Source organism: Lemur catta, chromosome 5 (genome assembly GCF_020740605.2).
Source record: "Lemur catta isolate mLemCat1 chromosome 5, mLemCat1.pri, whole genome shotgun sequence".
Classification (NCBI taxonomy): Eukaryota; Metazoa; Chordata; class Mammalia; order Primates; family Lemuridae; genus Lemur; species Lemur catta.
Genome location: NC_059132.1, coordinates 113,814,357 through 113,958,535, shown reverse-complemented (window position 1 = coordinate 113,958,535; position 144,179 = coordinate 113,814,357). Strand labels below are relative to the sequence as shown.

Below are 144,179 nucleotides of genomic sequence, written 5' to 3'. Positions count from 1 at the left end.
GAAACTCAAAGCCCATTACGAAGTCACTTACATTTCCCTGTCCCCCAAGTCCCTGGCAAGCACTAATCTATTTTTCATCGCTGTGGATTTGCTTGCTCTGGACATTTCATACAAATGGATTCATATAATATATCACCTTTTGTGCCTGATTTCTTTCACTTAGGACATTTTCGAGGTTCATCCATGTTGTGATATACATCAGTACTTCATTCCTTTGTTCTCTATGATTAAATACATACAGCATTCATCATTCTTTTTTTTTTTTTTTTTTATTTGAGACAGAGTCTCGCTTTGTTGCCCAAGCTAGAGTGAGTGCCATGGCATCACCCTAGCTCATAGCAACCTCAAACTCCTGGGCTTAAGTGATCCTATTACCTCAGTCTCCCGAGTAGCTGGGACTATGGGCATGCACCATGATGCCCGGCTAATTTTTTCTATATATATTTTTAGTTGTTCAGATAATTTTTATTTCTATTTATAGTAGAGATGGGGTCGTGCTCAGGCTGGTCTTAAACTCCTGACCTCAAGCGATCCACCCACCTCGGCCTCCCAGAGGGCTAGGATTACAGATGTGAGCCACTGTGCCTGGCCTAGCATTCACCATTCTTAAGTGCACACTTTAGTGGCATAAACCACATGCACATTGTTGCGTAACCATCACCACCATCCATCTCCAGAATTTCTTTCATCTGCCCCAAGTGGAACCCTGTACTCATTAAACACCCACTTTGTATTTTCTCTTACCCAAGCCCCTGGAAACTACTCCAGCTACCTCATAAGTAGAGCATACTCTATTTGTCGTTGTGTGCCTGGGTTGTTTCACTTAGCACGATGTTGTTACGTAAGTCAGAATTTCCTCATTTTTAAGCCTGAGTTATATTTCATTGTGATGGATGGACCACATTTTATTTTTCTACTCATCTGTCAGTGGACACTTGTATTGCTTCCACCTTTTGGCACAGTGAATGATGCTGCCATGAACGTGGGTGTTCAAGTCCCTGTTTTCAGTTCTTTTCAGTATATACCCAGAAGTGGAATCACTGTGTTGTAAGTGAATTCCATGCTTAATTTTTGAGGTACTGCCATATTGTGTTCCATAACAACTGCTCCATTTCAGTTTTCTCTTTCCTTTTTATGGCTGAATAATATATCAGGTTATGATATACGTAATTTTGCTTATCCATCCATCTGTTGGACGTTTGGGTTGTTTGCACCTTTCAGCTATTGTGAACAGGGCTGCCATAAATATTCATGTATAAATTCTTGTTTGAACACTTGTCTTCTAATCTTTGGAGTATGTACCTTGGAATGGAATTGTTGAGCTATGGTAATTCTGCATGTAAATTTTTGAGGGAAGATTCAACTAGTTTACACACAGCCTGTACCATTTCATATTTCTACAAGCAGTGTTTAAGGGTATCCAGGTTTTCTGTATCCTTGCCAACAGATATCTTTAATTTTTTTTAACAATAGCCTTTCAAGCGTGTGTGAGTGGATATGTCATTGTGGTGTGAATTTGAATTTCAGATGACCTGTGACCTGGGCGTGGACTCTGGGCAGGGCCAGTTGTTTTTGTCAGGACGACCTGTGATCCTGGCCTGGACTCTTAGCAGTCACAGTTGGTGGAGTCCATGAGGACAACCTGCGACATTGGTGCAGATTCTGCACAGGCACAGTTTCTGGTGTCTGTCAGGGAGTGATCAGGAGGCGGGGGGTCCCCACTCTCAACCATGGGGTGTGCACCCTTGCACATCCTGGGCTGCTCCCTTGCCCAGGGTGCCTGCAGTGACACAGGACTGTGTGACATTGGGACGGCCTGGGGGCTCCGTTCAGGTTGCTCTTCCAAATTCAAGTGAAGTTTGGGGAAGACACTTGGATACAAAACAGGAGAGGGGCCCTTTTACCTACAGTTTTTGAGGTTTTTAACGCAACTTGCCTCTCTCAGTACAGAACATAGGGTACATGTAGGCACATTACAGACGGGTGAGCTTAGGGTAGCGCAGAGGAGTGAGACATCAGGGTGGGAGACAGGAGTTTGTATGTGTCCAGAAATGACTGAGGCACCCTGTGTGGGCAGAGAGAGTCAACCCTGGATTCCTAGCGCCTTCCTACTGCCTCCCACAGCTCCCGCTGCAACCACCTCCTGGCCTACAGCAGCAGGGGCTCCGGCCATCACACACACGCTCCACACCTGATAATGAGGAAGACATGGGTAATGGGTGCTCCTCCCTTCCAGGTCAGCACAGGAATTCCAGTGGCCCTCTGCTCATCACTGAGTCCTGTCCCCACCCTGGGATGTGCAGGAACCAGGGAGAAAAAGCCTTCTTAGATGCCCTGCCCACCGAGTTCCTGATCTCTTACAGAAAAGGAAGAAAGACATGCATTAAGGTAACCTAAGTGGCTGTCACAGTCGCCCACAAATTGGGACTGCTGGGAGAGTCTCCAGATGTTCTGTGGTCCATAGCCCAGGTACCCCAGGTATTTAAGCACCCTGGGACATCCCACACATGAGCCCTGGTCCGTAGCCCAATTCTGCCAAGGTGATTTAGGAAACCTGATACTTCGCATAGATGAGCCGTGGTCTGTAGACCAGTCCCTCCAGGGATTTAGGGAACTGGGACAGCCCACAGAGGAGCCCTTGTCCTTAGGCCAGTGCCACCAAGGGATTTAGGGAACCTCAACAGCCTAGAGATGAGCCCTGGTCTGTGTACAGGTACCCCCAGGGCTTTAAGGAACCTGGGACAGCCCACAGATCAGCCCTGGTTTGTAGACCAGTCCCAGCAGGGATTTAGGGAACATGGGAAATCCCACAGATGAGCCCTGGTCTCTAGATGAGTCCATCCAGGAATTTAGGGACCTGGGACATCCCACAGATGAGTCCTGGTCTGCAGGGCAGTCCCTCCAGGGATTTAAGAAACCTGGGACATCACAAGATGAGCCCTGGTGTGTAGGCCAGTTCCCTGAGAAATTTAGGGAACATGGGAAATCCTGCAGATGAGCCCTAGTCTGTAGGCCTGACCTCCCAGGGATTTAGGGAACCTGGAACATCCCAGAGGTAAGCCCTGATTTGTAGGCCAGTACACCAGGCATTCAAGGAACCTGGGATATCCCAAGATGAGCCCTGGTGTGTAGGCCAGTCCCCTGAGGGATTTAGGGAACATGGGAAATCCCACAGATGAGCCCTGGTCTGTAGGCCAGTACTCCCAGGGATTTAAGGAACCTGGAACATCCCAGAGTTATGCCTTGATTTGTAGGCCAATACCCCAGGGATTCAGTGAACCTGTGATATCCGAATACATGAGCCCTGGTCATAAGGCCAGTCCCTCCAGGTATTTAGGGAACCTGGGACATCCCATAGATGAGCCCTGGTCTGTGGGCCATTCCCTGCCTGAAATTTAGGGAACCTAGGAGAGCCCACAGATGAGCCCTGGCATATAGGCTGGTTCTCTCCAGGGATTTACGGAACATGGGACATCCCGCAGATGAGCCCTGGTCTGTACGCCAGTACCCCAGGGATTCAGGGAACCTGAGACATCCCAATAGATGAGCCCTGGTCATAAGGCCAGTCCCTACAGAAATTTGGGGAACCTGAGACATCATACAGATGAGCCCTGTTCTCTAGGCCAGTTCTGTCAGGGATTTAGGGAACATGGGACATCCCAGAGTTAAATCCTAGTCTGTAAGACAGTACCCCAGGGATTTAGGGAACCTGGGACATCCCACACCTGATCCTGGGTCTGTTCGCCAGACCCCCAGGGGTTTGGGGGAACCTGGGAAAGCTCTGGTTTGTGGACCAGTCCCCCAGGCATTAAGGGAAGGGACATCCCACAGATTAGCCCTGGTGTGTAAATCAGTCCCCAAGGGGTTTGGGCAACCTGGAACAGCCCACAACTGAGCCCTGGTCTGTAGGCCAGCCCCCCCCCAGGGATTTAGGGAACCTGCGACAGCCCACAGAGGAGCACTGCTCTGTAGGCCAGCCTCCCAGTGACTCAGGGAACCTGGGACAGCCCACTGATGAACCCTGGTGTGTAGGTCAGACTGCCCCAGGAATTTACATAATGTAGGACATCCCAAAGATCAGCCCTGGTCTTTAGGCCAGTCTGCCCCAGGGATTAGGGAACCTGCGACATCCCACAGATGAGCCCTGGTCTAGAGTCCTGTCCCACACAGGGATTTAGTCAACCTGGGACATCCCACAGATCAGCCCTGGTCTGGAGTTTTGTCCCCCCAGGGATTTAGGGAATCTAGGACATCCCAATGGATGAGCCCTGGTTTGTAGATCAGACCCCAAGGGATTTCAGGAATGTAGGACAGCGCACAGATGAGCCCTGGTCTGTAGGCCAGTTCCCTGAGGGATTTAGGGAACTTGGGAGAGCCCACAGTTGAGCCGTGATCAGTAGACAGTCCCCCAGCAATTTCAGCAACCAGGGACACCCCACAGAGGATCCCTGGTCTGTAGGCCAGTTCTCCCAGGGATTTAGGTAACCTGAGACAACCTATAGATGAGACCTGGTCTCTAGATCGGTACACAGAGGGATTTAAGGACCTGGGATATCCCACAGATGAGCCCTGGTCCGTAGGGCAGTTCCCACCCAGGGATTTAGGAAACATGGGACATCCCACAGATGAGCCCTGGTCTGGAGTCCTGTCCCCCCTAGGGATTTAGGAAATCTGGGCATCCCAACAGATGAGCTCTGTTGTGTAGGCCAGAACCCAAGGGATTTAGGGATACTGGGACATCCCACAGATGAGCTCTGGTCTGTAGGCTAGTTTCCCCAGGGATTTAGGGAACCTGGTACAGCCCAGAGATGAGCCCTGGTCTGTAGTACAGTCCCCCCAACGGATTTACAGAACTGGCAACAGTCCACAGATGAGCCCTGGTCTGTAGACCAGTCCTTAAAGGGATTTAGGGAACATGGGACATCCCACAGATGATCTCTGGTCTGTAGGCTACTCCCCCCAGGGATTTAGGGAACCTGAGACATCCCACAGATGAGTCCTGGACTCTAGGCCAGTCTTCCAAGGGATTTAGGGAGACTGGCACACCCAACAAATGAGCCCTGGTCTGCAGACCAGTCACCCCAGTTATTTAGGGAACCTTGGACATCCCACAGATGATTCCTGGTCTGTAGACCAGTCCCTGCAGTGATTTAGGGAACCTGGGAAATCCCATAAATGAGCTTTGGTCTATAGACAGTCCCCTCAGGGATTTGGGGAACTTGGGACACCCCATAGATGAGCTCTGGTGTGTAGGTCAGACCCCCTCAAGTATTTAAGGAACCTAGGACATCCCACAGATGATCTCTGGTTTTTAGGTCAGTCCTCCCAGGGATTTAGGGAACTTTGGATTGCCCACAGTTGAGGCCTGGTATGTAGACTGTCCCTCAGTGATTTCGGCAATGTGGGACACGTTAAAGATGAGCCCTGGTCTCCTGACTAGTCTCTCCAGGGACTTAGTGAACCTGTGACAGGCCACAGATGAGCCCAGGTCTACAGACAGTCCTTCCAGGGATTTAGGGAACCTGAGACATCCCACAGATTAGCCCTGGTTTGTAGACCAGTTCTCAAAGGTATTTGGGAAACCTTGGACATTTCACAGATGATCTCTGGTGTGTAAGCCAGTCCCTCCAGTGATTTAGGGAACCTGGGACATACCACAGATGAGCTCTGGTCTGTGAGCCAGTCCCTCCAGTGATTTAGGGAACCTGGGACAGCCCACAGATGAGCTCTGTTGTGTAGGTTGGTCCCCCCTCAAGGATTTAGGGAACCTAGGAAAGCCCACAGATGAGCCCTGGTCTGTAGGACAGTCCACCCCAGGGATTTAGGGAACCTGGGACACCACACCAAGGAGCCCTGGTGGGTAGGCCAGTCCCCCCTGGATATTAGGGAGCTTGGGACAACTCTGGTCTGTTGTCTAGTCCCCCCAGGGATTTAGGGAAACTGGGACATCCCACAGATGAGCCCGTGTCTGTAGACCAGTCCTCCCGGGATTGAGAGAACCAGGGACAGTGCACAGATGAGCCTTAGTCTGCAGACCAGGCCCCCCTGGTATTTAGGGAACCTGGGACATCCCACAGATTAGCCCTGGTCTGGAGGCCTGTCCCACAGGGATTTAGGGAATCTGGGACATCCCACTTATGAGCCCTGGTCTGTTGACCAGTAACTCAAGGGATTTAGGGAACATGGGACATACCACAGATGATCCCTGGTTTGTAGTCCCATCCCTCTAGGGATTTAGGCAACTTTGGAGAGCCCACAGATGAGCTCTGCTCTGTAGACAGTCCCCCAGCGATTTCAGCAACCTGGGACACCACACAGATGAGCCCTGTTCTGTAAACCAGTCACCCCGGGGACTTAGGCAAACGGTGACAGGCCACAGATGAGCCCTGGTCTACAGACAGTCTCTCCAGGGATTTAGGCAACCTGGGACATCCCACTGATGAGCCCTGACTAATAGGCCAGGACCCTTGGTATTTAGGGAAGCTGGAACAGCCAACAGATGAGCCTGGTCTGTAGGCCAGTTTTCCCCAGGGATTTACGGAACCTAGCACAGCCCACACATCAGCCGTGGTGTGTAGGCTAGTCCCCTCAGTGATTTAGGGAACCTAGCACAGCCCTCAGATGAGCCCTGGTTTGTAGGCCACTCCCCAACAGGGATTTAGGGAACCTGGGACAGCCCATAGATGAGCTCTGGTCTCTAGATCGGTACACCAAGGGATTTAAGGACCTGGGATATCCCACAGATGAGCCCTGGTCTGTAGGGCAGTTCCCACCCAGGGATTTAGGGAACATGGGAGATCCCGCAGATGATCCCTGGTCTGTAGGACAGTCCTCTTTGGGATATGGGGAATCTGGGACATCCCACAGATGAGCCCTGGTCTGTAGGCCAGTCCCTCCAGGATTTTGGGAAGCTGGGACATCCCACAGATGTGCCCTGGTCTGTAGGCCAGTCCTGCAAGGGATTTAGGGAGCGTGGGACATACCACAGATGAGCCCTGGGCCATAGGCCAGTCCCCCCCTTGGATTTAGGGAACCTGGTAGAGCCCACAGATGAGCCCTGGTCTGTAGGCCAGTTCCCCCCATGGATTTAGGGTCACGGGACATCCAAGAATTAATCCCTGGTCTGTAGGCCAGTACCTGAGGAATTCTGGGAATGTAGGACAGCCCACAGATGAGCCCTGGTCTGTAGGCCCATCTGCTCCAGGGATTCAGGGAACCTGGGACTGCCCACAGAGGAGCTGTTGTCTGTAGCCAAGTCCCACCAGGGATTTAGGCACTTGGGACAGTTCTGTTCTGTAGGCTAGTCCCCCCAGAGATTTAGGGAACCTGGCACAGCCCACAGATGAGCTCTGTTGTGTAGGTCAGTACCCCCTCAAGGATTTAGGGAACCTAGGACAGCCCACAGATAATCCCTGGTGTGTAGGCCAGTCCCTGACTGGGATTTAGGGAACCTGGGACAGCCCACTGAAGAGCCCTGCTCTCCAAGTCAGTCCACCCCAAGGATTTAGGGAACCTGGGACATCCCACAGATGAGCCCTGGTGAGTAGGCCAGTCTTCCCCAGGGTTTCAGGGAACTGGGCTAGCCCACAGAGGAGCCCTGGTCTGTAAATCAGTCCCCAAGGGATTTGGGCAACCTGGGACATCCCGCAGTTGAGCCTTTGTCTGTACGCCAGTCCCCCCCTGTGATTTAGGGAACCTGGGAGAGCCCATAAATGAGCCCTGGTTCATAAGCCTGTCCTCTCCAGATGTTTAGGGAATCTTGGACCTCCCACAGAGGAGCCCTTAGATGCAGGCCAGTCCCCTCAGCGATTTAGAGAACCTGGGACAGCCCACAGATGAGCCCTGGTGTGTAGGTCAGAGCCCCCCAAGTATTTAGGGTACCTGGGACAGCCCATAGGCCAGTTCTCCTTGGGATGTAGGGAAACTGGGACCTCCCACAGATGAGCCCTGTTGTGGAGGCCAGTCCCCTGAGGAATTTAGGGAACATAGGACATCCTGTAGATGAGCCCTTGCCTTTTGACCAGTCCCCCCAGGGATTTAGGAAACCTGGGACAGCTCTGGTCTGTGGGCCAGTCCCCCCAGGGATTCAGGGAACCTGGGACATGCCACAGATAAGCCCTGATCTTTAGGCCAGTCCACCCCAGGGATTTAGGGAACTGGGACAGCCCACAGATGAACCCTGGTGTGTAAATCAGTCCTCAAGGGGTTTGCGCAAGCTAGGACAGGCCACGCCTGAGCCCTGGCGTGTAGGCCTGTACCCCCTTGAATTTAGGCAACCTGGGACAGCCCACAAATGACCCTGGTCTGTATCCCTGTCCCCCCAGTTATTTAGGTAACCTGCGATGGCCCACAGTGGATCCCTGGTAGTAGGCCAGGCCTCCAGGGATTTAGGGAATGTGGAACTGCCACAATGAGCCCTGCTTTGTAGGCCAGTCCCCCCCCTTGGGATTTACAAAATGTGGGACAGCCAACAGATGAGGTCTGGTCTGTAGGCCAGCCCCCCAGGGATTTAGGGAACCTGGGATATCCCATGGATGAGCCCTGCTCTGTAGGCCAGTCCCCCCAACATTTAGGGAACCTCAGACTGTGTACAGATGAGCGCTGTTCTATTGGCCAGGCCTTCCTGGGATATAGGGAACCTGGGACACGCCACAGATGAACCCTGGTCTGGAGGCCTGTGCCCCCCCAGGGATTTAGGGAATCTGGGACATCCCAACAGTTGAGCCCTGGTCTGTACGCCAGACCCCAAGGGATTTAGGGAACCTGATATAGCCCAGAGATGAGCCTTGGTGTTCAGCCAGTCCCTTCCAGGGACTTAGGGAACCTGACACAGCCCACAGATGAGCCCTGCTCTGTAGGTCAGTTCCCACCTCTGGGACTTAGAGAACGTTGGACAGCCAACAGATGAGCCTTGGTGGGGCTGCTGTGTCCTGTGTGAGGAGTGGGGACTCATTCCCTGCTTGAGGGAAGGAGGGGCTAACACATCCCACCCACTGTTAGAAGAGGTGGGGCCACAACACGGTGCTTGAGAGGAGACAGGGACCCTTGCCCAGAGTGATAGGAGGTTTAGCCAAGGCACTCTCAACACCCTTAGAGCAGGCAGGGCTGTCGCACCCTGCATGGGGGAGATGGGATGGCCACGCCCTATGGGGGAGGAGCCAGGGCTCCTGAGGCAATCCTGGGAGTAAGTGGGGCAGGGATTCCCCGCGGAAGAGGAGGTGGGGCCCCATATCCTGCATGAGAGGAGGTGAGGGACCGAATAATGTGTGAGAGGAGGGGGAGCCTGTGTCCTGCATGAGGGTGGAGGGGGCCAACACATCCCACCCACTGTTAGAAGAGGCAGGGACACAAAGCCCTGCTTGAGAGGAGGCGGGGCCTCTTGGCCTCAGTGAGAGGAGGTTTATGTAATGCACTCCCCCATCGTTAGAGCAGGCGGGGCTCCCGCGCCCTGCATGGGGGTAGGTGTGATGGCCACGCCCTATGGGGGAGGAGCTGGGGCTCCTGAGCCATGCCTGGGAGGAATTGGGGCCCCCATGCCCGACCAGAGAGGAGATGGTTCCCCGTACCTTCCATTAGCATGTAGGGACCCGTATCATATGTGACAGGAGGGGGAGCCCTGTGCCTGCATTCGAGGGGGTGTGGCACCTTCGAACTGGTTGATATGAGGCAGCCCTCCCTGCCCTGTGTGAGAGGAGGTGGGGTTGCTGTGTCCTGTGTGAGGAGAGGAGGGGCCAATGCACTTCCCCCCACAGAAGAAGAGGGCCCCCGTGCCCTGCATCAGAGGCGGTGCTGCCATGCCCTGCCTGAGAGGAGGCGATGCACCTGCGCCCTGCTTGACAGGAGGCGGCCCTCTGTGCCCTGCATGAGAGGAGCAGGGGCCAATGCGTCCCACCCACTGTTAGAAGGGGCGGGGTCACAAGGCCTTGCTTGAGAGGAGGCGGGGCCCCTTGCCCAGAGTGATAGGAGGTTTATCCAATGCACCCCCCGACCCCCCCACCCCGGCTATTAGAGCAGGCAGGGCTATCGCTACCTGCATGAGGGGAGGTGGGATGGCCACGCCCTATGGGGGAGGAGCCAGGACTCCTCAGCCAATCGTGGGAGGAAGTGGGGCCCCCATGGCCCACGGAAGAGGAGGTGGTGTCCCGTACCCTAAATGGGAGGAGTTCGGGGCCCTCATCTAGCGGGAGAGGTGGTGGGGCCAATGCGTCGCACCCACTGTTAGAGGAGGTGGGGCCACAATGCCCTGCTTGAGAGGAGGCATGGGCCCTTGCCCAGAGTGACAGGAGGTTTACCTAATGCACTCCCGCTTTGTTAGAGCAGGCTGGGCTGTCACGCCCTGCGTAAGGGGAGGTGTGATGCCCACGCCCTGTGGGAGCGGAACCAGGGCTCCTGAGCCATGCCTGGGAGGAATTGGGGCCCCTATGCCTGACGGGAGAGGAGGTGGTTCCCCGTACCCTATATGCGAGGAGGTGAGGGCTCAAATCGTGTGAGAGGTTGGGGAGCCCTGTGCCTGCATCAGAGGGGTTGTGGCACCTTCAAACTGGTTGATATGAGGCGGCCCACCGTGTCCTGGGTGAGAAGGTAGAGTTGCTGTGTCCGGTGTGAGGAGAGGAGGGGCCAATGCGCCCTCCCCCACAGAAGAGGAGGGGCCTCGTGCCCTGCAACGAGGAGGCGGTGCCGCCAAGCCCTGCATGACAGGATGCGGGGCACCTGGGCTGTGCTTGACTGAAGGCAGCTCTCCGTGCCCTGCATGAGAGGAGGTGGGGTGGTTGTGCGCTGCGTGAGAGGAGGAGGGGCCAAGGCGCCTCCCCCCCACAGAAGAGGAGGGGCCCCGTGCCCTGCATCAGAGGAGGGCGGGGACTCTGCCCTCTGTGAAAGGAGACGAGGACGCACCAACGCCCTGCTTGACAGGAGTCAGCCCCCTGTGTCCTGCTTGGGAGGAGGTGGGGCCAACGCCTCCCACCCACTGTTAGAAAGGGCGGGGTCATAACGCCTTGCTTGAGAGGAGGCGGGGCCCCTTTTCAAAAGTGAGAGGAGGTTTTGCCAATGCACCCCCCCACCACAACAGTTAGAGCAGGTGGGGATGCCCCGCTTTGCATGAGGGGAGTTGGGATGGCCACGACCTATGGGGGAGGAGCCGGGACTCCTAAGCCAATCCTGGGAGGCAGTGTGGACCCATGCCCCACGGATGAGGAGGTGGGGGACCAAATGCAGTCTGAAAGGAGGTGGGCCTGCCGTGCCCTGTGTGGGAGGAGGCGGGACTAATGCGTCCTACCCACTATTGGAGGAGGCGGGGCCCCTTGCCCAGAGTGACAGGAGGTTTATGCCATGCAACACACCCACTGTTAGAGGAGAGGGGGTTGTTGTGCCCTGCTTGATGGGAGGTCGGATGGCTACACCCTGTGGAGGAGGAGCCGGGACTCCTGAGCCAATCCTTGGAGGAAGTGGGGCCCCCATGCTCCAAGGAAGAGGAGGCGGGGCCCTGTACCCTACATGAGAGGTGGTGTGGTCCCAAATGTAGCCTGAGAGGAAGTGGGCCTGCCGTGCCCTGCATGAGAGGAGGCGGGGCCCCTTGCCCGGAGTGAGAGGAGGCTTAGCCCATGCATCCCCCACCACCACCATTAGAGCAGGCGGGGATGCCCCACTGTGCATTAGGGGAGGTGGGATGTCCACACCCTATGTGGGAGGTGCAGGGAATCCTTAGCAATCCTGGGAGGAAGTGTGGCCCCCATGTCCCCCCCGGAAGAGGAGTGGGGTGGGCCCCTTGCCCTACCTGAGTGGGGGCTCAAGTCCAGCGTGACAGGACGTGCGGCTGCCATGCCCTCCGTAAGAGGATGGGAGGCCCCTTACTTACAGTGAGAGGAGGTTAAGCCAATGCACCCCCCCCCCCGCTAGAGCAGATGGTGCTGTCACGCCCTGCATGAGGGGAAGTGGGATGGCCACGCCCTATGGGGGCAGCGCAGAAACTCCTGAACCAATCCTGGGAGGAAGTGGGGCCCCCATCCCCCGTGGAAGAATAGGTGGGGCCCCATACCCTATATGAGAGGAGGTGGGGGCCAGAATCCTGCGTGAGACGACTAGTGGGTGCCGTGTAATGCGTGAGAGGAAAAGGGGCCATTGCGTCCCACTCACTGTTAGCGGACGTGGGGCCTCAACGCCCTGTTTGAGAGGAGGCAGGGCCCCTTGCCCAGAGGGAGAGGTGGTTTAGCCTATGCACCACCTCCACTATTAGAGCAGGTGGGGCTGCCAGGCCCTACATGAGGGGAGGTGGGATGGCCAGGTCATATGGGGGAGAAGCCGGGACTCCTGAGCCAATGCTGGGAGGAAGTGGAACCTCCATGCCCAGCGGAAGAGGAGCTGGGGCTGCTGTTTCCTGCGTGAGTGGAGGAAGGGCCAACACTTCCCACTCACTGTGAGAGGATGTGGGGTCACAACGCCCTGCTTGAGAGGAGGCCAGGCCCCTTGCCCAGAGGGAGAGAAGGTTCAGCCAGTGCACCTCCCCAACGTTAGAGCAGGCGATGCTGTCGCGCCCTGCATGAGGAAAGGTGGGATGGACACGCCCTATGCGGGAGAGGCCAGAACTCCTGAGCCAATCCTGGGAGGAAGTGGGGCCCCCATACCCCACAGAAGAGGAGGTGTGGCCCGAGGAGGTGGGGCCCGAACTGTACCTGAGAGGAGGTGCGGGCACAAATGCAGCATAACAAGAGGTGGGCCTGCTGTGCCCTGCGTGAGAGGAGGCCGGGCCCCTTTCCCAGAGTGAGAGGAGGTTTAGCCAATGCACCGCCCCAAGCGTTAGAGCAGCTGGGGCTTTTGCGCCCTGCATGAGGGGAGGTGATATGGCCATGGCCTTTGGGGGAATTCACGAGGACTCCTGACCAAGTTTTGGGAGCAAGTGGGGCCCCCATGCCCATGGAAGAAGAGGTGGGTCCCCGTCCCCTACATGAGAGCACTTGAGGGCCCAAATCCAGCGTAAAAGGAGGTGGGGCTGCTTTGCCCTGTGTGAGAGGAGGCCGGGCCCCTTGCCCAGAGTGAGAGGAGTTTTAGGCAATGCACACTCCCACCATTAGAGTAGGTGCAGTTTTCGCACCCTGCGTGAGGGAAGGTGGGATGACCACGCCCTATGGGGGAGGCGCTGGGACTCCTGAGCCAATCTTTGGAGGAAGTGTGGCCCCCTTGCCCCGCCGAAGAAGAGGTGAGGCCCCGTATCCTATATGAGAGCAGATAGGGTTGCCGTTTCTTGCGTGAGAGGAGGAAGGGCCAACGCTTCCCACCCACTGTTGGAGTATGTGGGGCCACAAATCCCTGCTTGAGAGGGGGCAGGACCCCTTGCCCAGAGGGAGAAGAGGTTTAGGCAATGCACCCCCTCACTGTTAGAGCAGGTGGGGCTGTCACACCCTGCAGGAAAGGAGGTGGCATGGCATGCCCTATGGTGGAGGCGCTGGGACTCCTGAGCCAAGCCTGGGAGAAAGTGGGGCACCCATGCCCCACAGAAGAGGAGGTAGGGCCCCGTACCCTACATGAGAGTAGGTGGGGGCTGAAATGCAGCATGGGAGGAGGTGGGGCCTCTTGTCCAGAGTGACAGGAGGTTTAACCCATCCACTCCCTCCACCGTTAGAGCAAATGGGGCTGTTGCACCGTGCATGGGGGGGATGGCCACGCCCTATGGGGGAGGAGCCGGGACTCCTTAGCGAATCCTGGGAGGAAGTGGGGCCCCCATGCCCCACGGAAGAGGAGGTGCGGGCACAAATGCACCATGAGAGGAGTTGGGCCTGCTGTGCCCTGCGTGAGAGGAAGTGGGGCCTCTTGTCCAGAGTGAGAGGAAGTTTAGCCAATGCACTCCCCCCACCGTTATAGTCACCGAGGCTTTTGCTCCTTGCATGAGGGGAGGTGGGATTGCCACGCCCTATGGGGGAGCACTCGGGAACCCGTAGCCAATCCTGGGAGGACATGTGGCCCCCCCTTGCCCCACGGAAGAAGAGGTGGGGCCCCATAGCCTATATGAGAGGAGGTGGGGACCGGAATCCAGCATGAGAGGAGGTGGCGCTGCCCTGCCCTGCGTGAGAGGAGGAGGGCCAATGCCCCCCACCCACTGTTACAAGAGGTGGTGCCAGAACACCCTACTTGAGAAGAGGCAGGGCCCGTTGACCAGAGTGAGAGGAGGTTTGTTCAAAGCACGCCACCAGCGTTAGAGCAGGTGGGGCTGCCGGGCCCTGCATGAGGGGAGGTGAAATGGCCAGGTTCTATGGGGGAGGAGCCGGGACTCCTGAGCCAATCCTGGGAGGAGGTGGGGCCCCCATGCCGCATGGAACAGGAGGTGCAGCCCCGTACCCTACATGAGAGGACGTGGGGGCCTGAATCCAGCCTGAGTGGAGCTGGGGCTGCCGAGCCCTGCGTGAGAGGCGGCGGGGCCCCTTGCCTTGACTGCCAAGTGACCATAACGTGACCCGGTAACCAGTCCCCGTAAGCATGCCACGTGACCAAAACGTCACCTTCACTTGACCAGGTGACCGCCCACGTGAGAATTCCAGAGCCAATGATTTTGCCCCAACCGTAACTGTAACCCTAACCTGCAGCCCATGTGACCAGCCGCGTGACTGTCACGTGACCCCCCCGGAAGAGGAGATGGGGCCCCTTGCCCTACATGAGAGGAGGTGGGGGGCCCAAATCCAGTGTAACAGGAGGGGGAGCTGCCATGCCCTCCGTGAGAGGATGGGAGGCCCCTTGCCTACAGTGAGAGGAGGTTAAGCCAATGCACCCCCCCCAACTGCTAGAGCAGAGGGCGCTGTCACACCCTGCACGACTGGAGCTGGGATGGCTATGCCCTATGAGGGACCACCCAGTCATGTGTAGTGGTCATGTGGCTGGTCAGGTGGGCTCTGGGCTGGTCAGAGGCACTGTGGGATGGTCAAGTGGGCTTGTCACGCGACTGCCACGTGACCAAGCGACCAGCCCACGTGACCAGCCACGTAACCATGACGCGATTATCATGTGACTGCCAGGGGACCAGCCACGTGATCTCCACGGGACCAGCCACATGACCATCACTTGACCACGTAAGTAGCCCATGTGAGCAGCCACGTGATGATCACGTAACCTTCACCTGACAATCATGTGACTGCCGTGTGACCATCACATTAGCAGCCAGGTGACTACCACAGGACCATTATTTGACCATCACTTGACCACGTGACCGGCCACGTGACCAGCCTTGTGACAAGCCCACAGCTCACATGACTGGGTGGTCCCTCATAGGGCATAGCCATCCCAGCTCCCGTCATGCAGGGCGCAACAGAACCGTCTGCTCTAGAAGTCGGGCGAGTGCATTGGCTTAACCTCCTCTCACTATGGGCAAGAAGCCTCCCATCCTATCAGGTAGGGCACGGAAGCCCCACCTCCTCTCACGCTGCATTTGAGCCCCCACCTCCTCTCATGTAGGGCAAGGGGCCCCACCTCCTCTTCCAGGGGCGGGGTGTGGGGGCCCCACCTTTTCCCACTTGGCTCAGGGGTCCCTGCTCCTCCCACATAGGCGTGGCCATTTCACCTCCCCTCATGCAGGGTGCAGCAGCCCCGCCTACTGTAACGCTAGAGGGGTGGATTGGGTAAACTGCCTCTCCCTCTGCGCAAAGGGCCCTCCCTGCCTTCTCTCAAATAGGTTGTAGTGGCCCCACCTCCTTTAACAGTGGGTGGGAGGCATGGCCCCTCCTCCTCTCACGCAGGGCATGGCAGCCAAACCTGCTCTCAAGCTGGATTCGGGCCCCCACCTCCCCTAATATAGGGTACAAGGCCCCACCTCTTCCTCCACGGGGAATAGGGGCCCGCTTCTTCCCAGGATTGGATAAGGGGTCCTGGGTGCTCCCCCATAGGGCATGGCCATCCCAACTGCCCTCATGCAGCCAGCCCCTGGGGGGGGTGTATTGGCTAAACCTCCTCTCACTCTGGCAAGGGGCCCGGCCTCCTGTCACTCAGGGCACAGCAGACCCACGTCCTCTTATTCTGCATTTGTGGCAACATCCTCTCATGTAGGTTTGGGGCCCCACCTCCTCTTCCACAGGTCATGGGAGCTATACTTCCTCTCAGGATTGCTCAGGAGTCCCGGCTCCTGCCCCAGAGGGAGTGGCCATCCCAAATCCTCTCAACAGGGACCCACACTCCCACCTGCTCTTATGGTATGGACAGTACATTGGCTAAATCTCCTGTCACTTTGGGCAAGGGGCCACGCCTCCTCTCACGCAGGGCACGGCAGGCCCACCTCTTCTCAGGCTGGATTCGGTCCCCCACTTCCTCTCATATCCGATACCTGACTCCACCTCCATTTCCGTGGACCATGGGGCCCCACTTCCTCCCAGGATTGGCTCAGGAGTCCCGGCTCCACCCCCCGTAGGGCGTGGCCATCCCACCACCCATCATGCAGGGCACGAGAGCCCCGCCTGCTCTAAGGGTGGAGTGGTTCATGGCCTAAACCTCCTCTCACTCTGGGCAAGGTGCCCCCCCTCCTCTTACGCAGGGCATCGCTGACCCACCTCCTGTCATGCTGCATTTGGGCCCCCACCTCCTCTTCCGTGGGGCATGGGTCGCACTGTTTCCCAGGATTGGCTCAGGAGTCTCGGCTCCTCCCCCATAGGGGGTGGCCATCCCACCTCCCCTTATGCACAGCGCGGCATCCTCGCCTGCACTAACGGTAGGGGGATGCATTGGCTAAACTTCTAACTTTGGGCAAGGGGCTCCAGCTGCTCTAATAGTGGGTGGCACGCATAAGCCCCTCCTCCTCTTACGCAGGGCACAGCAGCCCCACCTCCTCTCACGCTGCATTCCGGCCTCCACCTCCAGTTATGTAGGGTATGAGGCTCCACCTTCCCTTTTGTCGGGCATGGGAGCCCCACTTCCTCCCAGGATTGGCTCAGGAGTCCCGGCTCCTCCCCATAGGGCGTGGCCATCCCGCCTCCCCTCATGCCGGGCCGGGCAGCCCCGCCTGTTCTAACAGTAAGGGGGGGGTGCATGGGCTAAACCTCCTCTCACTCTGGGCAAAGGGCCCTGCGTCCTCTAACGGAGGCCACTGCAGGCCCATCTCCTCTCACCCTGCATTTGGGCCCCCACCTCCTCTTCCGTGGGGCATGGGTCTCCACTGCCTCCAAGGATTGGCTCAGGAGTCCCGGCTCCTCCCCCTAGGGCATGGTCATCCCACCTTCCCTCAGGCAGCGTGCGGCAGTCCCGCCTGCTCTAATGGTTGCAGGATGCAGTGGCTAAACCTCCTCTCACTCTTGGCAAGGGCCCCTGCCTGATCTCACGCAGGGTACGGCAGCCCAACTCCTCTCACTGTGGATTTGGGCCCCCACCTCATCTCATCTGGGGTATGGAGCCCCACCTCCTCTTCCATCGGGCTTGGGGGCCTCACTTCCTCATAGGACTACCTAGGGAGTTCCGGCTTCTCCCCCATAGGACGTGGCCATCCCATCTCCCTCATGCGGGGTGCAACAGCCCCGCCTGCGCTAATGCTGCTGGTGTTGCGTGGTCTAAACCTCCTCTCCCTCTGGGCAAACGGCCCTGCCTCCTCTCAAGCAAGGCGTTGTGACCTAGTCCTTTCTAACAGTGGGTGGGACGCGTTGGCCTCACCTCCTCCCACGCAGGGCACAGGGGGCAGACTCCTGTCAAGGAGGGCGTTGGTGCGTCGTCGTCTCCTCTGACACAGGGCATGGGCCCCCTCCTCTTATGTGAGGAGGGGGTGCCTTGACCCCTCCTCCTCTCACGCAGGGCACGGAGAGCAGCCTGCTGTCAAGCACGGCGCAGGTGCCCCAAGTTCTGTCAAGCAGGGCACACAACCCTTCCTCCTGTCACGCAGGCATTGGCGGCACCGCCTCCGCCGATGCAGGGCACCAGGCCCCTGCTCTTCTGTGAGGGCAGGCTCATTGGCCCCTCCTCTCCCCACGCAGGACACAGCAACCCCACCTTCACTCACGCAGGACACGGTGGGCCACCTCATACCAACCAGTTTGAAGGTGACGCACCCCCTCTGATGCAGGCACAGGGCTCCCCCTCATCTCACACATGACTCGAGCCCCCACCTCCTCGCATGTAGGGTACGGGGAACCACCTCCTCTCCCGTCCGGCATGGGGGCCCCAATTTCTCCCAGGCATGGCTCAGGAGCCCCAGCTCCTCCCACATAGGGCATGGCCATCACACCTCCCCTCATGCAGGGCGCGACAGCCCTGCCTGCTCTAACGATGTGGGGGGTGCATTAGGTAAACCTCCTCTCACACTGGGCAAGGGGCCATGCCTCCTCTCAAGCAGGGCGTTGTGGCCCCACCTCCTCCCCCTATGGATTAGGGCCCCCACCTCCTCCCATGTAGGGTACTGGGCCCCACCTCCTCTTCCGTGGGCCATGGGGGCCCCACTTCCTCCCACGATTGGCTCAGGAGTCCTGGCTCCTCCCCCATAGGGCGTGGCCATCCCATCTCCCCTCATGCAGGGCACGACAGCCCTATCTGCTCTAATGGTGAAGGGGTGCATAGGTTAAACCTCCTATCACTCTGGTCAAGGGGCCCTGCCTCCTCTCAAGCAAGGCGTTATGACCCCGCCCCATCTAACAGTGGGTGGGACGCATTGGGCCCTGCTCCTGTCACGCAGGGCACAGAGGGCCACCTCCTGTCAAGCAGGACGCAGGTGCGTCCTCTGCTCTCAGACAGGGCATGGCAGCACCGCCTCCTGTGATGCAGGCCATGGGGCCCCTCCTCCCCTCACGCAGGACAAAACCACCCAACCTCCTCTCACGCAGGGCACTGAGGGCCGCCTCCTGTCAAGCACAGCGCAGGTGTCCAGCCTCCTGTCACGCAGGGCATGGCGCCTCCTTTGATGCAGGGCACGGGGCCTCTCGTCTTCTGTGGGGGAGGGCGCATTGGCCCCTCCTCTCCTCATGCAGGACACAGCAACCCCTCCTCCTCTCACGCAGGACAGGGAGGGTCGCCTCATATTAACCAGTTCCCAGGTGCCGTGCCTCCTCTGATGCAGGGCACATGGCTCGCCCTCCTCTCACACATGATTCAGGTCCCCACATCCTCATGCAGGATACAGGGAACCACCTCCTCTCCCGTCGGACATGGGGGCCTCAATTCCTCCCAGGCATGGCTCAGGAGCCCCAGCTCCTCCCACATAGGGCGTGACTATCACACCTCCCCCCATGCAGGACGCGGCAGCCCCACCTGCTCCAACGGTGTTGAGAGTGCATTGGCTAAACCTCCTCTCAATCAGGGCAAGAGGCCCGGCTCGTCTCAAGCAGGGCATTGTGACCCGCCTATTCTAACAGTGGCTGGGATGTGTTGGCCCCTTCCACCCTCACGCAGGGCACAGGCCACCCCCCACCTCTCACACAAGATTCGGGCCCTCACCTCCTCTCATGCAGGGTATGGGGCTCCACCTCCTCTTCCGTGGGGAATGGGGCCCCACTTACTCCCAGGATTGCCTCAGGAGCCCTGGCTCCTCTCCCATAGGGTGTGGCCATCCCACCTCCCCCATACAGGGCACGACAGCCCCACCTGCTCTAACAGTGTTAAGAGTGCATTGCCTAAAACGCCTCTCCCTCTGGGCAAGGGTCCCTGTCTCCTCTCAAGTAGCGCGTTGTGGCCCTGCCTCTTCTAACAGTGGGTGGCATGCGTTAGCCCAATCTGCCCTCATGCAGGGAACGGGTCCCCACTTCTCATGCAGGACATGGCAGCCCAACCAAGGCTCATCTGTTGGCTGTCCAACGTTATCTAAATCCCAAGGATGGGAACCGGCCTACACAGCAGGGCTCATCTGTGGGCTGTGTCAGGTTCCCTAAATCCCTTGGGGTCTGGCCTACAGACCAGGGCTCAACTGTTGGGATGTCCCAGATTCCCTAAATCCCTGGAGGGGCACAGGCCTCCAGACCAGCGTTCATCTGTGGTATGTCCCAGGTTGCCTAAATCCCAGGGGGACCTGGCCAATAGAACAGGGCTCATCTGTATGCTGTCCCAGGTTCCCTAAACCCTTGGGGGGACTGGCCTACAGACCAGGCCTCATCTGATGGCTGTCCCACGTTTCCTAAATCCCCGGGGAGGGTGTTCACTGGGCTACAAAACAGGGCTCATCTGTGCACTCTCTGAGGTTCCCTATGTCCCCGGAAGGGACTGGTATACACACCGGAGCTTATCTCTGGGCACTCCCAGGTTCCCAAAATCCCTGGGGGCCTGGTCTACAACCAGAGATCCTCTGTGGGCTGCTTCAGGTTCCCTAAATCACTGTGGGGGACAGGCCTACAGACCAGGGTCGTTTGTGGGCTGTCCCAGGTTGCCTAAATTCAAGGGGGACAGGCCTACAGGCCAGGGCTCAGGTGTGGCCTGTCCCAGCTTGTGAAAACCACTTGAGGACTGATTTACACACCAGGGTTCATCTGTGGGCTATCCAATTTCCCTAATTCCCTGGGGCAGACTGGCCTACAGACCAGCGCTCATCTGTGGGATGCCCAAGTTTACCTGAATCCCTGGGGGGACTGTCCCAAAGACCAGAGCTGTCCCAGGTGCCCTAAATCACTGGGGGCACAGGCCAACACACCAGGGCTCATCTGTGGTATGTCCTAGGTTCCCTGAATCCATTGGGTACTGGCCTACACACCAGGGCTTAACTCTGGGATGTCCCAGGTTCCCTAAACCCCTGGGGGGACTGGCATACAGACCAGGGCTCATCTTTGGGATTTCCTAGGTCTTTAAATACCTGGGAAGACTGATCTACAGAGCAGGGCTCCCCTGTGGGCTGTCCCAGTTTCCGTATATCGCTGAGGGGACTGGCCTACAGCCCAGGGCTCATCTGTGGGACATCCCTGATTCCCTAAACATCTAGGGAGGACAGGCCTATAAACTAGGGCTCATTTGTGCGATGTCCTAGGTTACCTAAATCACAGGGGGGGGACTGGCGTACAGGCAAAGGCTCAACTGTGGGATGTCCCAGGTTGCCCAAAGACCTTGGGGACTGATTTACAGACCAGGCCTCATCTGTGGGCTGGCCCAGTGCCCTAAATCCCTGGGGAAGACTGGGCTACTAACCAGGGCTCACCTGAGTGATGTCCCAGGTTCCCTAAATCTCTTGGGGGACTAGCCTACAGACTACAGCTATTCCAGGTTCCCAAAATACCTGGGGGCCTGGCCTACAACCAGGGCTCCTCTTTGGGATGTCCCAGGTTCCCTACATCCCTGGGGGTGACTTGTCTACATGCCAAAGCTAATCTGCCGGGTGTCCCAAGTTGCTGAAATCACTGTGAGACTGTCTACAGACCAGGGCTCATATGTGGGCTGTCCCAGGTTCCCTAAATCCCTGTTGGGGAGTGGCCTACAAACCAGGGCTCTTCTGTGGGCTGTACCAAGTTCCCTAAATGACTGAGGGGACTGGCCTAAACATGAGGGCTCATCTGTGGGATGTCCCAGGCTCCCTAAATCCAAGGGGCACCTGGTCTACAGACCAGGGCTTATCTGTACTCTGTCCAGGTTCCCTCAATCCTCGGAGGGACTGGCCTACAGACACGGGCACATCTGTGGGATGTGCCAGGTTCCCTGAATCCCTGGGGACACGGACCTAAAGAACATGGCTCATCTGTAGTATATCCCAGGCTCCCTAAGTCCCTTGCAGGACGGGCCTACAGACCAGGGCTCATCTGTGGGCTCTCACAGGTTCCCTAAATCCCAGGGGGGACTGGCTTTCAAACCAGGGCTCATCTGTGGGATATCCCAGGGTCCCTGAATCCCTGAAGGGACTGGCCTACAGACCAGGGCTCATCTGTTGGATGTCCCAGGTTCCCTACATCCCAAGGAGAACTGGCCTATATACCAAGGCTCATCTATGGGCTGTCCAAGATTCCCTAAATACTTAGGGAGTCTGACCTACACACCAGAGCTCATCTGTGGGCTATCCTAGGTTCCCCAAATCCCTGAGGGGACTGTTTATAGACCAGGGCTCATTTATGGGATGTCCCAGGTTCCCTAAATCACTGGAGGGACTGACCTAAAGACAAGGGATCATCTGTGGGATGGTTCAAGGTTCAAAAAATACCTGGAGTAACTGGTCTACAAAGAAAGGCTCCTCTATGAGCTGTCCCAGGTTCCCTAAGTCCCTGGGTGACTGGTCTACAGACTAGGGCTCATCTGTGGGCTGTCTGAGGATCCCTAAGTCCCAGGAAGGGACTGTCCTACAGACCAGGGCTCATCTCTGGGCTGTATCATGTTCCCTAAATCCCTGGGGATACTGGCCTACAGACCAGGTCTTATCTGTGGGATGTCCCAGGTTCCATAAATCCCTATGGTGGACTGGCCTAAGAGCAGGGCTCCTCTGTGTGCTGTCCCAGGTTCCCTAAATTGCAGGGGGGTGAATGGCCAACAGACCAGGGCTCATCTGTGGGCTGTTTCAGGTTCCCTAAATCCCAGGGGACACTGGCCTACAGACCAAGGCTCATCTATGGGCTGTCCTAGGTTCCCTAAATACTTGGGGGGTCTGACCAACACACTAGAGCTCATCTGTGGGGTGTCTGAGCTTCCCCAAATCCCTCAGGGGACTGTCTACAGAGCAGGGCTCAACTCAGGGCTATCCCAATTTCCCTAAATCCCTGGGGGGACTGCCCTACAAACCAGGTGTCATCTGTGGGATGTCCCATGTTCCCTAAATCCCTTGAGGGACTGGTCTAAAGACCAGGGCTCATCTGTGCGCTGTCCCAGTTTCCGTAAATCCTTGGCAGTGGACTGAGCTACACACTAGAGCTAATCTCTGGGCTGTCCCAGGTTCCTTAAATCCCTGGGGGGACAGTCTATAGACCAGGGATCATTTGTGGGATGTCCCCGATTCCCTAAATCCCTGGAGGCACTGTTTATAGACCATGGCTGATATGTGGGATGTTTCAGGTTCCCTGAATCCCAGGGGAGACTGGTCTACACACCGGGGCTCATCAGTGGGATATCCCAGGTTTTCTAAATCCCAGGGGGTCTGTTCTACAGACAAGGGCACATCTATGGGCTGTCACAGGTACCCTAAGTCCCTGGGGAGTACTGGCCTGCAGACCAGGGCTCATCTGGGGGCTGTACCAGGTTCCCTATATCCCTGGGGTTCTAGCCTACAGACCAGAGCTTATCTGTGGTATGTCCCAGGATCACTAAATCCCTTGGGAGTCTGGCCTACAGACCAGGACTAATGAGTGGGATGTCCCAGGTTCCCTAAATCCTGCAGGACTAGCCTACAGAACAGAGCTGTCCCAGGTTTTTAAATCCCTGGTGGGACTGGCCTACAGACCAGGGCTCATCTGTGGGATATCCCAAGTTCTCTACATCCCAAGGAGGTCTGGCCTACACACTAGAGCTCATCAGTGGTATGTCCCAGGTTTTCTAAATCACAGAGGGGAATGGGATTCCCTAAATCCCTGGGAGGGGCTGGCCTGCAGACCAGGGCTCATCTGTGGGATGTCCCAGGTTCCTAGATCCCTGGGCAGACTGGCCCACAGACCAGAGCTGTCCCAGATTCCCTATATCCCTGGGAAGACTGGCCAACAGACCAGGGCTTATCTGTGGGATGTATCAGGTTTCCTAAATCACCTTGGCAGAACTTCCCCATGGACCAGGGCTCATGTGTGGGATGTCCCAGGTTGCCTAAATACCTGAGGTGCCTGGGCTACAGACCACAGATCTTCTGGGGACTCTCTCAGGAGTCCCAATTTGTGGTCGACTATGACAGCCACTTAGGTTACCTTAATGCATGTCTTTCTTCCTTTTCTGTAAGACATCGGGATCTCACTGGGCAGGGAATCTAAGAAGGCTCTTTCTCATTGGCTCCTGGACATCCCAGGGTAGGAACAGGACTAAGTGATTAGCAGGGGGCCACTGGATTTCCTGGGCTGACCTGTAAGGGAGGAGCAGCCATTCCACATCTCTTCGTCGTTATCAGCTGTGGAGCACGTGTGATGGCCAGAGCCCCTGCTGCTGTGGGCCAGGAGGCTGTTCCAGCAGGAGCTGTGGGAGGCAAGAGGAAGGTGGTAGGAAATGAGGGTTGGCTCTCTCTGCCCACACAGGGTACCCAGTCATTTCTGGACACATACAGGCTTCTGTCTCCCACCCTGAAGTTTCCCCCCTCTGAGCTCCCCGGAGCTCACCCATCTGTAATGTGGCTACATCTACCCTGTGTGCTGTACTGAGGGAGGCGGGTTGCATTAAAAACTTCAAAAACTGGGCCGGGCGCGGTGGCTCATGCTTGTAATCCTAGCACTCTGGAAGGCCGAGGAAGGTGGATCACTCGAGGTCAGGAGTTCGAGACCAGCCTGAGCAAAAATAGAAACAAATTAGCTGGCCAACTAAAATATATATAGAAAAAATTAGCCGGGCATGGTGGTGCATGCCTGTAGTCCCAGCTACTCGGGAGGCTGAGGCAGTAGGATTGCTTAAGCCCAGGAGTTTGAGGTTGCTGTGACCTAGGCTGACACCACGGCACTCACTCTAGCCAGGGCAACAAAGTGACACTCTGTCTCAAAAAGAAAAAAAAAAAACAAAAACTTCAAAAACTGTAGGTAAAAGAGCTCCTCTCATGTTTTATATCAAAGTGTCTTCCCCAAACTTCACTTGAATTCAGAAGAGCAACCTGCATGCAGCCCCAGGCCCATCACCTCACAAAGTCCTGTGTCACTGCAGGTGCCCTGGGCAAGGGAGCAGCCCGGGATGTGCAAGGGTGCGCACTCCATGGTTGAGAGTGGGCCCCCCCCCGCCCCCCTGCCTCATGGTCACTCCCTGACAGACACCAGCAACTGTGCCTGTGCAGACTCTGCACCAAGGTCACAGGTCACAGGTTGTCCTCACAGACTCTACCAACTGTGACTGCTCAGAGTCCAGGCCAGGGTCACAGGTCATCCTGACAGAAGCAATGGGCCCTGTTCAGAGTCCACACCCAGGTCACAGGTCATCCAAAACTCAAATTCCATGCACAATGACATACCTACTCACACATATTTGAAAGGCTATTGTTAAAAAAAATTGAAGATATCTGTTGGCAAGGATATAGAAAACCTGGATACCCTTAAACACTGCTTGTAGAAATATAAAATGGTACAGGCTGTGTGTAAACTAGTTGAATCTTCCCTCAAAACTTTACATGCAGAATTACCATAGCTCAACAATTCCATTCCAAGGTACATAATCCAAAGATTAGAAAACAAGTGTTCAAACAAGAACTTGTACATGAATATTTATAGCAGCCGTGTTCACAATAGCTGAAAGGCGCAAACAACCCAAACGTCCATCAACAGATGGATGGATAAGCAAAATTAGGTATATCATAACCTGATATATTATTGAGCCATAAAAAGGAAAGAGAAAACTGAAATGGAGCAGTTGTTACGGAACACAATATGGCAGTACCTCAAAAATTAAGCTTGGAATTCACTTACAACACAGTGATTCCACTTCTGGGTATATACTGAAAAGAACTGAAAACAGGGACTTGAACACCCACGTTCATGGCAGCATTATTCACTGTGCCAAAAGGTGGAAGCAACACAAGTGTCCACTGACAGATGAGTAGAAAAATAAAATGTGGTCCATCCACACAATGAAATATAATTCTGCCTTAAAAATGAGGAAATTCTGACTTATGTAATGACACCGTGCTAAGTGAAACAACCCAGGCACACAACGACAAATAGAGTATGCTCTACTTATGAAGTAGCTGGAGTAGTTCCCATGGGCTGGGGGAAGAGAAAATACAAAGTGGGTGTTTAATGAGTACAGGGTTCCACTTGGGGCAGATGAAAGAAATTCTGGAGATGGATGGTGGTGATGGTTACACAACAATGTGCACATGGTTCATGCCATTGAAGTGTGCACTTAAGAATGGTGAATGCTGTAGGTATTTAATCATACAGAAAAAAGGAATGAAGTACTGATGTATATCACAACATGGATGAACCTCAAAAACATCCTAAGTGAAAGAAATCAGACACAAAAGGCCACATATTATATGAGTCCACTTGTATGAAATGTCCAGAGCAGGCAAATCCATGGCGATGAAAAATAGATTAGTGCTTGCCAGGGACTTGGGGGACAGGGAAAGGAAAGCGACTTCGTAACGGGCTTTGAATTTCCCTCAGAGGAAGAAAAAAAACATCTGTAACTATTAATAAATAGATGGTTGCACAACATGGGCAATGTACGACACTCCATTGAATTATATATTCACAAGTGGTAAAAATGGTGAAATTTTAAAAGGTGCTTTCCAATATTTATATACATTGTCATAATATAGACTAGGACTTTATCACTTAACTATGTCGATTGGTGATGTAAACATAAGTGTGCAAACCTGAGATACCTTGCAACTGGTGTGGATGCACATCCACACATACACGGCTAGAGAATTACAGTAAGGTAATATGTGGTTCAGTAAACTCTTATGAAATTTCCATGGTCAATTGGGTCATTTGCCTTTCATTTGGCAGGGAGATTTAATTCTTCTTTACTAATTATCCCAAATATAAACTCTGTGTTTAGGTACTATTTTCTTGGTTTATATATAAATCAAAGGTGATTCTTACACACGATATATCAAATGATAATTTTTGGGGGGCGGCCGGGAGCGGTGGCTCATGCCTATAACCCTAGCACTCTGGGAGGGCGAGGTGGGCAGATCGTTTGAGCCCAGGAGTTCGGGACCAGCCTGAGCAAGAGCAAGACCCCATCTCTACTAAAAATAGAAAGAGACTAGCTGGACAACTAAAAGTATATAGAAAAAATTAGCAGGGTATGGTAGTGCATGCCTGTAGTCCCAGATACTTGGGAGGCTGAGGCAGAAGGACGATTTCAGCCCAGGAGTTTGAGGTTGCCGTGAGCTAGGCTGATGCCATGGCACTCCAGCCTGGGCATCACAGCAAGACTCTGTCTGAAAAGAAAGAAAGAAAAAAAGAAATTCTTTTGTCCTTTGAAAAATCACATCATCCACTTTTTCTACTGTTAGATACTACAAACTGCTGTGACTTTAAGGGTCTAGCTGGGCAAAGCCTTAGAAAATTTGCTAAGGGTATTCACTGTGTGGACAAGTTGATGGAACACGAATAAAATCCCTGAGACACCAAAAGTCTTCTGTGCACCTGAAAATGAAAGCAGAGTAGACTGCGGGCAGCTGGGGTAGACTGCATGGGAGAGGGTAGCAGGCAGGACCGCCCAGGGTCTGCAGGCCATGGCCAGGCCTGTGCTGCTCAGGAGGAAGCGCTGCCCACACCCCCCCTGGAGCCATCTCTGCTCTTTAGATCTGCCAAGGCTGGGAAACTGAGTGACAGTCTCAGAAACAGTTCCAGAAAAAGAAAACTGGAACCGAAGGGAAAGACACATTTTTCTCCCAGTTGGGGAAGGCGGTGAAGCGGGCCTGGTGGATGGGACTGTCAGGGAGAAAGGTGGATTTCCTGATTCGGGGTTAATGGTGATGACCTGGGAGTGTGTAAAACACATGGTAAAACACACGGGAGTACTTACCATGATGTAGCAGACCTCACACAGCAATGACGCTGGAGACTCTGAAGGCAGGACACAGAGGACTTTGTGCTGTGACGGCACGTTCCCTGGAAGGATGAAATTCCCGAGAGGAAACTACATTTATGAACAACCACCTGAACACCCTGCCAGTAAAACAGAGATGACAACGAACTCCCTCCCAGAGGCTGAGCGAGACCCACGTCCAGCTCAGAGTCTGATACCCCATTACGGTGGAGAGGCCACCGCGTGGACGTCACACCCGTGGCCACCACGTCCTGGGCGTAGGGACCCCAGTGTGGTGGAAACCGTGGGTTCCCCGTTTCCAAATGTCCACACGGAGCCCCTCCGGGTCTCTGAGGACCGGCCGCCCCTCAGCAGGCGGCTGCAGACAGGAAGGCGGTGCCCGTGGGGCTCGGACGGGAAGGTTGAACTCACCCTCGGGGCCTCACATCTGAGTGAGGACAAGGAGGTCGCACTCGCTCTGGTCTGAGGCCAGGCCGGCAGGCAGCAGGGAACCGGTGCCTGCTGGGCGAGGCTAACATGGCGGCATTGCGTCCTCTCACGCCACGTGCAACGCTGCATGTAAAGCCGCGGGGCATGACGGGCACTCCGCCCTCTGCCAGCCCGCACCGGCCCTGCAGCCCTCGGTGCTCATGGCGGGGGACGCTGGAGAGCACTCCCTCCTGGCCTTGCTGGGGAACCAGTTAAATTCCGAGTTCAGCGTCTTCGGAGCCAGGATCTGTAAATTGAAACTCAGATGGGCTCATTGTCCTGTGTCTTTCAGAAAATCGGGGAGGCCCCTGGGAGGGGCCTGTGCTGAAAGGGCCCCACCTAAGAGGGGTCTCACCTGGGAGAGGGATCACCTTTAAGGGCCTCATCAGAAAGGAGCCTCATGTAAAAGGGGCCTGTGCTGAAAGGGCCTCACCTAACGGGGACTCACCGTACAGGGACCTGCACTGAAAGTGTTCTCAGGTGAGTGGGTCTCACCTGAGAGGAGCCTCACCTGGGGGGGAGTCCTCAGCTGAAAGGGCCTCACCTGTAAGGGGCCTCTTCTCTTCTCACAGGCCCCTCACCTGAGAGGCCCCTCAGCTGAAAGGGCTTCAGCTGAAAAGAGTCTCGGCTGACAGCGTCCCTCAGCTGAAAAGGACATCACCTGACAGGGTCCCCAACTGAGAGGGGCCTCACCTGGGAAGGGCCTCGGCTTAAAAGGGCCTCAACTGAGAGGTGTCACACCTGAAAGGGGCCCTCAGCTGAAAGCAGCCTCAGCTGTGAGTGCTACTGATGTAGCTGATGTAGCTACTGAGAGGACCTCACCTGAGCAGGCCTCACTGAGAGGCCTCACCTAAAGGAGCCTCATCGGAGAGGTGACTCACCTGAAAGTGGCCAAAGTTGAAGGGGCCTTACCTGAAAAGGACTGAAAGGGGCCTCACCTGACAGGGCCTCAGCTGGAGGGACCTAGCTAACAGGGCCTCACCGGAAAAGGACTTCACCTGAGGGGGCCCCAGCTGAGAGCAGCCTCACCTGGGGGGACCTCAGCTGTAGGGGCTCACCTGAAACGGCCTTTCCTGAGAGGGTCCGAAGGGTCCTTGGCATCGCAGACATCTGCGTTGCCATGGCAGACGCAGCGGCCACCGATGCTGATGTCCTTGGTGCCGTAATAATACTGCACTGCAGGCCCCTGAGCGCCAGGGCCCAGGCTCACCCACCCGCGTCCCAGGACCTCAGGTCCTGGCTGCCCCCCAGAGCCGGCTCCCCCCCCCGTCCGCCAGGGGCTGCCCCACATGCTAGACAGGGTGGGCTCACCCGGTGCATGACTGGGGGGTCCCGCAGCGCCTTGCCCATGAGGTGACCCAGCAGTGTGTTGGTGCGCAGGAAACGTAGGCGGATGTTGGTGGCTTTGGTGAAGTTGCGCAGCAGTGGCGAGTAGGAGTAGTTCATGGCCCCTGGGCACTCATTCAGCAGGGACACCATGATCTGCAGAAGGTGTGGACGGTGAGGCCAGGTGTGGCCGCCAGGAGCAGACCGGCAGAACCCACCACCACGCTGTCCTCGGACCCACCTCGTCGTTCTCCAGGGACACTATGCGTGAGTACTCAGTGGTGCCGATGGCGTCGTCATCCCACGTGACCGCGGTCCAAACTGCTCCAGGCAGCCCCTCTTGGAGGCTGCAGGAAAGGGCTGGAAAAGGAGTGCTGAGGCCACCAGAAAAGCCCGCGGGCCCAGAGGCGGGGCCCCTGGTCTCCCTGACTTCCCTGAGCCTGAGCACCTGGAAGGCTGCCTCTTGGACTGGTCACCTGAGCCTGAGCCCGGCCACCTCATCTTGAGGTGGGAATGCTGCGCCCTTGACGGGTCACCCAGCCAAGGCTCCACCAGCCAGCGGGACTTGGGGAAGAGGTCACTGAACCCTGCTGAGGGAGGAGCTCCTGCCCCGCTGGACATGCACAGCTGCACCGGCTCACCACCCACACCCCTGCACCCCTCTCCCTGGGACATGTCTAGAGAGCAGGTGTCTTCCGCTCCCCTTGGAGGACTGTCTTCATGTCCTTCCTTGGGGCAGTCCCTCACTGCCTGTCAGAGAACTGCCCCTCCTCCACTCTCGGGCCAGGGAGTTTTGGGGGACACGTGACCAGGCCGCCAAACTGGAGCATCCCCATCCTGCCAACCTGACCCGTCAGGGTGGCAGGTGGCCAAAGGCAGCCGGTGAGTGAGTTCCAGGACCCGGCTCTCCTGACACAGGCAGCTGAGCTGGGAGGAAGCCAGCTGGGAGCCACCAGGGACCTGTGTCACCACCACAGGGAGCTGTCAAACATGAAGGCAGTGCAGAGGGAGCCAGAAGATGGCACCGAGATTCCCGCCACCACCAGCCCCTGGGCCTAGCTGTGCTGAAAGTCGGGGGTGACCTGATGAATTCCCCTTTGCCTCTCGGTCCTCACACAGATGGTCCTGACCCACACAGGGGTTGGGCATGAGGGCCAGGCTGGTGACCGAGACCTCAAGAAGCCATGGTCACAGCAGCCCTGCTGCCCAAGTTTGCAAACTTGATGAGCACATAGGCCACGTGGAAAACTTGTGGGGACCGAGGGTGTCAAGGTGCCCCTGCCAATCTGGAGGGCCACAGCAGGTGATGCAAGACACAGGTGCCCCATAGGGGCATATATGGATTTGCCTGCCAGGGGCAGAAGGACCCAGGGGACAGGCCTGCACTGTGGACAGTGATGAAGAGAGTTACCAGCCCTCTGAGAAACCCCCTCCCAAGCCTGGGCTGTGTTGGCCGGAAGCTCGGGGTCACACTGATCCTTCAGGCTCTGTGGCTGCAGACAGGGCTCACTGGGGGAGGTCCCATTCAGTGGGCCTGGCCAAGGTGGAGACAGAAGCACATTCCAGTGTCCCCACAGCATGATGTCTGGCCAGGACAGGTGGCCAGACAGTGCCCCCACCACCAAGCAAGTCCAGCCCCAAGATCATCTGTCAGTGCCGTCCCTGGACGGGCTCTGTCCTGTCACCCACAGACTGGCTCCTAGCCACTGAGTCCCGGGCCAGGTGGAATGAAGCAAGTTGGGACCCAGCACTGCCATCAGAGCCCTGGGGGGGGGACAGACTGGCAAATAGGCCCTTCTAGTGCTGAGCCAGGCTGGGAGGCCCCAGTAGCCCAGGACTGGGGGCTGCGGCTTCCCTGTGGCCCTGGGCTCATAGGATAGCCCTGGCCCAGGGCAAAGGGAAACTGTTCCTCGAGATGCACCTGGAACCCCCAGGCCCTGCCCAAGGGGCCTGGGCCACCTCTCCTGCTTTCTCCCCATGTCGGCCCTGCCTGATCCCAGGGAGGTGCCCGTAGCCTTATTTCTCATTGTTCTAGCTGGAGGACCACATCTTGGGCCATCTCCTATGCCTGTGCCTGGGGCTTAGTAGGGCTGTTCCTCAGCACAGCCTTCATAGGGCACTTTGGACACTGCCTCCGGGAAGCCCTCCCTGACTGCAGCCCATCCACCCCGCCCTCGGCCCTGGGCATCCCCTCGCTGGTCATCACTGCCCCAAATGGGCATCTGCACACACCCATGATGGCCCCGCTGGCCCCATGCCTGCATCCAAGGCGCACACGCGCCCATCAGCCCAACAGCGTATGCTGGGCCCAGCTCGTCAGATCACCCAGGCCTGTTGGGAAGAGCCCCTGAAGCAGCAGAGGCTCTTGGGGGCTGAGGGTCCTTCTGGGCTGGGGGATGGGGGTGAGCTCATGCTGCCACAGGTGCCCCCCAAAGCCCCCAGGGACTTAGCACTGGGCAGGTCCACCCCTACCCACCACAGTAGTGGCTCCCTGCGGGTGAGGGCTATAGCCCCCCAGGAGACGTCTCTGGCCCCTTAAAACCATCAAGGGCGACAGGCTGACCATGGAGTGGGGTAGGGGGGCACCGAGATCCTCCCAGGAGAGGGCGAGTGCCTTGGTGGGACCCCACCGTCACACCCCCAGTGTGCATGTCCCATGTAGATGTCCCCATGTCCCATCCACCTGGGGGGCAGCTGGTCTCTAGGCTCAGCCCCCACATGACAATGAGGAGGGGGTGTAGTTTCCAGGGAGGGTGACAGGGCCCTACACACACACACTGCAGTGCAGGGAACAAAGGGGAAAAGGCCCCAGGGGCCTGCCGGGAGGTCCCTCCATCTGCCCCCCATCTGCATAAGAACACAGCTTCCAACAGGAGTGGGGGGCTCCTGACACAGGGCAGAATCTCAGCTGGCACAGACCCCTGCTCACAGGTGGGCTCTGAGCTGCCCGCCAGGCCTCTGAGGGTGACTTCAGACCCCAGGGCCCCCCGGCACCTACTGCTCCAGGGGATTTCTCTGCGGTAGGTGCTGCCGGGTACCTGTGGGTGCTGTTGGCCTATGGGTCTGCAGGAGAGAGTGGGGGTCCCTCCAGGGCTGCTCAAGGCCCGCAGTCACCCTTCCCAGACTGAGTTGGCTTGCGGCTGCTGTGCTGTCCCCTATGGAAGGACCACAGGCTCCTTATGGCTCCAGCCCTGGAGGGGCACAGGCTGCCCAGAGTCCAGGCAGGACAGGGTGCCAGGACCCCAAGACACACCAGGCCTGAGTCCTGCTAGGAAGTCTTGGCATTGCAGGGACACAGAGTGGAACCCAGCGTGGCCCCCAGGGAGTGGGGGTGCGGGCACAGCTTATTCACCCACTGCCAGTCTCTGAGGTCATCCTCCCCTCCCCCATGGGTGGGGACAGAGGGACCAGCACTGTCCGGCCAGGCAGGGCTTCCAGTGTCTTCGGGAACCAACCCTACATCCAGCCCCACACCTTGGGCTCAGCAGACCCCTGTGGGCCCAATGCAGAGGCACTCCAGGAAGCCCGCACGCTGGGGCAGGGACACAGCCTGTTCCTGGGGAACTGGCAGCACAGCCACCCGCCAAAGTCTCCCTAGGAGAAGGAAGGACCCCGCGGGCCCTGGGACCTGCCCCTATCTTTTCCTGAGCACTGGGAAGGCTGCACCCTCCGATGTCCCTCCCCTCGCCTTTCCTACAGGCTGGTGGCATTTTTCCCAGCTGAGAGCACTTGCACAAAGATTGACTGGCAGACACCGATCGATTGGCAGGGAAGGGCAGCATGGAAACTTTGCCCCCACACTGCTGGGATCCCGGCATGGGAGTACAAATACTTGTTAGAGTTCTTGCTTTCACTTCTTTTGGGTATATACTCAGAAGTAGAATTGTTGGATTATATATTAATGCCATGTTAATGTTTTGAGCTACTGTCATATTGTTTTCCGCAGCAGTGGTGCTATCTCACATTACCACCAGAAATGCACAAAGCTTCCAGTTTCTCCATAACATTACTATCTTCTCTTTTTTGGGTAATAGCCATCCTAATGCCTAGGAAGTGGTATCTCATAGTGCGTGCGTGCGTGTGTGTGTGTGTGTGTGTGTGTGTGTGTGTGTGTGTTTTGAGATGGGGTCTTGGTATGTTACCTACGCTGGTCTTGAATTCCTGGGCTCAAGCAATCCTCCTGAGTAGCTAGGACTACAGGAGCATGCCACAGCGCCTGGCTTCTCATTGTGGTTTTTTTTTTTTTTTTTGAGACAGAGTCTCATTTTGTTGCCGAGGCTAGAGTGAGTGCCGTGGCGTTAGCCTAGCTCACAGCAACCTTAAACTCCTGGGCTTAAGCAATCCTACTGCCTCAGCCTCCCGAGTAGGTGGGACTAAAGGCATGCGCCACCATGCCTGGCTAATTTTTTTTCTATATATACTTTTAGTTGTCCAGATAATTTATTTCTATTTTTAGTAGAGACGGGGTCTCGCTCAGGCTGGTCTTGAACTCCTGACCTCGAGTGATCCACCGGCCTCGGCCTCCCAGAGGGCTAGGATTACAGGCGTGAGCCACCGCGCCCAGTCCTCATTGTGGTTTTGACAGCTTTTCCCTAATAAGTAGTAATATTGAACACCTTTTTGTGTGCTTATTGGCAATTTGTGTATCTTCTTTGGAGAAATATCTACTCAGATCCTTTGCCCATTTTTTAATTCACTGATTTTCTTGTAGAGTTATAGTTCTTTACATATTCTGAGTATCAATCCCTTATCAGATATATTTAAGTCATTCAATATGAAATGTCTGACTTTTTAATCAAAAGTATTGTTTATTATATCTTAAACAAGAAGTAGTACAATTAATCAAAGTATGTGCCTAAACTACTGACACAGTTTTGCCATCTTAATGGTAGCTTCTTTATGCCAGCAACAAAGAAGCCTGGAGAGCGAATGGCAATGAAATCTCAAAAGGTGTTTTCCATAGCTTGTTGAGAATTGAGTATTTTTCCTCGCAAGATGTGGTCCAAACCCTGGAAGTGGTAGTCAGTTGGTACAAGGTCTGGTGAATATGGTGGATGACAGAGTTTCCAAGTCCAGCCTCTGTAGTTATAGCAGTGTTGTTTGTGCAATGTTTGTGGTTGAGCATTGTCTTGCAAGAGGACTGGCCTGTCTCTATCAAGCAATATCACTGCTTAATTTCAAGCATCCTCATCATTTCATCCAATTGGCTACAGTAGACATCCACTGTAATCCACTGACCAGGCTTCATGAAGCTGTAGTGGATAATACCAGCGCTGGACACCAAACAGGCATCATTAGCTTTTTTTGATGAATATTCAGTTTTGGACTGTGTTTTGGCACTGCATCTTTATCCAACCATTGTGCCAAATGCTTGCAATTGTCAAAAATAATACATTTTGCATCACACATAACAATATGGTGTAAAAATGGCTCATCTTTATGTTGTGACAGCAAAGAAAAGCAAGCTTTGGGATGATTTCTCTCCTGACACTCATTTACTTCATGCAGAACCCATTTATCCAGCTTCTTTACCTTGCCAATTTGTTTCAAATGATCCAATGCCACTGGAACAGTAACAGCAAACCTTGCTGCTGGCTCATTCACGCGTCCATTGAGATGGATTCGTTTCCACTACAACTTTTAGCTCATCATTATCCACCTTGGTCTCAAGTTGCCCACGTGGCTCATTAGCAAGTCCTAAGAAATTTGAGTTGGTCTTTATTATACAAAGAAAGTAGGAGAAAGGGTATTACAAGAAACTTCTTATGGACATATTTTAGAGTAGGACTATACTTGTTTTTCACATATGGGATTTATAAAGTTTTACATACTCAAATTTATCAGTCTTTGTGTGTGTGTGATTTTTTCCCCATTGCTTTAGAGCTTTGGATATTGTTCTCCATGCTCAATCTTACAAACAGGTGCCTATATTTTCTTATAGCTTTTGAAAAAAATCTTGTGTTTTTACCGTTGTATTACTTAAGTGATTTGGACTGTGTAAAAAGAGTGTAGTGTAATGTAAGGATATATTTAATTTTTACAGAGACAAATTTTCCACTCCAGTTTGTTGACTAATCCATGCTTTCTCTATTTATATAACATTTCTCAATGCAGAATCTGGAGAAGTGGTATGCTGGTCAGGTGTTATGAAACAGAGAGAGTGTTCCTTGGGGCAAGGAAGACTTTGGAGAGCCATGCCTGGGGGTCCTTCCCTAGGTGGTCCCGGCTCTGAGACTAGTTGATGAAAAACCACACCTCATGCCCCATTACTCTCCCTTTCCCTTCCTTCCCCTCACCACCTTAGTCCCTTGCCCTCTCTTCACAATCTAGTAGATAAATTCATAAATTCAACCTAATCCGAATTAGATTGCATGGAAATAACTATTTTGGTCTTCTGGACTTCCCCCCAACCTCCAGCCACTGGCCACCAGACCCACACACACATTCACTCAGCTGAAGGACAAAAGAGATAAATAGAACCATTGTAAAGGGAAAATAGAGCCAAGGGTTAAATGCTAGGCAAAACCATTTAGAAATTCACAGATAAGTTACCTAATTTACATTAGGTTGAATGAGAGATGGTATGTGGGTACAAAAATTGAAATGATGCCCACAAAGTATAAGAGGAGAAAAATGTGCAGTTATGCAGCCACTACTTTCCTACACATATATGATGCTGTCTTACTCGAGTGGTCTCTGTGAAATATTAATATATAGAACCATACAGTCCTCTATTTTATAAATTAAGTACCAGACTTAAAAAAAAAAAGGCGATTCACTTAAAGCTTTTCATTGTTGGAAGTCCAATGTTCACACCAGTTATGGCTTGCTTTTCTTCTCACATTCTTTAACCTCTCTACTAAATTTTAATGGCATATATTTATCCTTAAAATCAAAATAAGTTAAAATTATTTTGTGATGGTCTTTGAGATAGACAAAAACTCTGGGATGTATGAGAACAAGGGCTGTGAATGGTTTGAAAGATCATGTTTGACTGATGTACATCTTAGACCTATTCAAGTACCACCTGTTTCTAAGTTCTAACTTAATCTTAGAGACCAGCAATGAAAGCTAATTGATAAATTGGATTAGATTCCCAAAATTTCTAGAACAGTCTCTTTCTGATGATTCTCAGGTATAGTGGTCCCCCCTTAAGCTGTGGGGGTTCCAAGACCCCCTGTGGACGCCTGAAACCAGGATACTATCAAACCTTACTTATACTATGATTTTTTCCTACACATACATGTTTATGATAAAGTTTAATTCATAGATTAGGCACAATAAGAGATTTACAACAATAATAATAAAATGGAAGCATTATAACAAAATACTATAACAAAAGTTATGTGACTGTGGTCTCTCTCAAAATAACTTACTGTACTGTACTCGCCTATTTTCAGACCTCACTTGACTGCTGGTAACTGAAACTAAGTATAGGTGCAGGTGCCCACTGATGACGAGAGCAAGACGTCTTAGCCGAAACGTCTTTCTTCCAAACTCCTGGGAGAAAGGACAAGAGGGAAAATATGCAAGCATTATAAAAGTATGCCTATCACTGATACTTTCTTAAACCACGGGTGTGCGGGATCTCCTCCCATTAGATGTCAGATGCAGACTGACTGACTGATAGACAATCTACTTGGAACGCAAATTTGCGGTGCTCTTGCCAAATTGGCAAGGGCTGGTCCCGTTCTTGTTGAGGTGCTGTTTGCCTGTGCATGGAACGGGAGTGCAGCACCTGTCTGCAATTCCTCCTGACGACGGATTAAAAGATGCTAGAACCAGGTGGCCGGTTTTGAGGCCGCAGAACCAGCGGCGCTGGGACCGCGGAGCCGGCTGCCCCTCGGCGCGCGTGCGGACGGAGGGCGTGTGCGGCTGCGCGGGAACGCGCTGAAGCGGCTGCGGGCTGCGCGCGGGAGCCGGGACAGAGCGCAGGTAGGAGCGGCGCGCGGGGCTCTGGCGGGCACAGCCCGGCCGGGCGGCTGGGCGGCAGGGACGGGCGGCCCGCGGGGACGCCAACTTTCCCGGCGACGGCGCCGAACTTCCCGCCTGGACGCGGCCGCCGCTCGCGAGGACACACAGGAAGTGCGGGCGCGCGGCCAACATGGCGCCCCCCGCGCCCGCCCGGCGCCGGCTCAGGCCCCAGAGGCGCCGGACGGCGGGAACCGGCGGCTCCGGAGGGAGGGCCGGGCGCGGCGGCGGCGGAGCCGGAGGATAATGCTGGGGAAAGCTCGGCGGCGCGGGGCGGAGGCCCGGGAGGACGGCGCGGGGCCTGGTCGGGCCGGGAAGCCGCGGAGTCGCGTGAGCACGTCCGCCGGGCCCTGCGCCGCCCGCCCCGCCAGGCCTCGGGCCGTGTGCGGTGGGGCCGGCGGCAGCGCGGGCCCGGCGTGTGGACGGCGGAGAGGAGAGGACACTTCGCGGTCTCCGGGCGCCGTGGGCGGTGGGAGCCGCGGCGCAGTGTCGGGCCGAGGCCAGGCGGGGGTCCGTGCGTGTCCGGGGGACTGCGGGCGACCCCGGGAGTGAGGCCGCCGCTGCCTCAACGGGTCCTCGCGGGCCTCCGGGATTGTCCCGTGGGATCCGCCGCCCTCCTCCCGCCGGAGCTCTGGGGAGAAGCTGTCGGGCCGCGCTGGGACCAGGGGGCTCCTTGAGGGCGGCCCGGCCGCAAACTGTCCTTTGCTCTGTCCTCCCTCGAGCTTTTCTTCAGAGCCAGGCTGTGGAGGCGCTTTGCGGTGTGTGCACAGCACCTGGTGTTTTACACGGCGTCCTATGCGGGGTTGTATGTGGTGTGTACTCAGAGTCATGCTGTGTGTACACGGCATCCTTGTCCTTAAGCTGTGTATGCAGTACCGAGTGTCATATAGAGTATTACACAGTACCCAATGCCATATACAGTGTGTACATAGTACCTAGTGTTCTGTACTGTGTGTACACACTGTCCTTGTCACGCTGTGTATGCAGGCACTACCTGTTGTCTCATACAGTGTATACGAAGTACTTGGTGTCATATACAATGGTGTATACATAGTACCGCATGTCATACATGGTGTGTAGGGAGTATTCTTGTCACTTATGCTGTGCATACGGTACTCAGTGTCATAAATAGAGTATATACGTAGTACTTGGTGTCATGGGGTATGTACATAGTACCAAGTGTCATATAACGTGTAGATGGTATCCCTGTCATGCTGAGTACGCAGTACACAATGTATCGTATATAGTATATACATAGGACTGCTGTGTATGCAGTATCTTTGTCATGCTGGGTACACAGTACTCGGTGTCATGTACATTATATACATAGCATCTGACATCACATACAATGTGTACATAGTACTTGGTGTTATATACAGTGTGTACACAGTATCCTTGTCACTTTTGCTGTGTACCCAGTTCCCAGTGTCATATACGGTGTGTATGCGGACCCACTATCCTATACACTGTATATGTAATAACTGTTGTCATATATGGTGTATACAGTATCCTTGTCACTTCTGCTGTGTACCCAGTGTACATAACCAGTGTTATATACAGTGTATGTGTAGCACCTGGTGTTCTATGCTGTATACATAGAGTACCAGTGTGCATGCAGTACCCAGTGTCATATACACTGTGTATGCGGTACCTGGTGCTCTATGCTGTATACATAGAGTACCAGTGTGCATGCACTACCTAGTGTCATATACACTGTGTATGCGGTACCTGGTGCTCTATGCAGTGTGTACAAGGTACCCTGCTGTCATGTACAGTATGTATGCAATACTCAGTGTCATACAGTGTGTACCTAGCACAGTACCTGGTGTCACATATAGTGTGTCTGTAGTACCTGATGTCATATTTGGTGTGTATGTAGTATCCTTGTCACATAAGCTGTGTACCCAGCACCCACTGTCAGATGCAGTGTGTACACAGTCCCCAGTGTCCTATGCAGAGTATGTAGTACCCTATGTCATACAAAGTGTAAACATTGTCCCTGGTAATAAGGATGTTTGTGAGGTTGGAAGTGATGCCCAGGTGGCCCCCCTCAAGGAGCGGGCATTCTACAGGCAGGCTGGGTTTTTAGGGAGGTCCTGAGTCCTTGCTCTGCCTCACTGTGGCATTCTGCACCCCACAGTCAGCTGTGTCTCATGAGGCAAGAGAATTCTTAAAAATAATCTAATTTGTTTGTCCACAGGCAGAAAATTAATGTTTACTTGTTTACTTTTAAACTGAGAAGCAGAGTAGTATCAGCTTACTAATAATGGGATGTGTAAACTTTTCAGATTTTGGGGTCATTGGTTCTAATTAATGGTTTCAAGTTATCAGAGAGAGAATGTTGGTTGTACTTTAAAAGTTTAAAGGTTTGAGTGCTTTCTGGTAGGCAAGGTCATATTTGTAATTCTTCTGAATGTCTGATTTGTACAGGCAGGAGATAAAATATGATTTTCTGTACAGGCATATTATTTTACTTGTCTTTGACTGATGCAGATTACGTTACAGTTGTTATTTTTGGTTGACTCATCTTTATAAGATGACCAGGATACAGAATCAGATCAGAAGATATAGTTTGTAATTATGACAGAATGAAAATATTTTTCTTATTTAAGTATGTGATTAAGAGGATTTCTCTATTTTACAATGTCTTTGTTTTCTGTAGAAATTGCAGATGTGAAAACTGAATCTCCCTTTTACATTCTCCAAATTGAGCACCTTATTTTTGCAATTACCATTTGTGAGGTATTTAAATAAGCATACATGTCCTTCCAGCTTTACAAAGAAAAATCAATTAAAATGTTAAAATTTAGCTCTTTAGTTCATACTAAACATTCCTAGGATGTGCTTATGTTGGTGCTTTGAATAGATATCATCTTGCATGCTTCAGTAAATGATGTATGTTTGTTTGAACTCTTACCCTTTTGTAACCCCCCCTTTTTTCTTTTTAGGGTTGTTCAGATAATGTATAATACGGGCATTCATACCCTTTGGCATACCTTAATTGAGACACTAATTGGAGCGAACTAAGAATTTTAACATTTGTAATAGAAGTATGAAATGCTGCTCTAACTTGCTTACTTAAAGCCCTAATGTTCTGATGTCAGATTGTCTTTGTCTTCCTTGTCCTTCAATTGAATTCTACACAGAGACCATCATTACATTTAAGCAAAGAGGCTGTGTCTGAAAAAAAAAATGGAGAAAATAGTCTTATCCTTGATAGTTAAAAACTTTTCACTGTTTGCAAACCTTAACGTGGATTTAACATTTAATTTTTTTTACAGGATGATAAGGGTTTTTTTGTTCATTTGGCTTTTTTTTTTTTTCCTTTGTCATTGGAGGTAGCATGGCAAAATGATGAAGAGCACAGACTTTGAGACACAACAGCTCAGGTTTGAATCTCTCCTCTGTCCTTTACTAGCACAGTGACCTTGGGCAAATCACTTTAACTTGCCATGCCTTGTCTCAGTTTCCTTATATGAAAAACAAGGGGGATAGTAATTGCAGCAAACTCATAGGGTTATTGTGAAGATTAGATGAGGTATCATTTTTAAAGCACTTGAAACAGTGCCTGGCTCATAATGAGCACAGCAAAGATAGGTAAACACAAGTTGAGCTCCTTCTTACAATACATTATTTTCAAGTTGATTTAGGAAACACAGATCCTCAACCTGTAGTCTCAATAAAGGTATTTCCGTACTGTGTTCTGATATAGGCTGTCTTGTGTTCCCATTGACAGTCTAACCTTAAGAATTCTTTCTAAATTTATTTGTTTTTTCTTCATTCTAGTAGGAGAAGGAACATGTGTAATGCATGCCCATCACTATTTTTTAAAAGCTGTCAGTATAAAAGTTGCCTATTAGAAATGGTAGTTTTAGTATTTGGAGCTCAAGTACCATGTACCTTAGGTTTTGAAACCTCATGTGCCCAAAGCATGGATTTAAATGAAATTCATTAATAATCTAAAACCTCATTGATCATTGATTTTGACTGTTGTTTCCTATGATAGAAGTTAGACAGTTTCTGTGTTTAGTTTGCTTTGTTTCTGCTTTGCTTTTCCCAGTGTGCTCTTATTATTTTTTTATAAGTCATATTAAGAATAGAAGGAAGAAGAAAATGGACTGTCACATACATAGAAGGTACTCAAAATGGTTTATGAGTCAAATCTAATTCAGGAAAATAGTAATTAAACTAGTGTGGAAAGGGATGAGATCTGAAATTATGGTATGACATATTCACATACGATATACCTTGTCTTATTAATTTGTATTTAACTCTCATAACATACATCTGAATCTCTGCTTTTGCACAGTAGTTATCTCAGAATGTTGGAAAATAAGCATTGCTTACACTCCTGAGGGCTTGTTTACCTGAAGCAATTTTAATGTTTTTTATCATGACTCAATCTTTGACAAATAATACAAATATCTGAAATACACATTGTGAGAGTTCTTATTTTAACCATTAGTTTTAAATTAATATTTCCCCCCACATCTGTCACCCTGTCTGTAATTGTTTCAGGTTGTATGTTTTATATTTGTTTGAAACAGACTTTTTGAATAAAGAAAATCTTTGTCACCTCTTCATTTGATCGTCCTTAATCCCTTACCAACATTTTTACTAGGAATTTTCACAAGACGTAAAAAGTAATTGATTTGAGTTCAGTGTCTACCTGTATCTGTCATGTAATAACTTTGAGTTAGTTACTTGCAGTACCACTGTCAGATTTCAAAACAAGTATGAATCTGCTTTGGTGCAGAGACTCTGTGCAGAGGTTGCACTGCAGATTATCAGTGTTTTGCCCCCCAGTAGTCTTGGTTTTTGAAATGTTTTGGTGTCTACAATTTTATAACACAGATGAGTTATAATGATATGTATTAATATCCGGTATTGTCCATCTACTTTATGTCAGCAACTGTGCAATTATTTGCATACATTATCTCACTTAAAACCCTTATGTATTATCATCTTAAAAGCATAGCAGTCCTCCTTTAAGTTATGGAAGGTTCACCTCCTTGTAGCACACCCCTCATCCCCTCCCATTGCATGACAAACAGAAAAACACACACACAGAAGAGAAGTGGGTGAATCAGATGTTTTGAGAGAGAATGTGATCCATGTCACATGAAAGTTTGAGAATCCCTGGAATAAGAGGTAAATGATAGAAATGAAGATAATGGGAGGGAGATAAGACTCTAAATCTAAATACTCAATAAAATAGTCTTTTTGAGTAATCACGGCTTAACTTTAATTTTTAAAACATATACAGAAATGAATTATTGCTTTAAAGAAAGAGCTTATGTGTGTGTGGGTACCTGCTGTTATGTTTTTTCTGTAGGAAATTCATAAAAAGTTATTTAGTTTGTATTGTGAAAATGCTATATAAGCTTTAATATCAAAATTAGTTACAAATGGAAAGAAATAGTCTATAAAATAAAAATTATTTGGAATTTTTTTTAGTATTTGTATAATCCATTACATATTTTAGGAGGGAAATTTAGCAAATTAGATATTTAACTCAATTCAACAAATTATTTAGATATTTAGTTAATCTTTCTTTTTTGTATATTTTCTATTTCAGAGTAGTATTCTGATTTTTAACTCAGGTTTCTTTTTTTTTTTTTTTTTTTGAGCCAGAGTCTCACTTTGTTGCCCGGGTAGAGTGAGTGCCGTGGCATCAGCCTAGCTCACAGCAACCTCAAACTCCTGGGCTTAAGCGATCCTACTGCCTCAGCCTCCCCAGTAGCTGGGACTACAGGCATGCGCCACCATGCCCGGCTAATGTTTTTGTGATATATATATATTTTAGTTGGCCAGATAATTTCTTTCTATTTTTAGTAGAGATGGGGTCTTGCTCAGGCTGGTCTCGAACTCCCGACCTTGAGCAATCCACCCGCCTCAGCCTCCCAGAGTGCTAGGATTACAGGCGTGAGCCACCGCACCCGGCCTAACTCAGGTTTCTTTTAAGGGAAATTTAGCATCTTGGAATGTATTTTCACAATTAAGGTGCAGGGTAAGATCTTTTAAATGTGTTTGATCAGATAGCAGTAGAAATACCCTTATGTGCAAACACTGAAGTAATTTATTCGCACTATTAAGTCATTGGAAAGTTACATTTGCACTGGGTATGTGGCAGATTTCACTTAAAGTTGGTAACATCAGCAATTGTCCATCGTGTTTGCTCTGTAAATGGCTAAAAGTTTGTCTACCTTTATGTAAAATTAAAAAGAGAAATGATGAGGGTAATAGAATACTGTTGCATTAGAGTTTTAAAGGAGTCATGTAGACTCTTACCTATATGTTCTTCAGAGATGAGAGTGATATACTTCCAGATCACATTATCTTATACATTAGTTGGAAAATGTGTTGCTGAAAACTTGTACACAAAGTTTTATTTTTTAAACTGAATAATAAGTATAGTAGGTAAGCTAGTTTTATTTTAAATAAATGCTTTTATAGTTCAAGTTGCTTCATAATTAAATGTTTCATAAAATCACATTAAAAATTGCATTTATGTACAAGTAGAATATATGCAATTTTAATGTCTTAACTTCATTTATTAATACATTGTTATTTATTGGAACTCTGCTATGTGCCATACACTTGGTAGGTGCTGAGGAGAACAAGATAAGAGAGTTCTTGCCATTGCAGAGTTTATACTTCAGAGTAACACAATTACTGAAGGAAGCACAATAAAGTGTAACAGAAGAGAGTAAGTCCAGGGTACTGTGGAACAGAATCTGAAGTAAGATACATTGTATTTGAGTTAAGATTACTTGTGAGGTGTTACCACTGATGATTTAAAATTTATTCTAATTTGTACCTTTGAGATTTTACCATATTAACCACCTGCGGGTTTTTAAAAACAACTTTCTTTTTTTTTTTTTTTTTTTTTGAGACAGAGTCTCACTCTGTTGCCCTGGCTACAGTGTCCTGGCATCAGCCTGGCTCACAGCAACCTCAAACTCCTGGGCTCAAGCAAACCTACTGCTTTAGCCTCCTGAGGAGCTGGGGCTACAGGCAGGTGCCACCATGCCCAGCTAATTTTTTCTATATATTTTTAGTTATCCAGATCATTTCTTTCTATTTTTAGTAGAAAGGTCTCGCTCTTGCTCAGGCTGGTCTCGAACTCCTGACCTCTAGCAATCCACCTATCTCAGCCTCCGAGAGTGCTAGGATTACAGGCATGAGCCACCACTCCCAGCCTAAAAGCAGCTTTCTTATGTTAATTTTTTACAGCACTCTGTTAAAAAGTAGACCTGTATTAAATATCAAACATATATTATGTTCTCCAGATATTATCTGAGCATTTAAGTGAAACATAGACCCATTTAAAAGTTTTAGTGCTTTTTTTTCCAGTTTGGTCAGCTTGTATGTTAAATAAATTTAAAATATACTTCAAAGAATGTAGGATCTTCTTAGTTTAAGCATTTATCATATGGACATAAAAGCAAGATATATAAATATTTTTCAATGGATTTCTGTTGAGAGCTCACATTCTCATAAGTGGGATTAAAAATACTATTTAAAAAATTCAGTTAGATACTATGCTTTATAGCAAGAGAATCTGACTTATATACATTTTACTTTGACTATGCACATTAGATCACTTTGCAAGTCCACTTTGCAAGCAGTTTCTAGCAAGCTAGGTTTTATCACAAACAGTGCCTGTGGCACTACCGTCTTTTTTTAAAGATGTCCATCATTGAGCATCTTCCATACTAGGCAATGTATATTTTCCATTTAGTCTTCACAACAGCATCATGAAGGGAATGTTGTTATAACAATTTTACAATAAGGGAAGAGATGCAGTTAAATTGCTGGTACCCAAGTTCACACAGACATAATCAAATTGTTTTCAATCCATGTGTATGATGACTACCAAACCTGTAGTATGTTATGCTAGTCTGTCTCCCTAAAACCCCTCAACCTCTTGGGTCTTTGTACTGATATGCCTTCATCTTCCCAATGTATCTTTATAAGTCTGCAAAAGTATGTGTAATATTAACAAAATGTAAAAACTATGCTCATTCTACCTACAAAAGCAGAAGGTGGAAAGGCAGGGATATTAGGAAACTCCTGGTAATCAAAACATTCCATATATAAAATTCTGGTTAATTCCAATTTCACTGGTGATGATAGCTGGCAATCTAAGAATAAGTGTGGATAATTGGCTCATTTTCTTGCTGTCACTATGGTAGCTCACGTTATAAAGATAACTTGAGGCAGGAACAGTGGAGGTGGGGAGACCTATGATCTTTATTTTAATACTTATGTAATGGAGGAAAATGTTTGAAAACACTTGGAATTAACTCCAACATTAAAGCATTCTTGTCTTCAAAGGGGAAGTCATTGTCTTGAGGAATCTTTTAACATACCTTCTACTGGATAAATTCAATTTAGATTGAAATAGCCAATTACTTGAAAGCTGCAGTAAATGCTAAGGCTTCAGAATTCCATTAGGTGTGCACTGTCATCTAAAATAAAATACCCTTTCATGAGAAGCATGTGGTGAAGAGAGTAACAGACCAAGTGAGTTATAGCATCCACAGATCCAGAGCATCCTGACAGCCATCAATAGCAATGTTCCAGTGGGTTATTAAATGATTTTCTCATATTTGATAGCTATGGAAAGATTTTTAAAAATTTTTTAACGAAGGCTAAGTATAGAGAAGCTCTCTCAACTTGAAACCTATTATGAATTTTTTACTTTTCTCTTTTTGTAGATTCTTGATTTACTTATTGTTTGTTTTTTCTATCTCAAAAGTGCATCTGAAAAATGCTGTTTGAGAGAGCAAGTCCTTAATTTTCAATTGAATTTTGACATGGGGCACTTCCCCAATTAATATAAAATATGCCTATTTTAACTGCCCAGTCAAAAAATAAGAATAATTTATTTGGGGTTTCCATTGATGACAAATTTAATAGGTTTTGGGAGGAGGTGTATTTACCATTAGAGATGTTGTCCTTTTAAATTATAGACTAATAATGTATTCTACTGGATAAATTCAATTTAGACTATAAAGTCTAAAGTAATTTTTTTCTACTGTACTTATAATTTATCATTTCTCTTATATGTTTGGAAATACCAAGTTTAATATCACTTAATATCAACATACCTGAAATGTTTATTTTGAAATACCTACTTATTTACCACTCTTCACATACATGTTCTACACAATCTTAAGAAGCCTCTTACTTGTCATTAATATTCATGTTGGTTTGTTTCAGGCAAGAAACTGCCATTTGAATCATTTGAAAGATAAATTTTATTTTTTTAAGGACTATTCAAATAAAACTAGTTTTAGTCCTAGTTACTCTTTTTTTTTTTTTTTGAGACAGAGTCTCACTTTGTTGCCCAGGCTAAAGTGAGTGCCCTGGCATCAGCCTAGCTCTCAGCAACCTCAAACTCCTGGGCTTAAGTGATCCTACTGCCTCAGCCTCCCAAGTAGCTGGGACTACAGGCATGCACCACCATGCCCGGCTAATTTTTTTTCTATATATATTTTTAGTTGTCCAGATAATTTTTATTTCTATTTTTAGTAGAGACGAAGTCTCGCTCAGGCTGGTCTCAAACTCCTGACCTTGAGCGATCCACCCACCTTGGCCTCCCAGAGGGCTAGGATTACAGGTGTGAGCCACCACGCCCGGCCAGTCCCAGTTACTTTCAAGTTACTTAAAAGCCAAACGACCAGCAGTCTAACATAAAGTTGGACTTTTTCTTGGTTCATCTGCATTTTTAGACAAATGCTGATTAAAAATGTACTATTGTAAGCCTTAGTTACAGTAGTATTTGTACCGTATTGTTTTAAAAGAATTCTTTGGGATTTTAGGTGACAGTGCTACACAAGTCACATTAGGAAGAAATAATATTTAGCATACTGATTGTCAGTCATGAGTGAGCATCTAAATTGCTTTTTAAATTTTGTTTTATAAAAACATTAAACCAGAATCTCTGGGGATGGATCTAAGCTCTAAGTTTTAAAAGTTACACTTTTTTAAATGTTTCGCATTTCAAATTTTTTATTTTTCTAAGTGGTATTCATGCTTTCTTTTTAAATATTTCTTTTTGGAATAGATTATAGAAGATGGTGTACCCTGGGACCTTTAGCTCTAAATCTCAGAAATTCTCTTTCAAGAATCAGATCAATTAAGTTTCCTAGGGAAAAAAAGACGATAATCAAAACAACCTGGGGGGAAAAAACACAACCTGAAAAATAAGTGTATCCTGGAAGAAAGCCTTAAGTCTTTTCAGGTTCCTTGGAAATGCTACTGTGTTGCTAGGTAAGATGGATGGCAAAGGTACCATTGACTGATGTTCCCTGATGGGCTCAGATATAGCTATAATCACAGGTAAATACGTACCATATCTCGAGGTAGGTAATATTCAGCAGATAGGCTGACATCCAGTTTGAATGTCTGGGCATTCCAGTAATTGGACTGAAAAGCAGCAGCGTGTTGTTCCTGCCCCTTCTGCCCTCAGTGCTCTGGATTCCTTGTAATCCTGTACGAAAATCAGAAAAGCTTGGAAGCCTTTCCCTAGGGCAGTCAGACCAGCCATCTTGGGGTCACATCTGCAGTCCATGATGAGACAACCTCAGAAAGTCTTCCAGGCTCTGCCCTGCTCTCTGGCTAGCCCCCTCTTTTCCCTGGCCTTTATCTGGGTTTCAGATGATTCTTCCTGTCCCTTCAGATTGGGGGTGGCATTTCCACCTACAGGTTGTTCAGTGGGTATGGCCATCCAGAGGAGGAGACTCAAAGTCTTTGAGCTGAGCTCTAGAAGATTATGACTTACTTCCTTTGCCCTGGGAAGAAGTCCTTGAGCTGCAAGATTTACTGTGGCTTCAGCCACTACTGGACAATATCTGTGTTCACTCCTCACTAACTGTATTTCTCATACAAGCATTTTGAGGCTTCATAGTGATCCTAGGATGTAGGCAGTTGTGATAATTTCCACAGGTTTCTTTAATTCCTCTTTAACATAGGTTCATAATTCTCTACCAGTTTCACAAACTCAAGGTGCATGGCAGATGGGTTTTAAAGGAGGACGGACATCTGGGAAGTGACAGGGAAGCCTCCCTGGGCTGGCACTGTTGACAGGGTGTTCAGCAGAGTCTGGTCCGTGTTCTTTATTTGCTTCTGCCACTGCATGACATGGCCCTTCCCCAGGTGGCTGGATTCCCAGTGGTGTTAGTGTTCTGTCTTCTCAGTTTGCCGTGGGGATAACACACAAAGTTCTGTGTTTTTAAAGTGTGTTCAGTCAAATTTTCTAAATACACATAATTTTCTCAGTCTCAGATTATCAGATACAGTCAAGAATTATATTCTTAATTGCTGCTGTTAGAATTACATTTTAAAGAGAATATTTTTATAAAATTTGATCTTGAACAGAGTAGAAAATGTTAGGTGGCTATACTATTGTGAGTCAGTATTCTTAAGTAGGTACCATTTCATAGAATTATCCTAAATATTGTAAATAATAGGAAAGGAAAAGAATCTGAAGTATGAATCATAGAAAATAATTGGCTTTGAAAAATCTGAATTCTCTGAAAAAAGGCTAAACTGAAAATTGGCCACTTCAGTCTCTGGTCTCTGTCTCTGCAACTCAGTCCTCAGGCTCCTTTTGGATTCTCTGTCCCTGCACTGTGGCCTGAGAACTGCTTCAAGGCAGTAAACTGGTTATTATTTTAAAAATATAGTTTACATTTGGAAGAGCAACACACTAGTAAAGTATAACTAAATATATTCAATTACCTTACATTTTAAATATTTGTACTCTACATTCTGAGTATGTTTTAGTGTATATGGGATGGATTTTATACTTTATCAAGCCTTACCCTTTAACTAGACATTATATCACTTAGGAGAAGGGCACTTTATTGTGAGAAAGGACAAAAGCTGAAACAGTCTAACGAAGTGCATTGTTTTCACTCTTCTTTCTCTTCCTTTTTTATGGAACTCTGCTCCTTAGGTGATGTAATGGTCACTAGTTACCTTGCCCATCCTATCTTCAAAGATAGCGAAGGGGAAATTTGAGAAATGTCATTGTGAGTGACGGAAATAGTTTGCCAGAATTCACCCAAAGTTAGCCTGAAAGCGTTACATGACTGGCCCAGCACCATCCTGGCAGGTTTGAGTGATTAGCCATGCCTCAGGCTGTGGCCTGGGTCTTGGCAATTTCAGGAAAATAATTTAGATTTAAAATACATGGCACATGTTAATGAATTATTGTAGCACAAAAGGCTTATATAATTCTCTCTACTTTTGTATGCTTGAAAAATGTCCATAACAGATACTTTTAAAAGTTAATAGTAACAGTAACAATGATGAAAACTTTCCTAGAGGGTGGGGGAAAGTCTCAAAGGAAGGGGAGACACAAGGAAAAATCAGGAATCATTGAAAATTCTTTGTAAATTGATAATTTTAAATAGAAGCTACAAAAATAATCCTCTGCTGACTCCACACTCGAACAAAGTGACATGTAAATTGGCTCCAGTGACTTTTTTCTTTAAATATACAGTTCAGTGGTTTCTAGTATATTTACAAGGTTTTGCAGCTGTTACTAGTATCTGATTTTAGAACATTTTCACTGCCCCCAAAAGAAACCCCAGATGCAATATCAGTCGTCTCCCATTCTCTTCTCACCCCAGCCCCTGGCACTCACTATTCTACTATCTGTCTCTGGATTTGTCTATTCTGGACATTTCATATGTGTGAAATCATATAATATATGGCTTTTTGTGTCTGGTTTCTTTTACTTAGAACGTTTTCAAGGTTCATCCATGTTGTAGCATGTATCACTATTTCATTCCTTTTTATGGCTGAATAATGTTTCATTGTGTCAATAATATTCCATCAGATGTAAAACATTTTGTTTATCCATTCATCAGTTGATGGACACTTGAGTTTTTCCCACTTTTTGGCTATTATGAATAATAATGCTGTGAATATACATGTACCTGTTTCTGTGTGGACATATATTTTCAGTTCTTTTGGGCATATATATAGAAGTGGAATTGCTGTGGTCACGTGGCAACTCTATTTTCTTTTTGAGGAACTGCTGAACTGAGCTAGAGTTAGCCTGCAGACCCAGAAGTTACAATTTGCATGTCCTCATTGATGAGAGGCCAGCAAACAGTGTCCTTATGGGATGCCTGAAGCCTTTTACCTTTCTGTGGCAATCTGGCCGGTAGTGTTAGTAACAGCTGTTCATTTGCAAGAGGGTGTTGCATGACTCAGCATCTGGGCTTGACCTTCCCTTTTGGCATAAGGAGTTGGAGGGTCCTGAGGTTTTGATTTTCCTTTACAAGTGCAATACTGCTGGTGCTTAGGACAACTAGAAGTATTTAGTGAACAACACTGATGACCACCACAGCAACCTTGACCACCCAATCTAAAGTGGCCCTTCCCATTGCCTGCTGTTTTTTTCCTTTTCTTTTCTTTTTTTCACAGGACTTGTCACTATCTGAAATCATCTTTTTCTTTTCACATTTATTGTCTGTTCCCCCAATACCCTCAAATATTAACAGTAAGCCATATAAGTATAGGAACCATTCTGAATCAGTCACCACTATATCTTGAGTTCCTAGAGCAGTGCTTAGCAAATAGTAGGTGCTCAAAAACATTGGATGAATGATTCTAGGTTAATTTTTGAAATAAGCAAAATTTTACACTTCCCACTAACGGGAATACACACTTTAATAGAACTGGGCCCTTTTCCTATTTTCTTTAATGTCCATTAAACAAAATTAGGTGTGCTTTTGATATGAATTGCTATAGACAACTGAGAGTAATTTTCTTTGATAGTAATAGAGTTAATTTTTAAGTATTCAAAAACATTTTAGGAAAAGTCGTTAGAAATGACCATCATTAATCAATATAAACCAGAAAGTTATCACAAAAATACAATGTATTATGCTTATAATTCCATAAACTTCCAATTGCAGTATTGATTTAGATCACTGGTAAAAAACTTTGCTGGACCAACAATGTGGAGTGCAAAATGTGCAAAATTAGTAGAGTTGTCTAACAGCAAATATTTTCAGCTCTTAGCTATATTTTTATGAGAATACTTGTTTATCTTTGCTGAATAGGGAGATATTTATGTTATATTTAATCATAATTTTACATGACAAGATGTAAAAAAAAAACACCTTTTAACCTCCCTCTAGTTCTTTCTGTCCCTGCAGAAATGAATAGTCACTAATAATTATTACTCCCTTTTGCTTGTAAATGACATTCTTCCTTATGAAAGAGTTTTTCCTTCCTGTGAATAAAGGATTTTTTACATTTTGAAATTTTAGCTTTATATATTTATAGGCTGCTTTCTATTAGAAGTGTAAAATATTAGGGTTTTTAATGGAGGAAGTTTGTAATTTAATATTTGTTAGGTTTGGACACATAACCCACTTTGGATAAAACCAAAATAATTTATAGCAAGTAGAGGAACTAACAGCCTAGGTTTCATAATGTAGTTCTAAAATTTTTAGATCAAAGTGCTATACTAATCTTTTTAATGTAGTAAATTGTTGATAAGCTATTACAACTCAGATCTCTTCCATAATTTATGATTTTTTGCAGACTTCCATTTTTATGGAGAAATGTGTAGACAGCAAAACTGTGCTTTAGGTCATTTTTGTATGTGATAGTATTTTTGACATGTTCAGAATGCAAAAATTTGGCTCACACCTGTAATCTTTGCACTCTGGGAGGCTGAGGTGGGAGAATTGTTTGAGGCCAGGAGTTCAAGACCATCCTGAGAAAGAGCGAGATGCTGTCTCTACAAAAAATAGAAAAATTAGCCAGGTGTAGTGGTGCACGCCTGTAGTCCCACCGACTCAGGAGGCTGAGGCAGGAGAATCGCTGGAGCCCAGTAGTCTGAGGTTGCAGTGGGCTGTGATGACACCACTGTACACTGGCCCAGGCCACAGAGTGAGACTCTGTTTCAAAAAAAAAGAAAGCAAAAACTTGAATTATGCAATCTGCACCCAAAATTTCTGTTTGTATAGATTTATTTGCTTCCCCAGGATACAGTGTTGTACAGTGTTTTGGAATTATTAAATTCAGACTTTTCCATGTTAAGCTATGGATCCCATGCTGAATGGTGCAGGGTCTCTGTCCCACAGAATGTAAAGAAAGTGTCAAAACAAACTAACCCTTAAGGGAACTGTGCTGTGCTCTGGCAGGTACAGTGCAGGTTGTATAGGTACATAGGACATTTTTATTCATCAAATACTTGAGGCTAACAGAGAAGTCCTTTATAGTTCCCCACTTTTTATGATTAAGCAGGAGAAAATTGAATACTTTCTTTTCACTATTCTTTTATATTGATTTCAATAATTTTATGGCATATTCTTGAATTTCTATTTAGGAGAATATAATTATTTTCTTTAGGATTTTTTTTTTTTTTTTTTTTTTTTTTGAGACAGAGTCTTGCTGCGTTGCCCGGGCTAGAGTGAGTGCCGTGGCATCAGCCTAGCTCACAGCAACCTCAGACTCCCGGGCTTAAGCGATCCTCCTGCCTCAGCCTCCCGAGTAGCTGGGACTACAGGCATGAGCCACCATGCCCGGCTAATTTTTTTTTCTATATATATTTTTTAGTTGGCCAGATAATTTCTTTCTATTTTTAGTAGAGACGGGGTCTCGCTCTTGCTGAGGCTGGTCTTGAACTCCTGACCTCGAGCAATCCACCTGCCTCGGCCTCCCAGAGTGCTAGGATTACAGGCATGAGCCACCGCGTCCGGCCAGGATTCTTTAGATTTATAAATATTAATAAATCTTTTCAAATATGGCCAAAGTTATTAATTTACATGTGATATACTTTCTTTGTTATTAAAAACTGTGTTTTCTCTGGCTTGAATTTGATCTCTGGCTTTAAAAAAATTTTGTTTTTTCTCTCTGATGTAGTCAACCTCATCCTCTCAACTGAATCTCTTTTTATAGGATCTCAAGCATTTTGAAGCCTTTAGTATTTGAAATGAATTCTTTGTTGAAACATGATCAACTGAATGTGCATTCTTTCCTGAAACCCTATTGAAATGAGTGTTGGTGTGTGTGTGTGTGTGTGTGTGTGTGTGCGCGCGCGCGTGTGTGTGTGTGTGTGTGAATCCATATAGAGAGACAAAAAGAATGAGATAGACTCGAGTGTAGAAAAGATGACATTTTGGAAACCGGAAAGAAAGTGGTGGAAGTGTCTTTTGATTTAGCAGGAGAGGTAAGTGCCTGAGAGAGAAGGTCAAGGAATATGCCAGTTTGAGCCTGAAAACCATGGAAATCTCAAGAATTAGATGCACCAGGTCCTTCTGGGGGTGGGGAAGTGAAGGGGGCTGAGAATGGGGTGATTGCTCCCAGTCTGTGGTAGTTACGTGTGCAGAGTCCTTCCCCAGCACCTGCAGCCAGCTCGCTACCCTTTTCTATACTGCAAAAGCCTTGAGGTGTGTTTTCTGAAAAGGGCAAATGAGAACAGTTCTCATTTAAACTGTCTTGAAAGTGGGTGATGCCCTTCTACAAACAGGGGTACTAGGAGACAGTCTACACTTTGACTTCTGGCCATGGCAGAGCAACTACTAATGGACTTACATTCCCACCATCCATGATGAAACTGGGTAAAATACACAAGACTGTTGTTTTCCGGCACTGGGCAATAGACAGTATAAGACTGCAGTCCCGAGAGGAAGTAAATAGAGAAGATGAGCCCACAGTTGCCCTGCTCTGTGTCTGGAAAAATGTCTTCACTGGGTCTTGGGGTGCTGGAGATGCGATAAGAGTTCAGAGCAGTTGTGAGTGTCAGCACGTTGTCCTGGTAATTAAAACAGTGAATGCTGGGCCAGGCGCGGTGGCTCACACCTGTAATCTCAGCCCTCTGGGAGGCCGATGCAGGTGGATCACTCAAGGTCAGGAGTTAGAGACCGGCCTGAGCAAGAGTGAGACCCCCGTCTCTACTAAAAATAGAAATAAATGATCTGGCCAACTAAAAATATATATATAAAAAATTAGCCGGGCATGGTGGCGCATGCCTGTAGTCCCAGCTACTCAGGAGGCTGAGGCAGTAGGATCGCTTAAGCCCAGGAGTTTGAGGTTGCTGTGAGCTAGGCTGATGCCAGGGCACTCACTCTAGCCCGGGCAACAAAGCGAGACTCTGTCAATAAATAAATAAGTAAATGAATGAACGAATGAATGAATGATAAATAAAAACAGTGAATGCTGGTTTAACTAGAAAGTGGGGTATGACTTTATTGAGAAGATAAGAGGAAGGATAGTGTATGTGCATTTGTGTTGGGGGTGGGTGTATGTGGAAGAGATTAATTGACTTGAGGTAGGACATCAGTAGGTAAGGGTGGGGCTTATAAATACAGAGGTAAGTACCAAAAAACAAAACTAAAATAGAGGGCAGGGATTGCCATAGGGTAGCAGCAATAGGGGTACAGGGTTTGGGATTGTTTGATTTTTGAAAAATCATATGTACGTATTTGGATTAAAATGAGGATAAAATCTGCATAACTGTAGACCTTCCTGTGCCTTCTCATCTCTTTCCAGGTCCTTTCCCATGTGCCTCCTCCCTTTGTTCAGTCTGTCTTCTGGGAAGAGCTCTATTTCTGTTTCAGTTTCGCCACCTGTCACTCACTCCTTCACCCACCCTGATCTGATTTGGAACAATATTATTTCAACAAAATAATATTACTCTTGCTAAAGTCACCAGTGACCAACAGTTTGCTAAATCTAGTGGACTTTTCAGTTCCTTTTGCTTTTTGACTTTTCAGTGATACTCTGCACTTTTTGAAACCCTATCTTCACTGGATTTCTATAGGATAGCTCTCCTGGATTTGCCCTTAGTTCTTGGGGCCTAGTTCTCTTTCTGCCATATTCTGTCCTAGGGAAGTAAATCTGCATTTATGGTTTTGGTTACTATTCTTGGGTGTCTCACAGATCTTTGGCATGTGCTCTCCTGAACTCCTCAGCTGTATCTCCACATAGCTGCTTGGCATCTTCCCTTGGATTTCTAAAAGGCATCTGAACTTAGTCTGCCCCAAACTGAACTCAGCACACACACGCACACACTACTGCCTTCTGCAAACTTAGTCTTCATTCCACAGTCCTTACTTCAGTACCCCGTGTAAGCCAGAAATGGAAGCTTTGTCCTTGAGACTTGCCTCTCCCTCGTTCCCCGTCCAAAATTAAGTCCTGGTGATGTTTTCTCTAGGCTTTTTTTTTTTGTAAGGCAAGCATGGAAATGAGGTTTATTGAGGAGAGAAAGATAGGATTATAGGGCAAGAGCAAGATACAGGTTTACAGAGTGTGATACATACGCCGCAGATGACAACCAGACTCATTGTCACAGCAGAAAAAGAGAGCTAGGCTTTTATTTGCTTGACTTGTTTTATGACGAAATAAAATAAAAACCTTATGAGTTAACTCCAGAAGAACTCTCTGATACGTAATCCTCTTGGGATCATTGTACTTTATTCTTGATCCTAATATAAAAATATATGAAGAAAAGACCTCTTAGGACTTTTCTGGCCCCCCATGGCTCTTTAACAGTAAAATTTAGTATGTAATTAAAAAATAGCATCCAAGATTCATAGGTCTTAATATATTTAGTAACTCTTATCTGTTTATCTTTATAAATTCTCTTCCTTTGTGTATGTCTTATTTCTTAATAGCTTCATGCTCTTATTTTATACTGATCTTGAATTAAATTTCTGAAAGGGATGTTACAATAGGGTTATTAAAAATATTTCAAAACTGTTAAAGTGGAAATAATTAAACTCTTCAAAACAGTTTCAAGAACAGTACAAAGATATCCTGTGTTCCCTCAGCCTGATTTCCCAGTTGTTAGAAATTTACCATTTCTGCCTTATCACTCTCTCTTTCTCTGTGTAGATACAAGTCATTTTTTTTGGAACCATTTGACAGTAAGTCACAGACATGATGTCACAGGACCCCTCAATACTTCAATGTCTGTTTCCTAAAAAATAGAGACACTTTTCTACATGAATCACATTATGCCCATCAAAATCAGGAAATTAATACAATAGCACATTCTAATCCACAAACCTCATTCAAATTTTACTGATTTTCTCCAATAAAGTCTTTTATAGATCCAGGATCCAATATAGGATCACATGTTGCATTTAACTATCATGTCTCATTAGTTTCCTTCTATCTGGAACAGTTCCGAGTCTCTCCTTCCTTTCATGACCTTGATATTTTGGAGAGGACAGGCCAGTTACTTTGCAGAATGTCCATCAGTTTGTGTTTGCCTGATGTTTCCTCATGACTGGATTTAGGACATGCATTTTGAAAGGCAGCTGTGCTCACCACTATACCACCAATGTACTCAGGACGTGCATTTTTGGCAGGAATACCACAGAAATGATGCTGTGTTCTTCTCAATGCATCCTATCAGAAGGCACATGATGTTGATTTGTCCCATTGCTGATGAAATTTACTTTTATCATTTGGTAAGATGATGTCTGCCAGACTTTGCAATGGAAAGTTAATGAATACATATTGTTTGGAGATATTTTGAGACTATGTAAAAATCCTGTTCCTGATCACACTTTCACCCATTTATATTAGTATCCAGTTTTACTCCTAGACCAAAACAATTATTATAAGGGTTACCAAATGGTAATCATCCCTTCCATCATCCTTCTACATTTATTAGTTGACCTTCTATTGTAAGGGAAAGCTTTCCTGCCACCCCCCATTTATTTATTAATTGATATCAGTATGGGCTCCTAGGTTCCTATTTTATTCAATGGGTTATAGATGATTGCTCTCATTATACCATTTCTTTGATGTTCAAATTGTCCCAGATTTAGCCAGTGGGAGCCCCTTGGTTGGCTCCAGTGTCATTTTGACATATCTCCACGATCTTTTGGGAATTTCCATACTTTATGGCACATTATGTTCTAGGCTTATTAAATACTTTCCCTGCCTGAGCCCTGAAATTAGCCATTTCTCTGGTTCCTTTTGAGGAAAATAGTATTTAGAAACCAAAGTCTGGATGTCTGGCATGCTCATTGCTACTGGTATACTCATCTTTGTGTTTGTGTGTATATGTATGTATGTGTGTGCATGTATACATACATACATATATAGTTGTCCCTTGTTCCTTAGTGGGGGATTGGGTCCAGGACCTCCTACAGATACCAAAATCCATGGATGCTCAAGTCCGTGATACAAAATGTTGTAGTATTTGCATATAACCTATGCACATCCTCTTATATACTTTAAATCATATCTAGATTACTTATAATACCTATAATACCTAATGCAATGTAAATGTTATGCAAATAGTTCTTACATGGTTTAGAAAATAATGACAAGAGAAGAAAGTCTGTACATGTCCAGTACAGATACAATTTTTTTCTCAAATATTTTTGATCTGCAGTTGGTTGAATCCATGGATGCAGAGCCCACAGATACAGAGGCCTGACTGTATATGTATCTATGTCTATATACAGATAGATGTTTTTCTATCTATCGTCTATCAATCAGAAACCAGGAGTTTTTACTGATAGTTCCAATTACAATCCAATCTTAGATGTTTCTAATTCTAGTCTTTCCCCCTTTTATATTTGTACCTCCCTTCCCTGAGAGTGAGAAACCTGGCTCACATTATCCCCAATGTATTGACATATTTGCTTAGTCCTTTTTTTTTTTCTTTTTCTTTCTTTCTTTTTTTTTTTTTTTTTAGTCAGAATCTTGCTCTGTTGCCCAGGCTAGAGTGCCATGGCATCAGCCTAGCTCACAGCAACCTCAAACTCCTGGGCTCAATCAATCCTCCTGTCTCAGCCTCCCGAGTAGCTGGGACTACAGACATGTGCCACCGTGCCCAGCCAATTTTTCTATATATATTTTTAGCTGTCCATATGATTTCTTTCTATTTTTAGTAGAGGCGGGGTCTCGCTCTTACTCAGCCTTGTCTCGAAATGCTGAGCTCAAACAATCCATTGGCCTCAGCCTCCCAGAGTGCTAGGATTAGAGGTGTGAGCCACTGCACCCGGCCTGCTTAGTCCTTTTATATGTAACCAATCACCTGAGCATATGGCTATCTCCTCCTCTTTGGCACTGCCACCTCAACTGTGCTGGCTGAGACTTCTCCAGTCCAGCTTTTTTTTTTTTCCAATCTAGGTTTGACTCATTTGCACATAGTGACAAATATGGCAATGAAATATTATTCTCTCAATTTAACTTGCAGGCAGCTGGAAGGAGCACGAAACAGAACTAACTTTTTGAAGAGGCTATAGGAATTCTCTTACTTCATTTAATTTTTTAGAAAACCCTTTTAAATTTGGTATTATTTGAGTTTACCCCAAAGCGGTTAAAGATATTGTCCAAGATAACTGGGTAGGCAAGACAATCCACTAGATGGACAAACTGCACTTCAGTGTTAGCTTTTTGGCTACTTTCTTTCTGATTGCATGAATGACAACTCCTGCCAATGATGTAATAGGCCAGATGGGGGGGCCTGTTTCGTAAGCTGCCTCCAGGAATCTGGATCAGAGAATCTGGTGGACATTGTCACGAGTGGCAACTCAGCATCTCCTTCCTTCCTTCCTTCCAATGAATACTTGTTGGTTGCTTATTCTTAATAAATAATGGGATAATAATTCAGTGGAATACTATGCAATTAAATGAGGCAGATATATTTGTAGTCAATAAAAAATATGCTGTTTTACACTTCTAAAAAAATTAAAAATGTTATATGTAACAAGTACTAAATTGTATACTTCAAATAGTTAAATTGTATGGAGTGTGCATTATGCCTCAATGTAGCTGTTTAAGAAATGAAAGATTGACAATTTCCCCACCCATCATTTTGTTTTATAAACTTCTATTCTGTCAGATCCAAAAGCCTGGAAACATACTTTTGCTTTACTAGTTTAACTAAAAAAATAATTAAAACATTTTTAAAAACCGAATAAAGGATTCAAAATGACCTGTTTTGCTATCAGGAACCTTGATCAATATGTTGCATAGTGTTATTTCCTGTTCTTAATCTAATGTACTTTGATGCCAAAATAAATAAATAAATAAATAAATAAACAAACAAACAGAAACCTACCAGGAAGTCTAATTTAAGTACTGTGCTTTGCTAACCGTCCACATTCAGTGCTTGCCACACTGACTGCTTGGAGATCTTGGGGGAATGTTATTGATAGTTATTCTTAAGATCTAGTAACCAGCCATTTATTATTGTTAAGCACTAACTTTATTTCTCCTCCCCTTATTTTTTCTTTCAGTTATTTTTATTGTGGTAAAATACATGTAGCAAAATTTATTATTTTAATTATTTGAAGTATACAGTTGAGTGTATTTACATCATCTATAATGCACAGTTCTCATCACCATCCATCTCAGTGGCTCTGCCATTTGGTAAACCTGGAGCTCTGCACCCACTAAGGAGGAGCTTGCCCTCCCCTCCCCTGGCCACCGGCAGCCGCCCACTCATTACTATCTCAGGGTCGGTTGGGGAGAGTATTCAATTGGTGAGTGTTTATTTAGTGTCTATTTAATGGTAAAAATTATTAGGGACACAAAGAATGTTGAAAGCATGACATGCTTTAAAAAACTGACAATATTGCTGGGCAGATAGTACATATACAATAATTATAAGGCAATGAATGAAAACATGGAATTACAATTGTAGCTTTTAAATATGTAGCTTGTATATGCAAGTTGTAATAAATTATGGGGCACTAATAAGAGACCAAACAGATCAAAGAAAGTAATACCAGCATTGATAAGAATTTAATTACGATGCCGGGCAGTGATGCACACCTGTAATCCTCATTGCTCCGAAGGATGAGGTGGGAGGACCACTTGAGCCTAGGAGTTCAAGTCCAGCTTGGGCAACATAGTGAGACCCTGTCTCTAAATAAACAAGAGTTTAATATACGATTAGGAATTTATCATATTTTGTTGGAGAAGAAGGAAATCTTTCAGTAAATCATGCTACTTCCGTTGTTACCTCTTTGGGAAAACACTGCATATTCTCATTTAATGTCACATAAAAAAGTAATTTCATGGTTTCCAGTCTGGCATTTCAGGAGCTCCTAAGTCCCCACTCCATCCTAACAACAACTGAAGAGCTGAACAATCAAGAAAACCCCACTCTTAGCTCTTATAGAAGAGTCAGACCACAGGACAAACTGCTGCACCAAAAATGAAGAGACAGGGAGATACAAAGAATCCCAGCTCCTCACAGCAGACACCTGCAAGCAGAAAACCTCTGCGGGAACCAGTGCTGGGGTCGCAACACCTGAGCTGTAACTGATGAGTTGCTGGACATTCTGTGTGGACAACTCAGAGTTACAGACTCCAGAGGGAGCGAGTCACAGGGGAAGGCCTCCGTGCATTTCTGAGTTTTACCGCCAGGACCTCACAGTGAATACTGGAGAAAAAGCCCTTTGTGCTTCTCACGTGAGAAAGGAGAAACGAACCATTCTGATAGATGCTGGAGCACTCTGTTCCTCACAAGGCCTACCCTCAGGAGAGGTGATTTTAGCAGAGCATAACCTACCTAGGGGCAGGGAAGTACCCAACTCCAGCCCCTCTGTTGTTCTACTGGGGGAAGGGAAGTAAACAACTTCAGCCTACTCCAGCCATCCTGTGCCACCCAAGGGGGGACTGTGAAGCATGGGTGAAGTTCACAGTGCAGGACACAGGCTCACCAAAGACTGCAGTCTGGTGACAGGGCTGGGAATGCCTCCCTCCCACACCTCACACTGCATTACTGAAGGCCTGTGTGCCCTGGTTTCTTTTACCCAATACATCATGTTTGCCTTTCAACAAAGAAGTGCAAGGCCTACTAAAAGGTAAAAAATAGTTTGAAGGGACTAAACAACCACCAGAATTAGAGTCAGAATGGCAGAAATGTTGGAATAATCAGACCAGGAATTATTAAAGGCCATGATTAAATGGTAAGGACTTGAAGGCAAAAAATAAGCAACATGCAAGGTTAGATTTGTGATCTAAGCATAGAGGTAGAAATTCTAAAAAGAAACCAAAAAGAAGTGCTAGAGATAAAAAACGCTATAGCAAAATGTAGACTGCTTTTCATAGGCTCACAGGACAGGGCTGAGGATACTCTCAGAGCTTGACAGTTGGAAACTTTCAAAACTGAAAAGCAAAGAGAAAAAAGTTGGGGGTGGGGGAACCCAAACCCAGAATAGAATATTCTAGAACTGTGGGGCAGCTACAAAGGGTGTAATGTATGTGTAATGGGAATGCTGGAAGTGAAGAAAGAAAGGAACAGAAGCAATATTTGAAGCACTAGTGCCTGAGATTTCACCAAATTAATGTCGACGCCACACCAATGATCCAGGAAGCTCAGAGAACGTCAAGCAGAATAAATGCCAAAAATACCTAAGCATATGATATTCAAATGTCAGGAAATTAAAAAACCTTTCCTATAAAGGAGCAAAGTTAAGAACTATGTCTTTTTCCTCAGAAACTGAGCAAGAAGAGTGGAGTGAAATATTCAATGTATTGAAAGAAAAAAAATCCACCCACCTAGAATTCTGTATCCGGCAAAGCTATATCTTCCATAAAAAGTAAAAATACAGACTTTTTTAGACAGACAAAATTGAGGGAATTTCTTGCCAGTTACCTGCCTTATTAGAAATTTTAAAAGTTCTTCAGAGGAAAATTATATAGGTTAGAAACCTGGATCTTCCTGAAGAATCGAAAACCATTCAAGAAGGAATAAATGGATGCATAAAAAATGATTCTAAAGTTTATATGCAGAGGCAGAAGACCCAGACTAGTCCACACAATATTGAAGAATAACAAAGTTGGAGGACTGACAGTACCCGACTATGAGACTCACGGTAAAGCTACTCACGGGCTCAGACAGTGTGGCCTCAGTGAAAGAAAAGGCAAATGAATAAACAGAGCAGCACAGAGAGCCCAGAGCCAGGCCCACATGAATGTGGTCAAATGGCAGAGCTGCAAAGGCAGCACAGTGCAGCAAAACAGGCCTTTCAAGAAAAGATGCTGGGACAACCAGACATCCACTCACAAAACAAAACCAAAAACAAACAAAATCTGGGCAGGGACCTTACACCCTTCACAAAAGTTAACTAAAAATGGATCAGAGACCTAAGTGCAAAACTATAAAACTCCTAGAAAACATAGGAGAAAGCCTACATGACTTTGGGTATGGCAATAACTTTTTAGATACAACACCAAAGGCATGATCTATGGAAAAAAAAAGAATTGAAAAGCTGGACTGGGGTAAAATTCAAAACTTTTTTTATGTGAAAAGCAGTATCAAGAGAATGAGATGACAAGGCACAGACTGGGAGAAAATTTGCAAAAGACATCTGGTAAAGAATTGCTAACCAAAATATACAGGAACCTCTTAAAACTCAACAATAACAAAATGAACTACATGGTTAAAAAATGGGCAAAGATGGACACCTCACCAAAGAGGATGTACAGGTGGCAAATAAACATATGAAAAGATGTTTAACATCGCATGTCATTAGGGAATGGAAAGTTAAACACCAATGGGGTATGACACACCTGTTAGAATGGCCAAAATCCAAAACACTGGTAACAGTGAATGCTGGCAAGCAAATGGAGCCATAGGGACGCTCATTCATTGAAGCTGGGAACGCAAAATGATGCAGCCACTGTGGAAGACAGTTTGGCTGTTGCTTACAAAGCTGAACATACTATGACCCTATGATCTAGCAGTTATTTACCCAAATGAATTGAAAATTCATGAGCACATAAAAACCAGCACATAGATGTTTATAGCAGCTTTATTCATAATTGCCAAAATTTAAAAGCAACCAAGATCTCCTTGAGTAGGTGAGTGGATAAATAAACCCTGTTATATTCAGCCAGTGGAATGTTATTCAGTGCTAAGAAGTAATGAGCTGTCAAGCCCCGAAAAGACATGGAGTAAACTTAAATGCATATTACTTAGTGAGAGAAGCCAATGAGAAAAGGCAGTATACTGCATCACTTCAACTATATGACATTCTGGAAAAGGCAAAATTATGGAGATAGTAAAAATGTTAGGGGTTGGGGGGAGGGGAGGGATGAACAGGTGGAGCACAGAGGATGTTTAAGGCACTGAAACTATTCTGTACGTACTACAGTGGTGCATACTTGTTATACATATGTCAAAACCCACAGAATGTACAACAGCAAGAGTGAGCCCTGATGCAAACCATGGACTTTGAGTCACAGTGATAACAAATGTCTCACTGTGGTATGGAGTGTCGATAAAGAGAGCCACTGAGCATATGCTGGGACAGGGATTATATGGAAACTCTTTTGTGTTTTCCACTCAATTTTGCTGTGAACCTAAAACTGCTCTACACAAGACAGTTTAAGGCTGGGTGCAGTAACTCACACCTGTAATCCTAGCAATTTGGGAGGCCAAGGCAGGAGGATAGCCTGACCCACGAGTTTGAGACCAGCCTGGCAATAATGAGACTCTGGCTCTACCAAAAATTTTTAAAAAATTAGGTGTGCTGGGGTGGCACTTGTAGTCCCAAGTACTCGAGAGGTTGAGGCAGGAGGATCCTTGAGCCCTGGAGTTTGAGGCTGTAGTGAGCTGTGACGACTGATGACACCACTGCACTCTCGCCCAGGCAACCTTGCCTCAATTTAAAAAAAGTAAATAAAGTTTATTAATAATTTTTAAAAAGTAATTCCTTAAAAAGTTAATATTAAAAAACAAATGATAAAAACCAGAGGAAAATACAACCATTTGTCTGATTTGAGTGTGGAAGGAATTTTGATCACAAAACAGTGATAAAGGGATACATAGCTAGATTTCAGTATAATTATATTTAATGTTTCTTAAGAGGCAAAGAGGCTGGGCGTGGTGGCTCATGCCTGTAATCCTAGCACTCTGGGAGGCTGAGGCGGGTGGATCGCTTGAGGTCAGGAGTTCGAGACCAGCCTGAGCAAGAGTGAGACCCTGTCTCTACTAAAAATAGAAAGAAATTATCTGGCCAACTAAAAATATATATAGAAAAAATTAGCTGGGCATGGTGGTGCATGCCTGCAGTCCCAGCTACTCGGGAGGCTGAGGCAGGAGGATCACTTAAGCCCAGGAGTTTGAGGTTGCTGTGAGCTAGGCTAATGCCACGGCACTCACTCTAGCCTGGGCAACAGAGCAAGACTCTGTCTCAAAAAAAAAAAAAAGTCAAAGAGAAAAGTATATGAAAAATTAATACATAAATGGGAAAATGGTATGAATAGACAAGGAATGAAAAATAATTTAAAATTGCTGGTAGACTTTTGCGGAAAGTTCAGACTTATCTAAGTAACAATGAAATGTGCATCCAAAACAAATGGGATTTTTTAATTTTATGTAATATTTGATGCAAATGTTTGAAAATATTTTTACATTCATTTTATGCAACATACTAAGAAAGCAAAAACTTGAACATATTACAAGTAAAACTCAGAACCTGTTTGATGGTGTGACTTCGAATGTGGCTTCCCCATCTCCTCCCTGTCCCCTCCCTGTCCCCTCGCTGCTCTCCTGCCTGTTGTGTTTATCGTTCTCTTGCATTAAAACAATTTTCACATACATGTATATCCCCAAGCAGATTGTTCAATTTTGCCCATTTTAAAGGTTTTCCTGACTTGCCTTCTCCTTTTCTCTCCCCTTTTCCCTGCTGTTTGTGTAAAGCTTGTGTGGGTGCAAAATACGACGCTGCTGTGACCAAGGGGCTGCGGTGAGCCTGCGTTTGCAGGGTAGAGAGTGTCAGTGTCGCCTGGGGCCTCATTTAAAGTTACAAGTTTTCTGTGTTTTATTTTTGAGGGTCATGAGCTACTTTTACTGAAAGGAGTCTGTTGTATTCCTCAAATGCATTTGAGCAGAAAAAAGATTGAGGACTATAGCAATGATCTCTGCAAGTCTTCTGGTTTTGGTCTTCCTTTTTGATGTCTCAGTCTTTGATAAAACCGAAATGAAGGCTTACTCTAGGACCTTGTTTACCTAATGGCTGAAAAAGTTGAGTTTAAAAATTTTGTATTGCAGATTTAACATGTTGAAACCTGTGCTAGGCACCTTGAAAGACATTAGATGTAAAAATAAATGATATGTCTTGTCTTAGTTGAATTAAAAGAATTATTTTGAGGAATATATAGTTATGTGTACAGGCAATAAATTTGTGAGAGAGATATAAACAAATTACTGTTAGAATACAAAAGACAATTGAGTTTGATTTAGTTTGATCAGGGAAGATTGGATTAGAGTAAGTCCTAGAAAGGACAGGTTTTACTAATTAGTAACGGGGCAGAGGAGAACATTCCAGAAGAGAGAACAGCATAAACAAAGGGCTAGAGGTGTGAGGTTTGGGGGCATATTTGGGAATGTGAATAGTACAGTTTAATAGTGATAGGATACACATCCAGGTAAGAATGGGCTGAAAAGTTGGTTTGGCTGTATCAACAAGGACCTTACATGATCAACTGTCTACACATAGGATCTAATTTTCTTTTTATTGGTAAACATCCAAATTACAATTCTTTTCTTGTATCTAGTCACGTCATTAACCATATTTACTGGATTAGAGAAGGATTTTTGTCTCTTTGTTTATTGCTGCATCCTTAGAGTGTAGAAGAGCTCCTGGTGTTATAACAGGCGAATGTGAATTATATGTTAAATCAATGAATAAATTTAGATTTTGTAAGAGAATGTCAGTGGTTATACTTTAAAGAAATCTTGTCTTAATAGGTCAAGCTGTTTTAGATACTTTTATAGTATGCCCCAAACTTCATTGTATTCACCTAACTTGGATTTGTCTTTCCCTTGCATTCTTTGTAATGTTCTCCTTGGGCTTTTTTTCTTTTTTTTTAATACCTGTCGGGAATTTAATGTAAACCACAAGTAGGAGCCTGTGACAATCTCAAGCTTTAAAATACAGAATACATGTACAATGTGACACCAGTAGGTAAACTTAGGGCCCCCATTTGCTGGAGCCAGGCCCACGTGGAAACTGTGTGGTAGGAGGGAAGAACAGAGTGGCAACTGCTTAGTCCCACTGGATCCTGGCTCACCTTCAGGAAGGATACTCCGGTGTGGGGAGGCCACATCCCGGGCCAGCCAGTTGAAATCGTCAGCGTCGTTCCAGTTATTTTTGCTCCTGTCTAAACCAGAGCCCTTGGGGTCTCTGTCCACCCCCGGGGAGGTCCAGGTGGAAGGGGCGGCCTGGGTCCCACTGCGGCCCTCCACCATGGCCCCGCTGCCCGCCTGCGGGAAGACGCGGGAGTCTCCCGTGCTGTGATGCGGGGCTGTCGCCGGCCTCGGCCAGCACGCAGTCGCTGCGGTCCTGCAGGGACACGGGGGCGACCCTGGGTCGCAGAGCAACTGGCAGCCGCGGGCCTCGGGCCGCAGGGCGCTGGGGTCGCCGCGTGGCTCGACCGCGCGTTACTCAGTTCGGCTAAAAGGGCTCGCGCGGTGCGGCTCGTCAGCCTCCTCCGAGACTTGGGACTCCGGGTGGGAGAAGCCGCAGACCCGGCTGGAGCCAAAGCCTCCCTCCTCCTCCAAGGGCCTCCGGGGCGCCGGGAGCCGCGTCCACTTCAGTGGCGGAAGCGCCATCCCGGTTCCGGTTCTTGGAAGCGAAACGCTCCTTGTGCTGCAGCTCCCGGCGCTGCTCAGCCAGGGCCGCCCGCAGCCGCGCCGGCGTCTACAGTCCCCGCCGCGGGCCGCAGGCGGCCAGGAACAAAACCGCGGCCTTGGTTTCTGCAGCCCCCGGAGCTGAGATGCCGACTCCCCGCCCTGCAGAACCTTCCACGCCGCTCGCTCCCGCGAAGGCAGCAGTGAAAAGGTCGCTCTTCTCCTCCGCCACCTCCTGGCCCTGTTGCTTTTGCTTCCCTACTTGGGCTTCTAGTGCGAATGACCCTCCCCACAGCGTACCTGTATTGCAAGGTGTGTCTGCTTTCTGTGTCTTGATTCAGGCAGAGCTCACAGATCTTTGATTTTAACATTACATCTCTTTTCCTGAGGTGTGTAGCATTGCATCATTCTTTAATCTCGATTTTAATCATTTCTAGGAATATGTGACATCACTTTTAGAGTTTTTGCCATTGGTTCCCACTGTGTTCTTCTGCTTGTTATATTCTATAAATAGTTGTGTTTCCTATTTTAATATTATTTAGAAATGTTAGCTTTGCTGCTTCATGTTTGATAGTTCCGAACAAATTATTTACAATTTTATATATGTGTATTTTGAAAAAACTTATGTTTCATTATATATTAGCTATACCTATTTGTATTATTCCTTAGTGTTCTAGAAATTACAATATGCATGCTTAATGTACCATAGTCTCCCATGAATTAATATAATTCATTTACAATATATAATATATAACATTGTAACATAATACCACTTCACAAAAAATGTAAGAGATTTGCAATAGTATAATTCTGTTTATTCCCCCTTTCCCATCTGTTTGTTGTGGTTCTCATGTATTTTACTTCTACATGTATTATAAACCTGACACCTACCAATTATTATTTTTGCTTTAAGCAGCCAATTATCTTTTAAAGAAATTAAGAAAGGAAAAGATTGGCTCTCATATTTTTCCATATATTTACCATTTTGCAGAAGATATCTCTTTCTTTCTGCTTAATTTTTACTGAAGCTAGAAGTAATGTCTCGCCATCCGAATTTTCATATTGTGGACAATTTATATGTCATATATCACTGTACAATTCATAGTTCCATGCATATGCCAAATTTTCTCTACTGGTTTTAGGTTATTTTTTGGCAAGCATCAGTATTTTTACTTTTTTTTTTTTTTTTTTTGGAGACAGGATCTCATTCAGTCACCTATTCTAAAGTGCAGTGGTGTCATTACAACTCAAAGCAACCTCAAATTTCTGGGCTCAAGTGATCCTCCTGCCTCAGCCTCCTGAGTACCTGGGACTACAGACATGTGCCACCATGCCCGACTAATTTTTTTTTCCTAATTTTTATAGAGATGAGGTCTTGATTTTACTCGGGCTGGTCTTGAACTGCTGGCCTCAAGCAATCTTCCTGCCTCGGCCTCCCAAAGTGCTAGGTTTACAGGCATGAGCCACCATGCCTGGCCATTATTTATACATTTTTCAATACTTCATTATGTTTAGCACAGTGCCTTACACAAAGTGGGCAACTATGTATTTTTTTTTTAAGTGTGTAAGAATGACAAATTTTGTTGTTTTGTCTGAGTCTTTGTGTAATCTCACAGGGTTAAGTTGTATTATTACAGTTCACCATTAGATGTCACTTTCTAACATATGTTCTTACCACTGAATTCCTACTGTCCGGCTTATCAGATCCTGAAAGTTGGCACTCCTCTGTGAGTGCACTTAAACTGAGAAGTTTCTGTCTTCTTTCATCTTGAAGTTTCTTTCATCTTAAAGTGATTACTCTAAAACAGAAGAGTTTCTTAATTGTAATTTTTATTATCTTTTAGTTTTACGTCTAAGTTTGTACAGAACCAACTGATTTTCCTTAAGTTTTCTTTAAATTTGAATACTTGCATTATTTTTTATTTATTTTCTTGGAGCAAAGTCTGGAACTATTATAAGTAATAGTGTGAAGAAGTAGCATATTCAAGAATATCTTTTAAAACATGTTCAAAATGTATTCTGTCGGTAGTGTAATTCTGAAAACCATCTCATTCTAGGAGCCTCACTGATCCCAGACTAACTGGAAGTGAATCTTCTCAGAATAAGCTTTGATGGCAACTGTGGGGTTTACTTGGGTTTGTCAAGGAAAGGGAGGACTGAGGGGGCTGTGAAAGGAAGTGTGGAGGTGGAGAAAGAGGAGATTCACAGGGCTCAGTTGCAATCACGGAATACAGTGAAGTGCTGAGAATGAGCTTCCCTCACTCATTCTCTTCCCTTATGGGACAGGAAAGGTCCGGGCAAGGAGATGTTAGGAATCCCAGAAGCTTTAATGTTTACTGTATTTTTAAGGCCTAGATTTTAAACAGTATTATAATCTGTAAGATTTAGAGATATGTTTCAGTTGTTCCCAAATGCTGGGGCTCATGATCTAACACAAAGTTCGTGGTGAAGGTTTCCTAGGCTCACGCTGTTCCTAACAGACGAGTCCCTCCAAGCTGAGTCAGGAGAGGCCTCTTCTGTGAAACCCTCAGTCATCAGACACCCGAGTGTAGCCCCAGGGTTTTCCCCAGTCTTGCCAGGCACAGGTGGAAAATCATCTGGAGGTCGGGTGGCTATTTTCTTCTGTTAATCCAGAATACTGAAATTTGAATAAAATAGCAATGTTGTTTCTTAATAATGTAATAAATACCCCTGAAACTAACATCTATTCAAGAATATGATTGTTCCTAATAATTTGTGGCCCTCTGGTATCCTGTTTGCCAGCTTTTCCCATCTTACCCCAGAAGTAACTATTAATACTTTTTGTATTTTCTGTTCATGGTTTTATTTTATTGAAATGCTTTCATTTATCAATATATGCATATACAATTGGGCTTTTTAAGCCATGATTATAATAAACCAAAGTACAAACAATTAGGGCATTTAAATTCCATTTTCTATTGATCAAATTACAAACAATGCATTATTGATAAATGAAATGTTGTCTTGTAATATTTCTGTGCATTAGAATAAAACTTAAACTTATTTAGAAAAACATGTTGGCATAAGGTAGCCATTTGTTCTCCTTGGGAAAACCTTAACCCTTTCATTTTTAGACTCTCACTTTTTATGAAGTAACAAAGCAAATGGTAACTTGTATGAAGAAGGTGGTGAGGCGGATGATAGGGAATGAGGCAGAAAGTTGGCAGTGCTACCTGCTACCTTGGTATGATCAGTAGTCAAGAGGCACTGATGATGTTACTCACTTGTGTTGATAATAATTCAATTTGTAATCTTTTTTTCCCTTATGTTTTTGTGTATTACTACAGCTAAAGAAGTAAACAGGTCATGGCACGTTTAACAAAAAGATGACAGGCAGATACAAAAGCTATCCAGCATCTTTGGGCAGCCATTGAGATTATACGGAACCAGAAGCAAGTTGCCAACATTGACCGTATTACCAAGTAAGTAAATTTAAACAAACAAACAAAAAAATGCTTGTAAAATTTCATGCGAGACCTTGGGGGAAAAGTCCAAACATACTTTATTATGCTAATCAACATATATTACAAAGGACTGAAGTCACTTTCTTTGCAGGAGTATATAGTTGTTAGAAAAACAAATACAGAAACATACACAAGCAACTTGTGTTTATAAAATAAATATTAGATAAGTAAAATATCAGTATGTACTATTTATAATAGTTTTGCAGTTATCAGAATTTTTAACTCTTGGTAACTTTATTTAGGTCTTTTATCAAAATGGCTTTTAATCATTTGTTTTTATGTAGTGAAGCTGTCTAAAAATAGTATACTGTTCATTACTCATTGTAATACAGGACAAGTATGGTATGTGCAGTAAGTAAATAACATCTTGGCTGTGTGCTCACGCTTGTAATACTAGCACTTTGGGAGGCTGAGGCAGGAGGATATCACCTTAGCCCAGGAGTTGGAGGCTGCAGTGAGCTATGATGATGGCACTGTACTCTAACCGGTGCCACAGAGCCCCTCAAAACAAAACAAAGCAAAATTGTATTAGGTCATAGCCCACTGACAGAATTTTTAACAATTTCATTCTATATTTTAGAAATTATTAAATAAACCACTCAGTTTTGTTTTGTTTTTTGCTCTGCTGCCCAGCAGGCTAGAGTGCCATGGCATCAACCTAGCTCACAGCAACCTCAAACTTCTGGGCTCAAAGCAATCCTTCTGCCTCAGCCTCCCAAGTAGCTGGGTCTACAGGCATGCACCACCATGCCCGGCTAATTTTTCGATATATATTTTTAGCTGTCCATATGATTTCTTTCTATTTTAGTAGAGACGGGTCTCGCTCTTGCTCAGGCTGATTTCGAACTCCTGAGCTCAAACAATCCACCTGCCTCGGCCTCCCAGAGTGCTGGGATTACAGGCATGAGCCACTGCGCCTGGCCAAACCACTCAGTTTTTAAAAAGAAAGTTCCTCCCCACCCCAGTTTCTAATGCTATTTATATTGGTAGACAAAGATTCAGGATACAAAAAAAAAATCAAACTAATTCATGACTCTTCTATTTACTTGTTATGTACTAATTATAAGGATGTCTTAAAATAAGAACTTGGTTTTATTTTGTTTCTCTGGGTATTTTTAAAGGAATAAAGCCAAATTTATCCTAGCACTCTGGGAGGCCGAGGTGGGCAGATTGTTTGAGCTCAGGAGTTAGAGACCAGCCTGAGCAAGAGCAAGACCTGTCTCTACTAAAAATGGAAAGAAATTATAGGGACAGCTAAATATATATATAGAAAAAATTAGCCGGGCATGGTGGCGCATGCCTGTAGTCCCAGCTACTCAGGAGGCTGAGGCAGGAGGATTGTTTGAGCCCAGGAGTTTGAGGTTGCTGTGAGCTAGGCTGATGCCACGGCACTCTAGCCTGGGCAGCAGAGTGAGACTCTGTCTCAAAAAAAAAAAAAAAAAAAAAGTCAAATTTATCTTTTTAAATGTTTGGAGGTTGGTTTTTTTTGTTGTTGTTGTTAATTTAGATAAAATTTCTTTATACCTATTTCTCCATATTCTTTAAATGCTATGTGTAAAAATGGAAACAGATAATTTACAAAAGCTCACTTAAACGCTTTTTGTTGGCTATTGTTAATAAGTAACAAAATTGAATTCCATATATTTTTGTCCCTTCCCTGTATTCTGGTGAAGAAGATCATAAAATTACCTGCAAGGGAAGGAACAGAAGATGGAGAAAGGGTTCGGGCTCTGTGTGGCTCTGAGTCTACACTCACCCTCAGAATACTTTAACGCTGACCATGTTCAACTCTTAGCTCCTGTAGGTTAGTGGAAGGAACAAAATAATACTGTATGAAAAGTAAGAATAAAATAAATAGTACATTGTTTTAATTATTATAGTTTTAATTAAAGCAAATAATTTGAGGTGTGGTAGCTAAATACAAATTACAGAGAGGTGATGTTGATAATAAAAACATTTAAAAAAATCTCAAAGAATAAAAAGTAGTATTTTCTTATGGTTGAGACTTTTAAGAAAACAGTTTTTGTATATCAAATTGCTCATAGAAGACTGCTGAAATAAAATACTGTTCTTTGGATTTGTTTTTAAAAATTAAAATCATGTAAGCTTGACTGAAACATTTCAGTTTTTCAGACTATTCCTTTTTCTCACATGTAGCATCTTTCTAGATCTCACGTGTAGCATCCTTCTAGAAGCTCTAGGGATGTTCCCTAGGAAGCTGTCAGACTCTCCTAGTGAAAGTTGCTGTTAGATTGTGACCACCTGCTGTGTGGGAGTCAGAGAATTAACCCCACAGTGCCGGGTGCAGATGTCTGTTAGATTATCGCAACACTTATGTGTGTACGTGTGTGCGCAAGTTAAACTGTGACAAAAGATGTGAAGGTTGTTAAACAGGATTGCACACACCTTCTCCTTTTGTATCGCAGCTTGTTGTTAAGTGTTCCTTTCTCTCCTTGCTTCATCGGTATAGCCTTAAATGATGCCAAGACTTATTTTCCTTCATGTTGTGAGGTCCATAGTTCCTAATTAAATATCAATAAATTTATTTTACCTAGTAAATAGTCTTAGTTTTATTAGTGTCATCTAAAGATGGACGAAAAGAAAGGAAGAAAATCCGAGGTTAAGTGCTCAGGAGGGGTTGGTTCCCCGTGTGTCCTCTGCCTCGTCCCCTCTGAGAGCTGTGTCATATTTCCTCCCATCGCAGTGGCTCACATCTCAGCGTTCTGTGCTTTTTTCCCAACATCAGTCACAGTCGTAACTATTTCCCTGCTGGACAGTTGGCTCCAGGGGGGACTGTGCAGAGAACTGCCTGACCCAGTGCCTTTGCTTCTTGGTTAACGTCAACTTTCTTGCCTGTTGCGCTTGCCTGAGGTCAGTTAGGAAGTGGCGTGGGATGAGGACAGGCACTCTGATCTTTTGCTGTAAAGCCTGATATTCCTATTCTGCACTCTCAAGCCTTGGATTCATTTTAAGTCAAGTTGCTCTGCTTATTTACGGTTAAGTCTGAACATAAAGGTGTGTTTTAAACTTTAGAAATGGCTGAAGTTACAGAAGGCTGCAGAAGAATTATTGTTCAGATTGCATATGTAGTCATTAAGTTTCACTCTTTATTTTGACTGGTGACTCCATTATAAAAAAAAATTGAAAGCTACATAGTTTGAGTCATGCATTCAAAGTTATGGGATTTGGTGTGACTCCCTCTTAGGCTATCCTGCATCCTGCATCCTAAACATTATCATTTACTTTGGTGTAATGGCTTCATTCTGCTTGTTTCTGTTCTTTTGATCTGTGGATTTCTCATCCATCTTTTTTGTTGTGGCTTTCATTTGGGATTTATTGATTGGGGAAACTGGGTCATTTGGTTTCTCGTAGTCTGGCTTTCGAGGATTGCAGCTCTGTGGTCCAGTTTGACCTGCTGCTCAGTCCTCTGTATTTCCCGGAAATTGATGGTTGGTCCAGAGGCTGTGGGGTGGGTCGAGGCTGTTGCACAGGCTGCAGAAAGTTGTGTTTTCAGGAGGCACACGTGTCAGTTATCTCGTTTTGTGATATATGTAGCTATTGATGCTAGATCCAGTAATTCATTAAGAATTGCAAAATGGTGGTAATCTAATTTTCTTTCCTTTGCTAACTGGAATGCCTCTGTAAGGACATAGGCTTCCCATTATCTGCTATTTGGTTATGCTGTGGTGTGGTTCACATGGGAAAAGTAGGAGAAGTGTTTAATTCCTTCTCTTTATGTATTTACCAGTTTTCAAAATAGCATCCTCCAGTGGTAACCACCTAGGTTTTTTCTTTTAGTTGTCATTTTTTGACAAAACCCTTTCTGATGCTGAGGTTTTCCCATCTTTGACCAGTGGGGGCCTCTGTGTTGGATCCCAAAGTTTGTTCCTGCTTTCTCGGGTGACAAGGTTTAAGGCCCATTTTGTGCACATCCTAAATCACTGCTTTCTTCCAGGGGCTCTGGTTTCTTTTAGTTTGAAATTGTGTTCCAAGAGTACTTTCTGGCCACTCCGTGTTGCTACTGTGTTGTCTCTCTAGGCCTTGGAATGGACAGAGTTAGGAAATCAATATACTTTTAAAAGATAAAAACACCTCATTAATTCATACTGATATTTTCCATTGAAATTTATGGCTACTGGGTTTTATGTATCTCTTCTACCTAAAATCTTACCTCCTCTCTCACATGGTGAGAATTGTGGATATCATGAACAATAAAATTTTAGAATATCATATAATTAGTCAATATTTTATGCAACATTATATACACAGCTATCTGAGAATAACAAACAAAATTATATTACATATAGTTATGATTATATTACTATTATACATATTTAGTTTATATTATTTGAGGCCTGTCTTAGTGTGTTCAGTCTTCTTTTCCTGTCTTCTGTTTGTAATTTGCAATTGAATTCTTTTCATCTTTTTTCTTTTTGATTTTTAATTTTTTCATTCTTTGCAACTTCTGTTTATCAGATATTATCTGTTGTATAATCACTCTTGTGTAGCTTCTAGTTTAGACTTCACTTCTGAAGTGCTATCTTTGCCATTTACTTCAAATGCTTAACTCAGGAATGAGTTTTTCTAATTCTGATTTACAGCATTCCTATTATATCATTTTCTTAATGTCTTTTCTCATTTCTTGAAACAGTGGATCCTGGTTTTCTTCTGTTTTGCAGGCAAATCTTTCTGACATGCCTTCATTGTAAGGGTGTCACTCTGTCCTGTGAGCCGCAGTCCTTCCTGTTGTCATTCTGGTGTGAAAATCTGTTTTCCCAAACTTGTAGCAGGGAGAAGTGGGTCTGAATCCTTTTACTAGATTTATGGCTCTAATGCTCTTCTTATGCCAGTTTTATGAAGTGCTAAAAATATGGCCTCATATTTCTTGAGATTTCCTAGGTTTTTCTCTATCTTTCCCCCACTTTTCCTTGAACCACCCTTTCTTATACTAAAGGTCTTTTTAACTGACTCCAGTAGTATTTGATACTTTAATTCCTCACACTTATCTATAATGTGGGGCTTGGTCCTGGAAGGGAGCTTTGCCTAATTTTGGGTGTTCAGAAGACTGTCGTGCTCCAGCTCCTGAGGACTTTACCATGGATCCGTGCATTACTGTGAATCGTCTCATGTGAGGGTGTCTCACCCTGTCCATTGCAGCTGCAAGGTTGGTCCTCGTGTGCTCAGCTCCCCTAGATTCTCCACTGTGTCCCTCCTTGTCCTCCATAGCTGTCAGTACCGATTGCAACTGTAGCTCTTGCAGATTTGTCCTGACTGCTCAAATTTTGGGATTCACAGGACTCCTTATCACTTAATTTTTTTGGTACTGTATATGTTGTCCCAGGGCCTTTTGCTTTGTTTTGTTTGCTTCGCTTCCAGTAACTCTGTCTAGGAGGTTCAGGGGTGAGTTTAAAACTGTTACCTCCACCATCTTCCCAGCTGACAACAATCTTGTGATTTATCTTTAAAAAAAAAAATTTGTTGCTAAAGGCACTGGATATTTTCTGAAGTTCAAAAACAGAGCTAAAAGCAATAAAAAAAAAATCCCTTTTAGCAGAAACAAACCCAAGGCATGTTCTTCATGTTTGTATATAACACTGGACACCTCAAAATCCACAGCAATATCATCATCAAATACAGGATCCTGAATGTAGTAAGACTTACATTGCAATTTTAAAAGGAAATTCCATGAGTAGAATTTGTGGCCTTTTAAAGTAGTTAAGCCTCAGATCCTCATAATTGATTGAACTCTTAGGAACTAATAATCTTTTTTTTTTTTTTGAGACAGAGTTTCGCTGTGTTGCCTGGGCTAGAGTGAGTGCCTTGGTATCAGCCTAGCTCACTGCAACCTCAAACTCCTGGGCTTAAGCAATCCTACTGCCTCAGCTTCCCGAGTAGCTGGGACTACAGATATGTGCCACCATGCCCGGCTAATTGGAACTAATAATAATCTTCTTATCTCAATAACAAAATAGGAGAATGTATCTGTGTTCATTCTAGATGTTTATTCCACCTAAGTATGATGATATCCAACATTCAGAGTTCATAGCAGTACCTGTCCATGATACCTCCCCAGGAAAGAGTGTTCTGAGTCCTTTTTACCATTTTCTTTTAATTTTCCTTTTTTAAAAGAACTGCTAGTGCTGTACCCAAGAAAGTAGGAAAGGTGCTGTAAGTTACAAAATCACTGCTGAGATTTATTCAATAATTCAAATCTTTAAAAATATATACCTAAGGGAAACTTCTTTCACAAGTTTTATTAGTTTGCTATGGAAAGTATTTTTACTAAAAAGATCAATCTGAGCTCAAAATACGTATCTGGGATTAAGTCTGATGTTTTGATTAATGGTGAAGCTGTCCCTCTGATTTACAGCTCATGTTTATAAATTAATGATAACATAAACTCTATAGATGACTTCATTTGGGAACTAAATAAGCACTAATTTTGGCCTCTCAGTAAAAACGTTTTACATTTCTAGAAATGGAAGGATGCCTTCTAATGTTTAATCATTGTAAAATTGAAACAATTGAGTCATTTTATTATTAAAAAAGGAAATACAATAGTCAGTTGAGGGTTGTATGAAGATACGCATGATAATAGTAGTCCTCTTTTCAGTTTAAATGTCTGTAAACACTATAGTTGTCACATGAATTTATCACTTTTATGTAATTTGGATAGGTGTCATTAAAGCTTTGAAATACTCAGTTACTTAACATTTCTATTAAATATTTATAAAATATTTTTATGCTTCAGATGATGCCCTTGTTTTACAGATTTCCAATCAAGATGTAAAGGGTGAAGAATCAAAGAACAAAGAATCAGTAACAACTGAAATTTAAGCCTTCAATCATGCAGATTCCTAATATGATTCATAACTCATTGTCATGTTACTTCTCTAAATGCCATGTATAGTTTAATGTCCAATAAAATCAAGTTACATATATCACTTCCTTTTCTTTAATCCAAACAAATTATGCACATCTAATTTGGGTAATTATAACATGGCATTAGAAGTTTATAATTACTTTAAATAATAGTTATAGTTTAAAGACATGCTTTTGAAACAGATATGGATTTTTTACTAGTCTCTACTGGCATTATTAGCTACGCAGTGTGATTGGGGAGGTTAACTTATTTTTTATTGACTACTGGGAAAAAGCAATCAAAATAGTCAACCTATATGTTTCCTTTCTGTCTTGAGTAACTTTGACTTTGTGTTTTTAGAGGTGATCACATTGTGACTAGCATGATTAGACTAACAGTGGATTGGTAGACTAGTCCCATTCAAGTTAATGTTTCAGAATAGGGCATCAATTAATTACATGTATTGCTTACTTTAGGGTAAAACCCAAGTTAGAAAATGTGACCTCTGACCTCTTGTGACATGTTTGGCATTGAAATTTCTGAGTTCTCCTGGAGTTCTTCCTGTTGCTACAGATATATATAAGCCCAAACTGTAAGTCCTCTTCGTGTGTAGCTTGACTTTGAAGTTGCAACTAGGTACATATTATTTCTTTTTTTATGTATTATAATGTCACTTGTTGAAGCCCAATTTCCAGAAACTGTTTATTTAAGTTAAAGTTTGCTATGTCTCTCTCTCTTAAAATTATTAGAGAGGAGGAGAATGGCCACTCCTAAATTACTTCTTTGTAAATAAGTTAGTTTGAAAAACTACTTGTTATTATGCTGCTTATGTAATTCCAAGGATTCTTCATGGAATTACTCATTGTATTCTCCTTTCAACCTATATTGATTTATTCTTCTTACATATCTTATTGTGAAAGTGGATTGGCAGGTATACTTTACCACTCTTATCATTACTATTTTATTTTACCTGATAGCCTTACAGAAGAAGTAGCTAATTCTGAATAACCAAAGTCCATGGTGAGTTTTTTCCAGGAAGCCAAAATCTTCTGACATTCATCTTGCCTTGGATTGTCTAGCTGCGGTCATGTGCTTGACATTTCTTTGCAGTTCTATGAAGGAAACATACAGACAAGGCACATAGAAATGTAAATAGCTGTTAAAGAATCATACAGTAGTACCTAGTAATAGGAGAGGGTCGTTACCACATGATGAGGGTTTATTAATTTACAACACTGGAGGCTTTGTTTGAGGGGAGAGGCACCAGGAGAGCTCGGAAGGCCTTGTGGGTGGCATGGAATTAGTCAGGCCTCAGTCGTCAGATGGGGTTTGACATGGCAGAGAGGACAGTCCCAGTAGAGGGACCGTGGGGTGTAAGGAAAGTGGATAAAAAGGCAGAGAGGTCAGACTAGGAAGGCCTTGAATGCTAGCATTGACATTTTAATCCATAGGTAGAGGGGAATAGTGAGTGCTTTTTGAATAGAAAAATGGTAAAAAATAGAACATACTCATTTTTTTTCCCTCCCAGGCTAGACTGAATGGTCCCCTCAAATGTCTCTTGAGTCCATCTGCTCTTCCCTCTTCTGGGCTGAGTTTTCACTCTTGTGATTTCCTGCCTGTTCCTCCAGCCCCTGTTTTTCCACAACGTCATGTTCTCAGATCGCTCTACCATCGCAGGCCTTTCTCTCTTGCCCTTGAAGCCCACATTCCTGGGCAAAGGTGTCGCTGTCTTGGCCCGTGTCTTCCACATCACCTCCGCTGCCCCCACTCTGCTACGCTCCAGAAGCCGGAGATGCGCTTGGCAGGTCCTCAGGTCTGTGTCTCCCACACACCACCTGGGATGACCTTCCCAGACTCTTCTTCCAAATGTCATCCCTGGGAAGTCTTTCCTGGCACTGTTAAGTCAACCTAATTTTACCAGTTATTTTTCTAAATTTTAGGTCTGGTTGTGTTCTTTAATCCTCTTTTGATTTCCCTATTGTGCATAAAGTCCAAATAATGGAGCAGGGCATTTTTATAAAGCTCTTCACAATTAGATCATAATATTTCTTCTTTTTACAGCCAGCCTTTCCCCTCTCAGTGTTCCATCTGATGAGACAAGTCTCAATGGCCTGAGCACTCTATAGACTTTTTTTTTTTTAAGAGATGGGATCTCGCTAGGTTGCCCAGCCTGGACTCGAAATCTTGGATTCAAATGATCCTCCCACCTCACCCTCCTGAGTAGCTGGGATTACAAGCATGTGCCATCATGCCTGGCTTGGATTTTTAATTTTGTATTTTTCCTTCATTAATGGACAAAATCATACCCAGTCTTTCAAGATCCAACTAAAATATCATCTCCTTTGAGATTTTGATACATTCCTCATTGTAACCAATCCTGTTCCCCTTTGTCTTTATTCTCATAGTAATAGATATAAAATTTGATTTTATTAGTTATTCAAGTCTCCTATGATCTTTGAAATATATTTCCATTTCTTTTATTGACTGCGAGAACCTGAAGAGTAGGGAATATCTCTTTTCTATTTTTGTATCTTAATGTGAAACAGTGATTGAGACATCAATAATAATATTCAGTTTCATTAACTGCAGAAGTGGTTTTAAGGAGGATTATAATAATTGGTAACATTAAATGAGCCATTATTTTGTGACAAGCACTGTGCTATATATAAGTTACTTATCTCATTTAATTTTCACAGCAACGCAGGCATGTGGTCATTACCCCCACACTGCTGAGAAGGTGCTGTAGTGAGAAGGTGAAGTAGTTGCCCAAAGTCATCCAGGTTGTTGGTGGCAGAGCTAAAATTTGAAAATAGGTCCATCTAATGTTGGAGTTCAAGCTACTAAACATTTAAAATTTTTTCTTCTGGTATTTAATGGGTTTATATTTATATCTTTGCAAACTTTGAAGTTTTCAAAACATGATCATCTCCATGGTACTTACATATTATCTCATTTCATCCTCACAACTGTGAGTTAAAACTAGCCCCACTTTATAGGTGAAGAATGCAGCTCTCAGTAAATTATTTGTCCCAGGTTAAGTGTTAGAATTAAGAAGAACCTAGTGCTTCAGAATATATTCTAGAATTTTAAAATTAACTCCATTTGATACAGAATCTATAAAGATGCTGTTTAGGTTTTGAAGTTTAACACTTTTTGTTCAATGCAATTTTAAAGTAAAATATTTGTTTGCCATGAAATATTACATTTCTAAATGTAACATAACCATATAATAGGATACTTGGAAAATAGAAAAGCAGAAAAATAACCACCTGTAATTTCTCTACCCAAATTCAACTAAGGTACTCATTTTGATGTTGTTCTTTCCAGTCATTTTCTGCATATGTATGTGTTGTCTCAGCATGGCTGAGTCGTCCTCCATGTTGTCACGTGGCCACCGCAACATGTGATGGTGGCACGGGGCTCCCCCTGGTAAGACGGCACCTCCCCATACCTGGGAGGGAGGAGAAGTGAGGTGAACAAGCACTTGTTATGAGGTTTGCATTATCTCATTTACCCGCAACACAGCCACATGGCACTGGCTTTAATGATTATCTAGGTGCGCAGGTGGAGATGCGGGCGGAGTGAGGGCTTCTCCTGTCGTACAGAGGCCGCTGTGCACAGGGGACCCGCAGACTCCAGAGGCCTCGCCTCCCCCAGGCGCTCACGTGGCCGCCGCATCTTCTATTAAGTTCTCGTAACAAAGCTCCGTGCTCCAGCTGCACAAATAAATAGTGGGGTGAAAGCTCAGAGGGGTAACCTATACCAAGGAGCAGGAATTACTTTTGTAGGACTAAGGGCAAGGGACTGGGCACTTTACGTGCATTACCTCATCTGGCTCTGTCTACAACCCTGAGGTGAGTGTCCTCTGCCTTTTTCATCACGGTGCCATCACCGTCGCATGTTAGGATAACCTGGGTGTTTTCACCATGCTCCGTGTCCCCTCGCATCATACCCTTGCCTCGTGCTTTGAATTATTTCCCTACTGTGGACACTCAGGCGAGTGTCTCTGGCTTCCTTCCAGCACAGATAACTGTGCATTGCCCCAGCTCTTCACGGCCGCTCACTGGGATGTAGGTCCAGAAAGAATTCCTCCGTGGTGATGCCATGTGCATATGGGTACTTAATTTGACTAAGCTCTTAAGAAAGGATGCCTCAGTCTACAAGTTTGGTAGCACTGTGCACCTTGGGTTTTGTTTTCCTGTACATCTGCATATACTGGACGTTCACTTGCCCAAATTTTGTCATTCAGAGGGATGTTTTAATTTGCATTTCTGTATTTGGTTTAGGCAGCTCATGGTGTTCTTATATGGTTCTGGGCTTCCTTTGCTGTGGGTGCCTGTTACTGCCTTCTGCCCATTTCCCACTGGGATTGCTGTCTTTTCCTGTTGACTTCCAGAAGCTCTTGTTACACTGGACAATAATTCCTTTATAGGTTTTATGGTTTGTAAATCTTTTCTCTGTCATCTGTTTATTAATTTTTTCCATAGTTTTCTTTACTGAACAGAAACTTCTAATTTGGATGTGATCAAATTCAGTCTAGTTTGCCTACTGTTTTATGCTTTTGAAATTTTATTTAAGAAGTTCTTAAGGGCCGGGCGCGGTGGCTCACGCCTGTAATCCTAGCTCTGGGAGGCCGAGGCGGGTGGATCGCTCGAGGTCAGGAGTTCGAGACCAGCCTGAGCAAGAGTGAGACCCCGTCTCTACTAAAAATAGAAAGAAATTATCTGGCCAACTAAAAAATATATATACAAAAAAATTAGCCGGGCATGGTGGCTCATGCCTGTAGTCCCAGCTACTAGGGAGGCTGAGGCAGTAGGATCGCTTAAGCCCAGGAGTTTGAGGTTGCTGTGAGCTAGGCTGATGCCACGGCACTCACTCTAGCCCGGGCAACAAAGTGACACTCTGTCTCAAAAAAAAAAAAAAAAAAAAAAAAGAAGTTCTTAAGGCAACAAGAATATTCCCTACATTTTCCTTTACTAACTTTATAGTTTTACCTTTCATAGGTCTTTAAACCATCTGTAGTTATCTTTTTATGTGTTAGGTAAGGATCTACCTTACTTTATTGTTTGTTGTGAGTCTACCTTCTTCTTTAGACTTTAAACTTAAAAGTCTTAAGAACTCTTGTGAGAGATACTTTAGGGGCCCCTGTAGCAGACCATGTGGTTGAATTGCTTGTTGGCAGTGCCATAGTGTTCTTTGCCCTCTGCCGTGAAACCTCTTCCCACCGGTGTGTGGTGTCTGTGAGGCAGGGGTCTCTGTCGCGTGTGGCTGGCATATGGCCCTCACCCAGCTGTCTCCAGCAGTGTTTGTTACATGCTGGGTGCACGTGAGCTCTTTTCCTGCAGCCAGTTTGTCCTTCTGAGAGAAAGCTTGAAAATGTTAATAGACCGAGACTAATGCTAATATTGCTCTACTATTAACTGGCTGTGTTTTCTCGAGGAAGTCATTTTTCTTACTTTGTCTGTAAATCGGTGCCTCTGTGTCACCACCGTCTCATTCAAGATACAGGAAGTTCCCTGTGCTCCTGTGTGGCCAGCCCACCCTGCCCTCCAGCCCCACTCCATCACCAATTGGCTGTCACAGTGATGACCTTTGCCTGCTTTGGAATTTTATATAAGTGGAATTATACAGTGTATTACTTTTCATGATTGGCTTTTTTGATCAACATGTTTTGAGATTCATCTGCTTAAGGATGTCGGTGGTTCATTCTTTTTCATTGCTGAGTAGTAGTCCATTGTGTGCATATATATATATATACCATGATTTTTTAAATCCGTTTAGCTGCTGAAGGGACATTTGGGGGTTATTATGACATAAGATAGAGTGTGCTTTTATGTACAGGTATAGGCGTGTATTGGGATAAATATCTAAGAGTGGAATCACTAGGCCATATGATAAATGTATGTTTAACTTTATTAGAAACAGCACAACTGTTATCCGAAGAGTTTACATTTCCACCAGCAGTATATGAGAATTCCAAGTTTTCTACACCTGGTATTGTCCATCTTATAAAATTTGTGTCATTCCAGTGGGTTTGTTAGTGGCATCTCACAAAGTTTAAGTTTGCATTTTCCTGATGTAAGCACCTTTTAATGTGCCTATTGACCAATGATATCTTCTTTCACAAAGTGTCTGTTCAGTTCCTTTGCCCATTTCTTAGTGAGTTGGTTTATTTCAGCATTCTTACTGAAGTGTTATAGAGTTCTTCATATGTGCTGGATACGAGTTCACTGACAGATCTATATATCTGTGGTTCTAGAAGGAAATAATAGAGGAAATGAGGAAGAATCACTATTTATAGAGATATTGGGTAAAAGATACTAGTACTCAATCCAGGAAGCCCAGTGCAGAACAAATCAAAAGGATATCCACATTTAGCCATATGATAGTGAAAACTGCAGAATTTACTAGAGGGAAAGAGAAAACCTTAAATACAGACAATAGATTTTTGAAAAGACATCATTTATAAAGGTGTGGTAGTTAGACTCATGACTGACTTCTTAACTGCAGCACTGGAATTCAAATGACTGGAACAATAGCTTCAATATGTCTTGAGAGATATTAACTCTCAGCCTAGAATTACTTACCTTTCAAGTAAGAAATTGAAATAAAGGCTTTTTTAGACAAAGTCTGAGAGAAAAGAAATTCTTAATGGTTTACATTAGGTAGAAAAAAAATGATCCCAAATGAAAGTTCTGAAATGTAAGAATGAATAAGGAGCAAAGTTGATAAGTGTGGTTAAAATTAAAGCATGAACTATAAAATATAAAAATAACATTCAGTTTGTGAAAAATAATTATGCCAGAGCAACTGTAACACCAGCAGCAGAATATAGAAACAACAAAGGATCATTAGCAGCAGAACAGATAGTCATATGTTTATATAACAGGCTATTACACTACAATAAAAATAAACTGTCACCTCACACATCAATATGGATTAATTGCAAAAATGTAATGTCAAAGAAAGGAATCAAATTACCAAAGAATACTTGGAGAATGACTCCATTTCTGTAAAGCTCAAAAACCGGCAGCACAGAGCAACGTGTTTTTAAGGAATGCACATACACAGGACCCAACGGTATGAAGACAAAAACGGGGAGATGGTTAACACAGAATTAAGGACACTGGCGGTGGGGGCAGGAGCCAGCAGGAGGGGGCCTATCCAAGGAGCTTCTGCTCTTTCTGAGGCGAGGTGGTGCTTTCTCTGGTGTTTCTTTTATTCTTCAAACTGCACATATTTTAAAATACTTCCTTGTATGAGTAATTTCTAAATGAAAAATTTTAAAGAAGGAGTAAGTGGATGGCACAGAAGCCTGTTGGGGAACGTGGATGATAAACAGGGGTCAGGAGGTGGGATATGTAATGAAAGGATGGATTATCCTGCCTGGTCGGATCACTGTTGTGTTGCCAGCAGAGCTTTCCTTCTGTTCCCAGATGTGCACATCTCAGTCACACTCAGGCATTGACAGCCTATTCCACTATGTTTTAGGGAACCGGTTCATTCAGTAGTAATCATCATCATTTAAGTCAACTGTTTCTTTTTAGGCATTTCTCTTTTCTTCCACTGAAGACTTTTCTATGCCAGATTATCAAACTGAAAATGATATCCTAATTACATGGAAACTAAATTATTTGAATGCCGTGTGTTTTTGAACACTTGGCACTATAGAAAGAAGTGTATTTGGCTGAGTGTTGTGAGTAGAATTCTATCAAGTGTTATCAAGAGAAATTTCATACAGAATTGAAAAAGAAGGCCTAGTATTTACCATTAATTATTTTTTTCTGACAAATAGACAAAGCATATAATTTTATTGTGACCTTTTTTTTAGTTTTTATTTCAATAGATTTAGGGGGTACAAGTATTTTGGGTTACATGGATGAATTATATCATGCTGAGGTTAGGGCTTTTCAGGTACAATGTACATTATTATGATAATTTATAATTGAGTTTAAAATGAAAATAGAAGTTTTAAAAATGTATATGATTTAGAAAGATGTAATTACATAATTTATTTTGAAAGAAAATCCATTCAATAAAATTAGTAGGTTATACATCATAAAGTTTGCTAATCATTGAAAGTTTGTCTTAGAGTTCTGTTAAAATAGATTGTGTACTAAGTGTTGTACAAAATACAGTTAGATTTGGTTTAGGGCTAGTAAATGTATATAATAAGAAAAACATATAACAAATATTTTCAATGGTGGAATTGAGCTTTAATGTAACATTTTGAAACATCTCATTTCATTACGAGACATTGATTAATTCCTATTCTCAACTGCTGAGGAATGGAGAAACAAAAGAGATGGGAATGTTTGCCACTGGCCAAGAGTGAGACTGGCGCTGTCACCAGTGCTGTCGGTGCAAGACGCAAGCCACACAGCGCAGGAAGCAGGGTCCCCATCATCCTGAAGGAGAATAAAATTCGGTTGGCTTCTAATCCATGTGTGTGCATGTGTGCACATTGTCCTCATGTGTATCAATCAGTATACATGGGATATTTTATTAGAGCTTTTGTTCCAAAAATATTTTGAGGACAATTAGAAAAGAAGATACAGAGTAAGGCTATATATATTAGAAGGGGATGAGAAGGATGAGGAAAAGAGAAATGAAGTTTAGGATCTAAAATAGAGCCAGGAGGAAACCTAATACGAGAAAGTCTTCCATGAATTCCTACAGCTTGTTAAGAATGTGTCACAAATTTGGGTTTTGGTATAAAAGGACAAGCTCAACATTTTAGTGATGGCCATAAAGCAAATTTGTTGCCCAGGTGAACCGTAGCTATTATTCACAATGCTAAAACCAGAAAGAAATTATCCTGAGGGTTTTCAGAAAGGTAACCATTTTCTAATTGATGGCAGAGCATAGCTAGTCAAGGTTGGGCTTTCGGGTGCGATTTTGACTAAACTGTCACTGGTTGTGTGATGAAGAGTGTCCCAGGACAGTCCTCTGTTGTTGCCTGTGCTCTTTTTCCCAACTACCAAGGAAATGGACTGTACAACTTACAGTATATTTTAGGCCTGGTGCAGTGGCTTGTGCCTATAATCCTAACACTTTGGGAAGCCAAGGAGGGAGGACTGGTTGAGGCCAGCAGTTCAAGACCAGTCTGAGCAAGAGCAAAACCCCATCTCTACTAAAATGGGAGGGGGGGAGAAAAGCCAGGTGTGGTGGCATGTGCCTGTAGTCCCAGCTACTGGAGAGCCTGAGGCAGAAGGATCACTTGAGCCTAGGAGTTTGAAGTTGCAGTGAGCTGTGGTAGTAACACTGTACTGTATCCCAGGTAACAGAGCGAGACCTTGTCTCCAAAAAAAGAAAAAAGAAAAAGACACCCCCTCCAAATTTACGGTATGTTTAATCTTCAGATATGAAACAAGTACATTATTCTTGAACCTATGGTGAGTTTTGCATCATTACACAGATATGTCATTTTCATCAGTTGTGTCATTGTTATAGACTGGTAAGTTTTTAAAAAGTTGGTAAAACTTGGGGCTAGGTCTAATTTAATTGTGTAAAAAGATTAGAGCAAGCTATAAAATGTACAATTCATCATTACTGAAATCACAACTTAGAATTAAAAATACTTTTTATAAAATGGAACCAGTGTTAATAATGTAAGTAGTGTATGTGTCACAGTAAAAACGGTTTATTTCTCCCAAATGAAAACTCTGCCTGTTATGGAAGGGATAGTTAAGTCTCTACTAGCTTTAAGATAAATAAATGTTTTACTTTTCTACTTTTAATTAATGTCACTGCATAAATAAGAGGTCAAAATCTAATGTAGTTATTTGCAGTGTAACCTTTGGGACAATCATAATAGAGAAACTTTTTACAGAGAAAGTATTTGTAATGCCTTCACTATTCATAAAAGATATAATGGAAAGAAAAGGGATTTTATTGGTTAGTTAATCCCCATAAAATCTACATAATCTTTCACATACATTTTTATTTCTCTTGGGTATACACCTAAGCGTGGGAATGCTGGGTCCTACGGGAGGTAAACACTTAACTTTTTAAGACATTGCCCAACTGTTTTCCAAAGTGGTGGTTCCATTTTACATTCCTACCAGCGGTGTATGAGAGCCCCACTTTCCCCCATCCTTGCTAACATGTGGAGTCGAGACTGGCTATATAATTTGCTGGGTCTGGGGCAAAATGAAAACGCCGGGCTCCCTGTTCTAAGATCATTAAGGATTTCAAGATGAAAACAGGAGGGCATGAAACAAGGCGCAGGGCCCTCCGTGCAGGGGCTCTGTGTCACTGCACAGGTCACATGCCTGCACAGCCAGCCCTGCGTGGCCTGCCAGTCTCTTTCAGCCACTCGGGCAGGTGCACAGCAATTCTCACTGTGGTGTAAGTCGCAGTTCCCCCACAACTAATGACATTGAGCATACTTACTTGTCTTCGGAGCATCTTCTTTGGTGAAGTATCTAGCCAAATTTTTTGCTCATTTTGTTATTGGGTTATTTACTTTTTATTACTGAGTTTGAGACCTATTTACATATTCCGGATACAAGTCCTTTATCAGGTACAGGCTTTGCAAATATTTCCTGCCAGTCTATGGTTGGTATTTTCACTCTAACAGTGTCTTTGGAAGAATATAAGTTTAAAATCTTGATAAAATTCTGTGTGCTCTTTTGGAAAACCATGCTTCAGGTGTTATATTTAAGACGTCTTTGCCTAGCCCAAGATCACAAACATGTTCTATTTTCTTCTGGAAGTTTATAGTTTTACATTTATATTGATGGCCCAGTTCGTATATGTATGAGATGTGGAATGAGTTAAATTTTTTTTTTTGATACATGAGTAGCCACATTTTCCTGCACACTTTATTGAAAAGACAATCCTTTTTCCCCTGCATGGCCTTTGCTCATCTGTAACACATCTGTTTTCCATGCATGAGTCTTTTTCTTTTTTTTTTTTTTTTTGAGACAGAGGCTTGTTCAAGTCGCTGGGCTAGAGTGACATGGTGTCTGCCTAGCACCCTGCAGCCTCTAGCTCCTGGGCTTGAGTGATCCTCCTGCCCCAGCCTCCTGAGTAGCTGGGACTGCGGGTGCCACCACCACACCTGGCTAATTTTTTTTCTATTTTTAGTAGAGACGGGGTCTCACTCTTGCTTAGGCTGGTCTCGAACTCCTGACCCCGAGTGATCCTCCCTCCTTGGCCTCCCAGAGTGCCGGGATTGCAGGAGTGAGCCACTGCGCCCGGCCGTGAGTCTGTTTCTGAACTCTCTATTTTGTTCTATTGATCTATTTGTCTTTATACCACTGTCTTGATTACCATAGCTTTATTAAAAATCCTGAAATTGAGTGGTATTAGTCCTCAAACTTCTTTTTTTTTTTTCTGGAGGACTTATTCTATATCATTTGCATGTCCACATGAATATTAGAATCAGCTTGACAATTTCTATAACAGAGAACACTTAGATGTTGACTGGGCTTGTGCTGAATCTGCAGATCAATTTGGTCAGAACTGATGTCTGAGTGTTTTTCTGACCTGCGAAGAAAGAGTATCTCTCCCTTTGCTAAGGTCTCCTTTATTTTTACTCCGCAATGTTTACAGTTTTTGTAGTACAGGTCTTTTGTAGTTTTGTCAGATTTACCTGTAAATATTTCTTTTTAAATGCTATGACAATCTAATGCCACCAGTGGTATGACAAGAGGTGGAGCCCAGGTGGCAATGTGAGCGATGGCTTCCTCCAGAGCAAATGTTCCAAGAGACAGACAGTGGAAGCTGCCGGTTTCATGAGTCCTGGGCCTGGAAGCTGATACCATGTCATTTCCACCATGTTCCATTCACCAAACACGTCCTGTACGTTTTCTCTTCATCTCATCAGCTCTTTGCTGTTTTCTTTTATGACTTCATTTGCATTGAGTATTTTTTCATTCTTATTTCCTTTGTGGCCCATTAGCTATAACTTTTTGTTTTACTGTTTTAGTTATTTAGCTTTAGGGCATGGTTTCTCAACCTTACATTTTGGGTTGGATAGTTCTTTGTGTGGGCACCTGTCCTGTGCAGCATAGGATATGAAACAATACCGTTGGTTTCTACCTTCCAGTGATATGACACCACTTTCTGTGCTGCGTAAGAGCCATACAGAATGCTCCACACTTCCATCGCTTCCCCTCAGGTCTCTATGGTATTGTCATACATGTTACTTACACATGTGTTATACACCGCAATTTCATTATTGTTATTTTTGTTTAAAGAGTCAATTATCTTTTAAAGACGTCTTAAAAAGAAAAAAAGTCACATACTACCCATTTGGTTACCATGGGCAGATCTCTAAACATAATCTCATCTGGTATCATTTTTCTCCTGCCTAAAGTACGTCTAACATTTCTTGCATTTTAAGAGTGTGTTGCTGATTGATTCTTTCAGCTTTTATGTATCTTAAAAAGTATTTCACTTTAAACCTATTTTTCTTCTGATATACACAATTTGCCACTGTAACCATTTGTAAGTGTAGTTCACTGGCGTTAAGTAAATTCACAATGCTGTGCAACCATCATCAATATATATGATCATCATACCAAGCGGAAGCTCTGTAACCATTAGGCGATAACTCCCATTTCCCCTGCCCTCAGCCCCGGGTAACCTCTAACATACTTTGTCTGTATGAATCTGCCTATTCTAGATATTTCAAAGAAGTGGAATCATATGGTATTTGTCCTTTTATGCCTGGCTTATTTCATTTATCATGATGCTTCCAAGATTCACCCATGCTGTAGCAGGTGTCATATAACTCCATTCCTTTTCATGGCTGAGTAATATTCCTCTGTGTGTACTTGCCACATTTTCTTTATCCATTTATCATCTGTTGATGGACATTTAGGTTGTTTCTGCCTTTTGGTTAGCGTGAATACAGTTGCTATGAACATTAGTATGCAAATATAAGTTTGAATCTCTGTTCTGAATTCTTTTGGTTACACACCTGTAATTGGACTTGCTGGGTCATACGGTAATTCTATGCTTAACCTTTTGAGGAACCACCAAAGTGTTTCAACAATAGCTGCACCATTTTCACTCTCATCAGCAATATATGCGGTTTCCAGTTTCTCACAGGCGAGGCGGGGGATGGAGGGATGGGATGGAAGATGCCTGGGCGGGGAGTCGGTACCCAGTGTTCCCTCCTGGTCTTAGATCAGGCTCCTCATCTTCTTGGCCATCGGAGCAGGGCTGCTCCCCATACCCACTGTGGCAGTCCCCTGGAGTCCCCCAGGCTTCACCAAGCAGCGCCCAGGTGACAGGTCCCCAACAACCCCCTTGGACATGCTCAGACACTCCGGGGCCTTCAACAATTAGAAGCCTGCCCTCTGCCGGCTGCTCAGTGACACAGACCCCAGGACCCAGCAACAGAAACAGGAACGCGCAGGCGCGGCTCTAGCGAGGCGGAGTCTGCGCTCCACTGCCGGCTGTGGTTGCAGCACTTCTGGCTTCTGAGGGAAAGAGGCCGACGCTGCGCCCGAGGATCAGCCACGGTGAGGGAGCAGGGCCCGCCCAAGCCGCAGCCGCCTCCGCCCCCGCGTGCCTGTCGCTCCCTGGCTCAGGCATCCCCCTCAGGCTCCTGCCTTCGCCCAGAGCCCCTTGCTACCACCCGCTCGGTGTCCAGTTCCCCCTTCCCCGTGCAGCCCATTCACCTGCTGGGGTAAAGCCCTGTAGGTGGCACCGCCTTAACCTCCCTTCTTCCCAGTGACAGCCTTTCCACGTTCTCTTTGCCACCGTCTCCCCGTCCTTTAACCCTGACCCTTTCTTCTTTTTCTCTTCCATTTTATCTTTCTCTCTCTTCTGTGATCCTCACTCCTTTCTCCCTGTTTTTTTGCTCTTCCTTCTCATCCCCCTCACTGTTTTATCTCCATTGACCCCTCCTCTCCATGTCCCTTCTCGAGTCTGTCCCCTCATTGGACGTCCTTCCTCACCCGCTGCCACACCTGTCCCCATCTCCTTCTCCAGGCTTCAGGGGTCTAAGCAGGAACAATTTGAGGACGGTCTCTTCCCAGGAACTGCAGGGTGGGCAGATGGGGATTTGTAGTTTTCATCTTCCTTTTGTGTTTGGAGAAAGGGGAGCTTGGAGGCGTTGAAGAGAGCCTGGAAGCCTTGTTACCTACTGTCACGGCAAAACCCAAGAGATGGTGTGTTACAGCGTGATAAAGAGAGGGCCGACATGCATATTGAGACCTTACAAAATATTTAGCTTTTTGACAAAAGTAGCTAAAAAATATTTTGATTTATTTTTTTTTTAATTTTGAGCATCTTTTAGTGGGGAGATACAGCTTCGGAAATTTAAAAATATTTATTTACAGGCTTGACTATTGTAACTTAGAAAAAAAATGATTTTTTTTTTTCTTGGAGGCAGAGACCAAGGGCATTTGAGAACTGACAATGACCTTGCTTTGCAGTCAGATTGTGACAGCCTCTTTAATACCTTCCAAAGGGTGCGTATGTTTTGCCTTCTCTGCTTTAGCTGGGAAAACCTTATATTTGCAAATTTTGTCCTTCCTGTTTCAAAATAGCTTGAGATTTCAGTTGGTTTTTTTTTCATTGAGTTGGATTACACGTGGTTTGCTGTACATTTATTAAAAACATTGCTCCATAATATGCAACAAGCTAAATGTTGGTCTCCTAGAGGGACAGACATTCTAGTCAATAATCATATTCTCATAGAATGTTAGTCATTTCCTATTTTCCCTCCATCTGTTCTTTAGGAAAATAGATTACTATAAAATCGTTTAATCTATGAACTTTCCCTAACTCACTGGCTCCTGCATTTTTAGGTTGTCATTTTCCTGTGTCTGTCTCCTTGGCTTTCACAGCCCATCACCCTGTTATTGTGTGCTGACCTCTTTCTCTTTGTGGAATATGAGTTCCTATAGGCAGCAGCTGTGCCTTAGTCCTCCTATTCCTAGTGCTGAGGCCAACTAGGTGATTCAATGATTTACTTTATGGTCTCATTTTCCCTCCTGACAAGTATAATCTTAAACTGAAATTTGAGGCAACTGGACTACTCAGAGTGACTTTGAGAATCTTATTTTTGGTGCAAAAAGAAATTTTAGTGAGATATAATGATACTCTATTCAGAATAACAAGCCATCCTCCCTAAGACATGAACTAGCTAGGTTTTTGAAGTGTAAGCCCTTTGGTTTTTAATAAAAGTATAAGTAATGAGGGAGGAGTTATGTTACTCCTATTTGGGTATTTAGGGCCCCAAAGTGTCATTTGGGCTGGGCCTGAAAGACAAATAGGATTTATCTAGATCATTTTGGGAAGAGAAAGAATGCTGCATTGTGAATGTGAGTACAAAGTGCTAAGGAATTAGGATGCATTGTAGGAAGCAGGATTACCGTTACATAGCATGGAAGGATGCAAGAAAGAAGATATATACTAGGAAATGAAGCTAGAAAGATACTATCTTAGTCCATTTAGGCTATGGTAGCAAATGCCATAAAATCCTTGTAAACAAAAGAAACTTAATTTTAGGATAAAAAGACAAGGGAGAAGACCCTTAAGGATGCACCTCCAAATCTAAGTTAGGATCCCAAACAATTCCTAGGAAAAGAACCAGCTCAGAACCATCAAACAAAAACGGTGCTCGGGACGACCCACCAGTCCCACCGGAGAAGAAGCTCGGAGTCAGAAGGTCCAAAGGGGCCATGCCGGTACTCGGTGCCGACTTCGTTCCCTGAGCCCCACGCCCGGGCGTCAATCTCGTCAACAGAAAACAAACCAAACTCTGTAACATAATATGAAAGAGATTTAATCTGAGCCAAATTTGAGGCTCATGACCCGGAACCATGCCCAAGAGGCCTTGAACAAGTGGACTCGCTGTGGCCGGTATGTTCTACTTTGGTTTTATACATTTCAGGGAGACAGAGGTCATAGGTGAAGTCATAAATCAATATGTGGGAGGCACACATCGGTTTGGCCCAAAGAGGTGGGCCATCTGGAAGCGGGCGGGAGCTCACAGGTTATAGGCGGCAGCAGCGGTGTGTGTCGGGGGGGTTGAGCCTCAAAACTTTACTTTAGTTCGCAAGTCCCCCCCCTTTGGCCAAGATACGTCAGAGAGATGGCATCTATGGCAAAACCTTTATGACCTTTAACTTTCACATCCACTTAATTTTTAATGACCATTGACATATTGAAGTTTACTTTCAAAGATCAGTGAATTAGACAAAATCATCTTTTCACAAAATACTTATGATATTTTCATTAAAAAATTTTGTATGGAATTATTTTCCTTTCATCTACAAGTTTTAATTACATACATATACAGATGATCCCGTCAACTCTTAGAAAAACCTAGAAAGTTAAAGTAACTTTGAAGTGTTAGTCGCCCATTTTGAATTGGCCCATTGGCATTTCTAACTACAAAGATAACAAGGTATAAGCTTTAAGCTTATGTTTAAGAACCAATGTTGTAGTCTTTTACCTTATAAACGATCCAAACATTTTATGATTATCTCTTTCAAATTAACATAATGACTTTAAGATTCTCAATTATAGGAAAATTTTATTCATTTGTATTTACCTACTTTATCTTATCTATTCATTTACCTTAGCAGTTTACTTAGATTCCACCTATTCATTTAAGTTACTTTTCTGTTTGCCATTTTTGTACCCTGTAAATTAGATCTGTAACACAGAACAGGGATTAAAATATAGTTTAAGTTATTGGCTTTTCAATCTTAAACTCGCAAATCTTACCAAAAAAAGCAAGTAAGTCCTTCAGTAAGACTTAGTAAACAAATATGACATCACTTTAAAATGCTATAAATGTAGTAGATGTTTTAGAACATCCCATTAGTTCATTAGATCCTTCCAAAATGTCACGTCCCGAAACAGAATTTATTGACATCAAAGTGTCTCTGGTCCCCAAAGTCTGAGAGCAAATGCCCCCAAAATGTCCCCGTGAAGACCTGTTGAGAATTTACTGCCGAGAAGGTTACTAGGAGAAAGGAATGAAACTTATGCATGCACACCTTCAGAACGAACACTCAAAGGTGCAGGGGAAACTGTCCATTATTTATGTTGAAAGCATGGACAGTGCAGTAGAAATGACTGGCCCAAAAGTGGGTGCGCTCATTCTAACAGGCCGAGTGGCAGAACCAGCAAGGTTTTTACATTTAGAATCTGCTTGGCCTCTGCCCTTTCTGGCACGGGGTTTTATGGTAAAACAAAGAAAGAACAAAGCAGGTCAGATAATTACTTCAGGGCCATTTTACATAGACTAAGTTTGGGTTTTAAGTCTAGCTTTTGAAGAACAGGAGTTGTTTAAAAAAAAAAAAGTGTGCTCTCCTTGATTCTAACGGATGCTAATTGCTTCTGTAAATATGGCTTGCTGACCTAGCTTAAGTGAAGCCGAGATGGACTCGACAGGCCGGGGGGGGAGATAACTGTAAGTTACTTCCTGATAAAGGGATGGAGAGTCCCTGGGCCTTCCAACCAATTAACCAGATAAGAAGGGCAAGGCGTAATCAGAAGCCGGTCCTGCAACTTAAAAACCAACCAATCAAAAGCCAGTCCCACGGCTTGAAAACCAACCAATCAGGAGCCAAGACAATCAGCCACGTTTGAAGGAGCAAATGAATTAAGGGAGGGAGGGAGGGGGGATGGTATACCCCGTGCATGTAATCTGCTGAAAAGTACAAAAGACATTCACCCCCCCTGAGCAGGGTCCCTGCCCAGGGAAAGAGACCACTGCGTTGGTGCTCAGGGCTTGGACCCCAGCTCAAGCTAGTCAATAAAACTCCTTTGCCTTTTTGCAGCCTCAGTGACTCTGTCTTTCTGTTCCTGGGGATGAGGGGAGCCAGCTTTAACACTTTCAAAAAAAAGGGGTTCTGGTTTTTATGGCCAGCTTCAGGGAGGGATTGGTATAAGAAGCAAGCACACGAGGCAAGGTCACAACATTTTTGCTGCTGAAGCATTCGTTTTAAGTTTTCTGAATCCCATATCAACATAAGATCACCTGAGTGTAGACTGAGAGAGAGAAAAAAAAAAAAAATTCTCAGTGCCAGTCCCCAGCACCTCAAACAATGCTACAAAGAAGTAGCATGCTTTTTGCATGAGTATCAAGATTAAGTTGTCTGGAAAAGAATCCAAATGGTCTCAGAACAATTCTTTTTTTGGGGGGGGTGTACTTGAGTACCCGCAATATTTATAAAGAGTAAGACTGTTTTCAGATCCTCTAGACTGTAATCATCATTCACTTTTCATCTTAAAATAAATGACTACACAAAAATTAATAATTTACAAACCTTTTCCCCAGGCACAAACTTTGTTACAGCCACATAATGTACACATAACTGGCTCGCTTGTAAAGAGTGGGACAAAAATGGACGAGACCAAGGGAAAACAGAAGCTTTCAATTTAAGCTCTTCTAACCACAACTTGTAGGACAATTCTGAGTCCCTGAGGGTCAGGTTAACATTACATGACAGTGCATTTACAAACACCTTCTGTGTACCTCTCTATAGACGCTGAATCAGTGGAGGTAAACTCTATCTGCCGTTAGGGTTAAAAGACGAAAACGGAAATATTTTCATAAACCTTTGACCAATAACTGGCATCAGGATCTCCACGTAGCCTTTCCATTGTAAATGCCGTAAAGAATGAGTTATCTGGACATCAACAGAAAAAGTTAGCAGGGTTTAGAGTAGCCAGAAAAGAAGAGAGAGAAATAGCTCGAGACACTTGAAATCTATAGTGCGGTAGGTCGACCGTTTCGGCTCTGAATTTTCCTGGATGTAACTTGCCCTTTTGTAAAAACTTGTGCACAAGCATTAGCTATAACCAGCTGGAGCCCTAGTAACACCTGGCATGCCTTCCACTCTTTTCACTTCCAGAACTACTTGCAAGTAGAGGTACCACACACCAACTGCGGTGCCCCATGGGGGTCATTCTCCCTTGTCTTTCCTCGATTTTAAAGGATGTCCCATTTTTTCTTTAAAAGAAGCAACCGAACTGTAACACGGGGTTTGGTGTCGTGGATCAGAGTGTGCTGCTTGTGGGTGGGGCTCCTCAAGGTCTCACCACTGAGTCGCTCCCACCCTCTTAGGTGTCTCAGGTTTCTCTCTCGGAGGTCTAGCACCTCCGAGAGGGCTCCAAACGCCGAGTGATCAGCTCTTATATGCGTTTCCTGGAAGAGCCTTCTTTTAATTAATGTGTGTGCGGGGGGGTTCCCTATGGGGCCACTCGCGCCTCAGGGAATCGCCCCAGGCAACTCCCACCCGGGACCCCGGTCGCCCGGGTCTCCCAAGGCTGGGAGGAGTAAGGTTGCCCCTTCTCTTCGGAGCTGAGGAACTCAGTCTCTCATTTATCTACCAAAAAGACAGTTCAGTTTCCTCTTTCAAAAATGCACAGCAAAGCCAAATGAGATTAATTTTAGGATAAAAAGACAAGGGAGAAGACCCTTTAGGATGCACCTCCAAATCTAAGTTAGGATCCCAAACAACAATTCCTAGGAAAAGAACCGGTCCAGAGTAAACCAAGACCATCAACCAAAAATGGCGCTCGGGACGACACACCAGTCCCCCACCAAAGGAGAAGCTCGGTGTGGGAGGGCCCAAAGGGGCCATGCCGGTACCCGGCGCCGCGTTCGGGCTGCTCCTTCGGTGGTCCTGAGTCTTCCCTGAGCCCCACGCCCAGGCGTCAATCTTGTCAATGGAAAAGAAACCAAACTCCGTAACATAATTTGAAAGAGATTTAATCTGAGCCAAATTTGAGACTCATGACCTCGAACCACGCCCAAGAGGCCTCTAGGTAAAGTCATAAATCAATACGTGGCAGGTACACATCCCTTTGGCCTGAAGAGGTGGGCCATGTGGAACAAGGGGCTTGCAGGTTATAGGCAGTGGTGGCAGTGTTGGGGGAGGGTGAGCATCAAAATTTTATTTTAGTTCGCAAGTACCCCTTTTGGCCAAGATATGTCAGAGAGATGGCATCTATGGCCAAACTTTTATGACCTTTAACTTTCACATCCACTTAATTTTTAATGACCATTGACATACTGAAGTTTAGTTTCAAAGATCAGTGAATTAGACAAAATCATCTTTTCACAAAATACTATGTCTTATGATATTTTCATTAAAAAATTGTGTATGGAATTATTTTCCTTTCATCTACAAGTTTTAATTACATACATATACAGATGATCCCGTCAACTCTTAGAAAAACCTAGAAAGTTAAAGTAACTTTGAAGTGTTAGTCGCCCATTTTGAATTGGCCCATTGGCATTTCTAACTACAAAGATAACAAGGTACAAGCTTTAAGCTTATGTTTAAGAACCAATGTGGTAGTCTTTTACCTTATAAACGATCCAAACATTTTATGAGTATCTCTTTTAAATTAACATAATGACTTCAAGATTTTAAAATATAGGAAAATTTTATTCATTTGTATTTACCTACTTTATCTTATCTATTCATTTACCTTAGCAGTTTACGTAGATTCCAGCTATTCGTTTAAGTTACTTTTCTGTTTGCCATTTTTGTACCCTGTAAATTAGATCTGTAACACGGAACAAGGAGAAAAATATCATTTAAGTTACTGGCTTTTCAATGTTAAACTCGTAAATTTTACCGAGAAAAGCAAGTAAGTCCCTCAGTAAGAATTAGTAAACAAATATGACATCACTTTTAAATGTTATAAACGTAGTAGACGTTTTACAACATCCCATCAGTTCGTTAGATCCTTCCAAAACGTCACGTCCCAAAACAGAATTTATTGACATCACAGGGATCAAAGTGTCTCTGGTCCCCAAAGTCTGGGAGCAAGGCCCAAAAAGGTCCCCGTGAAGACCTGTTGAGAATTTACTGCCGAGAAGGTTACTAGGAGAAAGGATTAAAACTTATGCATGCACACCTTCAGAACGAACACTCAAAGGTGCAGGGGAAACTGCCCATTATTTATGTTGAAAGCATGGCCAGTGCAGTAGAAATGACTGGCCCAAAAGGGGGTACGCTCATTCTAACAGGCCGAGTGGCAGAACCAGCAAGGCTTTTACATTTAGATTCTGCTCGGCCTCTCTCCAGTGTGCCTTCCTCCCTTCTGGGCGGCAAGGCCCTTTCTGGCACGGGGTTTTACAGTAAAACAAAGTAAGAACAAACCAGGTCAGACAATTACTTCATGGCCATTTTACATAGACTAAGTTTGGGTTTTGAGGCTAGCTTTCAGAAAAATAGGGGTTCTGGGTTGTACGACCTGCCTTGGGTAGAAGGATTCTGGTTTTTATGGCTGGCTTCAGGGAGGGATTGGTACAACAGGCAGCCAGACAAGGCAAGCTCAGAATGTTTTTGCTCCTGAAGCCTTCGTTTTAAGTTAAGTTTTATGAATACCATATCAACATAAGATCACCTGAGTGTAGACTCAGAGAGAGAGAGGGAAAAAAAAACAACTCTAAGCACCAGTCCTCAGCAACTCAAACAATGACACAAAGAAGTAGCATGCTTTCTCTGTGAGGATCAAGATTAAGCTGTCTGGAAAACAATCTAAATGTTCTCCAAACAATTTTTTTTTGGGGGGGGGGCTGTACACTTGAGTACACGCAATATTCATAAAGAGTAACACTGTTTTGAGATTCTCTGCATTGTAATCATCATTCACTTTTCATCTTAAAATAAATGACTACACAAAAATTAATAATTTACAAACGTTTTCCCCAGGCACAAACTTTGTCATACCCACACAAAGTACACATAACCGGCTCGCTTCTAAACAGTGGGACAAAAATGGACAAGACCAAGGGAAAACCGAAGCACTCACCTTAAGCTCTTCTAACAACTTATAGGACAACTCTGAGTCCCTGAGGGTCGGGTTAACATTACATGACAGTGCGTTTACAAACACCTTCTGTGTACCTCTCTATAGACGCTGAATCAGTGGAGGTAAACACTATCTGCCGTTAGGGTTAAAAGACCAAAACGGAAATATTTTCATACCCCTTTGACCAATAACTGGCATCAGGATCTCCACGTAGCCTTTCCATTGTAAATGCCATAAACAGTGAGTTATCTGGACATCAACAGATAAAGTTAGCAGGGTTTAGAGTAGCCAGAAAAGAGAGAAATAGCTCGAGACACTTCAACTCTATAGCGCGGTAGGTCAACCGTTTTGGCTCTGAATTTTCCTGGATGTAATTTGCCCTTTCGTAAAAACTTGTGCACAAGCATTAGCTATAACCAGCTGGAGCCCTACCAACACCTGGCATGCCTTCCACTCTTTTCATTTCCAGAACTACTTGCAAAGTAGAGGCACCACACACCAACTGCGGTGCCCCATGGGGGTCATTCTCCCTTGTCTTTCCTCGATTTTAAAGGATGTCCCATTTTTTCTTTAAAAGAAGCAACCGAACTGTAACACGGGGTTTGGTGTCATGGATCAGAGTGTGCTGCTTGTGGGTGGGGCTCCTCAAGGTCTCACCACTGAGTCGCTCCCACCCTCTTAGGTGTCTCAGGTTTCTCTCTCGGAGATCTAGTACCTCCGAGAGGGCTCCAAACGCCGAGTGATCAGCTCTTATATGCGTTTCCTGGAAGAGCCTTCTTTTAATTAACGTGTGTGGGGGTTCCCTATGGGGCCACTCACGCCTCGGGGAATCGCCCCAGGCAACTCCCACCCGGGACCCCGGTCACCCGGGTCTCCCAAGGCTGGGAGGAGTAAAGTTGCCCCTTCTCTTCGGAGCTGAGGAACTCAGTCTCTCATTTATCTACCATCAAGACAGTTCAGTTTCCTCTTTCAAAAATGCACAGCAAAGCCAAATGAGATTAATTTTAGGATAAAAAGACAACGGAGAAGACCCTTTAGGATGCACCTCCAAATCTAAGTTAGGATCCCAAACAACAATTCCTAGGAAAAGAACCGGCTCAGAGTAAACCAAGAACATCAACCAAAAATGGCACGTGGGACGACCCATCAGTCCCACCAAAGGAGAAGCTCCAAGTTGGAAGGCCCAAAGGGGCTGTGCCAGTACCCAGCGCCGAGTTCGGGCTGCTCCTTTGGTGGTCCTGAGTCTTCTCCGAGCCCAGCGCCTGGGCGTCAATCTTGTCAATGGAAAAGAAACCAAACTCCGTAACATAATTTGAAGGAGATTTAATCCGAGCCAAATTTGAGGCTTATGACCCCAAGCCACACCCAAGAGGCCTTGAGCAAGTGGACTCGCTGTGGCTGGTATGTTGTACTTTGCTTTTATACATTTCAGGGAGACAGCGGTCATAGGTAAAGTCATAAATCAATACGTGGGAGGCACATATCGGTTTGGCCCAAAAAGGTGGGCCATCTCGAAGCGGGCAGGGGATCGCAGGTTATAGGTGGCGGCAGTGGTGTATGTGTGGGGGGGGAAGCCTCTAAATTTTATTTTAGTTCACAAGTCCCCCCCTTTTGGCCAAGATATGTCAGAGGGACAGCATATATGGCCAAACTTTTATGACCTTTAACTTTTATATCCACTTAATTTCCTATGACCACTGACATATTGAAGTTTAGTTTCAAAGATCAGTGAATTAGACAAAATCATCTTTTCACAAAATACTTGTATCTTATGGTATTTTCATTAAAAAGTTTTGTATGGAATTATTTTCCTTTTGTCTACAAGTTTTAATTACACACATATACAGATGATCACATCAACTCTTAGAAAAACCTAGGAAGTTAAAGTAACTTTGAAGCATTAGTCACCCATTTCATTGGCATTCCTAAATACAAAGATAACAGGGTATAAGCTTTAAACTTATGTTTAAGAACCAATGTTGTAGTCTTTTACCTTACAAACGAGCCAAACATTTTCTGATTATGTCTTTTATATTAACATAATGACTTTAAGATTTTCAATTATAGGAAAATTTTATTCATTTGTATTTACCTACTTTATCTTATCTATTCATTTACCTTAGCAGTTTACTTAGATTCCAGCTATTCGTTTAAATTACTTTTCTGTTTGCCATTTTTGTACCCTGTAAATTAGATCTGTAACATGGAACATGGATTAAAATATAGTTTAAGTTACTGGCCTTTCAATCTTTTTTTTTTTTTTGAGACAGAGTCTCACTTTGTTGCCTGGGCTAGAGTGAGTGCCGTGGCATCAGCCTAGCTAAGAGCAACCTCAAACTCCTGGGCTTAAGCGATCCTACTGCCTCAGCCTCCCGAGTAGCTGGGACTACAGACATGCGCCACTATGCCTGGCTAATTTTTTCTATATATATTTTTATTTGTTCAGATAATTTATTTCTATTTTTAGTAGAGACGGGGTCTCACTCAGGCTGGTCTGCAACTCCTGACCTCAAGCAATCCACCCACCTCGGCCTCCCAGAGGGCTAGGATTACAGGCGTGAGCCACCGTGCCTGGCCTTGGCTTTTCAATCTTAAACTCGTAAATCTTACTGAGAAAAGCAAGTAAGTACTTCAATAAGACTTAGTAAAGAAATGAGACATCATTTTTAAATGTTATGAACATAGTAGACTTTTTAGAACATCCCATTAGTTCGTTAGATCCCTCCAAAACGTCATGTCCCCAAACAGAATTTATTGATATCACAGGGATCAAAGTGTCTCTGGTTCCCAAAGTCTGGGAGCAAAGGCCCCCAAAAGGTCCCCATGAAGACCTGTTGAGAATTTACTGCCGTGAAGATTAACTAGGACAAAGGATTAAAACTTATGCAAGGACACCTTCAGAACGAACACTCAAAGGTGCAGGGGAAACCGTCCATTATTTATGTTTAAAGCATGGACAGTGCAGTAGAAATGACTGGCCCAAAAGTGGGTGCACTCATTCTAACAGGCCGATCGGCAGAACCAGCAAGGCTTTTACATTTGGATTCTGCTTGGCCTCTCTCCAGTGTGCCTTCCTCCCTTCTGGGCTGCAGGATGGCAAGGCCCTTTCTGGCACGGGGTTTTACGGTAAAACAAAGTAAGAACAAAGCAGGTCAGATAATTACTTCATGGCCATTTTACATAGACTAAGTTTGGGTTTTAAGGCTAGCTTTCAGAAAAAAAGGGGTTCTGGGCTGTATGACCTGCCTTGGGTAGAGGGATTCTGGTTTTTATGGCCGACTTCAGGGAGGCATTGGTACAAGAGGCAGGCAGAAAAAGCAAGGTCAGAACATTTTTGCTCCTGAAGGCTTCGTTTTAAGTTTTCTGAATCCCATATCAACATAAGATCACCTGAGTGTAGACTGACAGAGAGAGAGAGACAGAGAGGGAGGGGGGAAAAAAAAAACCTCTCAGCGCCAGTCCTCAGCAAATCAAACAATGATGCAAAGAAGTAGCATGCTTTTTCCATGAGGATCAAGATTAAGCTGTTTGGAAAAGAATCCAAACGGTCTCAGAACAATTTGTTTTTGGGGGGGGTGTACATGAGTACAGGAAATATTTATAAAGAGTAAGACTGTTTTCAGATCCTCTGGATTGTAATCATCATTCACTTTTCATCTTAAATGACTACACAAAAATTAATAATTTAGAAACTTTTTCCCCAGGCACAGACTTTGTTACAGCCACATAATGTACACATAACTGGCTCGCTTGTAAAGAGTGGGACAAAAATGGATGAGACCAAGAGAAAACCGAAGCACTCACCTTAACCTCTTCTAACAACTTATAGGACAACTCTGAGTCCCTGAGGGTCGGGTTAACATTACATGACAGTGCGTTTACAAACACCTTCTGTGTACCTCTCTATAGACGCTGAATCAGTGGAGGTAAACTCTATCTGCCTTTAGGGTTAAAAGGCCAAAACGGAAATATTGTCATACCCCTTTGACCAATAACTGGCATCAGGATCTCCACGTAGCCTTTCCATTGTAAATGCCGTAAAGAATGAGTTATCTGGACATCAACAGAAAAACTTAGCAGGGTTTAGAGTAGCCAGAAAAGAAGAGAGAGAAATAGCTCGAGACACTTCAACTCTATAGCGTGGTAGGTCGACCGTTTCAGCTCTGAATTTTCCTGGATGTAATTTGCCCTTTTGTAAAAACTTGTGCACAAGCATGAGCTATAACCAGCTGGAGCCCTAGCAGCACCTGGCATGCCTTCCACTCTTTTCATTTCCAGAACTACTTGCAAGTAGAGGCACCACACACCAACTGCGGTGCCCCATGGGGGTCATTCTCCCTTGTCTTTCCTCGATTTTAAAGGATGTCCCATTTTTTCTTTAAAAGAAGCAACCGAACTGTAACACGGGGTTTGGTGTCGTGGATCAGAGTGTGCTGCTTGTGGGTGGGGCTCCTCAAGGTCTCACCACTGAGTCGCTCCCACCCTCTTAGGTGTCTCAGGTTTCTCTCTCGGAGGTCTAGCACCTCCGAGAGGGCTCCAAACGCCGAGTGATCAGCTCTTATATGCGTTTCCTGGAAGAGCCTTCTTTTAATTAACGTGTGTGGGGGTTCCCTATGGGGCGACTCGCGCCTCGGGGAATCGCCCCAGGCAACTCCCACCCGGGACCCCCGGTCGCCCGGGGCTGCCAGGGCTGGGAGGAGTGAGGTTGCCCCTTCTCTTCGGAGCTGAGGAACTCAGTCTCTCATTTATCTACCAACAAGACAGTTCAGTTTCCTCTTTCAAAAATGCACAGCAAAGCCAATTGAGATTAATTTTAGGATAAAAAGACAAGGGAGAAGACCCTTTAGGATGCACCTCCAAATGTAAGTTAGAATCCCAAACAACAATTCCTAGGAAAAGAACCGGCTCAGAGTAAACCAAGAACATCAACCAAAAACGGCGCTCGGGAGGAACCACCAGTCCCACCAAAGGAGAAGCTCGGTGTGGGAGGGCCCAAAGGGGCCGTGCCGGTACCCGGGGCCACGTTCGGGCTGCTCCTTCGGTGGTCCTGAGTCTTCCCCGAGCGCCACACCCAGGCGTCAATCTTGTCAATGGAAAAGAAACCAAACTCCGTAACATAATTTGAAAGAGATTTAATCTGAGCCAAATTTGAGACTCATGACCTCGAACCACGCCCAAGAGGCCTCTAGGTAAAGTCATAAATCAATACGTGGAAGGTACACATCCCTTTGGCCTGAAGAGGTGGGCCATCTGGAAGCAGCGGCTTGCAGGTTATAGGCAGCTGCGGCACTGTTGGGGGAGGGTGAGCCTCAAAATTTTACTTTAGTTCGCAAGTCCCCCCTTTTGGCCAAGATATGTCAGAGAGTCGGCATCTATGGCCAAACTTTCATGACCTTTAACTTTCACATCCACTTAATTTTTAATGACCATTGACATACTGAAGTTTACTTTCAAAGATCAGTGAAGTAGACAAAATCATCTTTTCACAAAATACTTATATCTTATGATATTTTCATTAAAAAATTTTGTATGGAATTATTTTCCTTTCATCCACCAGTTTTAATTACATACATATACAGATGATCATGTCAACTCTTACAAAAACCTAAGAAGTTAAAGTAACTTTGAAGTGTTAGTCGCCCATTTTATTGACATTCCTAAATACAAAGATAACAAGGTACAAGCTTTAAGCTTATGTTTAAGAACCAATGTTGTAGTCTTTTACCTTATAAACGATCCAAACATTTTATGATTATCTCTTTTAAATTAACATAATGACTTTAAGATTTTAAAATATAGGAAAATTTTATTCATTTGTATTTACCTACTTTATCTTATCTATTCATTTACCTTAGCAGTTTACGTAGATTCCAGCTATTCATTTAAGTTACTTTTCTGTTTGCCATTTTTGTACCCTGTAAATTAGATCTGTAACATGGAACAGGGATTAAAATATCGTTTAAGTTACTGGCTTTTCAATGTTAAACTCGTAAATTTTACTGAGAAAAGCAAGTAAGTCCTTCAGTAAGACTTAGTCAGCAAATATGACATCACTTTTAAATGTTATAAATGTAGTAGACATTTTATAACATCCCATCAGTTCGTTAGATCCTTCCAAAACGTCACGTCCCAAAATAGAATTTATTGACATCACTGGGATCAAAGTCTCTCTGGTCCCCAAAGTCGGGGAGCAAAGGCCCAAAAAGGTCCCCGTGAAGACCTGTTGAGAATTTACTGCTGAGAAGGTTACTAGGAAAAAGAAATAAAACTTATGCATGGACACCTTCAGAACGTACACTCAAAGGTGCAGGGGAAACTGCCCATTATTTATGTTGAAAGCATGGCCAGTGCAGTAGAAATGACTGGCCCAAAAGGGGGTGTGGTCATTCTAACAGGCCAAGTGGCAGAACCAGCAAGGCTTTTACATTTAGATTCTGCTCGGCCTCTCTCCAGTGTGCCTTCCTCCCTTCTGGGCCGCAGGGCGGCAAGGCCCTTTCTGGCACAGGGTTTTATGGTTAAACAAAGTAAGAACAAAGCAGGTCAGATAATTACTTCATGGCCATTTTACATAGACTAAGTTTGGGTTTTGAGGCTAGCTTTCAGAAAAACAGGGGTTCTGGGCTGTACGACCTGCCTTGGGTAGAGGGATTCTGGTTTTTATGGCTGGCTTCAGGGAGGGGTTGGTACAAGATGCAGGCAGACGAGGCAAGGTCAGAACATTTTTGCTCCTGAAGCCTTCGTTTTAAGTTAAGTTTTCTGAATCTGATATCAACATAAGATCACCTGAGTGTAGGCTCAGAGAGAGAGAGACAGAGAAAGGAAAAAAAAAAAAAAACAACTCTAAGCGCCAGTCCTCAGCAACTCAAACAATGACATGAAGAAGTAGCATGCTTTCTCCGTGAGGATCAAGATTAAGCTGTCTGGAAACAATCTAAATGTTCTCAGAACAATTTTTTTTTGGGGGGGGGGCTGTACACTTGAGTACACGCAATATTCATAAAGAGTAAGACTGTTTTCAGATTCTCTGGATTGTAATCATCATTCACTTTTCATCTTAAAATAAATGACTACACAAAAATTAATAATTTACAAACATTTTCCCCAGGCACAAACTTTGTCACAGCCACATAATGTACACATAACCTGCTCGCTTGTGAAGAGTGGGACAAAAATGGACAAGACGAAGGGAAAACCGAAGCTTTCACCTTAAGCTCTTCTAACCACAACTTCTAGGACAACTCTGAGTCCCTGACACTCCGGTTAACATTACATGACAGTGCGTTTACAAACACCTTCTGTGTACCTCTCTATACACAGTGAATCAGTGGAGGTAAACTCTGTCTGCCTTTAGGGTTAAAAGACCAAAATGGAAATATTTTCATACCCCTTTGACCAATAACTGGCATCAGGATCTCCACGTAGCCTTTCCATTGTAAATGCCGTAAAGAATGAGTTATCTGGACATCAACAGAAAAAGTTAGCAGGGTTTAGAGTAGCCAGAAAAGAAGAGAGAGAAATAGCTCGAGACACTTCAACTCTATAGGCGGTAGGTAGACCGTTTCAACTCTGAATTTTCCTGGATGTAATTTGCCCTTTCGTAAAAACTTGTGCACAAGCATTAGCTGTAACCAGCTGGAGCCCTAGCAACACCGGGCATGCCTTCGACTCTTTTCATTTCCGGAACTACTTGCAAGTAGAGGTACCACACACCAACTGCGGTGCCCCATGGGGGTCATTCTCCCTTGTCTTTCCTCGATTTTAAAGGATGTCCCATTTTTTCTTTAAAAGAAGCAACCGAACTGTAACACGGGGTTTGGTGTCGTGGATCAGAGTGTGCTGCTTGTGGGTGGGGCTCCTCAAGGTCTCACCACTGAGTCGCTCCCACCCTCTTAGGTGTCTCAGGTTTCTCTCTCGGAGGTCTAGCACCTCCGAGAGGGCTCCAAACGCCGAGTGATCAGCTCTTATATGCGTTTCCTGGAAGAGCCTTCTTTTAATTAATGTGTGTGCGGGGGGGTTCCCTATGGGGCCACTCGCGCCTCAGGGAATCGCCCCAGGCAACTCCCACCCGGGACCCCGGTCGCCCGGGTCTCCCAAGGCTGGGAGGAGTAAGGTTGCCCCTTCTCTTCGGAGCTGAGGAGCTCAGTCTCTCATTTATCTACCAACAAGACAGTTCAGTTTCCTCTTTCAAAAATGCACAGCAAAGCCAACTGAGATTAATTTTACGATAAAAAGACAAGGGAGAAGACCCTTTAGGATGCACCTCCAAATCTAAGTTAGGATCCCAAACAACAATTCCTAGGAAAAGAACCGGCTCAGAGTAAACCAAGACCATCAACCAAAAATGGCGCTCGGGACGATCCACCAGTCCAACCAAAGAAGCTCCGAGTCGGAGGGCCCAAAGGGGCCGTGCGGGTACCCGGTGCCGCATTCGGGCTGCTCCTTTGGTGTTCCTCAAGCAAATTAATCTGTCAAACTGAAAATACTGTAGAGTCAGAATTAAGTAACACAAAGCCAAATGCGGGCAGAAAACTGTCATGTGCAGAGAGGAGGAGGAGAATGAACACACAGAGATGCAGAGGCAAGAAACCATATTAATTGGTACATGAGAAGGGAGAGGAGAAGCCACAGTTCCCAAACCTTCTGTTTAGGTCCCCAGGTAACCTAATTGTACTTTGTTTCCTTCCTTCCTACTGTGGAAGGAAACAAAAAATTCACCCTACATGTGAAGTGTCACTGAGATGAAACGAAAAGAGTTTCCAGAAAGAAATGACTAATTTAAAGAGGCCAAGGAGTCACGAAGGCAGATGGGGAAAGACCATTGAAAACGTCACCAGTGACAATGGAAAGAGGAGTTCAAGTGAAATTGTAAAGACTGAGGACAGATTATTAGGTCAAACGAGAGAAGCAACCAAAGAAATTGAGACATTGGATATAAATCACTTCATTGAGAAGTCTGGCAATAAGAACACAAGACAGATAAGGATAGTAACGTCAAAGGAATGCAAAGTCAAGTGAAAATCCTGTCGGGATAAAGATGGGCTATGCCTGACTGAGAGTAGAGACAAAGGTCTGTGAATGGAAACAGTAATGCTATAGAAAAGGAATGTGATAACTCCAGGAATTAGGAAAGGATTGGAAAACAGACAGAGTTGAAAGAGATCCCTTTATCTTATTAAGGGAAAAATTTAGATTCATTTATTCAATGAATATTTTTCTTTCATCCATTTATTAAAAAGGGATTTGTGCTGATCTGTAAATTCAAAGTAACTCCAGTAAAAATCCAAGTAAGATTTTTGTTGTAGATAGACAAGTTGAATTATGAAATTTATATAGCAAGACAAAACAGACTAGAACAGCCACAATTTTAAAAAATAATAAAGTTAGAGGACTCATTCCACCTGATTTCAAGAGTTACCATAAAGCTACAGTAATCAAGGCCATGTAGTATGGATGGAAAAATAGATAGAGTTAAATGGAACTGTCACAGTCTAGAAATAGATCCACACAAATGGGGCAACTGATATTTGGCCAAGGTGCAAAGGTAATTCAATGGACATTAGACAGTCTTCTCAACAAATGACACTGGCACAATTCCATATGCAAAATAGAAACAAATACAAAGAATGAAAACCACCACAATTCAACCTCAAACAATTTATAAAAATTAACTTAAAAACCTTTGTGACCTTGAATTATGCTAAGAGCTCTTAGCTACAACACTAAAAAGTTACAAAAGCAAAATTGATAGTTTATACTTTATGAAAATTAAAAACCCCTGCTAAGAAAGACACTGTTAAGATGAAAAGACAAGGCACAAGCTGAGAAGAATTATTTGCAAATCACATATCTATCTGATAAAGAATTCAAAAGTCAGTAAGAAAATAACTGAAAAAAAATGAGGAATACTTGAACAGGAATGAAATACTTACACACACAACAGCATGGATCAACGTCAAGTGCATTAAGCTAAGTAAAAGAAGCCAGACTACTGGGGATACATAGTATGGTTTCATTTACATGACATTCTGAAATAGGTAAAATTTTAAGAACAGGAAATATATCAGAGCATGAGAGAATTTTCTGGAATGAGGAAACTGTTCTGTATCTTGATTATGGTGGAGGTTATTTGCCCATATGCCTTCATCTAAAGTCATGGACACCAAAATGTGCATTTTACTACATGTACATTGAAAAGAAAGGTCTGTGGATGCCTACGGGATCCCAGGCATTTTGCTGAGAAGTGGAAAGAGTGAACAAAGCAAACTTCCATCATTTTCCACATCGTGTTTAAAACTTCAGTGAGGTAAAGATGAGGGCATAAAAAAATAAAATGACTGCATTTTATGGTTTCAACAATTATGAGATAACGTTAGCTACAAAAAGTGATGAAAGTATAATAATTAGTCACTTATAGAGTAGCACTATTCAAGAATAAAGAATTAAAAAAAGACTGTAAAGCAGCAGTCCCCCACTTTTTTGGCATCATTCCTTTCACAGCCATCTTTACATCACTGTTGTTTTTTTTTTTTTTTTTTTTTTTTTTTGGAAAGCAAGAGATGCATATCTAAAATACAAAAGCAGAAAACCAAAAGATTTTTCATTAATGACTTTAAATTACCTCAAACTTAATTTTGTAACCACTGGCTCAAATATAGTTTTCAAAATAATAAATGCTCTTATAAAGGATGATATACTAAGCCGGGCAGGGTGGCTCACGCCTGTAATCCTAGCACTCTGGGAGGCCAAGGCGGGTGGATCGTTCAAGGTCAGGAGTTCGAGACCAGCCTGAGCAAGAGCGAGACCTGTTTCTACTAAAAATAGAAAGAAATTATCTGCCCAACTAAAAATATATGTAGAAAAAATTAGCCAGGCATGGTGGCACACGCCTGTAATCCCAGCTACTCAGAAGGCTGAGGCAGTAGGATTGCTTAAGCCCAGGAGTTTGAGGTTGCTGTGAGCTAGGCTGATTCCAGGGCACTCTAGCCCGGGCAACAGAGTGAGACTCTGTCTCCCAAAAAAAAAAATGGTTGATATACTTAGCTTGAAATCAGGAAGAATGTTTATTTAGGATAACTAAATAAAAACCAAATTAAAGATGAGAAATAAAAGATAGTAAGCATTTCTCATGAATTATCTCCTATTAATTTTATATTAAAATTTAACATAAAACATTTGCAAAGCTGATGTATGATAAAGTTGCAGAGACTAGCAATCTGGGGACTATTTATACTAAAAAAATTAAAATTAATTCCTATGTTCAAACATAACCTCCCGATGACCCAAAGGCCTGCAATGTGAAAGTCAAAATTTAAAACATTTACCAGAATATTTAAAGAGAATATCTTTATGGCCTTGTTGTGGGGAAATATGTAGACCAAAAAAAGAGCTGGAACATCTAATCAGAATTTTAGCCATATAATTGAGGCAGTCGAGCAAGAGCTATTCCTATAAAAGCACAGACCTAGACAGTGGCAGGATACGTATCAAATCTAAAAAGTGGTTGTTTTCAAATGATGCGACTATGGATAATTTTTTATAACCTCCTTGTATTTTTGCATTTAATTGTATTTCCTAAATTTCCACACAGTATGTATAATAATTAAGAAAAAAAAACCCACAGTTTGTTTTAAGGATTCAACAAGATATTGAAAGAATCTTTCACATCAGGTAATACTACTAGAATTATAATACTACTTTACTATAATGAAATGTATTAATACCACATTAATGAGTAAAATTTAAAAAGCACATACTCTTAGGTGACTCCATTAAATAAAATTAAACACCTATTTTTTAACAAATTTCAACCCCAACTACAAACAGGATTCTCTTAATTGATAAAGATTTTCACATCTGAAATGAACAGCCAGCACTTTTTATCAGAAGATAGTAAAGGTATTTCCATCACCACTGTGATTTGAATGATCTGAGAATGTCACAAAATAGAAAGTACCAATGTATATATTGGAAGAGATTATATATAGATGATGTAGCTATCTACCTAAAAAGTATAAAAGTGTCATCTAAAAAGCAATTAAAATTAGAAATAATAGAATACAATTTTCTGTGCATCTACTATGTGCTAGGCTTTACTCCTAGTGCTTTACATACTTAACTCATAGTTTCACAACAACGCTATGACAGTACTATTAACCTCACTTTATAGACAAAGAGGAGGCTGAGGTACAAAAAGATTAAGTAAATTGCCCAAATTTATTCATAAAGTTGCTAACAGACCTGGGAATTGAGCCAAAGTTATCTATTTCTGGAGCCCATTCTCCTTAACTAAGGCACTCTAATGACAAGCTACAAAGTATAATCAAAGAAAGATCTGATTAAGAACAGCACAAACTAATGACTGCAGCTATTTGTCTATAATGACTGCAACTATTTGTCTACGTGTCCCCCTATACTAGCCTGGGACACTCCTGTGGGAATGGCCTTTGACTTTATCACCACTGTGGCCGATGTCTGCTACAGAACCTCTAGTGAACAGCAGGCACACAGTAATGCACATTTGACTGAATTTGGGAAACACACCTGTAATTAGTAGAAGAATCATAAATTGAAATTTCAGAAACTTGGTATTTCTGGAAGTGAGACCTTCAATCAGCATAAAAAAAGAGAAATAACTTTGTGAAAAGTAGAAACACAACAAATGATCATAATATGAACAATTAACAAACTTAAAAATGAAGTTCAAAAAAGAAATCTTGGCATACCTCAGATACTGAAGGACAGAGACCACCAATATGTACCAAATAACCTTTATCTCTTCGTAAGTGTTCGGCATTCATTTCTGCTTGTAGAAAAACACAATATACCACAGAAATGATCATTATTGTATTGAGAAGTTTAAGAGAAAATGAAAAATTGCTAAATATTTCATGGTTTCTTTTTACTATCACAAAGCTTATTATAAAGTTATCAGCAAATATCAGCAAGACCAGACTAAAGACCAAAAGCCTGGAGTACAGTGCTAAGATTTCTGGGCCTTAATCATATCTTAAAAAATAAATGGGTTGGATTAGTTAATATTAAGTCTCTCATAGCTCAAATGAATAAATTACATCTAAAAGGAGTAATCAGTTACAGCTGATTACTGTCCCTTGGTATCCCTGGGGGACTGGTTCTAGGACTCCCTGCAGATACCAAGATCTGAGGATGCTCAAATCCCTTATATAAAATTGCATAGTATTTGCATATAATCCACACACATCTTCCTGTATACTTTAAATCATCTCTAGATTACTTATACTGCCTAATACAATGTAAATTCTATGTAAATAATTGTTATGCTGCATTGTTTAGCAAATAATGACAAGAAAGTTGGTTGAATCCATGAATACAGAACCCATGGGCTGACTGTACATCATGATTAACAAAGTCTGTCATTTGTCCTTGGTTCAGAGAAGTGCTATGAGAACACTGGATGTACACAGGATCTTAACTCCTTAGTGTCAGCACTGGATAGAGCTAGTGGTTTCAGAGACCTCTTTACACACATTCCTTTGCTGGGGAAATAGCACACCAAGAAAACCTTTCAATCAGACAAATATCAACAGCAGGTATTATATAGCTTGTGATAATGTTAAGAACACATACGAAAAAGAGACAAATTACTTGAGTTAGACAGTATGATTTTGGAAACCACAAATACGAGGATTATAGATAATTTTTTTCTTGCTTGACAAAAAAAAATGGAAAATTCTTAGACTGCAATCTCATAGTCAATATTGTGAAGGGAACCTGGTCTGAAATCAAAAAAGATTCAGTAAATTGAGATTTGATGGCCGGGCGCAGTGGCTCACGCCTGTAATCCTAGCACTCTGGGAGGCTGAGGAGGGCAGATTGTTTGAGCTCAGGAGTTCGAGAGCAGCCTGAGGAACAGCAAGACCCCGTCTCTACTATAAACAGAAAGAAATGACTTGGACAGCTAAAAATCTATATAGAAAAAAATTAGCCGGGAATGGTGGCGCATGCCTGTAGTCCCAGCTATTCGGGAGGCTGAGGCAGAAGGATTGCTTGAGCCCAGGAGTTTGAGGTTGCTGTGAGGTAGGCTGACACCACGGCACTCACTCTAGGCCGGGCAACAGAGTGAGACACTGTCTCAAAAAAAAAAAAAAAACATATCCACACAAAAAAACCTGTACATGAATTTTCTTAGCAGCGTTGTTCATCTTAGTTGTTTGGGTTCACTCACTCACTATCTATTCATTAGTGAATACGTAAGTCAAGTGTTGTATATCCTACAATGGAATAATATTTAGCCATAAAAGAGGATGATGTACTATTGATATACACTGTCCAGATCACACTTGAAACATTATGCAAAATGAAAAAAAGCCAGTTGGCCACACAGCATATAATTCCATTTATATCACATGTCCAAAGAGGCGAATCTAGAAAGATGAAATATGTTAGTGGTTGCCAGGGGCTGAGGAGAGGGAAGAACGGGAAACGACTACTAATTTCTTTTTTTTTGGGGGGGGGGTGGTGATGAAAATATTGTAAAATTAGGTAGTGGCAAGGGCTATATAACTCTTACTTATGTACTTTAAAAAAGTGTTTACGTTATGTGAATAATCTCAATAAGGCTGTTACAATAAAAAAATTATTTCTCCCCTCATTCCCGCAAAACAGAAAAATCGGTTACTTAGGATATACTCTCAGAAGTGCTAAGTTCTGCTCTGTGACATTGCCAAAGTGCTTCTGCAACAGGTTCCACAGATTTGTACTCCCTCCAGCACTGCATTTAGCACCTGTGTCACTGTGCGCACGTCTGAATCACACCATCTCTTAAATCTGATAAAAAAAATTTTATTATTGGTTAAACACTTTCTTCTCCTATTTTCATCATATATTTCTTTTCAAAGGGTCAGTTCTTAGCCTTTAAAATTCACCATCTTTATGCATACAGCACAAATGCTTCAATTTCTCAGGAAATGTAGAAATAGTTATTTTCTTGCCATTTTGGTCAGCAATAATTAACTCATCCCAATGGGTTCCATTTCAGCTTTTAACAATAAAACCTGACTTGAAGTCAAATATTTTGAACAATTATAAGAACCACTCTGCTTCTCAGACAGGGCAATTAAGAGGGTCACTACAATACGAGTCCACCTGGGTTATGTCTATTTCCAGTTTCCTGACTGCAATTCACTTTCAAGTGAAATGTCCAAGTGGCTCCCAAGATATTTTAAAACCATAAGGTGTAGCAGAAAGGAAGTGAAACATTTATTGGCATCTTCTACAATCCAAGTGCTTTATGTGTATTACTTCATTTAATCTTAATAAGCCTATTACCCTCACTTAAATGAAAAGAAAAATAAAAATCACCAAGGGTAAGAACTTGCCATGCAGCAAATATGTGCCAGATTTAGGGATCAAACTGAAGTGTGTCTAACTCCAAAGTCCATATTCTTTCTGCCACTGTACAGCGCTTCCCAAGCTTACTGACTCTGAAAAATCAGAAAGGACTTCAAATATGAGTTCTGCCACTTACTGTGTGACTAGTTTCTAAGCTTCTTTAGAACAGTTTACAAAAACAAAATAAATGTAAAAAGAGGAGGCTAAAAACTCACTGTAGTTTTTAAAACAGCAAAATGTATGGAGTAATTCTAAACACTTTCCTTGAATTTATCTCAAGATTCACTTTACCTTCCAACAAACAGAGACACCTGCATATCCATTCACAAACATATAATGTGGATGAAAAACATTTTTTAGTGACTACACCGCCAGTCTCTAAACAAGAAATACATCATTTCTCAGTAAAAAAAATCCACATTGACTACACTGCTTTTTATTTTTCTTTACCATGTGAGAAGTGCTTTCCGCAACACATGCACCGTCCAGGATGTAGCATTGCGGGGTAAGAGAAATGGGTACTGAACAGAAAAAGACTACAAGAGCTTGCGAGCAAGCAGTAATACAACACAGAAAATGACATAGCTAAAAACAAGGCAAAACATCAACAGCCTACTTCTGCCCTAGGTAACAGGTACCTTTCCTGTGGCAAAGGAAAAAACATTTAAATTATAAAACCCTTAAAGGATATTTGATTGGCTTTAAAAATTGCTACTTTAGGCCCAGCACAGTGGCTGGCGCCTGCAAGCCTAGCACTCTGGGAGGCCGAAGGGGGAGGATCCCTTCAGCTTAGGAGTTCAAGACCAGCTTGAGCAAGAGTGAGACCCCATCTCTACCACAAACAGAAAAAATTAGCCTGGCATGGTGGTGCATGCCTGTAGTCCCAACTACTTGGGAGGCTGCGGCAGGAGGATCACTTGAGCCGAGAAGTAGGAGGTTGCAGAGAGATATGACGACTCCAACCAGCACTCCAGCCCCAGCAACTGAGTAAGAGCTGTCTCAAAAAAAAATTGCTGGCCGGCACAGTGGCTCATGCCTGTAATCCTAGCACTCTGGGAGGCCGAGGCACAGGGATCATTTGAACTCAGGAGTTCGAGACCAGCCTGAGCAAGAGCAAGACCCCGTCTCTATTAAACATAGAAAGAACTTATACAGACAGCTAAAAATATATATAGAAAAATTAGCCGAGCATGGTGGTGCATGCCTGTAGTCCCAGCTACTCAGGAGGCTGAGGCAGGAGGATTGCCTGAGCCCAGGAGTCTGAGGTTGCTGTGAGCAAGGTTGACGCCACGGCACTCTAGCCCAGGCAACAGAGTAAGACTCTGTCTCAAAAAAAAAAAAAAAAAAAAAAAAAAAAAATTGCTACCTTAAGACCTAAACAATTACTTGACAAGATTGGGACTGGTAATTTCCAAGAATGCAATACACCAATACATATCAGCAATTCTTCCACAAGAATTTTCAGTCATAAAACAAAACTCAAATCAAACATTAACATAAGAATTCTTACATGCTAAATTTTCTTTTTCTAAAAACTCCCTCACTCTGACACATAAAAAGGGTAGCAATATCTAATAAAACTGTCATACTACACATAGATGAAGGATGTCAAAAAAACACATTTTTCTTCTAAAAGTTTTTAATATTAAGACATCAGTAGGACTTGGGCAGTCTAAAAAATATGAAAATATTTACAGGCCCATATTTCACCATACGGCTATTTAAAATAATTCTACTTTACATAGAGTCAGGAACGGTTTTTGTTAGCTAGTATAAAACAATCAGGCTATTGTACAATGGTGAGACAGCTCCTAAGAAAAAAATTACTGCTTAAGTAATTCTTGTCTCCAGTTGACTGCCACATTCTGCTCTCCATAAACACCATTGTTTTTAATCACAACTTTACTGACAGCTTTACCCTTGTCAAACAAAATTTTCACTTTCCAATAAGACCCTTTCAAACTGAAGTAATAAAAAGCAATGCTTATATGATCATGACATTTGCTAAGGCAAAATGTTATAGAATAGTATGTAGAATAAGATCCTACTTTTGTGAAAAAGCATACATTCACTGATTTATCTGGAAGAACACTCAGCAAAATATTACCAGCGGTTGGTTATCTTGCAGTGGTAGGCGTACAGGTTTCTTCTTTACCTTATATGTACTTTCTGATGCTCTATATTAAACACTTCTTTTTCATATGCACATAAGAGAACAATTTGAGTTAAAGGATAGGAAACGTGGGTGTCATATTTTATAATAATTCAATACCACCAGTTCAAATCCACTTATTCAGAATTAACATAAAGCAAATGTTGCTCAAAAAATACCAATAAATTCCTCTGAGCCAACTAAGTTCAATTTTTAAACAATAAACTTCCTCAGATAAGAAAATGATGCCTGTAATTTCATGTCTCTTTACTGGAGAGCTGGGGGGGGTTGGAAATGGGCTGGAATGTCCAGGTAACCACAGGAAAGATAACAGGAAAAAACTCTGAGAAACAAGACAAAATCATTTCATTGATTTAGTGACATTTATTTGTAGAAGAAATCATGGAGTAGCGAAAGTAAATGATCAGAAAATGTAAGCAAGCGCTTCAAGAGTAATAATGGGCAAAAGAAGAAAAAAGCCAGAAAAAAAAAAACCCAAAGAACTGAACTCAGACATATTTATGTAAATCATTCTGGGGGGGAAAAAAAGGGTAGATAATGCTGTATCACTAACTGAATCGGATCTGCTTTCTTGACTAGAAAAGGAACACCTTTCAAAAGGCTTATTTACTGCTCAGTAGCAAAACCAAGAACATTCTCAGAGGAATCTGAAGATCTTTTGTGCCTGATTTGGAATAAGCTAAACTATTAGATATACAGTTAGATAACATACAAACATATAAATAGCTAATTTTATGCATTAAATGAATCTCAAGTAATCATCAGATGTGAAGGGAACATACTTTTGAAAAAGAAAGAAGGTAAAGCACTGAGGTAATTTCACTAACTCCTACAAAGAAATTATCTTTAAACCAAACCAACTAACTCTACTAGGTTAAAACATAAGAAATTGCCAATATTCAAGCAAAAACCAGCAATTTCACATGGGCCCACCCAGTGGTCTCCTGATAAATACTGAACCACCACCTCTTTTGAAAGAAAGAGCCCTGATCTGCAGCTTTTGCTCACTCCTGTGTTGTAACTGTCCCCCCACGGCCAGTCCAAGCTGCAGACGAGGCACCGGGCGCGGACTCGGAGCGAGAGGCACAGGCACCCACCGACGCCAGCACCACTGGCTCCACGGGACACGCTGAGGACCAGAGCAGGTCCCAGACTGTCTCACCCTTTTCTAAAACCAGGCTTTTGTCTGACCGATCCAGTTTCTGTCTTCCCCAGGTCAGAAGAAATGTGCTGTTGACAGTTTAAAATACTAGTACACTAAAATCATTCATAACAGAACAGCTGAGACTGGTACCCGGTTTCATCAATTCAATACTTCACTGCACACCTGTTTGGTGCCAGGTAGCGTTCTGGGCATTGTGGACAGCAGGGAACAAGACAAAGGAGGTCCCTGCTCTCATAAGAAATATATATAAAAATACTTAATTTCAAGGACTGAGAAATGTCATGAAGAAATTAAAACAGTAATGGGGAAGCTATTTTAAACTGAGTGGTGACTTAGGTGATATTTAAGCTGAGACCTTAAAGTTAAGGGGCCAGGCTCAAGATCTGGGAAAGACCATTCAGACAAAGGAAAGGACTAGTGTAAAAGTCCTAAGGCAAGACCAAGCATGGCATGTTTGAGAAATTGAACAGACTAACTTGGATAGAGTGTAATGAGCAAGGGTGAGATTGTCTGAGAGGTTGTCAGAGGCAGGAAAATCTCCTGAGCCCAAGAATTCAAGACCAGCCTGGGCAACACAGCAAGACCCCATCTCTAAAAAAAAAAAAAAAAATTCTGCTCAGCTGGGCACGGTGGTACACGCCTGTAGTCCCAGCTACTCAAGAGGCAATGGCAGGAGATTGCCAATGTAAAAACCTCCAATAGAAGTCTCATAGTTTTAGGGAGGGATTTTCAGTGTACAAAAATGTATTGGTATACCTGTCCTCTTGGTACTGTACTGCCTATTTAGTCCCCCCTTAAAAAAGGAGAGGAATATAAGTACATTTATTGTTCTGCATGGCAAATTAGTAGCTAGCTACAACAATCCCAGGAGTTATGATCACACCACTACACTCCAGCCTGGGCAACAGAGCAAAACTATGTCTCTTTAAAAAAAAAAAAAACTGTGACTACAGCTGAAATAAACTTAGTGGTAGGACTACACACCAGCTCAGAAATAAGGATCTTATTAACCCAAGATGGTTACTTCATACGTGAAATGCTAACATATGAATTCAAGTACATCAATGTTGAATTCTAATGAAGATGACCTAATTAGTCCATAAAATAAATTCACTATGTTGTTCAGGCTAGGATTATTTCAAAACCATAGGCAAACACTTCTAGTGTATCATCCAAAATCATTTTATTTGGTATGTAAATAGACTTTTTAAGAATTATAAAGGTCATGTTGATTTTAAAGTGAAAGAAAAATATAACACCAAATCCGATTTTTGTTCAAATTAGTGCTCAGGAGTTAAAGTAAAATATCAGCATATCAGTCTAAATTACATGTTCATATTACAAAAACTGTAAAGAAATACACACATATACACCCACACTCCCTATAGCCATGAAAACCAAGTCCACATTATGGCCGCATAAAAGTCCCCCAAGTCAATAAAGACAAATTTTTGCATATTACACAAAAATAGGAAACTGTGAAGACTGGTTTAAGGAGAATTTATACTTGCACATAAAATTATTTATTCATTCAGGAACTACTGAGCTACTCATTTCAACAATTTATCTAAAAGATTTTTTTTTTTTAATCAACCAACAGGAAATCAGACCTACAGCTCAGGGAAAAAGGTTAAAAGAAAAAAATCTTGTCTTAGCAGAAGGAAATACTAAAAATCTGTATATCATTAATTCCCCTTGCACTCTCATTTCCCAACTAAATATCAGTTAAACTGCATTTTTAGACTATGCATTTAAGTCTGTACAAGCATTTTTCTTTTTTTTTCCCATTTAAGAGCACAAATAAGTATACGCATTTAATGCTACTCAATAAACTTGTGATTATTGTAGCTAGCTGCTAGTTTACCGTGCAAAACAATAAATGTACTTATATTCCTCTCCTTTTTTAAGGGGGGACTAAATAGGCGGTACAGTACCAAGAGGACAGGCATACCAATACATTTTTGTACACTGAAAATCTCTCCCTAAAACTATGAGACTTCTATTGGAGGTTTCTACAAAAAAAATAAAAACTGCTAAGAATACCATTAGGCTTTCTCAGTAATTTCTCCTTTTCTTTAACAAAAAGAGTTGAGCAAAACACAGAAGAACAATGAAGTTTTGGCTTCTGATCTCACCTGAGCCTACATCCCTGATAAAAAGAAGGGTATCATATAGTCCAACTTGAAATGTCTAGTCCATGAAAATCACCAACACTCAGAACTCAAGAAATGGAACTTAAAAGAAATATGGGGCAAGCCCAAAATACATTTTTTACACGTTGTCACCCTATTTCCAAACCAGGTTTTCCTCTTCTTTATTTCATTTGCCTTAGCTCTCTTCATTCCTTTCCCACCTCCTCTGTTCCTTACCATTTCACTGTGTATTTTCACTTCCCATACACAAAAATTGACTTAAAACTTACTTTACATTCTTGTATCTAAATTTGTTTGTACTTAATTCTTACAGGACTATACAGTTTTAAGTGAAGTTCAAACACTTTTGTTACAGAAACATGCATATAGGCTGTAACCAGAATCAGGAGTAACAAGACAAGCAGTCATTCATTCAGGAACTGTGAGTGCCCATCATGAGCCAGCCATGGCCCTGGGGACTCTGCAGTGAGTAAAACAATGCTCTATCCCTGAGGGCATGAAAGCAAGCCTGCGCTTGGCAGGTTCAAGAAACCTGGAGGATGCCTGGGGGCCAGAGTAGAGGAAGCCAAGTAGAAACCTGATTGTGTAGGACACAAAACCAGAAAGGCAGGAGGTATAGATCAACAGAGGCTCTTATGGGCACAGTAAATATTCTGGCTTTTACTCTCAAGGATATAGAAAGCCACTGAACAGTTTGAACACAAGAGTAAAATAATCAGACTTTCATGTTAAAAGGATCACCCTGGTTGCTGGGTTGAGAATAGAAAAGTACAGAAGCAGCGGGGAGACTAGTGACTATGAAAATAACACAAGAGATTATGGTTGCTTACAGGGGTGGCAGCAAATTGTGGTTCCATTTATAGTTATGGCAGCATTTAAAGTACACAAAGAATGTACTTTCATGATAATTATTTGAATTAGACATGGGAGTATCAGAAGGAAAGCAGTCAAGATGTCTATGAGGTTTGGGGCCAGAGATACTGCAAGAGCGAGTGGACAATTAAAAGATGAGGAAGAATGGAATGGAAACTATTATTGGAGGGGGTGGGAGAGAAGAAGGAGGCGACGAGTTGTTCAGTTGTGACATGTTAAATTTGGGATCTAGATGTCTAGTTAAATTAGACATCTAGCTGAAAATGTTGAGTACACAGACGAACATACAAGTCTGGAGATTAGGAAAGAAATTCAGACTAAAGGTAAAATTTTTAGTTAGAAATATATAATTCTAGCTAGATGAGATCAAAAGGGACTAAATATAAATACAGAAGAGGTCTAAATATATATACCTGGAACACTGCCTCATTTTTTAGAAGTTGGAGTGATGAAAAGGAACCAGCAAAAGAAACTGAAAATAAGCAGTAATATCACAGAAGCAAAGGGAAGAAGGTTTCAAACAAGAGAACATTATCAACCACATCAAATGCTGTTATTGCTGCTATATTCACTGACACTAGAATTCACCAAAGAGGTCACTAGTAACCTCAAAAAAGAGCTGCTATGGTAGAATGGAAGAGAAAAAAAAAACCTCACTGTAGTGGATCCAAGAGAGAGAGGGAGTACTGAAGACCACAAATATCAACTTTTCTGGAGAGTAGTAACTAAAGAAAGATGTGAACAAGGTTTTTTAAAGATGGGAGATAGCAGTATCTATATGCTGCATATATAGCTATACGCTGACAAAAACGATCCAGCAACTATTATAAGCATTGACAAGTCAAAAGGGTCCACCAAAATTCAAAAGCTAACTGCAAAAAAAATAGTAATCTACATTATTTTGTAAAGATCAAAATTGGCTTTAGAGTGCATTAACTCAGACTTCTGAAGAGGCCAAATATTGTTTTTAAACATATATAAATAAAATAATAATAGGCAATGCAACCTTAGAATAAATGCAATACTAAAAATTTCATTTTCTTTTTAATAAGCAGTCTATCAGTTGTAAAACTATAGATAAAGTCCATATATGGAACCACAAATTATTACTAATAATCCTTCTAATTTCAGCATTATCAAGTTAATCCTGTGTTTGTACATAGTAAAGGACAAAATAAAATTCCTGAAATGGTGCTTTAATTAAAAACGTTCCTTATGCAAAAGTAATCCAATGTTTATCATCACTGATTTTTAAACACAGAAAATATTGTTGTTGCAAAGACTATTTACAGAACACAGACCCAGAAGTACAAGACCTTTCAATAAATATGCTGTCCTAAAATCTTCTTGTAAGACAGAGATAATAAAAACACCAGTTTGTTAAATCTCTTCCTCCCTTGTTTTTAAAATGTAGATAGATTTTACTAAACAGACAATAGGAAAGTGTAACCCAATGATCTTAGCCCTTTTAAGTTACTTATTAACTTTTAAATAGACTGTTAGGAATTAACAGTTCCTGCAGTTCACCTGCCATCTTTCCCAACTTAAAGCAGGCATTAGGCATTTAAGACAGCTTCCACTTGCAACATCGATCATAAGAACTTTATGCTCGTTTTAAAAAAGGATTATTGTGAGTTTTGTTCATCCCCAGAAACAGCACTCAACACAGATCTCAGCACATAATAGATGCTTAACGAATATCTGTTGAGTAAATGGTAATGTTTAATTGTATTAGTGCAACATTAGGTTTTTTTTTCTCTCCTTCAATTTACAGTTCTCCCTTGTAGAAAAAGAAACTCAAGACCATAGCAGTCCCTCAAAAACACATAACAACTTTACTCACAATGAAAAATAAAGCCGGGTCTCAAAATACAATCCCAGTGCCTCTTTAAGTTCTCCATTATTTTTAAAGAAAATGAGATATAAAGCCTGTTTTTAAGAAATAGATAATGTATACCAACTTTTCTCAAAATAAAAAATTCACATTTCAAACTTATTTTCTATGTTAGTAACACTGAGAGTAACAACTGATTTTCCAAAGTATGCATATATTGGGTAAAAATCAAAAACAAGCACATAAACAAAACTACATGTTTTCTGCCAACGTTTTTTCCTTAATCTTAGGCAAAAGCCTAAATTTTACTACACGTGAGACCCGCTTGGCCTGATGTTTCCAGATTCATTCGTTCAACAAATATTTTAAGGAGCATCTACTGTATTCCAAGCCCTTTAACGTTTAAATTTTTTAAGCTGCACACCACCACCAAATTCCTCTACGAAGCCTCATCATTTAAAATAATTGCAAGGTAATAAGGAATCTCAACACTGTTTCTTGCACATATTTAAGTCAGTGGATTGGGGCGCTTTTTCAGCTGTTAAAGCGGCAGAGCGAGCCGCTACCCACCACGCCCGGGACCAAAGTCACAACCCGCAGCCACAGCCGGTGAAACCACCTGCGGGAGTCGCCCGCGCTCCTCCGACGAGGCGGCGGGACTTTCGCTCCGAGCCCAGCGAGCTCCGCGGCGGGACCGGCGGACGGGACGCGCCGGGCGCCTCTTGCGACAGTCGGGGCTCCGGAGCCCGGGTCCCCGCCCCGCCAACCCGCACCTGGAGACCCCGGGCGTCCCTGCCCGCCCCTCGCGCCACCCTCGCGACCGCCAGACCCGCCAAGTAGGGGAGGGGTCCGCATTCCCGTGTCCCCGCGGCGGGCGCTCGGCCGCCTCAGTGCCCGCCTGCCTGAATTCCGAGCTGCGCTCGCGTCCGTTCCTCAGAGAGAACGGACGAAACCCAAAGGGCGGTCCTCGGGGAAGAGACCTCGCCCAAACCTGGAAACGGAGCCGCAGGCGCAGCCCGCAGCCCGCAGCGCGCGGCTGGCAGGGCCGGGCCCCCTCACCGCGGAGCCCTCAGGGACCGGGGTTCGAGGCTTCAGGCCGCCGCGCAAGGGCCCGAGAGGGCGAGGCGCGGGGCCGGCGCTGCACTCACCGTCGCCTTTGTCTCGGCCGCCCGCTCCGGCAGCCCCGCTCTCCGGACGGCTCCGAGGCTCCTGTCGCCCCCACGCCCGCAGCTGCGCTCCAGGCGCGCTCACCGCTTCCGCTTCCCGGCTCCCTTCGCCCCGCCCAGACTCGTGCGCGGGCGCAGCCAGAGGCGACGCACGTTCGGAGACTGCCGGGAGGGCGGGGCTTCGTGACGCAACCGCCGCGGCCGCCATGACGGCCCCGCCCCGGCCAGGACCCACCCCGGCCGGGCCCCGCCTCGCGTTGGGCTGCGGCGGCTCCCCCACCTCCGCAACGCCGCCCGCCGGCAACAGGGGGTGGAGCCTGGGCGGGAGCGCGCGGGAGCCTCTTCCCCGCCTGGCCTGCAGGCGACTGCGGATGGCGTCTGCGCACGGTGTGGGCCGCGGCCGTACCCTGACGAGGAAGCGGGGTGCCGGGCTGGCGGGGGGCGAGGTGTCTGTCGGTGGCAGGTGAGACCTCAAGGTCCTGAAACCCTCCGACCACTGTTTTTTTCAATGTATCAGTCAGAATCGTTTTGTCATTCACTGGCTTCAGGCCAAACACATCCAGCTGCGTTTTTTTTTTTTTTTGAAACAGTGTGTCGCTTTGTTGCCCAGGCTACAGTGAGTGCCGTGGCGTCAGCCTAGCTCACAGCAACCTCACACTCCTGGGCTTAAGCGATCCTCCTGCCTCAGCCTCCTGAGTAGCTGGGACTACAGGCATGCGCCACCAGGCCCGGCTAATTTTTTCTATATATATTTTTTAGTTGGCCAGATAATCTCTTTCTATTTTTAGTAGAGACCGGGTCTCGCTCTTGCTCAGGCTGGTCTCGAACTCCTGACCTCGAGCGATCTACCCAAAGTTTTTTTCTATTATCTCCTATGTACTACACCATATTAGCATAATGAAGGAAAAATATCACATCATCATATCCATTCTTACAGAAGGAGCTTTAAACAAAATACAACACCATTTTTTTATCTAAAAACCAAACAAGCTAGGTATACAATGCAATTTTATTAGTATGATAAAAAGCATTTATGGAAAACACACCATGAACATTATCTCAATACTGGGGACTGAGAGCTTTTACCGCTAAGATCAGGGACAAAGCAAAGATGCTCTCTTTCACCTCTGCATGCAACATTATACTGAACAACAAATCCGGAGGTATGACATTACGTGACATCAAATTATACTACAAGGCTACAGGAACCCAAACACCATGGTACTGGTGTAAAAAACTGAGACTAATCCAAGGAAACAAAATAGAGAACCCAGACATAAAACCATCTACCTAGCACCAACTGATTTTTGACAAAGCATAAAACATACACTGAGGAAAGGAAGCCCTATTTAATGAATAGTGCTGGGAAAATTGGATATCCATACGCAGAAGAAGGAAACAGGATCCCTCTCTCACTACATACAAAACTCAATTCAAGATGGATTAAAGACTTAAATGAGAAGCATGAAACCATAAAAATTCTAGAAAAAAAGTAGGAAAAACTTTTGAGACTTCAGCCAAGTCAAAGAATTTATGACCAAGACCCCAAAGACAAATAGCAAAAACAAAAATAAATAAATGGGACTTAATTAAATTAGAAAATTTGTACACAGCAAAGGAAATAACCAACACCCTGAACAGACAACCTACACGATGGGAGAAATACTCATAAACTATACATCTGACAAAAGACTCATATCCAGAATCTACAAAGAACTCAAACAAATAAGCAAGAACAAAATGAACACCCTCATCCGAGAATGGGCAAAAGACTGAAACAGACATTCTTGGAAAGAAGATAGACAAATGGCCAAGAAACATATGAAAAACTGCTCAACATCACTAATCATCAGAGAAATGCAAATTAAAATTACAATAACATACCACATTACCCCAATCAGAATAGCCATTATTAAAAAGTCAAAAAACAGGGCCGGGCGCGGTGGCTCAAGCCTGTAATCCTAGCACTCTGGGAGGCCGAGGCGGGTGGATTGCTTGAGCTCAGGAGTTCAAGACCACCCTGAGCAAGAGCGAGACCCCGTCTCTACTAAAAATAGAAAGAAATTATCTGACCAACTAAAATATATATATAGAAAAAATGAGCCGGGCATGGTAGCGCATGCCTGTACTCCCAGCTACTCAGGAGGCTGAGGCAGGAGGATCGCTTAAGCCCAGGAGTTTGAGGTTGCTGTGAGCTAGGCTGACGCCACGGCACTCACTCTAGCCTGGGCAACAAAGCGAGACTCTGTCTCAAAAAAAAAAAAAAGTCGAAAAACAATAGATGCTGCCACAAATGCAGAGAGAAAGGAACGCTGATACACTGGTGGGACTGAAATTAGTAGAAACTCTATGGAAAACATAATGGAGAGTCCTCAAAGAAACAAATGTAGACCTACCATTGGATCCAGCAATGCCACTCCTAGGTATCTACTCAAGGGAAATGAAGTCATTTTATCCTGCACTCGAATATTTATAGCAGAACAATTCACAATTGCAAAGATGTGGAATCAACGTAAGTGCCCTTCAATTCATGAGGGGACAAAAATGTGTGTATATATGTGTGTGTGTATGTGTGTGTGTGTGTGTGTACATGTATGTATATAAATCATGAAGTACTATTCAGCCATAAAAAGGAGGGAAACACCAGCCAGAGCAAGAGTGAGACCCAGTCTCTAAAAAAAAAAAAAAAGAAAGGAAAAAGAAAAATAAGGCAGGCATGGTGTCATGTCCCCGTAGTCCCAGCTACTCAGGAGGCTGAGACAGGAGGATCACTTCAGCCCCAGAGTGTGAGGTTGCAGTGAGCTATGATCATGCCATTGCCTTCTATCCCAGGAAACAGAGCAAGACCCTATCTCTAAAAAAAAAAAAAAAAAAGGACTGAAGTAATGTCATTTGCAGCAATGTGGAGGGAACTAGAAACCATTATCCTAAGTGAACTATCTCAGGAATGAAAAACCAAAAACCATATGTTCTCACTAACAAGTGGGATCTACTAGATGGGTATACATGGGCACAAAGCGATATAAAGGACATGAAAAACCTATAAGGGAGGAGAGAGGGAGAGTTGTTGTAAGATAAAAGCTTGCCCACAATGAACACTATTCTGGCGATGGACACACTGAAACCCCTGACTTCAGCATCATACAAGACATCCATGTAACAAAATCACTTGTACCATCTTAATTAGCATTTTGAAATAAAAAATAACATTGTACTGAAAGTTCTGTCCAGAACATTTACATAAGAACAGGAAATAAAAGGCATCCATATGTGAAAGGAAAGTAAAACTATTCACAGATTCCAAATCACATGATCTTAAGTATAGAAAATCCTAAGGAATTAAAAAAATTATTTGAGCTAGCAAACAAATACAGCTTAGTCACAGAACAACATATCAATGCACAGAAATCTATTTTATTTCTTTACACTAGTAATCAACAACGGGGAACTAAAATTAAGAAATAAATTCCATTTGAATAACATCAACAACAATAATCCAGTTAGGAAAAAACTTAACCAAGGTGCAAACCTGTATGTCAAAAATTACAAAATCCTACTGAGAAAATTAAAGAATTTCTAAATAACTGTAAAGACAGTCCATGCTCATGGACTGGAGACTGAATGTGTTTGAAGATGGCCATACTACACAAAGTGATCTCAAATTCAATGCAATTCCTACAAAAACCCAAAACGGCCTTTTGGCAGAAATGGGCAAACTGATCCTAACATTCAGATGGAATTTTAAGGGAACACAAATAACCAAAATCTTCTTGAAACAGAAAGACACACTTGGAGGCTCACACTTCTCAATTTTAAATCTTAAACCTTACTGCAAAGCAACAGCAATCAAAACAGGATGATACTTGCATGAGGGTACACATATAAATCAATGGAACTGAACTGACAGTCCAGAAATAATTCCATACCTTTACGGTCAATTGATTGTAAACAAGGTCCAAGGTCACTAAATTCAACAAGTGATGTTAGAGAACTATCCACATTCACAGGAAGGAAACTATACCCTTACATCACATCACACAGAAAAATTTAACTAAAAATGCTCCAAAGCCCTAAGTGTAAGAGATAAAAATATAAACTCTAGAAGAAAACACGGAGATAAACCTTCATACCATTGGGTTTAACAATGGCTTCTTAGATCTGACACCATAAGCACAGCAAGTAAAGAAAAAATTTCCTCAAAATTAAAAACTTTTGGGAATCTAAACACACCACTAAGAAGTAAGATGACAACCCACAGAGGCATGTTATATATGTGATGATGGTCACACTTAAAGTGTTTTTTTTTTAGGTTAAAATAAACTTTTATTAAATGTTAGAAGAGAGTTATATATAATTCAGAAATTCTTTACAAAGAATTGCCAATCCTTGTCCACTTTTGTAATAATTCCTGTACAGATTTAGAAATTTTGCTGTGAAATACGGTCTACCAAACATTTCTTTAGAAAGCATCATAATGCTAATTTTAGGCAAAATAATGTTTAAAAGTGAAATCTTTGCATGAAACTGAGCCGAAACACCCTTATTCTTTATCCCAGTGACAAAATAATGGTAAAATAAACATTAAACTGAGGAAACCATAAGTATCATGTAAACTCCTCAAATTCACCCAAAACATTTGATTACTTTCAGAACCAGTGCCATTACAAGGTATCAAAAATCATAGTATGTACTCAAATAAAATGAATGTTAATCAAATTAACATTCAAAGAATAAAGATATTGTCACAAAGAAGTACCCCTTATTGTAAGATATATTATAGAGGTCTTTGTACATTGAAGACTTATTGCAAGAGCCATAAACCCTACAGAAGATAGTCTCCTCACACAGAATAATGATAATTCATCCATTTTAGAAGTGAATAACATCTTCTTAGTAGTGCTGCTGGTATAAAAAAAGATACAAATTCAAAATAAGCTGGCAACATACAAAAGTAGACAATGGTTTTGGTCTTTGTCTAAGAGTACACTCCCTAGTTTAACAAAGACTGGCTTTGAATCTCCCATTCAGAAGCACACGGTCACCACTTAAACATGGTGAAAATGGTGAAAATGGTGAATGCTATATGTATTTAATCATACAGAAAAAAGGAATGAAGTACTGATGAATATCGCAACATGGATGAACCTCAAAAATGTACTAAGTGAAGGAAATCAGACACAAAAGGCCACATATTATATGAGTCCATTTGTATGAAATGTCCAGAGCAGGCAAATCCACGGCGATGAAAAATAGATTAGTGCTTGCCAGGGACTTGGGGGACAGGGAAAGGAAAGTGACTTTGTAATGGGCTCTGAGTTTCCTTTAGAGGAAGAAAAAAAACATCTGGAACTATTAATAAATACATGGTTGCACAACACGGCCAATGTACGACACTCCATTACATTATATATTCACAAGTGGTAAAAATGGTGAAATTTTAAAAGGTGCTTTCCAATACTTATATACATTGTCATAGGATGGACTAGGACTTTGTCATATTGATTGGTGATGTAAACATAAGTGTGCAAACCTGAGATACCTCGCAACTGGTGGACACACGTGGGCACACACATGGCTAGAGAACACAGCAAGGTAACATGGGGTTCAGTAAATTCTTATGAAATTTCCATGATCAATTAGCCCATTTGCCTTTCATTTGGAAGTGAGATTTAATTTTTCTTTACTAGTTATCTAAAATATAAACTGTTTTTGGCTACTATTTCCTTGGTCTATATATAAATCGAAGCTGAGTCTCACAAACGATACACTAAATAGTGAATTTTTTTATCTTTTGAAAAATCACATTATCAACTTTTCTACTGTTAGATACCACAGACTGCTGTGACTTTAAGGCTCTAGCTGGGCAAACCCTTGGAAAATTTGCTAAGGGTGTCCACTGGGTGGATGCGTTGAGGGAACCTGAATAAAAACCCTGAGACACCAAAAACCGGCTGTGTCCCTGAAAGTGAGAGCAGAGTAGACTGCAGGCAGCTGGGGTTGACTGTGTGGGAGAGGGGAGCAGGCAGGACCGCTCAGGGTCTGGAGGCCGTGGCCAGTCCTGCGTTGTTTCTCCAAGGCCAGTGGGAAACCACTGGCAAAGTTATAAATCAGGAGAGCGACATGACGAGACTTGAGTCTGTAAAGCGCTGTTTGCCTTTGTCAGGTTGAGACCACCAGTGGGGGGGGGATCTGCGCTCCCCCTGGGGGGCTGCACTGAGAGAGCACGGCATAAACACAGGGTGTTCCTGCCCGGAATGTGCGGTCTGCATCTGCTCAGGAGGAAGCACTGCCCAGACCAGCCTTGGAGTCATCTCTGCTCTTTAGATCTGCCAAGGCTGGGAAACTGAGGGCCAGTCTCAGAAACATTTGCAGAAAAAGAAACTGGAACTGAAGGGAAAGACACATTTTTCTCTCAGTTGAGGAAGGCAGTGAAGTGGGCCTGGTGAATTGGACTGTCAGGGAGAAAGGTGTGTTTCCTGATTTGGGGTTAACGGTGATGACCGGGGAGCGTGTGGCTATTGTGAAACACACAGTGAAACACACGGGAGTACCTACCGTGCAGTCGCAGACTTCACACAGCAATGACGCTGGAGACTCTGAAGGCAGGACCCAGAGGACTTTGCGCTGCGACGGCACGTTCCCTGGAAGGAGGAAATTACTGTAAGGAAACTACGTTTATGAACAACCACCTGCACACCCTGCCAGTGAAACAGAGATGACAACGAACTTCCTCCCAGAGGCTGAGCCAGACCCACGTCCAGCTCAGAGTCTGATACCCCGTTAGGGTAGAGAGGCCACCGGGTGGAAGTCACACCAGTGGCCACCACGTCCTGGGCGTAAGGGACCCCAGTGTGGTGGAAACTGTGGTTCCCCATTTCCAAATGTCCACACGGAGCCCCTCCCAGGTCTCTGAGGACTGGCCGCCCCTTAACAGGCGGCTTGGGACAGCAAGGCAGTGTCCCCAGGGCTGGGACCGGAAGGTCGCACTCACCCTCGGGACCTCAGGTCTGGGCATGGGAAGGCCTCACTCACTGGCAGCCGCATCCTCTCACACAGGGCGTGATGCCAGAGGACAGGAGCAAACAGATGGTATATCTGACATACCATCAAAACAGAAAATAAAATAACTTTTTCAGACCAAAAAATGAAAGAAATTATCACCACCAGATTCTCATTACCAAAAAAAAACTAAAAGAAATTCTTCAAGCAAAAAAACATTAACCAGCTGGAAAGGTGAATCTGCACAAAACAACGAGGATGACAAGAACGATGCCCTGTCCCCATCCAACGATCCTGCGTTTTCAAACCAACTCGCAGAGTCCCAGAGGGAGGGACCGTCTCACCCATGCGCGCAAACGCTAACCTCGGTGACGGCTCCGCCGGGTCCCCCACGACGGGGCCGACACAGACTCGGCAGTGGCGGGTCAAGGCAGGGGCGGCAGCTCTGCCTGGGCACCTCAGCCCTTCCCATGGGTCAAGAGAACAGGACCTCCCCAGAGCCCAGGGGGACTCAGGGCTTCACGGTGAGTCCCCACCCCCGCGGGGCCGGAGGGCAACGCCGCCGGCTGAGCTGTGGCCGCCTCCTCCAGGGACGCTGTCGCTGTGGCCCTCTGGGAAGGGAACGCCGGCACCTGCCGTGTGCAGAGCGCGAGAGCGGAGCATCGTCCGGCCACTGCTCCCCCCCACCCCATGCAGAGAGAGAGACTGAGTCAGAAGCCAAGGAGGGCCCTGCTCGCCCCTGGTCACTCGGCCACAGGGGACAGCTCCAGGGCAGGGACCCGGTGGTCCAGCAGCTGAGGCCCCAGCGGCAACGCCCTCTGCCCCCCACCCTGGCGCCATCTGCCACCTCATGGCCAGGCCGGGGCATCCGCCCCCCCCCCACTGGCCGCCATCGGGCAGACGTTACCCGCACTGCAAGGAGCGCAGAGGAGACCACCGCCTCTCAGCAGCCCCTGCCGGCCCGTCACACTCGGCTTTCCCACGAGCCCCCAGTGCTGCCTGTGCCTGACGCCTCCAGACCAGAAAGCGGCCTCTCAGCTGAGCTGTGGGTTTGCTGTGCAAGGCCAGGGAGAGGTTCACCTGCTCAGGCACCAGAGGAGTTTGCGCACACCTGGTGAGAAGCTCACCAAGTGACCCAGGAGTTCCCCCACAGGCTGCTCAGACGTGGGTGCGGGTCCCTGCTGCGTCCTCCCCGTCCGCGGCCCAGGCGGGAGCCAACAGGCACCAGAAGCTGCTGTGTGGTCAGCACACGGCTGGGAGAAGCCCCTGGCACTGGAGCTGTCCAAGCCCCGGGGACAGGCAGGGCCAGACCAGGCCCGCATCGGGACAATTCAGCACCGGCCATGCAGGAGCCCAGGGCAGGGCAGAGCCCCAGCCGGGAACCTGACCCGGAGCCCCAGCCGTGCCCCCCCACAGTGCCCTCCCCACAGTGCAGACGCTGCCTGCTTCGTGGTTCTGTGAAAGAGGAAGTAAATCCAAGCGTTGTCCTTGTAAGGACACAGCAAGGGCAAACCCCAACCTGGGAGAGCTGGAGGCTGTGCAGCGGCCAGGCCATCCCTCCTGCTTCCCAAGTATTTTTCAGCTCAGACAAGGTAGTTTTCATTTATGTAAGTTTCATTTGGGTCTTCTTTATTTACATCTTCTATACCTTTGCTTTGAACACGTTGATACAGTTATGACAGCTGTTTTAATGCCCTTGTTCTCTGCTGACATCTGTATCAGTTCTGGTTTGCTTTCAATTTATTGACTGCTCCTTAGTATGGGGGTCATATTTTTCTGCTTGCTCGGACATTTCGTTGGATGCCAGACCTTGTGGATTTTACCTTGTTGGGTGCCAAGGTTTCTTATGAGGCTACAAATACTCTTGAGTTTAGCTCTGGGATGCAGCTGGGCTTCTTGGAAAGCATTGACCAATTCCCATTGACCAATCAGGACTCAGCCTCACTGACCAATCAGACTCGGCCTCACTGGCCAATCAGGACTCAGCTGCACCACCCATTCAGATTCAGCCGCATTGACCAATCAGGACTCAGCCACAATCCAATCAGACTCAGCCGCATTGACCAATCAGGAATCAGTCCCACAGACCAATCAGACTCAGCCACACTAACCAATCAGGACTCAGCTGCACTGACCAATCAGACTCAGCTTTAGCACGTCTGGAGCTCACATGCATTAAGCAATTAGAACTGAGATGCACTGATCAATCAGTCTCAGCCACACCGAACAATCACACTCAACGGCATTAACCAATCAGACTCAGCTCCATTGACCAAACAGGACTCAGCCGGACTGACCAATCAGATGCAGCTGCAGGACTCAGCTGCACGGACAAATCAAGTCTCAGCTGCATTGACCAATCAAACTCAGCTGTATTGATGAATCAGGACTCAGCCGCACTCCAATCACACTCGCCGGAATTGACCAATCAGACTCAGTCTCACTGACCAACCAGACTCAGCCACACTGAACAATCAGGACTCAGCCTCACTGACCAATCAGACTCAGCCTCACTGACCAATCAGGACTCAGCTGCACTCCAATCAGACTCACCCGCACTGATCAATCAGGACTCAGCTTCCCTGACCAATCAGGACTCAGCCGCACTCCAAACAGACTCAGCAGAATTGAGCAATCAGACTCAGCCTCACTGACCAAGCAGACTCAGCCGCATTGACCAATCAGGACTCAGCCTCACTGACCAATAAGGACTAAGCCTCACTGACCAATCAGACTCAACCACATTGACCAATTAGGACTCAGCCTCACTGACCAATCAGTACTCACCCTCACTGACATATCAGAGTCAGATGCACTGACGAATCAGGACACAGCGGCACTGACCACTCAGGACTCAGCTGCACTGATCAAACAAGACTCAGCCGCACCGACCAATGAGATTGAGCCGCATTGACCAATCAGGGCTCAGTCTAACTGACCAATCAGACTCAGCCGCATTGACAATTCACACTGAGCCACATTGACCAATCAGGACTCAGCCTCACTGACCAATCAGGACACAGCCACACTGACCAATCAGGACGCAGCTGCACTGACCAGTCAGGACTAAGTTGCACCGACCAATCAGGATTCAGCCACATTGACCAATCAGGACTCAGTCTCACTGACCAATCAGACTCAGCCACATTGACCAATCAGGACTCAACTTCCCTGACCAATCGGGACTCAGCCTCATTGACCAAGCAGACTCAGCCGCATTGACCAATAAGGAGACAGCCTCATTGACCAATCAGGACTCAGCCTCCCTGACCAACCACAGTCAGCTGCACTGACCAATCAGAAGTCAGATGCGCTGACGAATCAGGACTCTGCCGCACCGACCAATCAGGACCCAAGTACACTGACCAGTCAGGACTCAGTCGCACCAACAAATCAGATACAGGCGCATTGACCAATCAGGACTCAGTCTCACTGAGCAATCGGAATCAGCTGCACTGACCAATCAGGACTCAGCCTCACTGACCAATCAGGACAGAGCTGCATTGACCAATCAGGACTCAGCCTCACTGACCAATCAGGACAGAGCTGCATTGACCAATCAGGACTCAGCCTCACTGACCAATAAGGACTCAGCTGCACTGACCAATCAGGACTCCGCTACATTGACCAATCAGGACTCCGCATCACTGACCAATCAGGACACAGCTGCATTGACCAATCAGGACTCAGCCTCACTGACCAATCAGACTCAGCCACATTGACCAATCAGACTCAATCCTATTAACCAATCAGGAGTCAGCCTGACTGACCAATCAGGACTCAGCCCCACTGACCAATCAGGACTCAGTCTCAGTGACCAATCAGGACTCATCTGCACTGACCAATCAGGACTCGGCTGCACTGACCAACCAGGACTCAGCATCACGGACCAGTCACGACTCAGCCTCACTGACCAATCAGGACTCAGCCTCACTGACCAATCACTATTCAGCCTCACTGACCAATCTGGACTCAGCCTCACTGACCAATCAGGACTCATCTGCACTGACCAATCAGGACTCAGCCTCACTGACCAATCAGACTCAGCTGCACTGACCAATCAGACTCAGCCGCATTGACCAATCAGGACTTAGCCTCACTGACCAATAGGACCAAGCCAGTGAATCCCTCATTTGTATAACGAACCTGACCGGAGCCTGGGCAGGAACTTCCACTGTGTGACCTGAGCCTTCCCTGTGCTCTCTGGAACGGCCACCCTATCACACGGAAGGCGGGGTCTCTGGAATGAGTCTCTTTCCTTCAGACTCCTTTTTAGAGAACTTCTGTTCCCGGCATGGCGCGCATCCAGCAGACCTTCCCCCAGCTGTCCATACCCGCGGCCGGCCCGGCCCCGCCATGCACCCTCCCCAGACCTCCCGCTCAGGCTGCAGCTCATCCCTGCCAGGGCTGCACGGGAGCTACTGGAGCTCCGAGGGCACGGACCTCGCTCGCTCGGCAGTGGGCTACATGGTCGCGGTGCCCGGCAGAGGCTGCCTGGCTCCCGCGCATCACCTGGTTCTGGCAAGCAGTGGGGTCGCAGGGTGTGCTCCCTGGCGAGGGCTGTCATTGGGAGCGTGCAGATGTTCTGGGGACACCTGCTCCGGACACCAGCTCCGCCCTTTTCCTCTCACTTCCTCGGGAACAGTGAAGGAGACCTGCCAGGCTTCGTCCTTTCCAGCCTCCAGGTTGCCCGAAGGAAGGGCAGGCACTCCCGGCACCCTCGCGGGGCTGGGGCGGCACTGGAGTCAGAGACCTCATCCCAGCGACCTTCTGGGCCAGTGAGTAGCCTGAGGCCAGGCACCTGGGCTGGGCTAGAGCTCAGCAGCCCAGCCGTGCCTGGCCCCTGGGTGGCCTCTGCCCGCAGGGTGCGGGGACAGCGCTGTGGCTCACAGCGGCTCGAGCTTCCGTGGCTCCTGCTGGGTGTGCGGGGGAGGCACAGACAGCCAGTGTCGCTCTGTGCCGCCCTGGGAAGCTCTCCCTGTCTGGGGCAGTGGCCGCAGCCATGACAAGTGGCCACTCACTTGGAGTGTCCCAAGGAGAGGCGGAGGGTTGCCCTGCTGCGACTGGAAACACGGACAACCGCCCCAGGGACCCTGCGCTCGACTGGACTGTGACAGAAGAGCTGAGAACACCCAGTGTGGGAGCTTGGTGCCGTCTGGGGCATCCACAGCCTCTGAACGGCCTTTGTTCCCCTGGGCCTGTTCACTCGGGCCCTAGGGACCCGGGAAGCGCTGGGCTCAGGGACGCAGCACAGGGAGGTGAGTTCTTCAGGGGTGCCGGCCACTTGCTCCCACCAAGGGCAGTAGGGAGCCTCCCTCCCCCAACTCCAGACTGCCGTGGTCTTTCCATTTCACTGTCCCCAGGCCTCACTGTGACCACCAGGGATCTCAAGAGCCCCGAGCAGCCATGGCCCAAGCGTGGCAGGCAGGTGCCTCCCCTTGCCCCAGGGCCCGGCCTCCCTCTCGGGTGCTGCAGCTGGCTTTGGACATAGCTGGGGGCTGTTCCCCTCCTGTCCCCGTCTCCTCTCCCCTGTCCCCTGTCAGCTTCCAGCGACCAGGCCATCATGGAGCCCAGGGCATGTTCTGGAGAGGCTGTCTGGGGCCCTGGCAGGACTTGCCTCCCTGGAGACCCGGAGGAGCCGGAGCTCCTTCCCTTTCCTCCTTTTCCTTCTGCCCACTCTGGGCTGGGCAGGCTGCCTCTGAGGGTCCAGTGGCGTCCTGCCAGGTGCAGGGCCTCCACAGGCATGTCCTTCACTCGGCTCTGAGTCCGAGGGCGATGGCTGGAGGGGCCCTGTCCCCAGGGCCTGGGCGAACCCACGGTCTATGCAGAGCCAGGCCTCGTCCGATCCTTCGGACGCCTCTGTCTCCAGGATGCACGGGCCGTCCCTGCCTGCAGCGGTGGCAAGATGCCCGGTGTTGCCTGCCCAGGAGTGGGGTCTGTCTCAGCAGGTCCTCCCTCGGTCTGCGGCCACACCTGGTCATGGTGAGCAGCACGGGCTCAAGGTGTGCTCCGAGGTGAGGTGGGGTGGCCCAGGAAGGCTCCAGGGACTCCGGGAGGGCTGCAGGCCGCTGCCCCTCTGGGTGGAGGGCAGTACCCTGGACAGGGCTTGGGATAGAGATTGGAAGGGTCCCGGTGGCACCACAGCCCCCAAGCCAGCCCTGCGGAGGCTGGAGCATTGAGGGGAGAACCACGGATGGGCGTAGGAGCCGGCAGCCCCCAGAGGGGGGGCGCCCAGCAGTGGCTCAGGAAGACCCGCTTTAGGAAGCCCTGCCCACCTGCAGGGCCTGGGGCTGTCACCAGCCAGGAGACACAAGCTCCTGCCAAGCACAGCAGCTGCCCAGCCGTTTCTCAATGGTCTGGCAACACAGCTTGGCCCGCACAGCTCCCTGGGCTATGGCACCCTCGAGGTGCTTGACGCTTTGCCCGCAGATGGAAGAGGTCGGTGAGAGGGGCCCAGGCCAGGGCACCCACACACAGGGTGCTGGTTGCTGCCAGGCAGAGACACGCAGGGCGAGCTGAGAACCTGAGTTATGAAGATTTAGGGGTAAAGGTCATGATGCCAAGGTCACAGAGTGTCTTCATCTGCAGGGATGGGTTATCCCCATGGGACAACCTGGTCCTAGTGACAGGCCCCTGGTCCTAGTGACAAGACTTTGTCCTAGTGACAGGAACCTGGTCCTGGTGACAGGCCTCTGGTCCTAGGGACAGGAACATGGCCCTAGGGACAGGAACGTGGTCCTACTGACAGAAACCTTGTCCTAGTGACAAGGACTTGGTCCTAGTGACAGGGACATGATCCTAGTAACAGAGACCTGGTCATAGTGACAGAGACCTGGTCCTGGCGACAGGTCCCTGGTTCCAGTGACAAGACTTTGTCCTAGTGACAGGTCCCTCATCCTAGTGAAAGGCCCCTGGTCATAGTGACATACCCTGGTGCTGGTGACAGGAACCTGGCCCTGGTGACAGGCCCCTGGTCCTAGGGACAGGGACGTGGTCCTAGTGACAGACCTGGTCCTAGTGACAAGACTTTGTCCTAGTGACAGGAACTCAGATCTAATGACAGGAACCTGGTCCTAGTGATAGGCCCTTGGTCATGGTGACAGGTCCCTGGTCCTAGTGAAAGGCCCCTGGTCATAGTGACAGGCCCTTGGTGCTGGTGACAGGAACGTGGTCCTAGGGACAGGACCTGACCCTGCTCACAGGCTCCTTGCCCAGGTTGCTGTCACCTCACTGGCACCCCAATTTCCAGTCCTTCTGTTGGTGTCTCTGCTCTGATGCTGCCATGGCAGCTGTCCCTCTGCCTGTGATGTGTTGGATCACATTTCTACAGGTTTTGTTTCAGGCAGGCGAGTGGCCAGGAAGGTCCAGGGAGATTCATTTTGGGCTGTGGGTTCCATGGGGCCTATTCTGAGCAGGGAAGGCCCGTGAGCTAGTGGGCAAGGCCAGTTCAGGTGTCTGAACCCAGTGGGGACGAGGGCAGCAGTGTCCAGGCCTGTGGCACTGCGGGAGGGCACTTGCTCCCCCACAGCGTGACATCGCTTACCTGTGCGTTTGCACCTGTGCTCCCGCCAGAAGGCAATCCTCACGAGGGCAGGACTTGCACCTGCGCTCGGTCCTCACTCCTCACTTTGCCCTGAAGGGTGATCTCTGAGCGGGCTCAGGCATCCTGCGTGATTGCCCAGGGCCGGCTCGAGAGCCAGACTCAGCCACATTGACCAATGAGGACTCAGCTGCACTCCAATCAGACTCAACTGCGTTGGCCAATCAGGCCTCAGCTGCACTGACTAATCAGACCTCAGCCGCACTGACCAATCAAGACACAGGCACACTGACGAATCAGGACTCCGCCGCACTGACCAATCACGATACAGCTGCACCGACCAAACAGGACCCAGCTGCACTGACCAGTCAGGACTTAGTCGCAACGGCCAGATACAGCCGCATTTACCAATCAGGATGCAGTCTCACTGACCAATCGTAGTCAGCTGCACTGACCAATCAGGACTCAGCCTCACTGACGAATCAGACTCAGACGCACTAACCAATCAGACTCAGCCGCATTGACCAATCAGGACTAGGCTGCACTGACCAATCAGGACTCCACTACACAGACCAATCAGGACACAGGCTCATGGACCAATCGTGCTTCAGCCTCACTGACCAATCATGATTCAGCCTCACTGACCAATCAGCACTCAGACCAACTGACTATTCAGACTCAGCGACACTGATGAATCAGACTAAGCCACACTGACCAATGAGGACTCAGCCTCAATGACCAATCAGGACTAAGCCTCAGTGACCAACCAAGACACCGCCTCACTGACCCATCAGGATACAGCTGCACTGACCAAACAGAATTCAGTCACACAGACCAATCAGGACTCAATTGCACTGACGAATCAGAACTCAGCTGTATAGACCAATCAGGACTCAGCTGTACTGACCAATCAGAACTCAGCCTTACTGACCAATCAGGACTCACCTGCAATGAACAATCAGAACTCAGCCTCACTGACCAATCAGGACACAACTACACTGACAAATAAGGACTCAGCTGCACTGACCAATCAGAATTCAGCCACATTGACCAATCAGGACTCAGCTGCACTGACCAATCAGAACGCAGCTGCACTGACCAATCACACTCAAACGTATTGACCAATCAGGATGCAGCAGCACTGACCAATCAGAACTCAGCCTTACTGACCAATCAGGACTCACCTGCACTGACCAATCAGAACTCAGCCTCACTGCCCAATAAGGACACAACAGCACTGACCAATCAGAATTCAGTCACACTGACCAATCAGGACACAACTGCACGGACCAATAAGGACTCAGCTGCACTGACCAATCAGAACTCAGCAGCACTGACAAATCAGACTCAAACATATTGACCAGTCAGGACGCAGCAGCACTGACCAATCAGAACTCAGCCTTACTGACCAATCAGGACTCACCTGCACTGACCAATAAGAACTCAGCCTCACTGACCAATCAGGACACAACTGCACTGACCAATCAGGATTGAGCTGCACTGACCAATCAGAATTCAGTGGCACTGACCAATCAGGACACAACTGCACTGACCAATCAGGACTCAGCTGCACTGGCCAATCAAGACTCACCTGCACTGACCAATCAGAACTCAGCCGCACTGACTAATCAGGATGCAACTGCACTGAACAATCAGGACTCAGCTACACTGTCCAGGTGCTCTGTCCAGCCCTAGCTCCCATCTGCCCGGACCCCCATCATGGTGTGGAGGGCGCCCCTCTGCCCCCCGGGAGGGGAAGGGACCCGCAGTGCCGCCGGCCAGGGTGGCCTCTGCGCACCTGGCTGAGGCATCAGCACCCAGGCGGGCCCTGGGGAGGCCTCGGGGGGGTCCTGCCATACCCTGACCTTCGTTCCTATGTCACTGAGGCCGCACAGGAAAGGAGCAGACACATGACGCCAGAGGTGAACAGGCGAGTCATCCTTCCAATGTCACAGAGCACATGATGGGGACTCCTGGGACTGCAGGACACGGTCTGCCATAAGTGTCCAGGATGACAGGGTCAGACAATCGGGGGAAGGCATCTTATTTCCAAACTCCTTTTACTTGGGGGACCAGAGAGCAGGCTGTCAACACCCCGATACATTCTTAAGACTGTGTCACCCCCACCAGGAGGCTGCCAGGGCCTTCAGAAGGGGTGGCAGGTCCTTCAGGCGTGGCGAGGCGGCGTGGGTGCCCGTACTCATGGCCCATTTGCTATTTTAAAAACTACCCGCGAGAGGAGCCCCCACAGCAGAGCTGCACCCCTCCCACCCCTCTCCTGCAGAGAGACTCGCCCAGGGACCACGGGGGTCCGCAGGTGAGCCAGGGGCCGGGTCTGCCAGTCACCCCGCGCTCTCCTTGCAGAAACTGCTGCGGGACCCTGGTCCCCCTTCCCTGGGTGGGCTCTGGGTCTGGAAACCAGCTTGGGTTAGAACTGGGCGGGAAAAAGTCATTTTCCACTTGCCCCCACCAAGGCCACCTCGGGCACAAGAGCGGTGACGTCCTTTTGTTCTCAGATGTGGGCCCCAGGGTGCCCTCACTCTCCCCAGCTCTGCACCACCTTTTCTTCCTTGTCTACGGCGGTACCACCCTGATTGCGCCCGGTCTTGGCTGAGCTCGGACGCTAAGCAGGGTCAGGCCTGGTTAGTACATGGTGACCCCACCAACCCTGGCCTTCTGTAAAGTCTGCAGTTGCCCCGCCCTGTGGGCGGAAGTCCTGTGCCAACCCCACATCCACAGCCCTCGCTGAGCTCCCTGACTGCACCTGGACAGACCCAGGGCCGATCTTCGGGCAGGACCCCAGGCACAGGCTCTCTGAATCATCTCTGGGTGTCTGGAATAGGTTCTCTGCTCCGACCTGCAGGGCATTCACACCCTGCTTCCCGAGGTCCTGGGTGCTCCTTGCCCACAGGACTGGCAAATAGTGGCAAAATACTGAAATTGTCACCTACAGGGACATCTGTAGTCAAGTGTGGGAGGCGAGTAAGTAGCTGCTTCTAAGCGTGTTGCAGAACTTGGGGGAAAAGGGGAAAGCCCCCAGTTTAGCACCAAAGGTCCCGGGCAAACTGGGACAGTTGCCATACCAGATGGAGACACTGCTCCAAGACCAGGGAAGCAGGCTGGGAGCGCCCGAGTCCCAGCCCCTGTTGGTCTCCTGCACAGAGGTGCAAAGTCTCCGGGCCCCAAGCAGCCCGGGGAAGGAAATCCCTGCACCTCCTCTGCAGCCAGGCCTCTGGCCCAGGGGGTGTGACCCTCAGTTCTCTTAGGCAAGGAACCTCCAGCCAGCCTGTGGCAGGGATCAGGCCAAAGCTCTGCCCACCCCGCTCCCCGCAAGGACTTATTTGGCCTCTGTCGCCTCACCGAACGCTGCAAATGGAGCAGCCTATGCCAACCAGGGGGGGGCTGCATGTTCCCGGGAGGGGAGGGCACTGTCCCAGGCCAGGGCCTGCCTCCCCACCTGAAGGACCGCAGGGCCAGCACGGATCCCATCCCCAGGGTACAGGGGTACCAACCTGGCCCTGACTCCAGCCCTGCAACGGGCACACACGTGGGCATTTAGGGCTGCACTGGCTCTTGTCCCCAGCAGCGACAGAAGCTGTGATCGAAGCTCTCGCCAGACCCGTCCAAGGCACCCGAAGCCCGGGCTCAGTCTCAAGCTCTGGGGGGACTTGGCTGACCCTGAGCAGGCCGAGCCCCCGTCACTAGGAAATTTACCTAAAATCAGGAACTTGCTCACCACTCTGAGTCCCCTCGACGTTGGCTAAACTAATAGTAATTGCATTGAAAAACGTGTCTGCCTTTACTCTCACCTGAGACTTTGACATTCAAAGCGTCTGTCAGTTCAGTGGTCAAGAGTAGTTACTGCTGTGTCACATTTAGGTGGGTCTAACCTGACATTCAGGCCAGACGAGGGTCTGGCGAGGGCTGGGTGAGGGCTCAGGCCCAGCTCTGGCTTGTGCTGTCCAGGGTTGGAGTCCCAGGCCCGCTTTGGCCTTTTCACTGCTTTGAGTGTCTCAGTTTCCCCACGAGGACGCCCAGAATAGCTAGTGCGTGTTAGCGCTGTCCCCGCGGACCACGAGCACGCGCTGCACGATCTGTTTCCGCCAGCCACGTTCAGCGACTCATTACAACGACCGTCACGATGCTGCTCGCGGGGAGTGTCAGGCTTGGCCCGCCCGGGACCGCGGGGTGCCCCGGCCCCGACCCCGACCCCGACCCCACTCCTCTCCCCTGTCCGCCCCGGCCCCGCCCCTCCCGTCCGCGCCCACCCCCCAGCCCCGCGCCGCGGCTCCGCTCGTCCCCCCGCGGCCACACGGGGGCGCAGCCGGATAGCGGGCGAGGGCGGGGCGGGGCGGGAGGACCGGGATGGGGAGAGGACGGAGAGGGGCGGGGAAGGGGTCGCCGGGGAGGCGGGGGTCTGGCGTGTGGCGGGGCAGGTGGGGGATGGGAGGGGTGGGGGGTGGACGGGCAGGTGGAGGATGGGGCGGGAGGCGGGCCCAGGAGGTCGGGCCTCGGGCGAAACTTGGGGGGCAAGCCCTCAGGGGTCCCAGGGAGCGGAGCCTTCAGCCCGCCTCCTTTCCCTCCCAGGGATGGGGGTGCGCTGGGCCCCACGGCCCCCTGGAAGGGGTGCGGGCTCTCGGGAGCTCCTGCCAAGGCTGCCCCGCCCCGGGCCGCGGGCAGAGGGTCCCAGAGCCGGCCGTGCAGCTGGGGGCGCCCGGCCCACCTGGGAAAGCCCAGGCAGCGCCGGAAAGTGGGAGGCGGGGCCTTTCCCTCCTCCGCGTTTAAGGCTTCAGGTGGCCCTGTGGCCTGGCGGGCCGTGGAAGGCGGAGGAGGCGGGTGTGGTGGCCCCTGCCGGGCACCAGGTGCTCCTCCCAGGCCCAGCACGCGCCAGGCCCCACCCCAGCGCCTGGCCGGGTGCAGACGGGTGCGCTGCCGTCTGCCCAGCCCCCACCCCGCTAGGTCCGTGGCTCAGGGCAGATTCCCAAACCTACCCCAGGATGAGGGCAGCTGCTGCCACACTGCACTGGCTGGTCAGAGGACGGGGACGTAGGCTCCTTCCTGGGCACCGTCTCCAGCCTGTCTGCCCAGTGCACGCCCGGTGAGGGATGCAACCCTGTGTCTCCCCCAGTGACCCGTAAGCAGGGTGGGCCCCGTCGGGCTGGCACGGTGTCTCCATCTGAGCCAACCCCGCAACGGCAGGAGCAGCCCCCTCCCCTCTATGACTCAGCACGCACACCTGTGCGGTTCAGGCCAGCCCAACAGGTAGAATCTTCTCTTCTCTCGACAAAGGATGAAGGTTTCCCTCTGCAGAGCGAGGCTTCCCAAGTCCCTCAGCAGACCTCAGGGTCACCCACATCTCGGACCCGCGGGCTGAGCCTTGGGGCAGGCCCTGCCCCGGGAGAGAAAGGACAGGATGGGAGGACACGGCTGTGGCTCTAGTCAGGTCCCTGCCTGACTGGGACAGTATGTTTCCCCAGCTGCACTGACCAATCACAACTCAGCCGCACTGACCAATCAGGACACAACTGCACTGACCAATCAGGACTCAGCTGCACTGACCAATCAGACTCAACCGTGTTGACCACTCAGGACTCAGCAGCACTGACCAATCAGAACTCAGCTGCACTGAGCAATCAGACTCAACCGTATTGACCAATCAGGCTGCATCAGCATTGACCAATCAGAACTCACCTGCACTGACCAATCAGGACTCAGCCTCACTGTCCAATCAGGACACAACTGCACTGACCAATGAGAATTCAGTCACACTGACCAATCAGGACACAACTGCACTGACCAATCAGGACTCAGCTGCACTGACCAGACTCAACCGTATTGACCAATCAGGACGCAGCAGCACTGACCAATCAGAACTCAGCCTTACTGACCAATCAGGACTCCCCTGCACTGACCAATCAGAACTCAGC

At 45.7% G+C, this 144,179-nt stretch overlaps 2 long non-coding RNA genes across 2 annotated transcripts; one reads left to right on the top strand and one right to left on the bottom strand.

The window, feature by feature from the left end:
* Positions 1 to 36,870: 36,870 nt before the first annotated feature.
* On the top strand, positions 36,871 to 77,309 carry LOC123638723. Its single transcript, XR_006735486.1, has 3 exons — positions 36,871 to 37,245; positions 70,189 to 70,323; positions 77,137 to 77,309. It is a non-coding gene; the product is annotated as an uncharacterized LOC123638723 (long non-coding RNA).
* LOC123638724 lies at positions 69,189 to 91,451 on the bottom strand. The gene is made up of 3 exons (XR_006735487.1): positions 91,144 to 91,451; positions 78,198 to 78,339; positions 69,189 to 69,518 (listed from the first exon to the last, which is right to left on the bottom strand). It is a non-coding gene; the product is annotated as an uncharacterized LOC123638724 (long non-coding RNA).
* Between the last annotated feature and the right edge of the window lie 52,728 nt (positions 91,452 to 144,179).